The sequence below is a fragment of the Acanthochromis polyacanthus genome, chromosome 14 (genome assembly GCF_021347895.1).
Source record: "Acanthochromis polyacanthus isolate Apoly-LR-REF ecotype Palm Island chromosome 14, KAUST_Apoly_ChrSc, whole genome shotgun sequence".
Taxonomy (NCBI): domain Eukaryota; kingdom Metazoa; phylum Chordata; class Actinopteri; family Pomacentridae; genus Acanthochromis; species Acanthochromis polyacanthus.
In genome coordinates, this window is record NC_067126.1 from 11436989 (window position 1) to 11549039 (window position 112051).

Genomic DNA, 112051 nt, shown 5'->3' on the forward strand with positions numbered 1-112051 from the left:
ATATTAAAACAGCTGTTAAAGCAAATAAAAACTTACAAGATTTTTAGATTAAGGTTAGGACTAATCAGCCTCCACCACTCGGAAAAGTGCAGCTTTAAAAAAAAAAAGTTTAACAAAAATGATCAACATCCAAGAGTCAAATGTAGTGATATGTTGGGAAACTGCATGGACATAAAAGTGCCGTTAAATCATCATAGTGAAAAGTGTGCTTTGAGTAGATTCATTTACGTTTACAGGCATATAGTTAGATAGGCAAATAGTTAAGTGAATAAATTATTATTATTTGTTGTCTTTACTGGAAAGTGCTTGTTTTGAATGTGTTATATTAATAGCAACTTTACTTTGCATTTCCAGTGTAATATTGCCCCTTTGCATTTACCCAACAAAACATCAGTACAAATAAATATGTAGTTTGTTCTAAAAAGGCAGGCAGCACAACGCGAGGGCCTCTTCGCTGTGTTCTGACCTTCTTCGCTATCGTTTTTACAAGGTGCCAGGCGGACATGACACCGAGGCGGGGAGTGTTATCTGGAGGGTGACAGGCAGCAGGGCAGGAGGAGGTGTGGCCTGTCAACACTCAGGGTCACCAGATGTAACCTCAGCTTCAATCTGGAGGCGACAAACTCTCTCTGTGCAGTTTCTGACAGGTAGGCAGGTTGTTACAGGCATCTTGGAGAAGCTGCCGTCCTTCTGTCTCTTCACACTGACTCTGTTGTTGAGATCAGAGCTCTGTTAAGGTCATTTTATCTTCAGCAGGACTCCTTCTTGCTGAAGATAGAACTTTATCACAGTGTTTGCATGCTTGGACTCGTTTTCCTGCTCCTGGGTGATGGTATTACATGATAGATTAAAAAGATAAACATTGAAAGTTCACACGTTTGCACAGTACTGCTTTAATAATGTAAAGTTGCATCAAAGATAAATTCTGCCATTTTGAAGTACTCATAAAGACATCAACAGCAACAAATAATCTAATTAGGGGTGTATAATATCACGACATTTAGTTTTGATCCATTAGATTGATTAGTATATTTCGTCCAGTACCTCACATGTCTTATGAAACAATAACAAAAAGCATCCAATTATTGTGCAAATCACGCTGGTCGAAGAAAAAAGTTGTCATAAATTCTGGTATTTAAAATGAAGGTTTAAAACTCCTGGTATTTACAAAAAAATAAAAATAAAAGTCTAAATCCACCGTAAAAATCCTGGTGAGTCAGGATTCTTGGTTTTATTGCACAGTTGACTTGAGTAATGTCAAGAAATGTCAACAGTAATATCAAAACCAATATCTGAACTTTTTTTGCTAAAACATTTCACATAAATGAGAGAAATATGTCTCTATTTAAGAGATAAATGCATCATAGTATATTTTAATTAGCATCAAATAATTTGCCAAACTTAAAGCATTTCTTGTCATTCTATTCTATTCTATTCTATTCTATTCTATTATTAGAACTACTTTGTAATATACGTGTTTAAACACAATTTAGTTTTATTGGTTATTGACAAACGTCTTATATGTAAACTAATGAGGTGAAAAGCAAATATTGCAGCACTAAAAGGAACGTTCATGTGCTCAGGACGAGGATGTTTTCTAACATGTTATAGATGCTTTTTAGGAGGGTATTAAACCTATTATGCTAGCATTGATATATAAAACAAAACGTTTTGTCAATATCCACACTGGAAGGATCAATCTGCTCCTGAATTTAAATTTAAAAAAGACAGGAACCCTTGTTACTTAATTTTCTTGTAGCATTATCAGATGTTTTGATGGTGATTCGCTGAAATGATTTGAGAAAGACAAATAGTTATTTAATCACATTTGTTATTGTGCTGGTTGACTGTATTTCTCCATAGACAAAGTTTAGTCTGTTTGGTGTGTAATGAGCTAAACGCAGTAAATAATTTAGCTCACTCATGACTGGTTTTACTCAGGCCAGAACTCACTGTGAAACAGTAAAGTTGAAACACAACAGTTTTTTTTAACTGTTTCAATGGGTCACAAGAAAACGCTTAACAGTGTTTTCCTTATATATTTCATTTTTGAGCAAATCAATCAATTAGCACTACATAATCCGACACAAAGTGCTTTACAGAGAACAGAAATAAAAATGAAATACAATGACAAAAACAAATCTCACACCCAAAGTGAATCAGTAAAGGACTCTAAAACAGGGATTTAGAGTAGCTATTATAGATAAGGAAACACTATCATAAATAATATGTGCATTGAGGAAACAGCAAATGAGATGAAATAAAATAAAATTTAATAAAAATAAGATGGATAAATAAATTCAATAAAGCTAATTAAATTAAATATGATAGAAACAGATGTCAAAATTATAAAAACAGAATAAGAAATGATCATAGAAATGAATACAATGTAAATAGGTGAATAAATAAAGAAGTCAATGAATAAAATGAATCCTATAATAAATAAATAAAATCTATGGAATGTTACACAGACAACCGTGCATTTGTTGGAGACTATTTAGAGCAGCGGATTAATACACATTTGTCGGTGTGTATTTCTGGCAGCTGGGTGCTGTATGTGGGATTTAGTCGATATAGATTCCAGTTTGTGTGCAAGTTTTTGGTAGTTTTTGGACAACAGTGGAGCCTGAAAGCATCAAACAATACTGAGCTGCAGTATGAGAGAACAAACAGTATTGACCAGAGATGACGCTGCTTCTGTTTTTGTGTTTAAGTTTAAAAGAGCACTGTCCTTTGTCTTCCGATAGGGGGCGCTACCACCTCGCTGTGGACCCTCCCCAGGGGGGAACGGCCGAGTCCTCCTGAGCTCCAGGTTCACCAGCAGCCCCACCATCTTCATTAGCCGCAGGACGAGGCTTTGCTGAGCTTCCGACAAGAGGTTCGTCTGCGGCGACTGATGTAAGGCCGCCTCTCCTCGCCTCTCCTCCCATAAGCCTGAGCACACCCCACCTCCCTCATTCCCTTCCCCGGCCTCACCCTCTCACCCTCCACACACAAGGAGCATTGCATAAAACTCAAATCTTTTAGCAGCCTGAAGGAAAAAACGGGGAGGAAAAAAAAGAAAAGCAGCCCCTCGTTTCACCTCGCGTTTTTTGGGGGACGGGTGGAGGTACAAAACACGGTGACAAAACCCAATTTTTTGAAGAGGCAAGCTTTTTTCTTTCTGTGCTATCGGTCAGAGTTGGCCAGACTCCAGTAACTTGTCCCATTGATCTAAAGCTAAAACGGCCTTGTGCGCCCACACAGCCAGGCCTGCGAGGGAGCGGGGTGGGTGTAAAAACATTTTTTCACCCTCGTGGGGTTTTTTTTGTTTGGGCTCAATCCCCAGCTCTTTCAGAGGGCATAAAGAAAGCGCTGTGCTCAGCTGGGTCATGTGGGCGAGGCCCAGGGGGTAGACTATAGGTGGCGATTAGGGCCTCTAATGTGCAATGAATCCTCTTCGAATCACATGATATGAACTAATGTCGCCATTTAATACAACAGGGAGAGAAGAGCTGCTCTGTGTGTGTAGGTGTGTGGGTTTGTGTGTGTGTGTGATCAGACTGTGGCTATTGTTTGTGGGGACCTAATGTCCCCACAACCATAGGAAAACCAAAAGAAATGTCATTTGTGGGGATCTCATTTGGGTCCCCACAAGTTTAAACAGTGTTTTCTTGGCCATGTTGTTGTTACTGAAAAAAGTAAAAGTGCAAAAACGTTCCTTTAGGGTTAGGCATTGTTTTGGTTAGGGTTGGGTTAGGGTTAGGGTTTGGGGTTAGATATGAATGGGAGTCAATGGTATGTCCCCACAATGATAGAAAAACATAGTATGTGTGTCTGTGTGTGTGTGTGTGTTTGTTTGTGTGTGTGTGTAGATGCAGTGTACAGCTGCAGAGAGGACAAGAGGGCAGGAATGGATGACAACTGCATTTCTCAGGTCGTGTGCCTCAACACATGGCGCAGGACCGGGCGAGGGACGGGCGAGAGTTTAGCCAGGACTGCTGGGATGTGGCTTAAAGTGCAACACAAATGCTTTCGCCCTCTTGGATATTTCTGTTTGTGCTCATGCTGCTGCAGAAACACCAAAGTTGTCTTCTGATTCTCATTTCCTGAATGTTGGTGAAACAATTTTGGCTTCTTCCGCACTGAGGATGTCAATATCTGATATCATTTGATGGACACCAACTGCAGACTCCCTCAGAGCAGAGTAACCTTGGACGTGGCTGGTGCTGAGGGGAAGTGGGAGGCTTGGATTAGGTTAAATTTAGGATGGCCTGACCCTATTTGGTAAGCCATACTGGAGCAGTGAATGCAGCAATCCCTTCAGCGCTGTCACCAAATTCATCTTTTTCCAAAACACACACATGCTTGTACTTCCACTCATTGATATAAAACATCCCCCAGCTCCTCGGCCTAATTAACATTCATCTAAACCTTATTCCAACCTGAAACGGCCTTTTGAAGAAAGCGAGAACCAGCCAATACGTCCTCACTCCCGAAGTCTAAATCTTGAGTGCAGACAAACGCACTTCAAAGATTACGCCAACGTACAATAGAGGCTCATCCTGACTTAAACCCAACCTTGCCATGAACTGAAAACAAGTCCTCACCTTTAAGTTTTAATGATTTATATTATGAGGACGAGTTTTTTCTCCCCAAAAGGGAGGCGAGTCCCCATGATGTGACCGTGTAAACAGATTTATGTCCTCATAGCATGAGTATTACTGTTCTCCTCTGAAGCCAGGATCACATTCCCCATCTTCAATATACTCAACAGCAGCGACTCTTCAAAGTAAGAGCTGATATTAAACAGGTTTGTCGATTAAATGAGCTGCAGTCTGGACCTTTGGCCTTTAAAACACAAAAGGAACTTACAAAATGTGTCAAACATCCACTTACAGTCATTTTTAAATCTTTTAATGCTAACTGAAGAGGAGAAAATGCGCAATTGTTCATAATATGAATTTTTACATTAAAAGTCAGGGAGTGGTGCTTTTTTGTTTATTTTTATAAGAAAGCACCATAAATTCCATCATTTTGTATGTGTAAAATAACACTTGAGTCATGCAACACATTACCGTCACCTGTGAAGAATCCAGTAAATCAGAAGACGCCATAAACAACTTCCAGCCTCATAACAAATCAACAAGAATAAGCTCTTAAATGCTTCATGCTGCTACAAATCGTGTGCAAGAACCTAGAAATGTCTCAGAAAATGGGACACGCAGGTTATTAAACAAACACTGTTAAAATACACAAGCAGTTCATCGTTGGAGCGCAGATGACCTTCAGGGAAAAGCTCTGCAGAAACCAGAAGCATCAACAAAACATCGAAAACCGAAGCACACTTTAATCTGTTTCCAGCTCCTGGCAGGTCACTTAAGGTTGTTGTGATTTAGAGCGAAGCGAGGGGATGCTGCTCTCACCCTGACACCTTTTTTTTAGTTTATTTTTTTAATAGCATTTTAAATTTAGGTAGCAGAACTGTTGAGCCAGAAATATGAGGTCAGCAAGCATCAAAGCCAGATGCACAGGTACAGTTTATCACAGAGATTTGAGCTTTTATTGCCTGATGTTTAGGACAAACAAGTGAAAAATAAAACCTTCAATCAACATTTTAATATGGGCAGTTTGCACCTTTTGTGTTTCTGTACACAAGGCCATCTTTCCCATGATGTGTTGATAGTTTTTGTAGCTGAAAGGAGCTTTTTTCACTTGCAAAATTTAAAGAATTACTCAAAGATACAGCTGAAAGTGACACAAAAACTCAAGATCCTTAATATTAAATGCCCCACTTGCTCCCAAACCTGGCCTAAATATAGGAAAAATATGAAAATATGTCAGTATTTATATCTAGATTTATCTGTGATTACTCGAGGGAGATAAATAAATACAATATACAGTGTAATTCTGCCATCCAGGTGCATTGTGGGTGTTGTGGCCATACCCTGGGCTGACCTGTAGGTGTCCCCGCAGAGCTGGCCTCCATCACATAACTCTCATAGCACTCCCTCGTTATATGGATGCACAGTCAAAACAAAGCATCCCACATGACCAACACTGTACAAATGCTGCAACATTACATCATGTACAGCACTAACTGCACAGCGTAGTGAAGATTTATTCAAAATAAATCAGTTTAGGTTACATCTGTGGACATTTTTTGTCAAACAAAGCCTCATAAGTGGAAGTGGTCAGACATTTGATGATTTATTTGATGATTAGATGCTCAAAAAGATGTCATTTTTGGGTCAGTTTCCACTAAAGTTGATGTATTTTCTTAAAAAGCCACTAGATGCTGAATCCAAGAGAGATAAAACAGTAATTACATTGATGGACATGAACGGGAAATGTTCTCCATTCAGTACAGTTTTATGAGGTTTTTAAAAGACTTTAAACGCTGTGGGCATTTTTTAATAACACACAAAGGGCTGATTTGTATTCTTATTATTTTGCTGTAACTAAAACTGAATGTTTTTAGGAAGAAAACTGAAACTGAGGCAAAGTGCTGTCATCATCTGCTGAGAATTTACACTTTTCTCCTGCAGGAAAAAGATGCAAACAGACTCTCTTTCACACCACAAATCATCTTTTTTAGGTCACTCACTTCTTTTAAAAGAATAAGAAATGATGTTAGTCTCACATCTAGATGATACAATAATGGTATGAATATTGCGGGATGTATTGGGATTGTTTGTGTTCGTGGTTGCTATGGAAACATGTATTTAGTGTTAAGTTATTATTATCGACTGCTTGTTTGGTCTTTAGTTTTGCATGAAATAGTGTTAAGATTGCAAAATTGTTCTAGAAGAAATCTTTATTATTATTATTTTGCATTGGGGAAGTTGGATCTCATGACTTCTGAGTTGTTTTTCCCCTTTTTTAAACATCCCCCACCCCCCACCCCCTCCAAATAACATTGATGATATGATCTAGACTTTAAAAAAATGCAGTCAATCAATTAAAAGTCCTCCACCAAGCTATAAAAGTTTCAGTCAAACAAACCAGCGTCTTTCCATGAGCCAGCGGTCAGGCCTCCCGGTAACAAATTCATCACACTCCTGAAATACATAAAGAGGGCCTGAGGTATTTGTGCTGTGGGCTGAGTGTGAATTTGTTAGGTGATTAAAGGCTAAAAATAGCCTCCTGTCTGCTCTGAGCTGTAGACTGGTGACTCAGTGGCAGACTTTCTCTAGAAGTTGCTTTTCCATCACAGGGCCAAGTGGAGCTTCACTGGGGCCAAAATGGATCAAAACCACCACTGAAACCACCGTCATGACTTCTTTCTGCATTGGCCAACATGTTATATTGTCACATCGTCAATATTTTTTCACCCAATAGGCTATTTATGTAATGTTATTCAACTTTTTAGCAATGGAACCTGCAACTTTTACCTACAGAAATCTCAGAACAGCCATTAAAGGAAATTAAAATCAAAATTTTCCAAGATTTTAGATGAAAGTTAGAGCTAACCAGTCTCTGCTGCTTATAAAACTGCAGCTTTCTACAAAAATGATCAACAAGCAAGTATTATTATAAAAATACAAATACAAAATTATGTGAAGGGAACTGTATGCAATCATAATAAAGTGCTTTAAACAGATTATTTTACATTTACAGTCTGTTGTTTAGTGAATAACTATAAAAAACTAGAAAAGCACTGAGCGCAGAGTGCAGACCTCTGCCAAGGATAGAGAGGAAAACAGGAAACCCATGCAGTAAAGGATCATGAGCTGGAATTGAACCTGCATCTCTGACACAGTTCTGTTTACAAATCACCTTCTTAACCAGTTGAGCTATCTGGACACCTTGCTCCAATTTGTTGGACGACATACTAACCTATGATGTTTTTGTCATATTTTGGACCACATACTAAAACATACTAAAAAATTCAAAGTGATCCAGAATCCAGGATCCTTTCCGGATTGCCACCAAAATTAAATCAGCTCTTCCTCTTACCATAGTCTACATCCCCTCAAAATTTCATGTGAATCTGCCCAGGCGTTTTGAGTTATCTTTCTAACAGACAGACAGACAGACACACAAACGCCGGGTGTCACATAACCTCCTTGGCGGAGGTAAATATACAAACATGTATGTGACTACAGGTCTGCACTGCTTTGTGACCCCTGAACTTTTTCACCCCGGTGGCTGACCTTTGTGTCGCTCTCCCGAAGCATCAAGTTTAAAGAACCACTACTAAATATACAATACAATAAGACAAGAACATGGCAATATCTGCTGTTTTCACAGCTTCTTTTATTTTATGTGTTTGCGAGGCATTATTGTGTTAAGCTAAAACACAAAAAACCTAATAAATTAACTGTAGTATTTATACTATTTGATTAAAATTATAGTAAAATACTTTGTTACAAAAAGTTAAAGTCCTGCATAATAAAGTAGTTGATCCTATGAGTGCAGCACTAATATATAGAATTAGATTGTTGCTGCTAATGCATTTTACTGCTGTGATGTAGGTTTTTCACTTCATTTCACACTGAAACCTTAACACTTTCTGTTACAGTTACTAGAACTGAACTAATTGCTTATTTGGATGCTGATATGTACCTTTAAATTTAGTTGAAGATTCCTGGAAAGTACACTATCATTGGGTACAAATTCAAAGGAAAATAGACAAATAATTTAGTGGGTACATTTTTAGTTAATTAATTCCAGTGAATTGACTTTTATTGTATTAATCTGTATAATTTTATAATATCTATCTGTGCAGTGTGATTAGTGTAGTGGAAGTCACTCTAATTTGCACTAAATTACAAAAACCTTTCTAGAAAATTTGTATCGAAAGTGCCCCTAAAATATGGCATTAGAGATAATTCTAACTGCTGTTGGTTAACTTAATATGTTTTGTGTAAAAAGTCTTGGTAAAGTGACAGTTTTAGAGAACGTTCCTTTAAAGTGCAGTGATGTAGAATTACAGAGTGGCACATAATAAAAAATACTCAACATAACTAAGTTGACTGCTTTAATAATGTGCTACATCCGACCACTGGTGGGTTGCTTTTGTTTATTTTAAAATCAGAGTAAGCTGCAGAAACAGTAGAAATGTCCCTGTGTGGCCCTGCAGTGGAAACAAAGCCGCAGGCTGAGTGACGGGCCGAGGCCTCCAGTCAGTCCTGCCAACAGATCGATTATCTCCCATCACTCTTCAGCCACTGGACCCAAGAGCCCAGCACTCATGTACTGTTCTCTGCTGCTGGACTCACTGCCAAATATCTGCACACAGTAATCCTCATTTTCTAACCTGCTGGTTTTTGGGGTTTCAATCAGAGATAAAGAAGAAACATTTGTTTGTATATATATAAATTTGAAAATCTCAAATTAGCTTTAGAAGATATGAAACATAGCTTTGCAGACTTTTGTTGTGCATTAACACGTTAGTATACATTATATTGACTAATAATAGGCTCCATGCTAATGCTTAGCCTGTTGGGTATTGCTAAGCTAAATATCAGCTACATGTTAGCAGTTAACAATTTAGATCGCCAGCATTACTAGCTAATATTTAACATGGTTGTTTTAAAATTAGTTTTTGCTTGTTTTTCTGTAACACACATTTGCTTTGTTTACAGGTTATCTAAAGTTGTAAATAGTCTATTATAGCTGTTGCAGCTGGAAAAAAGCGCTCAAGCTGCTACTGTGAGAAGCAGTCTAATTTAACTAAAATACTGTAGAGGTTATTGCAATCGAAAGAAAAAATATGGGAAGCATTTGTATTGTTAGTCACATTTTTAATCTCAGTGTTTACGGCAAATTAAGTAATTTGATTTTAATTGTTACATCTTAAATGTATAAGATCACATTGTTGACTCCTTGTGTAGATATGAACCAACATATCCCCGTTTAATTTAGCTACTGTGCTGCAGCTAAAAAAAGAAACTTTATCTAATGCTGCAACTTAATTTAGCTTGCTCATGATGCTATTATTAGAAAAAGATTTTTCCAAAATTCTCAACATTTTTACAAGTTATCAGATGTTAGAAGCAGTCTCATTTAGCTCAAGTACTGTAGTGGTTATTGCAACTAAAAGAAGGAAATTGTGCTCATTTTTAATGTTTGTAATGTTAGCATTTCCTGCATATTAGGTGATTTACACTAATATCTCAAGTGTACAAGATTACATTATTGGCTAGTGAAAAAAGGTATTTGTTACTGTAGATACGAATCCAACTTATTACGATCTGAATTTAGCTAATGTGTTACAGCTAAAAGAAAAATATGCTAATCCTGCTGCTTAAATTAGCTCGTTATACCATCTAACATTCAAGATAGATGTTTCCAGAAGTAGTTTTTTATGTTTTGGTTTGGTTTAATAGCAAATATTTAGTGGTTTTTAGAGGACTAATGTGCTAACGTGGTGTATGTTATCATTTGTAATGTTAGTGGCAGGGCCGTGCAGAGCCCTTTGGAGGGGCAGGTGCTCAAAGTTTAAAGGGGGCACATGGAGCACGAATTTGAAACACCGTACAGAAGCATACCTGACAATTCCAGCTGAATTGTAGGAACCCATATTCACTTAGAGTATAATATGGAAGCAGTGGCACAATGGATAAGTGTCTGGACTGCTAATTGGCAGGTCAGTGGTTCAAGTTATTATTATTTTAAAGTTGAATTTAGATCACCATTAGACACTGGATTGTTTAACTGTGGCTATTCTTCCTTGAGTACTTGCTTTTAAATTTCATACCTTTTCTAGACATATACTGCATAGCCACGGATTTGCTCCATTGTGCTGATTCATAAACTGCCCTTTATTATTCGTAGTTTTCATAATAAAGTAAAAAAAAATAAAGACACAGAAATCATGTGTTTAAATGTATTTGTGCTTTTATTCAGTTTGATTATCCACTTTGCGCAAAACAGCAAAGTAATAAAAGTTCTATATTTTATATTTATGTATATTATATTTAATTTGTCTATATATACAAATGTTATAGACAAGTACTGATATCTTTAAATGACCCATTGAGAAAATCACAATTAAAATTCTTCTAATTATCATTCTTATTGTATTTATACTGCAATAGTCCAAAATTATGTGGAAATGCATGTACACAATTTTAGTGAAATAACAAAACCTATGCCTCATCGCCTCTAGAAACACAGGAAACACACTGCAACTCACTGACAGTAAAATAATACATCTCTCTGACGCACTTTGCCCATGACAATAGAAACATACAGAAACAAAAAGAAGCCTGGCATACTTTATCCTCTCAGCGCTGTGTGGTTAACTAGTGGCTATAACTGATGAGAGGTGTGTGTAGAGTCAGACACACACACAGGATGCTCACTTCACTTCATCAGTCATCTTGCAAAAACACATCGTGCACAAACGAATACCGCTGCAGAACCTCCTCATCATCAGGACCATCAGTTGTTGAAGTCCTCCCTCGGGTTTTGGTTTCTAGACTAACAGTGCTAGAGCTGAGGGACAAGGCACGTCTGGGCAGTGAGATATGTAGATCATGTGACTACGGAGGATAGATCTAAATTATTATTTTTATTTTTCTTCTATTTATTATTTTGGGCCTCAAATACTTTTACACACACACAAACTTACAAATAAAAAACTAAATTAAATAAAATTAAATCAAATTTAAAAAATACAACTTTGACAAAAGGTGCCCTTTTGGGCATCAAGGACAAAAGGGGCAGGTGCTTCAGCCCCCTCTGCCCCCCTCTGCACGTGCCTGGTTAGTGGCATTTTTAATCTCAGTGTTTTCCTGCAATATGTTGTGAAGCTAGTTATGCTTATACTATATGATTATATTTACAGTAGCCTTAGTGCAGTTATTTGTTTTTACAGGGATGCCAAGATTCACGACTAACCAGTACCATACCTTAAGGTACTGCACACCTGATGTGCATGACAAGGCTCCACACTCACTTATCTTTTACTATTCACACTATTGCGGTATGTGTAGAGTATCTAATTTCCATTTAGTTGCCACTATTTTTATACTATTAGGCTGAACACACCTGAGGAACTGTTTTTCCTCATTGTCAAACTTGACTCACAGACATGAGGTTTATATTAGTCTTCTAATCTTGCTCTTTGAAGGAAAAGACACAGAGCATTTCCTAAAATCTACATTCCTTTAAGATCTCGAAATACCCTATTAGTTAACATTTTGTTAAGCCACTTATTCCTCTTTTAATGAGTGTCTGTTTCAGCTAGTCTTTTGAAGCCTACCATGCTCAAAGATCAAAATGAACTTTCTCAGTAGCTGCAAACCGAAATTTTCAAACATCTCTATCATGTTTTGCACAGTGTTGTAAATTCTCAGTTCTTGTAATTGTGCAGTGTGTTTATGGTGGACATTTGACTCTCAGGTGCAAGACTGACACCAGGGTCTTATTTTAATTATTTTTGCAAGTGGTTACGAAGTGCGTCTGACTCAGTGTGACATTTTAATATTCACTGCTGGAATGCAGAGTGAGGGAGTGAGCAGCTGGGAGGTCAAAGAGGAATAAACAGGAAGCCGGCATGTATGGGAAACGTAAGAAAAAAGTTGAAACACAAGCTGTCTTGTGTAGACTCATATACAGTCATGTTAGAATGCATTTGAAAGAAGAATTTGTACGCAAAAGTAAAATCCACTAAAACAAATTTTAAAATGCATGGCATGCATTAGTAAAATATCAAAACATAATTAAGACAAATAAAGATAACTAATCTAGAGTGAGCAGAATGCAAAAACTGTAAAGCAAATTATATTTTCTGTCAAAAATTGAGAGTGCATGTGTATTTTGGAAATCATTTCCTGAAATAGCCTCTATGTACATATGGCTGTGATGAATTAGTCACTTTAGGAAAAAATACATACAAAAGCAAACAGACATACAGAGAAAATTTGTCATCTCTAAGACTACTAAGCTAAGTTCATCCGCTGATGAGATGTGGCTGAAATCTCTGAAAAGAGGAAGCAAGTATTTTTCCTTTTGTCAAACTGTTGATTAGATTGTCTCTCTATAGTAACAGAAAAGGATCACATAAAGTTTAAAGTTCTAATTGTTTAAAAGGCTGATAATTCATACTGTTTGTCTGTGTTTGTCTAGATGTTTTGAGTCATCTTTAGATATGCTTTCTATAGGATGATCAACTTATGAGTTTGTATTTCTTCTAGGACAATTTTTGTGCAATATCTAACCATGTTTCCCCCCTCTCAAAATAAGAAAATGAATAACCATCTAATGGAATCTTGACCACCAAGAAAGAACAAGAAGCTCCCAAATTCATGTCATTAAGAAGCTGAAGCCAAACACACAATGTTTCTTCATGAGAAGACTGTTCTCTCCAAGACGTTTCTCCAAGAATGCAAACTTTATCGAGGTTGACTGACCATCTGATTTAATGGAAGGAACCTCAACTGGAGCTGGAGTTCCAACAAACAGGTATTATAATCTTATGTAGCCAAAAGTACCATGAAAATGGGATTCTGTTCCATTCATTGTTTTCTATTTAGAAAAAGGATGCAAGCAGATGTGGACATATTCTTGTTCCATTATCATAAGCAGACAGGAGGTTATGCAGTTCAGCCTCCTGAAAACAACTAAACTTCATTCTAAGTTACGTTTTGGGGAAACATTTTCTGCTGGATTACATTTATTTGTAATGTGAAAGAAATACATTTCTAAGCAACATATTTTTTTGCCATTTATGTTATTCCTTTACTCATATATTAGATAAGGGTGTTATTTGTCTATAGGAATCCAGAAAATGGAGGAGAATCTTCAAGCATGTTGTCAAAGGTTGTATTTGAACCCAAACTGTGATATTTTCATGAACTTAAAGTAGTTTTTGTGCCTAAACCTAAAGACTTCAGCCACCATTCCTCCCCAAACTATACTGTAGATGTTCCTTTCGGGGAGAAAGTACACTTCTTTTTAAAATAAAAATGAGAATGCAGTTTTATTGTATAGGAATAATTTTTGTGAGAGCTAAAGTTATGGGTTTGGACCACATTCTGATCCTCAAATTTTCATGTTCAGACTGACTGGAATGGAAAAACATGGAAGTCTTTGCTTCCTTTGGCTCATGTTTGAGGAGAAGACTGTTGACAACAGCTCTTTATTTGGTCCAAGTTACATTTTAATTTTCTTTTCAAGTTGCATGCCTTTCACTAAGATTGAAATAATGTGTTTGAATGTTCACATTTGACTGAAACTGAGTTTTTTTTTATTACAAAGACATAAAAATGTAATTATTATCCATGAATTATCAAACTGTTCTTTTGATTCTACAGGAATAAGTGTGATTCAAGTCTGCAGCTCAATGCTTGTAGGGTTGATTAATGGCAACGACAACGAATATGGTACAAAAAATTTATTTAGTAACAGTTTTGTAAACATTTGAGGTAAATAAACATTTACATCAACTTGTTCTTACAAAAGAATCATTCATACACAAGGCACTTCTCTTGTTTAAGACAGCATTGAAAACAGGTTGCTGTTGTGAGCATTGTGAGATGGTTCCTACTCCCTGACGAGCCAGAGAAATCATGCTCTGCATGAAACGTAAGAGGAGAGAGTTTGGAGGGGATGACGGGCTTTGAACACAACATCCTGTCAGGGCTTTATGCAGGGTTAGGGAAGGGCCAGCTACCCAGCGGACATTCACTCGACAGCGTCTGATGTGACGTCTAACCAGAGTCCCAACGGGTCTGTGAGAACATACTGAGTGTACGAACATAAAAACACCCCAACTCTCCCAACATTGTTTCTTTCCATACTTTTCAAACTCATCTTTGTCTGAGCTTGAGATAAATAACAGTTGCTTCTATTTTTTTCTTTTAATACTGCCTTTTCGGTGAACAGCTTTTTGATTTTAAGACATGTTTTTTTTCCTTTAAGGATCATTGGCAGTTTGGCATCATGCTCTCTCTCTCTCTCTCACTCTCTCTCTCTTCTACTACTACTAATATTAGCGTTGTAGAACAGCAGTTTTCTTTCCTAAATGTGCAAATCTTTATCAACTACCAAAATGTAAACTTTAGGAATCAGGAAACAAATGTAGATAACAAAGATTGTTTTGTCATTTTGAACAAGAAACATGGATTGGAAAAGGCTGCTTTTGACCTTTGTGTTGTGTTGGTGTAATATTGTCCTCTTTGTGTCTCTGTTTGCACTGTTAAGCAACTGTAGTAAGATACAGTATTAAACATTGTATGGGTACAGTTACACCACAGAGTACCATCATATTGTAACCCCCCCCACCACCCTGAAAAATGGAAATTGAACATCACTTTACACTGCTCTCGCTCCAGTGTATTAACCTGCACATTGACTGCTGGAAAAGTATTGTTCCTATAAAATACTGTGCACAAACATATTAGTACTTCATTGCGTTGTTCTGCTCTACAAGTGCAATATGTCCAATGCAGATCGTTGAGTTTTCACAGAGTTACTGTGGACTTTCAACTCTGCGCCAGAGGTGGACTCACAGGATAATACAGTAGATTAAGGTTGATATGAAGTTTAAAAGCCTTTTGAAAGCGAGTGCCTGGGTTGTGAATGAACCAAACAGCACAGCGATACGACAGAGACAAAGGACTGTGGCTGCTCATGAATTCAGTTAAAAGTTTGGGTTTTTCTAAAAGATCTCTAAAGAATCAAGATGAACACAACAAAATGGAGGCAGTCAAGGTTGACCGCACCGTGGCGTTTTTGATACGCACAACGCCAGTCGTTTTCTTTTCTTAATCATAGCTGTTTCGCAATCACAAACTGACTATTACAAGTATGCAATTTATGAGTAAAATTCAATTCAGTTTTAAAAAAATAGCACTTTTCAGAATAAAACCAATGTAGAAGCACATGAAGTGTGTGACAGTGAAAATGTTTTAACTCCCAAAGATGCTCTCAATCTTTAGACGCGATGATTAAAAAGTTAGGTTGTGGGTTTTTAGGGCAAAGATATCTGCCAACAATCCAAATAAAAACAGTTTCAACTCTAACCAGAGCATTGGGAGGTTGTCTGAAGGACAGTATTCTTTATATCAGATGGTGGCTGCCATGTATTTGCATATTATTTTTTGAAGGCAAGATATTGGCATTTGTGCAGTTAGTGGAGAGCATTTTTCGTTTCAGACATGTTGACTGAAGGCATCACTGACAGAGAAAGGTGTTAGGGATTCTGTTTTCCTGGTTTTGAGCTCTATGTTACTGACAATGTAGTGTTGGGAGAAATCCGGGTGCATTCCGGCCATCGCAGGGATGACTTCTACCAGCAGTTTTTACTCATATCACGTCCACGCTGCTCCTAAGTCTGTTTATTTGGAGCATTGTGTCATTTCATTCCATCTCAAATGCAGTATTTTTTTTTCATCTTTGCAGGTTGTACTGCGGTGGATCATGAATGAAACCAGGCTGGCCAACCTTTGACTTGATCAGTGAATCGGTGAGTTGCAGGGCTACACATGCTGGCGTGCACAACCACAAGGAACACAATTCATGTAGTCTTTGCCGATAAAATTGCATCCTCAAGAAGTTATATTGAGTAAAACTGAGGAAATGCTGCAGCAAAAAGACCCTCCAGGATAAAGGTGAAAGTCTGGAACAAGCTTTTAACATGTTGTGCTGCTGATTTGACTTTAAAATCAGATAAAAATAAGATTCAGAGCACGTTATTTGGGTGCACACTGAATAGCTGATCTGTCCAACAATGCCAGCTACATGTTTTTTAGTCACTGTTTTGACTTATGATCATTTTCATGTGGAATAAATTGTACTTTTGATTGAACAAAAGAAGAAAAAAATAGAGACACATGAGACTTTTCTTTCGTTCTAAGCTGGTTGTTGGTATTTGTTCATTTTGATGTAAAATTCTGATTTCAGTGTCGTTTACTCCATCCAGTGCTGTTAATGGAGCCTTCTGACCTATGATGACACTTTCTGTTAATAAAAATAAAAATACAACTAACCTTGAGTCTGCAACTCACCGACTACACGAAAACGACTGCTGCTGATAGTCACTTCACATTTGCCTTCTGCTTTCCTGTCTCTTGTTGCTTTGCCTTCTTATGTTTTTTGTTTTCTTTTTTTGTTGTTTTTTGTTTTTCGCTTTCTGCATCTGAGTGATTTTTTTTTTCAGTTTTTCTGTTTTTTTTTTTAAACTCTGAGAATGTTTGGGGCCGGGGTTTGGTGGGGAAGCGGGGTTGTTGATGAGGGAGGGTTCAGGGACATGAAAGGGCCAGAGAGGTTTAGACAGCCAGGTCGCTCGGCCGGGCCCTGATGCTGCTGCTCTTGCTGGCCCGACTGAGCCGCCGAGGGTCTGTGCTGACCATGACCGGAGGCTCGTGCATCTCCACTGTGGTGGTGGTGATGTTTCCTTCCTCCTGCTTGCTCTTCCCTCCTCCTCCCCAGCTGTCTGCGTTGGAGGCGGCGCCCGGGCTGCTGTCGGCGGAGGCAGCGTTGGCGGTTGAGTTGGTGATGTTGCTGATGGTGTCGCTGGTGGGAAGCGGCAGCGCAGCGTCGACGGGCTGCTGCTGCTGGTCATTGTCGTTGGAGGAAGAGGAGGATGGGGAGGGGGAGGTGGCCTTCATCTCCCGAGTCTGCTGCTCGGTGGCCAGGTTGGCCCAGTTCTGCTGCGTGGCCAGCCGGTGGTTGTTGTTGGTGCTGATGTAGTAGTGGGCGGAGGGCGAGGCCTGGCGAAGGGACTCCTCCTGCTGCAGATCGTCCATCTTGAACTCCGCCGCTGAGGGCACGGCTGAAGGCCCCAGGGGCGGCAGGAACGCCCCGCTGCCCGCCGTCACATCCGTGTAGTTGGGGGGGTAGCTGAGGCTGGAGGGGGCAGTTCTGGAGGCCGAGGCCAAACACTCGGGCTCTGCATTGTCGACGTGGCGCAGTGACTCATGGTCAGGGGCAAACTCGTTCGTCATGCCCTGTTTAACTTTCTTCCATCCAAGGTGATAGATCTCTAACAAATTCAGCAAAAGAGACACGCAAGCCACCACAAGCATAAATATAATAAAAATAGTCTTTTCAGTGGGCCTGGATATGAAGCAGTCAACAGTGTTGGGGCAGGGCCAACGTGCACACTTGTACAGGGGCCTCAGCTGGAAGCCATAGAGGAAATATTGGCCCAAAATGAATCCCACTTCAAACAGGGTCTTGAAAATAATGTTGAACACATAGGTACGCAGCAATGCCCCTCTGATACGGATTTTACCATGTTCGTCCCTGATTGGCGGCTTCTCCTTCTTACCGCCTCCTCCTCCTGCGTCGCCACCGTTTCTATAAAGGAGTTCTTTCTCCTCCTGGAATCTATTTGCTTTGGCGCATCTCCTCCTCCTTCTCTTTCCGCTTCTCCTCCATGCGGACAATATGCAGCACGTGGCCCAGGTAGATGAGGGTCGGCGTGGACACGAAGATGATCTGCAGCACCCAGAAGCGGATGTGCGAGATGGGGAAGGCCTCATCGTAGCAGACGTTCTCGCAACCGGGCTGTTGGGTGTTACAGGTGAAGTCGGACTGCTCGTCGCCCCAGACCTCTTCGGCCGCCGCCCCCAGCACCAGGATCCTGAAGATGAAGAGGACAGTCAGCCAGACTTTGCCGATGACCGTCGAGTGCTCCTGAGCGTTCTCCAGCAGCCGCCCCAGAAAGCTCCAGTCACCCATGCTTCAAGATTTCTAGCCTATGGAGAAAGTACAGGCTAGAGGTGGACAAAGAAGGACAGAAAGGCGAAGAAAAAGGACAGAGCGTTGCAGAAAGTTAACGGGATGTTTCTGAACATTTTTGTCAAAGCACAGGGTGTCATGCAAGGCCTTACCCCAAGGTTAAACACTCTACACAAGCAAACACACAAGAAGACGCAGGGATGAGGGCGGTGGAGGTGTCGACTGGACTCCGACATATTTATCTTTTTCACAGCAGAACACGGCTTTTTACAGAAATCTGTAGCACAGATGTTGGGATATAAAGAACAAATCGAAACACAGCTCAGACACAGATGCTTTTTAGCAGCTCCTGTACTGTATAGGCCACCTGTGTGACTGAAGCGTGGTTCACTGCCTTTCTCTCTCTCTCTCTCCCTCTCTCTCTCTCTATGTCAGCCTGCCTCTCTCTCTCACCTGCTCGCTCCACTGCCCAGCAGGCATGTGCTGAGATCAACATTATAATTTTCGAAAACAGCATTTAGCAGAGATGGGGCTCTGGTGTGGCACACGCACACACACAAACACCGAAATGCACACATACAATCCACCCTCCCTTCTTCTGTCTCTCTGTCAGCTGTAATAATAAAAGCCACAGGGGTCAAATAGAAAGAAATTTACTGTAATTATTGTAGACGTTAATATAATAACTGTATACCAAATCTGGTAACATTTGAAAGATTTCTAAGTTTCAAAAACTTGCAAAATTAAGCAGAAACCGGTATTTTCATTATTAATTAATCTTTTTTTAATTACTTTATGAAATCGTTTGTGTTCAAAATGTCCAATTTGGTGTCAGCTAAAGCTGTAAAGATACTCAACAGCAATGATTAAAAAGAGAGAAAATGAGCACATCTTTGCATTTGAAAAGCTGTAACCAAATCATGTTGATCATTTTAACTCAATAAATGACACAATCATTTATACAAAGCATTGACATCAAACATCTGTGTTTGACGTCACAGACTTGGAACCACTTAAACCGACTTTTCAAAGTACAGTTTAGTGTTTTAAGTTGAACCAATTTAGATGATCATCAGGTGTGTTTCAGGACAGTGCTGTGGCACGCTGAACAAACACGAATAATACAAAAAGTTCAGCACTCATAAACACACATGTAAAAGAAGAAACTTACTGAAATATTCTTGTATTAAAGGTAATAAATCCATCGACTAGGGTTCACAATATGTATGACAGCTGCAAGAGAAAAACATGGTCAAACAATGATTCATTTATATTTTTTAAGACTTTAAAAAGGCAAAAAGTTAGATATATATTTTGTTAAAAAAATCTAAATCATATCAATACAATACTTCTTTTAGTTTTTGAAGAAAACTTCTAAAAATCTAAAGAGTATTTTTTCTTAGACACACTTTGCATTCACCAAATATAAATACTGAAACAGAAGTTTTGGGGAAACTGCAGCAGTTACACTCTAAGAGTCAGAAAGTTTCCCATTTGACCTTGTGGTGACTTATTGTTGGCAAACCTTAAAAACGAAATACATTTCCCTCTCTTTCACAGGTATTTGTGGCAGTTATGTATGAATGTAACAGACAGAGCCAGGTTCAAATACAAAGCCATACCTGCCAGGCTGACAATGCAGAGTGTGCCAGAGACCCCAGACTCCCTTTAAGCGTCAAGAGCTTTGTCAGGCTTTGTGTCACTCTTGTTGAGTAAAACTGCCAAAACTCTTAATTACCTGATAAAATGCGGTTCTTCATTTACTTAACTCCCATTTAAGAGCAGGAAAATACTGGCAGTAGTGTGTATCCGTCATACCTTTAAACCGGAGATGTCATACTTAAACAAGAAAAGCAAATCCATCTGCCATCATCGGTGCCATCACTGGAAGTGCGTGGAAAAGCGCGTAGACCTCCCGCGGCTGCAGCGACCCTCCCTCTGTCTCCCTGATCTCAAACCCGCAACCTCACTTCTGACAGCTCAACAAGCTTTTTTTTCTGTTCAAATGCTGCCTCACAAACTCATTCATGCAAAAACTTATCCAGGCACGTGTCTGTCTGTCTGTTCCGGGGCCCGTTACTTTGCGCAGAGGAAAAGTTTGTTGTTAGTTTTTGGAGGCGGCTTGGAGTCGGAGATGGGGCTCGGTTAAACGGAGCTTGCCTCCCGTTTCCAGCCATGTCTGGACTGTCACATTGTGTGACCATGCATGAGTGAATCCACAGAGTCATCAGCCTGTCCTGTGTCACACCACGCCCCTGCCAACCTCCCCAAAAAAAGACGCTCCAAAACGTGCGTCAAAGTTGCCGAAATGCGCAAAATGTGAACATGCACCAAATATCCCGTGAAAACCACTTGAAAGCATTCCTAAAATAGAAACCCTAAATAACAGTAGTGATCACTATATTTAAGGATAATCTTGATAAATTCTAAATACAGATACACTGCACTCAGTTTAAATAAAACATTTCCTCATAAAGTTCCTGATCCACGGAAACTTGGCTTCTAGTGACTAAAAAGAACAACTTGACTGGGAGGTGTAGCTTCCATGCATAATGAAATTTAGTGCATCAACCATAAAACAGAAAAAAGTACAATTTTCCCTCCACACAGGCCACAGGAAAAACACACAAGAGAAAACAATGAACCACACAGTTTTCGCTTTTACTGATTTATGAAAAAATTCTCAAAAAAAAAAAAAGTTAATGGATCAAAGTGCCAGTAGTAAAAAACATCTTAGGTACAAAACACAATCACACACATTCATTTATTCAGCTGTTTGTTAGTTAGTATGTCCTGTGCTGGCTATTTAAAAAACATAGATTATGGAAAAAATATGTAATAGAAAAATGTTAAAAAACTACAACATCTTCAAACTGGAATGACCAGGACCATCCCTTAAAAGACAACGTCCATCTTTTGCTATCACAAACATCAAAATGTCATTTGGTGTTAGGAAAAGCAAGAGGTCAAAGGTCAATACATAGCAGACATACAAAACAAGTTTTTATAAATCAAATAGGCTTTTTTTCCCCCTGTTATTTTACATGTTTTATTATCTTTGGTCACCTGCTGAAAAGTTCCACAAAATCTGCAGCATCAGTCGTCAATATACAACTCAGCCAGCTTTTCTTTTTAGAGTCTTGGAATTGACACATCTAATGATTGTTTGGCTTGCAGGTTTTTCTTCTAATCAGAAATCACTATTCCCTGTCAGCACAAGGTGAATTTTGCTTGGATCAGATGCAAACTAATCCAACTCGGCTATTCCTGGATGGAGGGAGGACAAAGACATTTTCGCTTCAGGATCAGGCAGGTGGTTCCTCACTTAGGAGGGCGAAGCAGTGATTAGCGTGGAGGCTAAAATAAGGCACATGCTGAAAGCTGATACAGCCAGCTGGGGTCAGTACACACCGCAAGAACAACAACAACAAGTCCAACATAACACAGCAGCAGGGTCTGGACTGAACGGGACAACTTCAAAAACTGGATAAAGAAAACCTCAGCCAGACTCATTTGAATTCTTGTGTGAAGACAATACATGAATATTTGGTTTAGCAATCTGGTCAGAAACAGCGGTTTTGGAAGTTGTCAAACTAAAATAAACTCTTGTAAAGGGCAAAAAACAAATGTTATAAATTGTAAAAAATACATGCAGTGTAAAATGACTCATATCTCTAAATCAATACAAGCCTGAAAGATTTTTTTAAAAATTGGAATTTCATTTAATACTCCTGTGTTTTGGCATTTGTTTCATCTTTCACAGCAAACTTCACTCATAGGCAGTAAGATCTGTTGAGGAGGTTTCAAGCTCTTGCTAGCAGAAGAATAGAAACATCTCGTACAGTACAAACATACAGATTTTTTATCAAAAGGCGCACATGTGAGAAAATATGCAACACATTCTCAGTGTGTTTAAATTTTTTTTTTTGAAGAAACACCTCAGTTCAGGTAAAAGACAAAAGACATTCTGATGTGACTGAACGGCATTAAATCTTATTAAACCACTGAGCTGTGGTGCGTAAGATTTGATCAATTATACACATAATGCATTCTTATTATACATTCTTCTTAAATTATTCTAAACATACAATTAAAAAGTCACTCGATTCAGCACATCAGGATCATAAAACTCATCTGCTTAATCAGTTACTAAATTTAAGATCAACCACATGTAAGATCAGTTCTTGTAAACTAAAAACACTAAGCAGAATCAGAGGCACTTCTCTCTCCACTCTGTGATTTCTTTTGCTCTTCCTCCTCTTCCTTAACACTAAATTGTGCTCGCAGGTGGTTCCAGTGTCACCACAAGATGTCAGTGTAGATTTATTCTTCTCATAAAACCTCACCTGTACCTTCAAGAAACTTGTCAACAATAATTAAAACCTCAGTTAAATACTATCAGCCATCCAGTGTGTGAAAAGTAAGGTGACACTGGTGATTTTTCTTGTCTGCTATCTGGTGTTTCAAAGTAAGACTCACTGGTGGGAACTCGACCAGATTGAAAAACATACATTTTTAGAGAACCTGCTTTTAATTGCAAATTTATGGATGTATCACCTTCTTTAAAGGAAATATGCACATACTCGGGCCAGTCCAACTATAGTGGGGGGGGGGCAGTGCTGCCTAGCTGAGCTAATTTCTGTTTTTCAAGTTCCCACAAACTCTGAGCTGTTTCACCATTAAAGCCTGACTGAAGACACAAACTGTCTGGTTGGGGTTACAGTTTGTGCTTACTCCTCCTCCTTTGGTTCCACTTCATTGTTCCTCAGCACATCGTCTTGTTACTGGATGTATCTGTGGAGGACGACAGCAGCATCTCGTTCTTCTTGTTATCCCTCGTCACGCTTTCTGTGTAGACGTGTTTCCTCTTGTTCGATCCTGGACGAGCACCTCAAGAGCGCCTTGGCGATGAGGTATCCCAGCTCGGCCACGTTCAGCACCATGCAGATGGCCGACGACGACACCATGAAGATGGTGAAGACCGTCTTCTCTGTCGGCCTGGAGATGAAGCAGTCCACCTTGTTGGGGCAGGGCCACTGCTCGCATTTGACCAGTCGGGGCATCTGGAAGCCATCATAGACAAAGTAGAGGGCGTACATGAAGCCGCCTTCAAAGATGAGCCTGAAGAACAAGCTGCAGGTGTAGGTCCACCACAGTGGACCTGTGATGGGCAGACGCCTTTTCTTCAGTGTCTCCAGGTCCGTGTCTGTCATCTTCTCAGTACCATTGGAGGCCAGCATGGTCCTCTTATCGCCGCGTTTTCTGTAGGCGACGTGCATGGCTACCAACAGGGCCGGCGTCGATACAAAGATGAGCTGCAAACACCAGAGACGGATGTGCGATACGGGGAAAAAGTGGTCATAGCAGACGTTTTTGCATCCGGGCTGCTGCGTGTTGCAAGTGAAGTCGGACTGCTCGTCACCCCAGACGCTCTCAGCAGCCAGAACCAGGATGGTGATCCGAAAGATGAACAGGACAGAAAGCCAGATCTTCCCCAGACTGGTGGAGTGTTTGTTGACGCCGCCCAGCTGGGCGTAGAGAGCCCCCCAACTCATCGTGGTCAAGAGACTCTGGGAGCTCAGACGACCTGCAGGAATCAGCAGATGATTAACCAAATGCAGCGTCAAAAGTAACATCTGATCATCCTTTGTCCTAGACCTTCTAAACATCTGAAGCTGCAGAGATTTACCTGCTGTTAGCCCACAGTCGTATCTAGAGACTTTTGGGACTGTATGTTTTGAACAAAAGGTGTTTTCCACTTCAGGAACTTACAAACTGACTGAGGTCTCCCTTTACCTTTGTGCGCTGATAAAAACAACCTACAGTAGAACTTCTTTAGTGGGTCTTTTCGTGGGTTTCAACGCTAAAAAGATAAACTCGGAGACAACAAATACAATTGGTTGAACTTGGAGAGGACGAGGAGTGCCTTTTTTGTGCTCTTTTGATACCTTTGTCATGTAGCAGTCTTTGTTTCTCTAACAACACCATCTACTATTTGTTATTTAGGTGCATTTGGACATAATTTCGTGGTCGAAGTTTTGGATGTTATGGATCCAGAAAGGCTGAAAAGTCCAATTTTCTCTTGTAAACACCTCATTCTTGCCCAAGGTTCCTGCAGTGGTAAACCACCTAAAGGGCAGTTAAAAGCAGTATTGGAGTCACTACTTCAAAAAGTAACTACTACTTTACTCTTTACTCCCTTTATAGAGTAATTTGTTACGCTTCTTGTCACATTACTTTTGTGTTACTCTGCCTGAGATGCTTTTTCACGTAAGTGCAAGTTAACAGCATAACGTTAAACTATGTTATTTACATAGGAGAACATACACAAGTCCTGTCTTTAACACCTTTAATAAAGCATTACCACAAAGCCAACAGCAACCATTGAGAAAATGAGACCAAACAGCACCTCACAGAGTTTAGTGGCACTGACAGGACGTTTTTACAGCCTCAAATAAATGCAGTAACTCTAAGCGATTAATAACACTGAACTTAGGAATTAAAAAGTGTATAAAACTGCATTAACAGACAAATCTAAAGCAATCACTATGTAAAGTGTGAAGAGAGTGAGATTATTTTTGGCCATACATGACTCAAATCATTTTCAGAGATACAGATGGAAAACAGAACCAACTCCTGACAGAGATCCACATCTAAAGACTTAGAAAGAACCAGGGACACAATGTTGTACCATCTGTTATGTTATTCTTTCTAATCCCATTTAGACAAGGTTGCAACACCAACAACTGGTGCACATCACTGCTGTCTTTACTGGATCTTAAAATACAGATGTCAACATTTTAATCTATTTTTACCACATCATATTCATTCATATTTAGCATATTTATTACACTGAATATGTGTTTAAACTGTGATCTACTTTCATAGTAGCATCATTTCATCCCCAACATTGTTATTAGTTTTTAAAAAATGACTTGAAGCTAAACTTTTTAAGCAGAGGAAAGTTAAGGTGATACTGAATCTTTGACAGGAGTAAAACGCAAAAGAAGTGGACCATCTCAGTCATTGTCTTGAAAAAGTTTATCCTCTATCTTTTTTTGCGATCTTTACGCAACAATCATTCAGGAATTCCATAAGTTTACGTATGAAGAAAATAGTAGTAATAATATAATTATAATGTAATGTTACTTTGTTTTGTTTGGGGTAAATCAAATATTTGCGCATCAAGTCGCCTGTAAATAAAGATTACACTTCTTAAACTAAGGGCATTTTAATATAATTACTGTAAAAAGTAGAGTCTGACTTCTTTTCGTTCCATCAGTACTATAACGTAAAGTGATGAATTTAACGTTCGCAATCTAAATCACAAAACTCACCTGTCTGTATATGAGTTTATCCTAAAAAACAAAATAACTCTCCATGCAGCGGTTAAGAACGCTGTTAATCTTTTTTCTGTCGGTGCGTCCCAGAACAATCAGAGTTTGACGCGTTGAGTCCGACGCGTCGTCCCTCGGAGCCTCCGGTGTCTGAGACGCACCTGGGTCCTCGGAGGGTTTTCCATCCTGCAGCCGGGAGGGAGGCCGCCAGGATCAGGGTGGAGCCCGTCGGAAGAGACGTCTGTAACCAGCTGACCAGGTCTGGTGTGGTGGCAGGACCATCTTATAATTAGCAGGCGAAAGTTTTATTTCAACATTGCAAAGGGAAAGGAGCCTGAGTGGTGCAGCATGAACAGCTGCTTTCACATGCATAAAAGACACTTGAGTTCAAATCTGAAAAGGCTATTTTAGAAAAATGAAAATTCTAAGCATGATAGACAGTCCCAAATTCTTCTTATCTGTGGTGCATTTTCTTTATCTGAACAGTAGGTTTCTTATGACTAGAAACTATGCAACATTGTGCTAAAGATGTTATTGATAAATTAAGACTATTTCTATGTTTTTTAATGACTTTTACTAAATTCATTGTCAAAAATTGTTCATACCTCTTAACATTTATTACAAACTTTTGGGAAAAAAAAATAAGAAATGGTGCAACATCAAAGAAGCAGTTGTTTTTCAATGAATAAAATGCTAACAGCAGCAGCAACAACAACAAAAAGCTATTTTAGGGGGGAAAAAGGTTTTATAATCATAATCCTGGTCAGCATGTAACTAAGTTCCAAATTCTGCTTATCTAGGTGCATTTTTTTTATCTGACCAGTAGGTTTCTTATGGCTGGAAACTAAGTAACAAGTGACAAAAAGTGGTAAGACATGTGCTAAACATTTTATTGATAAATTTCAACTATTGTTATGTTATTTTTTAAGATATTTTTGTACTTAATGCATTGAAACTTTTGCAAACTTTTGGAATGAGGAAGGAAAAGAGCCTCAGTGGTGCAGCATCAGATTTTAAATGAGTAAAGGCACTTAGATTTAAATCTCAAAAGGCAATTTTTAAAAAGAAAAATAAAGGTTTTTTAACCATGATTCTGGTCAGCTACTCTAGCAACTTCCTTTGGTTGTCATAGCATAACAAAATTAACAAATTCAACCTGCTTGTAACAGAAAACTTACAGTTAAACCCCAAATTCTTCATACTTATAGTGTAAATAAGCAGAAAAATATCTGAAGAAAATTATCTGAAACATAAGTAGGTAACAGAATAATGAAAATTTTGGAATTCAGACCTGAATTCCACTGAGAATCTATGGAGGGAACTGAAAAACCGAGTGATGATGAAGACGCTTTCTAACTTTAAAGATCTGGAGATAAAAGAGGAAGTTGATCCAAAATCCCAGTGGAGACATGAAAAAACATTGTTAGCAAATATTAGAATCATTTCATCGATGTGGTGGCAAATGAAAGACTTTGCCATTGATTACTGAGAAAGGGTAATGATTTTAGGCATTGTATTTTTAGTAAAAATGTTAAAACTATTTCTCAACAAGATCTTAGCGTCTCTTGTTACTTGTTTATAAAATTTCCATCTAAAAGAAGCCTACTGATGAAATAAAATTCCCTCTAAGTAAATATGAAAAATTTGATGCTTGAAATGTATCTATAAATTACAAACCGATAGTTTAGTGTTTCTATTAGCTGCACATGAATGCACCTATAAAACATCTTATAATTCACATATATATAGTTATTTTCTTGCTGTCTATATCACACAGAGATTGTTTGTATTCACATGTCCATATTAACTAACTGAATATTTTGACTAACACTTTAAATAAAACTTGAAAAATATGTGGGAAAAATAGAAATAGTGACCACAAACTCTATTAGTAAACGTGCAGTATCACATTGTGTTTTCTGGTACCCTATTCCATACGTAGTAAACTGTTGTATGTATAGTCTATGAACATACTGTACACATACATTACCGATCAAAGGTTTGGGGTTGCCCAGACAATTTCATGTTTTCCATGAAAACTCACACTTTTATTCATGTGTTAACATAACTGCACAAAGGTTTTCTAATCATCAATTAGCCTTTCAACACCATTAGCTAACACAATGTAGCATTAGAACACAGGAGTGATGGTTGCTGGAAATGTTCCTCTGTACCCCTATATGGAGATATTTCAATAAAAATCAGCCGTTTCCAGCTACAATAGTCATTTACCAAATTAATAATGTCTGGACTGTATTTCTGATTAATTTAATGTTATTGTCATTGAAAAAAATGCTTCTTCAAAAATAAGTACATTTCTAAGTGACCCCACATTTTTCATGGTAGTGTTTGTATTTAACCTCTACTTTATATATATACTGACAGTCAATAGAAACCTTGAGGTAGAAATGTACGCAGAATTCTACTTGTAGGGGGGTTGTAATTATTCATTGTGGATTTACTGATGATCTAGTGCCCTGGTAGTTGAGATAATGAGGAGTTGTCATTTTGTCATGATTCATTGCACATGGGTTGGTCACTTTGCAAAAGTGAACCAAATACACACCAAGCAATACTCAGTGAGTATCTGCACAATTTGAGAATGGGTTTTGAAGGCCTATATAAAGGCCCAAAAAGGCCACCAATGTTAGTTCAGTGAACAGCATCATGCCGCGTCTATCACATGAACAACGTCTCCGGGCACTGGGCATGGTGGAGGCCGGTTTGAGCTACAGTGATGTTGCCAGGCGTATGGGCTGTTCCCAACCCACAATCAGAAGCCTGGTCCAAAGCATGCGCCGACGGATTGCTGCCTGCATCGAAGCAAATGGAGGCCATACTCGGTGTTGACTGTTGTGACTTTGTGTTTGGCAGGTGCCGTTTTCTTTTGTGGAATTCTTTATTTTGAAATCATTCCTGAAACTTTAGATTTTTGTTTCTGTATGCCAATATGCTAAACAAATGATTCATATGAAGAAAATCCAGTTTTGGGCTTCAAAATAAAAATTCTTTATAGGATATCACCTATAAACATATATGATGCCCACTATGTGATCATGTGACGGTCACTAGATATCCAGATATAACCGTGAAATGAAATCAGAGCGGAAAATGTCATAGCAACCCAGAGCAGCACTTGTGACATGTTTTCATTCATTGTTCCCTGAGATCTGCGACCATCTAATGCAACGAAACATCGATTTGTTTTGGCGGAGAAACGAGAGACCTCTGCATTACGAAAGTGCTCAGTCTAGAAATATGTAGTCACATGTCATAATTCAATTTCTTCCTTCATGATTAGGATGTTCTGGTAGGCGGGTATAAAAACAATTACATACTTGAATTATTTCATTAGTTTTATTAATCAAAACATTGTTTCACATTTGTTGTGGAATCTGTTTACACAAGAGACCATTAATATGGTGTGTAACACTGAGAAACACCAAGATGTGGATGGACAGATAAACTATGCTGTGGATCCTTGGTTCTTATTAGGTAGTAACCCATAGCTCCTTCCTTATATTAGTGAAGTGTGTAAATGGTACTTCGAGAGCAAAAAACGTCAATATTGTTGAACAAATGACTGGTTTCAGCCTTATGACTCACATTTTGATCAAATGTCGACCAGAATTCACAGAATTGAAAAATGTGCTGGTATAACAATCAACAAAGTAAAATCCTACAGAGGTTGTCGAACATCTCCCAGAATGATGAGCTAGTGGTCATTTTACACCCTTCTGGTGAAGGATATGATCTCAACATCTGACGACTGTGGTGAGAAACAGGATGCACCCCTGAAATCAACATAACACAGAGGTTCTCTTCTAGGATAACAGAAGGCACTCACTGATATAGGTTCATGTATTGAAACCCAACATAACATAACATATGGCTTCCCTTCAATGACAGGCCCCACTTCACTTTACAATCTCCCAGGCACAGAAGTCACTTTAAAATAAACATTCCCAAACCAAAACAGAAACACCAAAACACTTACATAGGGAAAAAGGAAATGTATGTTTTCCCCCAAGTTGCTGGTCAGATACTACAACAGGCAAAACAGATTCCATTCTACTATCTTATTAAGTAATGCATGTCTGAGATCAGATACTACAAGGTCATGATCCTACTCATTACAATGAAAATGTTGACTATTTTGGACGCTTCAATTCAGATCTTCAGAAGGACGGTGGTCCTTCTTTAGCTTGGCCAGACCCATGAGGAGCTGGTCCCTCCTGTCCTTGCTGGCTGACAGATGCTGCTGATCGCTGGGAATCAGCTCACACATCTCCTGTAGACAGAAAAAGAAAGCGAATACTTTGGGGTTTTAATAAACCCCAATAAATGGCAATAAATTGGTTCCGTTCCTCAGGCACTAAGAAAAAGTATACGACAACATAGCTGACGGCATTTTAGTAATATACTCTAGTCCTCAAAAATAACTTCAAAAATGTGTCTACAGTGCTAGAAACAGACTTAAATACTGGACAATGTATTCAAATACAGGTGGTGCATAGACCTAAATTCTTTGGTCTGGTGTTCAAGACTTAGTGGAAGCACCCATAGGCAAGGGCGTCAGTTTGTTTTTAAAAGTGGGGGGGATGGAGACCACAGCACTTTGAGAAAATGTCGAAGAACGGTGGCAAAATGCTACAAGCTGGGCTCGAACTCACAACCACCGCACCAAAGGCGGAGGCTCAAGCTGTTGAGCTATCGGTACATGAGGGTAGAGGGGTCTGTGGGCCGCTATAGCACTAATTCTCCCGGGCCAAAATTTTGCCCTTGCATGCCTCTGGTCGGAGCTTCCACTTGGCACAGGCGCAAATTTAGCATCTGCGCGTTTTATTTTTTAACCTCACGAAGGTGTGCTGCGTGTCTGTGCAACTCTCGGCCGAGTGCGGATGGTGCGTTCAGGAGCGTCGGAATTGTCTATACTACTGAAAATAACTGGGTTTACAACGGCTTACATGTGAAGAATTTGATTGTGTTGGAGACAAAATGACCCCTGACAAAAAGTGGGGGGACACGTCCCCACCGTCCCCCCCTAAACTGACGCCTATGCCCATAGGCTTCCTGAATACCTTCCTGTTTTGAAGCTAAATCTGGTGGCTTTGGACATTGCTTGAGTTCTCCCAACTCCCAGTTAACCCAAGAAAGAGCAAAGGGGTGGGACAAGAGTAAGCATGTGAACATCTTGGGTCCATAAACTCACCCTTAATTATGCATTCATTATAACTTTAAGCCTGAATACAATTTAAATGGGTGAGTTATATAAAAAATTGACTCCCATGCAGTTGTCATGAATTCAGAAATTAGCAATGGAGACCACAAGTGTTTTTTGTACCAGGTAATAAACATTTTTATTTCTGCTGTAAAGTTGAGCATTTTAACATGGAGGTCTATGGAGATTGGCTCACTTTTGAAGCCAACCCCAAGTGGCCATTCAAGGAACTGCAGTAATTGAAACTTTGCTTCATTTTTCAGTGCTGGAGGTTGTTGTTTGGTTCTAGCAGACACAGTTCGTCTTGCTTTCTGTTGCTTTTAACAGCTCTCTTGGTTGTTTTGGATGCCTTCACAATGGGGGTAGTGTAAACTTTGGTAAGTTTTTTCCCTTTTGGTGAAGGTTTTTGTCAGCAGATTTAGAGAAGACTGCAAAGTTAGCAAGTTTGTCTGCAGTCCCCTACAGGCCAGGGAAGAATCAAAGTCTTAGCTGTTTGTATTGACTGTTTTCAATATACCTCCCAATCATTGTCTAATTGCACATAGGAGATCTTTGGATTCTTTCGGTTTTCCATGTATAGTTGTGTATTTTAAATTAGACTGGTAACACCCCATGATTACTGTCACTGAACAGTCTTTACCTTAGAATTTAATTTAGATTGTAATGAAATAAATTTGTATTTCATATAACTTTAACCATAGTATTTAATATACTCAGATAAACTGTAGGTTCTTACCATTGAATATTGAAACTTGTTAGGGGAATTCGCATCCATTTTCTCTACCTGAAAGCAGTTTGACTGACAGCTGTTGTTTTAAATGCTGCATAAGTACCGCTGACTTGACTTGACTTAATTCACAGCTGTTATTATATTCTATTTTCACTCTGCTGATATGACCAATCCCTGCTCCTATTTAACTTAGATTTGTTGTAATTTAATGCAAAACCCACTACTACTAGTGCACCGGTGTGGAAGTGCCACCACATAAACTAGATTTAAAACTCTTGAATACTGTGAAATACAGAGAGTTACCTGATATTGACAGGCTGAATCAGCTCTGTATGAACTCGTTTGGCAACAGCTCTAATGTCCTGCATGTTAGATTTAAATATGATTTGCTGCATAAATACAACCAGTTTAGTTACATTTCAGTGGAAATGAATATCCTCAGTGAAGGTTTGTAAGTGAGGCGAAATGCACCAGCGAATAGATCAAACAAGATCGACTGTTTTTGTCCTCCAATGTAGCTCACTTTAAAGTATTTATTGCTCTAGCTTAAGGTGTCCTTGCATGATGACCTTCTGTGGCTAACATTTAAACAGCCTGTGATAGCATGTGACTGAGTTAAGCTTACTCAGGAGAGAGCATTAGGGCACAGAGGTGAGGAGGAACTCTTGACTCTCAGTCATGCAGAACTAAAGGCACCATCAGCAGACATTCACCTCAGTGGGCAGAAAATCGTAAATCAGGATAATTTACTGTTAAATTAATAAATGACTTTGACCCGGACTAATAAATACCGTTATATTTTACATTTATAAATCACAAGGTGCCACAAAAAAGCGTGAATGACTCTGGACAGGTCACACATTACGCTTCTGTGAAGTTTCACTCCAACTGTGATCTTTTTTGCAGCCATTAAACTTACATTAATGATGCCTTTGGATCCCTCACCGCAGAAATCAGGTACAGGTCCGAAAGAAGTCAGGACCCTCTGGATGCCTGGTCCATATCGCTTCATATAGTCCTCCAACCCTGTCCAAAGATGATCGAACAGCACAAATTTTCATCATAAATTCTGCTTTACAGCCCCAAACATTGGCGGAGCAAGTCACTAGCTCTAAATCTGTAGGCAAACAGTGTCAAACCTGTGGTCAACCTATTAGTGTTTCCCTACAGGTCGACAAAGATATAACTGAAGGTGTGAGAATGCAGAATGGTGAACTTTTTGATCTAAAATACCCACAAGCGTCTTCAAGTTCTTGTGTGCGAGGTTGTAAAATTGCAATTTAAGACTGGAATGCACTTCTCTGGGTTGCATGTAAGTGAATGGATGCTGGGATTGTGTTGATATATTCACACACTGGCTTACAGACATGCACATGGATGCAGAGTTTTGGTTATCATACTACTTCCTAGTCCACTTGGAGGACATGTTCTACCACTGGTTTAAGGCCAATGTCATGCTGGAGTCCTATGTCTATGCCTGCAAGTACACAAGAATATGAAAGAGTCTGCAAGGTGATGTAAATTTCATCATCAAATTTTTGACCAAATTTAGTAGTTCAGCTGTGACTTCGTGGTGTGTATGTGCAGAATACATAGATACCAATCTACTTCTATCTACTACTATATGATTGAACTGTAGATACTTTAATACTATAACAACAAATATGCTTCCATGGTGTTCACATAGTGTCTGTAAGCATACCTGTCAAGTAGCATAATAAAGACCCCTCATGCTTTTAGACGGAATGTGAAGGTTTTGTTTCTGTTGGTTTGAAATTTGACACACACGACTATACAACATGCTCTGGGAAATGTTAGCTCCTCTCCTGTTTACCCATAGCATCTTTACTGCAGCCTTAAACTAAATAGAAACCATGAAAATACTGCTAAAGAAAAAATAGTCTTAAGGACTGCTGCATTTCAAAGAATTAATACCATCGGTATTAATTAAGGCACATTCCAAAGGTTTTCTTGTACACAGAACAAAAAACCAACAGTAAAGTAAGTTTAGGTGACCTCAATTTGAGCTTATGATGTAAGTACAGTTTCCTGCATCAAACTGTTTCACACTAGTCTCGGTCTTTTGAATATGTCAACTCCACAGAGAACCACTGAGGAAAAACTACAAAATATTTGAAGTGATTAAATTACACAGTTTGGATGTGATGTAAGTCTCCTTGCTGAGAGCTCATGTTAAATACCTCATAAATAGCTGTCAGGTTCCACTTTCAAAGCATTTTTTTTTTGTCTTAGTTGAACTTTGAGTGCAGCTCATTGGAGCTATTTTCATTTATTAATCTGTGGTTATTCATTTGTGGTTTAGGCAGCACAATATTTTGTAAATGTGCTGCAAACACACTGTTAAAGATTAATCATTAGGGATTCTGGTGTTTGTGTAAAACTTCTATTAGGAGTCTTGTTATATTCGCTCTGAGCTGCAAATAAATTCCAATTAATGCAAAAACATTTAAGAGTCTAGAAATGTCCACCATCCCTGAGTATGCAACTAAATGTTTGCTGATCACATAATTGTGTCGGTTGGGTTAGATGTAGAAAAATATCAATGCATCTAGCGATCTATGAGGTGACAGAGCCTCCATAATCAATGATTGGGCAAAGCGCATCATAAAGAGGCTCAGTGTTATGGTTTGTTGACATTCCTGTGATAAGAAACCCAGCAGGAGAGGACTAGACGTTTAAAACATTACACAGCCCGAGTGGAGAGATCTGGGAAAAAACAGGACGTGCCCAAACTACTTCACAGCAGCTCCTTAATTAAGGCAGGTCAGAGGGGCTCCAGTTAAAACAGTTCTGAAGTTTCACGCCAGATTTAAAAGCATGATACTTTTTACACTTACTCGCTAATCAGGGAAACTTAATATGTGACAACAGTTAAACTAAATAAACTACTTTATATTTATGTATTATATCATGTATTGTCCTTAAGCTAGTTTTCTTACCTGTCTCATCTTGTAAAGCCATTAAATGGATGTGATGGAAAATCAAAATGTAAAAGACACTCAAAAAAACTAGTTTGCTTAATCTATGGAAAGCTGTTTTACCATTTAATAGTTAGAGTGGACATGTGTTGCAGATATCCAACATTAATCTTCTTTCAAATATTCACATCGTCATACTTCCAGGACAAATCATGTGGTTTACCAAAACAGAAACCTACAATTTAACTGCAGATATTTGCAACGTCAATTGTGAATTTCTACCGCTGGATTAAGACTAGGAGTAATTCCAGTTTCACATATCTATAGTTTAATTCAGACAAGTCATAATTCTAGTTGAAGATATCACTGAGTCCTCTCAATTCAAGGTATCCACATTGTTCTTTATAGATTTCTTTTTGAATTAAGTTTTAATTTGTGAGAATGACATTGTAGACATCTAAAACTGAAATTTTGTCAGGTTAAAATGTGATTACAGAGAATTTTGATTTGGCAAGAAGATGTTGCAGGTATCTGTAGTTAAGTCAGAAACTATGGCAACTCGGAAAGGGCTCGCTTTTCAAACACACCACAACTGTAATCGCATTTAAAAAGATATTTTACGTGTTACAACAGCCTAAGGCCGAAGTTCGAGCACATTCATTTAAACCACATAACTAAAATGAACAAAGCTCTACTTTTTCGCTGATAAGGTCATCCTATTTCACAGCACTTTCTATAAATCTTCTCCTCAACAGCAACTACCATCGCTTCTTAGGAATTCAAATGCTGATTGGGAAACTTCATCTGCAACTATTCTTACTAGTTAAAATGACATTTTGAGCATTACAATTTTACATGTCAAAACTGCTTTCTGGTATCTAATCTGAATGACATGGTTTTGTAATGTCATTTTATTCTGTACAGTCAAACTCAGCTATTAAATGTTAAAACAGCTTCCTCTCGATGTTACAACTTTGGTTGTTCACTCTTAAAGGTATGTTTTGAGATACAGAGACTCCACAGTTTGTAGCTTTAAAAGGTAGCTATGGAGAGATTGTAGTAATTAAGAATGTTTACAATGGTTTTCTAAAGGTCGTCCACTTTGCAAAAATGTCCACAGAAACTCTGCTGTATCTTCTTGACTTGGCTCAGTTTCTTTAACACTTGTTGCTCACAATGTTTTCTGAAGTGTTTTAGCAGTTGAGCTGCCTTTGAATGACTACAGACGGCAGGTTTTTTTTTGTGAATTATTCCTTTAAAGGATAAAGTTCTCGTGTACAGCTACTATGCTATACAAAAGCTAAGTCATTCAAGCAGAATAGAAAGTGAAGACAGTGAGGCTGAGTGCTCCACTATCTGATCGGAATGATTTAAGGACTCCAAGTCACAACAGCTCTTAGCAGTCTTCTGAGAACATGATCATGCTACTGCTTCCTGAGCAGGAAGAGAAAAAAACATCAGCAGAGAGGTTGAGTACTGTAACTACAGGTAGAGTTGGCAACTGGTTAGAAGGCTGCGATGTGGGCTCTGTGAGTTTTGGATTACTGGTGTGAGGGAGAGCATTCATGGCGACCCATCAAAAGGCTGCTTTGTTCAGCCACAGTGTACTTTCTGTGTGCGTGTACGAATGTGTACACAGTCAGGGTTGCTGTCTGGGTTTCACACTCCCCTTTGATATTCTCCATCTAGCTGAGGTTTCACTCTCCCTGACACACACAGCAACGCCACACTGTGCTACAATACATGTATGTTGTGTTGAGACATGTGAACTATGCCACTGCTGCTTCTCTCACAGTTATGATGCAACTGCTGAACTATTTGGATTTTTCTGAAGCTTTCTTTGCTCATTTGTAGTGGATTTTCAGTTAATAGTTTGACTTTGTCATTTTGTATAATGTAGATTGTTTATGTCAAAATATGCAGGTACAAAGTAACTGCCAGCATGCTATTTATGCCACTCATTTAACATGCTTTCTGTTCTTTGCATGCTTTTTGTATTACATGGTTGTGAGGAACTTTTACAGAGAAGAAAATTACTAAAAAAGGTGCTTAAATTCTCATTTTTAAGTAAACTTATGCTATAAGTTGTAATGTAATGGGATCTACTCTGAACTGTCATTTACCACTTACAGCTACAAAAAATCCATTTAAGTGTCAAGAAACTCCAGTAGGTGGAATTGTTACTGTACCTAATTGTGAAATTAGACAACCAAAACACTCAGTTCTTGGTCCCAAGATGAACCTGTAGTGTTTTTCCTTCAGTATCTACGTTTGGATACTCAAATTGATCAAAACTAGGGTAACAAGAAGGCATGCTGGACAGCAAACTTCTGTATGTGTGCAAAAAGAGTCCAAACGGGGAACTTTACCTTCAGGTGCATTGAGGTGCATTGTTTCCATGGGACCTATGAAGGCGTAACGCATTCCTAGTCCCTCTGACATCACCAGGTCGATGTCCTTCACTGAGATAATGCCGTCCTAGGAACAAAAAAAGGAGTTGGATAGCTCATTACACAGAATTCGGTTTAAATTAGTTAATAGATGTAGATGTTCCTACAGCAGCTTTGTCAAAACAGTTCAAAGATCTGACAGATTGACGCCGTTTAATTTTTCAGTGTTCAGTGATGATGATGCCACCACTAACAGACAGACTGCAGGTCAGATTAAAGTCTGAGCATGTAAGAACATTTTTTCCCTGGCACTGCATCAAAGTTATGGCTTTTCACCCCCTAGTGTTTTGGATAAACCAGATTCCCTTTGATCCCATCAGACTACTCCCACCAGATAAAGTTTCCCTAATCAGCCCGTTCTGTGTCCGCAGGATTATGTGGATGGAGGACGGAGGGACGGATGGAAGGGGGAGACTGAGGGAGTGGTTCAGGTATCTGTGGTTCAGATAGATACCTGCTGGCCGACCACAGAGGAAATCAAAGCTCAGATACAGATACAGAGAGCAGGGTGAGCAAGAGGAGAGGGACAGGGTCGTCTTTGTTTGGGTCCTGTGTCCAACAACGAGCCTGTTATCTGAGTAAAGTGGGCTGGTGGGTGGGGTCTCTTCTCCACTGTAATCACTGGGGGCAACAGGCTGCTTTCTCAGCCGCTCTGCTTTCCAACGCTGGCCTCGACTCAAGGACCATTTTCTGTGTGTTTGGAGGGTGAGGGAAGGCCGTGGTTATGTAACAAGGATCAGGCTGAAGGCCCGATGGTCATGTTGGACGTCATGATCTTTTACTGTGCGTACTGGTTCTAGGGTCAGAGTAGGGAGTGTACAGTAACTAAGAAACATTTACACACCCTTACGAAAGTTCTGCGCTGAAAGAAGTAATTTTAAATTAGTGTCTGGCCATAACAGACAACAGCACAGTGAAGCAGGAGCATGTTTATTGACTGGAGATTACTGGTGATGGAATGAAAACTTGCTGGTAAACCAGTGGCTAGTGGAGAAAAGTTCTTCTGTATGGTCATATAAACTTTAATACGACTGAAAAATGCAAATGTGTGTCTAATAGAGACTCTGAGTGAAACTATAACTTGTTCTACAGGTAAAAAACCCTTTTCACTAGATTTTCTAAGATATCAAGGTGATGAGTCCCACCCCATCTAACTGGGTTGATGTAGGTCATCTTGATGCCACCAAAATATCACAAAAGAATGACTCATTAACTTCACTCATCAGTAGTGTTAATGTGGTGACTGATCTGACCCATTTTCAGATGAACGTAGATTAGTTGTAAGGTGGTTTTAGTTTTTAGGGACGGTTTAAGATATAAACTGCTAACTGTAGTATCCAACTGATGAAAAACAAACAAAAAGAAAAAACTTCTAACAGTAAAAATGACACCTAATGGGAAATGGGATTAGTTTAAACAAAGACGCTCATGGTTGTCTTGTCCAAACTTAACTACAGAACTTGTGTATCTGTGCCATAATGTAGAGGGATCTGTTGCTGTTGTAAGATAGATTGTACCTACTGTCCACTACTGAGTCATTCATAGGCACCCTTTCTTTATTTTTTAGATTCAGCTCAACTGTTGAGGCCTGTTTGCTGATTAGTTCATTCATTTTCTTACCACAGTTCCAAAAGAGGGCTTTAAAATATGTAAAGTGGAGACAGATTGCATTGAGTTTCTGACAGCAGTTGAAAAGAAGTTTGGATGTCTCAATGATTCTGTTTTATTCAAGTGTCCCACATAAGTTGTAACTACTAACACACTAAAACGCATTTATCTAAGTGAAATGTATCTGTCTGATCTTGATATTTACCTGTGTCTCTCTTACTGTGGCAATTCAAACTTCCCTCTCTGAAAAAGACCTACAGTTTCTTCTCTTGTGGACTCAAAACTTCAGCAACGCTTGTGGTTAGTAAACAGTTCAAATTTGTGTGTCAGGGTTCAGGACTTCACTGTCAGAAGTCTATGTGACTGAGCTCACAGGTACCAGAAAATGTCTCACATAATTTTCTACCTGTTCAGCTTGTTCCTAGTACATTTTATTAACAATGCTGAGGAGGAGGAGCTTGGTTCAACTCAAGTGTCTCCTCAAATACCATTCATGTTCAGTGATTAGTTCTTTCCACTGTTACATGTCATCGTTAAGGGTTCCAATTATCACAGCGCCTCAGGTGAGTGATACCAAGTGTACAAGCAGTTTTACATCGCCCAAAAAAAAATGAGGTGTGTGTCGAATTAAACCGCATTGTGAACTCTGGTGTGTCCTCCTATTACATGACTTCACGAAAGAGCATTACCAAAGCTCGTTACAGGTCAGTAGAGAACAGTGTTCACTATTTTCAGGTACTCTCAGGTCTGCGATGTAGCAGCATTGTAAGCAGACAACAATACAACATAAAGCCACAACATTGAAACACTGACAGGTGAAGTGAACAAAACTGATCATCTCGTTGCAGTTGCACCACTCAAGGGGTGGAATATATCAGGCAGCAAATGAACTATTAGGTCTTGGGCAGAGTGAGCCTCTGATTGACTTTGAAAAGGGCTAAATTGGGGAGACATGATGACTGGGTCTGAGCATCTCTATAATGGCAGGTTTGGTGGGGTGTTTCTGGTGTTCAGTGGCTGGACAAATGGTGAACGGGTGACAGGTTCATGGATGCCTAAGGTTCAAGTTAGAGAATGTGGTTAGACCCAACAGAAGAGGTACTGGAGCACAAATTGATGAAACAAAGGTGTCTGAACACAATAACCGCTCCGTGTAGACTCCTGTCCATTGTTGAAAGCTCCTATAATGGCCAAGAGAGTGTCAGAATTGGATCATGGAGCAGTGGAAGAAGGAGGTCTGGTCTGATGAATCACAGTTTAGTTTAAACCATGTGGATGGTCAGGTGCATGTTCACCAATTATCTGGGAAAGAGATAGTAGCAGGATGTAGTTTGGTGGGAAGGCAAAGCAATTGAAAGCAACCTGCTATCATGGATGTTCCTTTGACATGTACTCCCGACCTAAACATCGCTGCCGAACACCGACATCTCTTCAGCAGGAAGTGCTTCCTTTCACATTGCAGATATTGTTCAGAATTTAAGAAATGTGACAAGGAGTTCAAAGTGTTGACTTGGCGTCCAAATTCTTTAAATCTCCATCACACTAAACATCCGTGGGATGTGTTGGAATAACCAATCTGATCCATGGAGCCTCCGCCTTACAATTAACAGGATTTAAAGGATCTGCTACTTTAGTCTTGGTACCTGAAGAACACCTTTAGACATGCCGAGTCCAGCTTTGACGGGTCACAGCTGTCTTGCTGTCATGAGTGGGACCTGACACAATATTTGGCAGCTAGTTTTATAGTTTAAATGCCTTTTTAGTTGCCTTTTGCAGCCCCTCTGATAAAATGAAATGGCAAAGCTGAAGGTAATTCATTAAGCAGTGAAAAGTGATACTACAGTAATGAATCCATCCTACTAGTGAATACCTGCTTTTCTAAACACTAAATGGGCTCTTTTGTCCTTTAAATGTTTAGAAAACAGGCCAATTTTGTGTTTAGAAATCAAGCCTGGGGATTTAATCTGTAATGTATTCGCTCTTATTCAACAAGTATGTAAAGCCACAACAGTTGGAGAGTGCTTCTGTACAGAGGGCCTCAGTGTAAGATCACGTCTACTGGGAAATGAACACTAAACTTTGCATTTTCCCAGTGTCTGGCAGCAAAGACATTGTGGATGCATTCTTATGCATACATAGCCTGAAGAACTTGTGCATTTCCTCATCTGATCAGATGCTCCTTACTGGTTCCAAAGCCAGGTTAAAAACCAATCTAGATTTGCAGAGGCTGCCATTAAAGGCACTTTTACTTCACTTTTGCACATACAAGTCCTTGCTAAAGACTTACAACTTTTTATTTTGTCTGTTTTTTAAATCTTAGATAGTCTAATTCCCTGTGTCTGTCCATTGTGTAGTTTTGTTTTTAAGGTGTTGCACACATTTCCGTCAAGGTTCGGTTATTTTGAATGTGCTTTACAAGTAGACTACATTTGACTTGACCTGATGCTGGATGAACATAGTTGTACAAATGACAGGTGATGTGTTGTTCATTGCAGATCTCAGCAGATTGCCGTACCGCATACTCTGGATGCCATTTAGAATGCAGGTCATTATGGTTTTCATGCGTCATCTGCCTAATTGCACATTGATTCTATTTTTCCTTATTGGCAACCAAAAACAAATTAATTACCAAACAGACTGACAATCCTGTTTTTAATCAATAGTAGAACATGGATTTGCGTAACAATTCAGATCATGAATTCTTGCATAATGACAGACATCAGAACCAATTAATTCCCCACAGTCCACTTTCTTTTTATGCACAAACAAATCTAAATAATACTCACCATGATTCACTAAAACATCCTTAAACTGCTTGTTTTGTAATAACATCCCAAGACCTAAAGTTAAACAATTTACAATAATATAAAATGAAGAAAAACAGCCAGTCCTCATCTTTTGAAAGCTTTTTAAATTCATAGACAGAGAGGAAACATCAATTGACAGCTTTGTGTATGAACGTGAACTGTATGTACGCCCTGAATAGTTTGGATTGTATGTTCATTCCTTTCTTGGGGTTAGATTTTGGCCAAAAGGATTCCTTTATCATAGTTTCATTTACATACAAAGATGTAGTGTCAGATTGGTATAGGAGTCCTATTTCTCTTAACTGAGAAGATTTTTAGAAAGTGAAACCTTACAAATTCTCAGATTCCCACCACCGAGTATCTAAAATGTGATTTTGTGAGTGTCGTGTGCAGAGTAGTGAGTTGAAGCTCAGGTCAGCTGGTTCATCTGGTTCACTTGATCACGGCTCAAACAGCAACAGAGATTCACATCTTATCTCGATCTCACTTTCACTAAAAATAAAGCCCTGTGTTTGTTATGAAAAATCGGTATTAGGAAACACCTTCTGGCTGAGTAACATCTTAGACAGGCAGTATAACCTAATTAGAGCTGGTTTGGATGACTAATTCTCTGGCTTTACCTGTTGAGCAGCTTTGACAAGAGGAGCTCAGCAGAAAGGCTGAAGGATCATTCTAGTCACACAGGTTTTTCCTTGTATTTATGCAGATGATACAATCTGCTCAAAGATGCATCAATCAGATTTGTAAAATTTAAATAAACAAAAACACAAAGTACTCTGCAGGTCAATGATTGAATAAAAGGTTTAAGCCTTTCCATTTCATTTGTTGTTTTTTTAAACACACCAGGTGATTTATTGCTGTGCAGGATAATAATAATAGTAATAATGTTTATAGGTCAGCTTACAGCAGACACTTAGACTTGTCAGGGTACTTCTGTTATGATTTAGAGCCACACTAAATCATGCAGAGGGATATGGAGCAGACCAAGCCATCACTGGTTGTTAAAAATTACATTTGTGCTTTTTGTTCAATGACAAAACACTGTCTGTGAAGTAGGTCTTGATGTTCCACCATAAAAAAAGCAGAAAAACTGGTTAAATTGCTGATGCAGATTAGGAATACTGAGCCACAAACTAGCTAAATTCAAATGCTTGCATTTGTCATTTTTAAATATTTATTTCCCTTGTAAGTTCTGAGGAAAGACATCTTAACGTTCAGTCATCTGACAAACATATATGAAACAACCATGGAGGTGTCTTTAATTTACCATGACAAGAAAACTACATTTATCCACTACATTTCAAGTCATTTTACTTAATTTCTTTGTGAAAATGCATCTTCCTCTTTGAATAATTAAAGCTTGAAGAGATGTAGGCCATGTTTGGGAGTGCATTTATTTGGTGTTGTAGTTTACTATTGCTGCCGGCATCTGACTACACGATGGGCGGTGAGTGGTAAAATCTGTCAGCTGCAAATACTTTATGTCTTTGCTTTTTCTATAGCTGACATATCTGTGGTCATGCTGAAATGATTCCTTTCTGTGTCATTTGTTTGATATATACAAGATGTATGTCAGGAGACAAACGAGCGCCCAGTTTCTATTGCATTATTCGATTGGTCATCCTGTTTTCACTATATTTTGTTGTCTTTAAGATCTAATAGAGTCACTTTGCTTGGGCGTCTCACATCATTCCTGCTTTACTGTAAACAAGATGCAGTGCAACGCGGTCGCAGCTCCTTTGAGAGCAAAGCTTGACACTTTGACAGTGATGTGGCATTTTTGTCAGCTAGGACCTAAGGGTGCCCTTCGGGTTAATTCTCCTCCACAGGAGCCTCACAAGGTAGTGGATCCAGGCACAATAAGGAATGTCATGTAGATATGAGTCTGAGCTTCCACAGGCCAGTGTGAAATCACAAATATCACATGGGGGATGCATGAATGCTGCGTTACAGCCAGAACACAGTCAGGAGGGGGAGGAACCTCTGCTGTAGATACACTCATGTGTTGTTATTCACAGAAGTGAAAAGTTATTCCCAGTGACTGTTGTTGCTGTTTTCTTGGGCTCAGTAGTGACTGAAATAACAGGAGGTTTCACCTGACTGCAGGGACACTTGGTTCTGCAAGAAGCTACCCTTGAAACAAAGAATTCTGAGTCAGTCAAGGACACCTGAAAGGACCTCTGGTACAAGTCAAATCTTCATAGCCTGTTGGTCCCTACTTGTCTTTTTAATGCTACCGTTTCACAAAAGATTCACATTTTTAGCAGGCGCACAGACTTACATGTGACAAGACTTTTATGTGTGATTTTGTGTTGCAACAAAGCTCATGAATGCAAAAATGGTGGCAGGAGAATGGTCTATAGACACTTTTCACAGCAGACATTTTGACTTGTCAAACCAGAATAAGTGAAGATGAAGCTAAAATTACTGGTGGTGGCATTTCAGTGAGTGTCCCAGTTAATAATCTGAGTGAGCACGTTCTATTCCAGAGCCCTGAGAGGTGAACTGTGAAGCAAATTTAACATAGCAACCTAAATGCCAATCAAAACTAATGGATGTCACAACAGTGGTCATTAGTTAACCACGCCTGACGTACGTCCGGGGGGCTACTGCATTCGCTTTGGTATGTGGCTGGCTGGGTAAGTATGTATGTATGTGGGTGTGTGTGTGTCCGGTAAGATATCTCTGCAAGTGCTGAAGTCAAGATAATCAAACTTGGCACTGAAGATCAGTCTAAGGTCCCCTGCTCAGTTGTGGAGTTAGAGGTCAGCAGATCAAGTAGGAAGGGATATACGTAGGATGATCAAAATTGATACAGAGTATCATGCATGGGCGTGGTTCTGCCCTCTACTGCCGGCTATCTAGTTTTCTCTGTTAACCTTTTTTTTTTTCCATCAGGCTCTGTGTTTGTTGATTCTTCTTCTGCAAAAAATGTACTGATTAGGTGCCGCCTACTTGAGTCAAGAGGAACAGGCTGTTTCAATGGAGAGCTCTGGAAGATCTGACAAAAATTATTAGGGTAAAAAGCACCGTTGTTGATTCCAAAACAGACGTTAGTTAATGGCATTTGGCAGTTTTGATGTTAAAATACACAATCTCATTAAATAAGAAAACTGCATAAATAATTGATATAATTATGGCAAAATCAATACAACACCATAAAACTCTGAGCTCAGACTGTGAAAGTCTGCCTGAGGCTCTTTGAGTTTTGGCATATCAGTGCTTAAAGCAAAATGCTAATATAGTCTCAATAATAATATCCAAAAGTTGAGGAATTAAAGATATTTCAACTTCACAGGAAAAGTCAAAGGATCTTTACTCATCCTTTAAAGACTAAGCGTTATTTTTGGAAACTTCATGGCGATCCTTCCAATAAATGAAGGATATTTCCATCTGCCACATCAATATTGTGGCCTAAAATGGCCAAACAGTCATTTTTCTGAAGCATTTACTCTTCCGGTAATTATTTATGTACTACAAATGTCTTCAACAAGGAAAATCAACCCAAATGGCATCTGATTGACTCATCAATTGTGATTAGTTACAGAAATTGTTAATTGGGTTTCCATCTCTGTTGTTGCGACCTTCTGCAAACACACAGTATGAATGTCATGGACACGTCACTTTTACCGACTACTGTGTAAAACCAGAATTGCCTGTGTGTCATTTGTGCCTCAATGCTAATGACACTTTGTTCAAAAGACTCTAATTTTGTAAATAACCTCAGAGAATGCACATGGCATAGAGATTTCAAAGCTACCTAAAGCATGCAGTGAGCCAGCTCGTGCACATTCCTTCCTGTATTTACAAAATCGCTCAATGAGCCATCTGTAGGTACTGCCTGTAGATACTAGAACTAACAAGATCCAAAAGGAGCTGTGGCTAAGAGAGGTTAATAAGAGCTAACAGGAGCCAAGAGGAACTAACAAGAGCTAAAGGAACTATGTGCAGCCAACCAAAGTTATCTGGGCTTAACAGTCGCTAACAAGAGCTGTCTGGAGCTTACAAGGGTTAATAGGACATATCAGCAGTTATCTAGAGCTAACACAAGCTAACTCAACCAAGTAAAAATGAATAAGAGCTAACAGCATACTCAAAATCTGCATACTCAATTTGTTTCCAGAAATATTACCAGTCTGCTTGGTCAATGTCCAATAAAACCTGATCAAACAACATATATACTATAGACAAAACAGATTAGTTAAATTTTTGAGTCTGAAACTCTCAATAAATGATATCAAAAGATGTTTGATTGTTGCTTATTCACAAAGGAACTATATAAATTATTCCACCTCATTCATAGATATATTTACAAATTAGCAGCATAGTGAGACAGACCTAAATCTTGTTGAAACATGGGCATGAATCTAGCACTGATGAGCCATGTTAGTGATATAACAACACATTTTGTGAATTTTGTTCCAATTTTATTGTTATTTTCAAATTCAATAGTACACTTTATTTCTTTAGTACATTCCTTGCATAAACAAGGCAGAGAATCATAGTATGTACAACCAAACAGGGGTAAATACGGGTGAATAATATAATTATAGGGATTGTTTTCCTACTTTTGAAAACTGAATCTCAACCTGTTCTGTTTAAGATACAGTACAGTATTCTCATTGTCACTTCTTTAAAGCTACAAACACTACAGAAACATCAACTGGTTTTAAAAAGTTTTAGTGACCTATAATGACCTGGGTGATATTTCATATCTTATAGAGGACAAGGTTGAAACTGAAGAAAAAAAAAGAATTAAAAGCACATATTTTTTTACACAAATTTAAATATACGTAGCAGCAACGTGGAGTAAGTGTCACCTGGCATTTAAAAATCCAAAAGAAGGATTTAAAGCTGTTTGTTCACACCTCCGCAGTAGTGAGTCAATCTTGCACAAACTACTGTGGGCTTTGTTTAAATAATCGAGAAAATGAATGATGAGAAAGAAACAATGAAAAGTAGAATCCTAGGAAACAGGCGCAGGCATGCTCATCTACCGTGCATCAGCATGACATTGTGCAAATCAACGATTCGTCTTTCCCATGAAAGCATAAATACACATGAAGGACCAAACCTGCTAGTGTACAGAAGAAGAAATTTCCCTTCATGCATTCATCCTTCTTTATAACTGCAGGACTTCTTTCATCAGTGTAAAAAAATCAAACCACGAGTCAGATGAGATTTAAAATCGATTTCTGGTGTTTGCAAGCCGAGTTTTTGAACAATCCTTGTAGTGTTTCACAGTTTTCAAGTAAAATATGATTATACAAAGTTTCTTCTCACGTTTTTCATTGAGTACACTGGTAGGTCAACCTGTGAATGTTTTTCATTTGCAAACAGTTATGTAAAAATACTAGATTCTGCTAGTTTATTAACTTCTATTAAAGGTTCACTAGAGTGTAACATGGATAGATGAAAATGCTCCTTCCATATATAGTGTGTGTATAGTTCTATGTAGGTAAAAAATAGAGACTGCGTTTTTGTTTTGTTAGCGCTATGGTGGTACTGTAATCTTGATTATTTGCTTCATATTTGATTTTACTGAGATATAAGACCAAAGGCGCAATCATGCAACAACTTAGATCATACAAACAACCCACTTCAAACAAAACAAAACAAAAATTAATTGACATTAAGTGTTATATCTCATGAAGATCCTCTGCTAGTTAAATAAAATTCTATATTTAAAGGATATGTAGAGATCAGTTTGCCACACTACCAGATCTTGTTCATATATGCATTTTCATTTCTTATAGTCAACAAAAAGCAGCAAACAGTTGAAAGTTACCTTTATTTGTTTATACATACTATTTTTTTTCATTCGCATTGGAGTATTTTTGTGTGCGTTTAGACAAAATTTCGTCTGTCACAGATGTGCGTCGGTTGGTTTAACACAACAGCCTTGTCTTTTGAAATACCTGACAACATCATGTGACAGATGTCACACCCATATTATTGCTGCTAATGAGCCACCCTTCCATGTTGTTCCACGGTCAGTCTTGTGTCACAAGTCTTTGTTTTGTGTGAAGGGGTCTAGTTGTACCTAATACACAAGTTAAATGTTGTAACGTATGAGTACAGTATAGTCAGAGACACAATGTGCTGATTACAAAGGACAATTCTTTGTTACACTTTGTAACTTATGAGTACAGTATAGTCAGAGACACAATGTGCTGATTCAGAAGGAAAATTCTTCATTACAGATTGTCCATTAGAGTTATGATTGCCTGTTTGAATGTTAGCCCTGGAATGAGAGGTAGGAACATAGAGTTATAACTAATCTGTACAGAGGGAAGTTATAGCTTTCACTATCTGGTAATTAAACTTAAAAGAGATTTGACCGCAAAAATGGACAAGACTGGGAATTGTTCAGGTCATTAGCTCAGCTTTTGAGTTCTGTCTTATTTGTATGATAGATTTGTCTGAAAAGTGTTTATTTGTAATATTCTAAATTAAAAGTTGGACTAAATATCAGAACATTAAACTGAATCAATTTTAATCATACTTTTTTAATAAGTCCTCCGCAGATTCAAAAAATGATCAATGCAGTTTCCTTATAATGTAGTAACTGATAAATTACAAGTTGTGTTTCATACATAATGTGAAAATGTGCTAATAAAAGTTTAAAAACTGTGAGGTAAAGGTTTCATGAATGCTGTATTGCATTTTAAACCTGCCTGACTATGCTGCTCATTTGCGCAGCAAACAAGTTTTTGTATTGAAAATGTATGTAGTTTCTTTATGAATAAGCAACACTCAACCATTTTTGGGTATCACTTATTAAAAGTTTCACATTCAAAAATTTTGCTGATCTCTTGTTGGGACTGGATGACTGAACAGTGGAGAAATTCTGAGTATGCAGTTAGCTGTTTCGCTGTTAGCTCCTACTCCCTTCTGTTAGGTTTAGTTAGCTCATATTAGCTTGAGATAACACCTGATACTTCTTATTTGTTATTGACAGCTCCAGACAGCTCCTGGTAGCGCTTTCTGGCTCCTGTTATCTCACATTACCTACAGAGAGCTCCTGTTATTCTCTATAAGCTCTTGTCAGCTACAGATAGCATCTTTTAGTTTCTGTTGTTTCCTGTTGACTCTTATTAGCTTCTGTTAGCTCCAGATACCATCTATTGGACCATGTTAGCTGATGTTCGCTACTGATAGCTTCCGTTGGCTATGGATAGTTCCTTTTAGCCTCTTTTAACACCAGACAGCTCTTGTTAGCTTCTGTTCCTTCCTTTTAACTCTCGGTGATTCTTGCTTAACCTTGCTGGCTCCTATTGCCTCCTGTTAGCTCCAGTTACAATTAAGGAAATAAAGACACACTGGAGCCTTTTATTTAATGTGAAATAAAAAAAAAATTCCAACTTTGGCTGAAAATATTGTATTCATGTAAGACCCCATCATATAGAGTATCAGCATAAAGAGTAACTGCAAATGTAAATGTGCCTTCAATCTAAATATTTTGGCCAGTTAATAGTTTGATTTTGTTGCATGAGCCCTGATTAGAACAAAATTTGACAGAGATTTTGTCCCTTTATGAGGAGATGCAGGCATAACAGCAAAAGTTACTGCAGGAAACAGCAAAACAGCACAGATAAAGTATGAGACAGAGTCAAAGAAAGCAAATGTATCATGAAAGATTTACTGTAAACATTTCAAATTATTCCCCAGTAATTTCCGGTGTCACACGATTGAATAGAATAAAGTCATTTGAAGTATTGTAATTCTGATGTCTGAGCGCCTGTGTTTGAAGCCAAACTGAAAATGAAAAGTTACAAAGCTTTTATGTGGGTTCAGTTCAGGTAAGTGAACACATCTCAGGTTTACATTCCACCTGTTGTAATTGTCTTCAAACTCATCGTCCTTATTATCATTCTGACCATTTCTTCTCTGAGTGATCGTGTAATGGCTCCTGTCATCAGAGGCTAAAGCTCATTTACTGTCATTGTGTTCCTGTTTGGAAGGAGACCATGGAGATTATAGCAGAGGTGAGCAGACAAGGGCTTCCTCTTTTCTGCCTCCATTACAAAACCATCAGGAGCACCACTTGGCCACATAAAACCTCACTGAGACTGAGGCGCTCTTGTCCAGGAGTAAAAACAGATACTTACACATGCAGTCTTGTGTTTCTAGCAGTATGGTGAGTGGCAGTAGGATGTAACTTTAGCAATGCTGTAACACCAAATTGTGTTGTTTTTGTTGAAAATTGAGAGTTGGTTTATATCCATGATGCTGTTAGAAGACAAATATTCTTTTCACAAATTTATCAATAACTTGCTTGTAGTTGGTGTTCAAATGGAGGTACAACTATGCCCAATTACATCTGTTTAGTCAGTATTCGTGGTGATCTAACAACCAGTGTTTGGTATTTTTCTGATGTTTAAAGTTTGCTTTGTATACACACGTGGACAAAATTGTTGGTACCCCTCAGTTAAAGAAGGAAAAACCCACAATTCTCACTGAAATCACTTGAAACTCACAAAAGTAACAATAAATAAAAATTTATTGAAAATTAAATAATCAAAAACAGCCATTACTTTTGAATTGTTGATTAACATAATTATTTTAAAAAACAAACTAATGAAACAGGCCTGGACAAAAATGATGGTACCTCTATAAAAGATTGAAAACTATTTGACCAGAGTGACATGATTAACTCAGGTGTGTCATTTAATTGACATCACAGGTGTTTCCAAACTCATAATCAGTCAGTCTGCCTATTTAAAGGGAGACAAGTAGTCACCCTGCTGTTTGGTGAAAAGGTGTGTACCACACTGAACATGGACAACAGAAAGCGAAGTAGAGAATTGTCCCAGGACATCCGAAAAAAAATTATAGACAAACATCTTAAAGGTAAAGGCTATAAGACCATCTCTAAACAGCTTGAAGTTCCTGTGACAACAGTGGCTCATATTATTCAGAAGTTCAAGACCCACGGGACAGTAGCCAACCTCCCTGGACGTGGCCGCAAGAGGAAAATTGATGACAAATTGAAGAGACGGATCGTTCGAATTGTATCCAAAGAGCCGCAAAGAAATTAAAGGTGAACTCCAAGGCCAAGGTACATCAGTGTCAGATCGCACCATTCGTCGTTGTTTGAGCCAAAGTGGACTTCATGGGAGACGACCAAGGAGGACACCACTGCTGAAAAAAACTCATAAAAAAGCGAGACTGGAATTTGCAAAAATGCATGTTGACAAGCCACAAAGCTTCTGGGAGAATGTCCTTTGGACAGATGAGACCAAACTGGAGCTTTTTGGTAAGGCACATCAACTCTATGTTCATAGACTCAAAAACCAAGCATACGAAGAAAAGAACACTGTCCCTACGGTGAAACATGGAGGAGGCTCAGTAATGTTTTGGGGCTGCTTTGCTGCATCTGGCACAGGGTGTCTTGAAAGTGTGCAAGGTACGATGAAATCTGAAGACTATCAAGGCATTCTGGAGAGAAATGAGCTGCCTAGTGTCAGAAAGCTTGGTCTCAGTCGCAGGTCATGGGTCTTCCAACAGGACAACGATCCAAAACACACAGCCAAAAACACCCAAGAATGGCTGAGAGAAAAGCGTTGGACTATTCTAAAGTGGCCTTCTATGAGCCCAGATCTGAATCCCATTGAACATATGTGGAAGGAGCTGAAACATGCCATTTGGAGAAGACACCCATCAAACCTGAGACAACTGGAGCTGTTTGCTCATGAGGAGTGGGCCAAAATACCTGTTGACAGCTGCAGAACGCTCATTGACAAATACAGAAATCGTTTAATTGCAGTGATTGCCTCAAAAGGTTGTGCAACAAAATATTAAGTTATGGGTACCATCATTTTTGTCCAGCCCTATTTCATTAGTTTGTTTTTTAAAATAATTATGTTAATCAACAATTCAAAAATGATGGCTGATTTTGATTATTTAATTTTCAATAAATTTTTATTTATTGTTACTTTTGTGAGTTTCAAGTGATTTCAGTGAGAATTGTGGGTTTTTCCTTCTTTAACTGAGGGGTACCAACAATTTTGTCCACGTGTGTAGCTCTGGTAATTTGTTGCGCAGGTGGAAAGACGGGTGCAAACAGGTTGGAGATTCATTTGACTGTGACAGAGCAAAGCCACTTATATAAGTAATATAAAAGATGGATGTAGAAACTGTAAGGTCACCCATAGGTTGTGAAACTTCCAAGTTTCACATTTCACTGACACAATCTTGGTTGTTGGAAACCAAAAGTAAAGACAAACGATGGCTCTGACTAAAGAATTCAAGGATGCTATGCACTGTAAGATGTTAGCGACTTTCCAATCCCAAGGTTGCCTCATCGCAAAACATACCCTGCTTTATCGCTGTTTTCCCTCTAAATGGGATCATAATCTACTAAATGGAAGACAAGCTGTATTCAAAAAGTCTGAAAACAAGCTATTGAGACCATAAACTCGTTAGGAAAACATTCACTGAAGCAATAATTAAGTGAGAGGAGGAGAAATTTTCGCATTGATTTCTATACAGGTTTAAGTCACTTTTATTTTGGCTTCATTTTTTAAACCCAAAAGTTATCTTTTTTACACAGTTTGTTGATGAGAGTAGACATCTCAAATCCAAGTTTCCAAGTCTCAACTTTAAAGCAACATTTTCCTGTTTTCATGCAGTTGATGGAAATAAGCTAAACTTGCTCTTTAATATAAGAACTCCAACCTTGATGTCACATTAATGTTATATAAAATAATGGTAAATTCAACATCTGCAAGGAAAAACAAACATGCAAACAATAACTAGTGGTCCTGATATAGATGCAAAGAGGACATGGGTCACAAGATAATACTTGCTGGCTAGTATAAGAACAAGAAAACAAATGCAATATTAAGCCTCATTTTGAAAAAAGAAAAGGCTTGTCAACAATCAGACCCAACATACCTGGACCTGCCTCCATGACTCTGCAATAATGGCTGCCTGGACTCTGTTAAGGGAAAAGCCATCAATCTCTTTTCTCAGACGGACAGGCGCCTGGCCAACCTGAATCAAGAGAAACTGGATTAGATATAAGTTTTTTTTTAAATCCTGAAGGATATTCTTGAACCAGTCAAATATGACAATGATCCTTAAAGGACAATAATGAAAAAACTTTGACATTACTGCCAGCCTACTCCAACTATGAAAGTGTTCTTCCAGGGAGCCACTGGTTTCCTAATTCAGCCTGCTGAGACTTGCTTGGAAAGATGTAATCATCGCAGTAAACTATCTTTTGACACTTGTAGTGTAACAGTTGTACCAGGTACTACAGCACACTGTCATCCAGATTTGGGAGTCTGATGCTGAAAATGACTGGGAACCATCAAACCAACAACCAAGCAGCAACTCATTTAACAGCATAGTGAAAATTAATTAGCAACTAGGTTTCTTAGCAGCACTAAATGCACCATATCACTCCAGTTCTGGCCTCCTCCTATTGTTTTTCCAGTCATTTTTGATCACATTCCCCACCTCTAGGGTTTGGCTTTTTAATAATGTCATGATGACGCAGTTTTTCATCGTTTCTACAAGTCCTCACATAACTGAGCTGAGGCCTGCGTAATCTGGGATTTGTACCTTGGTCATCAGGGTGTGGGTGGTGTCCATAACGGTCGCCGCTGTCTCTGGGTGAGGTACCAGCTCCACCAGTTTGACGTAGTAGGGTGGGTTTACCTGTAAGACAAATACGCATTATACAGAGTTTAATTCAAATGATGCAAAAGATCTGTGATTATATGACATTTCCACAGTCAAATACTGCATTTTTTTTTAGGAATAATTAAGTTGCTGATAAAAAAACAGAAATTGGTGAAATTACTAAGGTGAGGGAAAGACAATCGATCACATCAATATAAAAGTATAAGTGAGGAGTTTATTGGAGTAGATTTGTCCTACTTTAGACAGTATTTTTCCCTTTTCTCCTCCAAAAGACATGTATGGCACATTAATTAATCTTTCCAAATTGGCCATAGATGAGAATATAAGTATAAGCCTATAATGGACTTGCAATCCTCTTCATATAGTGAATGATGGATCTTATGTTTTTGATATTAGATGTTTCTTTCAAAAAAACAGATATTTATACTGTATATGTTAACTATCTGATTCTCTACTAATTTAACTAGATCTTGAGAACCAATTTACACGCATCTTTCAATCCTCCTGAATATTTTTAGCTCTAATAAAAATAAAATACTTAAAATTGAAAATCAATATTACTGTCACTATGCAATAATATTTCTATGATAACCATCTCTTCCTATCTAAGATCAAACTATGAAAAAGGGTTTATCCCAAACACAAATCAGTTCAGATTGCCAGTTACTTCATGTTTCATTGGGACCCATTTTTGCACTTCTTCACATTTTATGAATGACTAAAATGGAAATGGCATTTGTTGCGCTTCATTTATGTTGCATCATTTTTGATAAAATTGCAGCTGACATTTGAGTTCAGTTTGCTTAGTCATTGCTATATAGATGTCAAATCTTTAATTTGCAATTTTCATTTCGCAAATGTATAAGTGTCAGTGGTTGCTGATTTTTGGACTCTCATTCTGTCCTGGAGGTAAGAAAAAGGAGACTTAATGCATTTTAAATTTCTCCCAAGTGTCTCTTATCCACAGACCCAAAGTTCATCTTGGCTTCAGTCATCAAGCTGATACTGACTGAATTTGGGGATATTTTTTTAAGTTAAAATTTCAGAAAGGGTTAAACAAAAGTGTTTCATATCTTAAATTTACGGTGAAATACAATCCAAACAGAAGCAGCATTTTAGATTTAAAATTTTAGAAAGAAAAAAACAATGCTATCCATACTATCATTTATTGAAAACCCTATAATTACAGCACTATTTTATATGCTAAAAGCATTCGTCCCTTATCAAATATACACCAGCAAAGGGCAGTTCTTACAGCAGCATTGTTCCATCTTTAATAATTCTAGCAACACAGAGATGCAGGCTCCCTTTGATAGCATCTATCCTCAAAACATTATTGACTCTGCAAAGAGCAAGCAGAAGAACTGCCAAAAAATGAGGATACACTGACATAAGCAATGATGCTTGAATAAATTAGGTTTTTTTTTTCTTCCTGTGTTGTTCCAAAGATAACAGATGCTCATCAGCATTCTTTTATCCATCCATCCATTCTCTATACACCACTTTATCCTCACTCGGGTCGCGGGGGGTGCTGGAGCCTATCCCAGGAGAAAACCCACACAAGAACATGCAAACTCCATGCAGAAAGATCCCAGGCCCCCCCTGGGATTTGAACCAGGGATCTTCTTTCTGCAAGGCGAAGGTACTAACCACTACTCCACTGTGCAGCCACAGCATTCTTTTAGGAATTGTAAAAGGTATAATTTGCTAATACAGAAAGGTAACTTGAGGTGTGGCAGGTGTCTCCAGTAAACAACACAACAGAGTATGAATGCTTCAGGCTGGAAGTATTCAAGCCTCCTCTCTAAAGATTATGTAATTTGCCAGGTGCTGGGACTATGTGGTCTAAATTATTTTTTTGTGATATTTGTCTATATAGAGGTGTTTAGCTGCCTTGAACTAGACCCTACTGTTCCGTAGTTACCATAGCGTAGTTATTGGATACTGTCAAATTGTACTGTCTGCAGAATTTGTGTTTGTAAATACATAATTGAAGAATTAATCAACTGGCTTTACAAGATTATTATCAGCTTGAAATTCTATGACAACAGCCACTGATTGCAACACTAACCGGATGGGAGACGAGACAGCGGCTCCTGTTCTGCACTTTGGAGAAGACGTTGCTCGGCACCAGGCAGGAGGTGGAGCTGCTCAGGATCACATCTTTACCCACAAGACGCTCGATGTCCTGAAAGATGTTCTGCTTCACCTCGAGCTGCTCGAATACACACTCCTGAAAAACCGGTACAGGAAAATGCACTCAGGTACAAATGCACAGAGTGGGATTGTGAAGTCACTTCTTGAGATTGTATTATTGTCTGTCACAAACAATATGTCCAGGGAAAATCTCTGTAGCAAATGGTAGAAGTAGCATGCCTTTTTCTGCCTTTTAAACTTAATTCCCCCCCCCCCCCCCCCCCCCCCCCCCGCTATAATGCACTTTCTAGGCATAAAAATCTGTTGATCAATGTTTAAGTTTTGGCAGAGTACCAGAAAAATCTAGGTATCCTCAATATTTATATACACATACCTGTACATAAGTATAGTAATGAAGTCATATGTGTACATATCCATATGTTTACTCATCATGTCATATCTGTACTTCTATATATGTAAATTTACCATGTCATAACTGTATTTATCCATATGTAAATCCATTATATCAAATATATGCATATCCATATGTAAATTCATCTTATCTCATTGTATCCTATCTAATCTTATCTTAAATATAACAGTGAAAATTACAACTTTTGCCATCACAATATTCTTGAATCACCTAAGGGGATGATAAAGTCTATCTATCTGTAATCTGATCTGTTGACAACTTTCCGTTTCTTTCCCAACAAAAAGCAGAAACTTAATATTTTGTTTCATAGGGAGTCTCGGTGTCTCTCTACTAACTACTATTGCCAACGGCTGTGGAGACTGAACTCAGACAAATGTGTTAAAAGCTCACATTTTTTTGAAACTGGATTCAACCAGTTTGTGTATTTAACTACTTACCTAAGGCTTAGGTCATGACTGCTGCACGTCAGAGCAGACAGAGAGCTAAGGAGTGGCTTTCAAAACTGGTAGTGGAGTGTTAATATGCTCTTAAAGTGGCTCTCATGATTGGTGTAGAACTGCAATAACTGGCTGAGCGAGCGGCATACCGACATGCATGCATTATGGCAATTAACAATGAGGTTAGAGGGTGTCTGTCAAAACAACAAGTCCTAATCAGACTTTTAATAAACACATGTTTACCATCTTTTCATTCTCTGTTCTTTGTCATAGATTTTCTATTTTTTATTCTATTTTGAGTTGCAGGAGAATACATCTTCTTTAACTGGGATGAAAAAAGTAGATTTATGTGTGATTTAGACACTGGGTTGGATAAACCGCTATCTAGAAACATGTTGACAGAAGGGAGGAATGTGAGGTGAGAAAATGAGAAATCCAGTGCAGCAAATACAGTATGGATGAATATTAGTCACTAAACAACTTATTGATCTGTAACCAGTCTCACTACCTGCTAGACTTCCTCTTATCCTTTAGAAAACCCCTGATCAATAGCAGGGTGGAAATGGCATTGGACAGTGTCAGGAAATACTTATCATTCTGTACATATCTATGTAACACTCCCCTATTTCTAAATCCACTAGTGTTCGTTGTTAGAGTGAACTCTGTGCAGAGTATTGATTTATTTTTTCGCCACTGACTGCCTCTACTGTGCTGAAGAGCACCACTGTCTGTTGCGTTCTCTCGGCTGAAAAAGTGAATTTTATATCGTATTTTAAGCAGTTGTGACAGCATTAAGATAAGCTCAGGCCTCATTGTTGAGCATGTTTCTGTGTTTTTAGCATGACAAAGACAAGTTGAGGGATCAGGTGTTAAAATGTCAAGGAATTCTTTCACCAGCAGGGCAGCACTTGTCATAACAACTTTCTCATATAAGCCCTTAGTCCAACTTGAACTAGCTTTGTTGGTCAGTTCAGAAAACAGGCAACTCCTAAACTTGCCCATAAAACACAATCAGAAAGCTCTGATACATTCAACCCCGCTAAGAAGCCTTTAGGTGTGGCGCAATGGTAAATCTCAGAGTAATGTAGTTTTAGAAAGAAAGGCTACATGACATGAATCAGCCTGAGAAAAGTGAAATTTAATGAAGGGATTAAGCTATTTTTTTAAATTGGTGTGAGAATTTTTAAAAAACTGTAATCATGTGATTAACAGCAGCATTGTATTACAAATTGGGTGCATTAAGTTGTAGTAAATACCTGTTAACGTTAGTATTTCTTTGACATTTTGACTTCATTAGACAATGCAGTAGAGACAGGACATGTAGGGAAATGACATGCTAGAGCTGCTAAGGACATTTTAGTCCATGTGTATTTGCTAAAATTCACTCAACCATTAGGTCACCTTTGCTGCTAAATTTTTAGCTTTTAAACTTTGCTAAATCATTGCCACTGACCCCAGCTGGTATCTGTAAATAGAAACGCAGCAATATGAAATTTCAGGGCTAATAATGGCAAACAGCTTTTTGTCTAATATGTGCAATATGTCTAATGTAATATCCACTATCAGTGATTTGAAATTTAGCAGCGACAACTTTAGGCAAGTAGTACCTGAGTCCAAGATACATTCCCCCACAAGGATGATAAAGTTTATTGTATCATGTTTTCATTATCTGATAATCATCTGTTTGCTGTGACTGAAGCCAATACAATAACCAATATTAATCTTACAAATGTAAAAATGTGTACAAGAGATGAGAGAGGATTGAAAAATTTATTTTTAGGCAAATATTTAAAGATCCCTGGTAGAAAGGCATACATTAATTTGTTGTAAACTTAATTTTTCCCCCTTATGTAGACTAAATAATGATCAGACTTTAGCTTTTTACTGACAGACATATATAGGGAATCAAAACTATGAGAATAATTTTATATACTGTTAGAATAGTTATGGGTTACCCAAAGAATATACTTCAATTACTTTTTTTTTTAAAGGGCTGTTACTATATTAATCACTGACACATTGTGCATCCAATGACAACAAGAAAAAGAGAGAATCTAGTCTCAAATTTTAAGCTTTTATTTAAATATTACAGGACATTGTTTCTGGTAAGGGTTATTATGGAAAGCTGAATAAAATCCCAATGACTGCATAACTGCAAAATGTCTAAAGTCAAAATGTCATAGGGTATGTAACACAAATGAACCAATGATGTTGCACCTCCCTGAGGATAATCCGGGTAGTGAATAAACCAGAACATACTGCACTGAGATGCTTTGGTTCAAGTATGTAAGGTGTAGATGGACTAATGAATGAACCAACAGTCACCACATCCATGATACGTATGTCATGTCAAATGAGTGATGAAAAAGCAAATGACTAATAAACTAAAGCAATTAAGCAGAGATCAATCAAATACAAACAAAACTTGCTCAGATTATTTGGGGAATTCTTGAGGCTTGTTGGGTTTTCATGCATTTTTGAAATTGACTTTTTATTGAACATACCACACGAAGGGAAACACAACATGGACGAAATACAAGAACATTTGCTACAGTTGTTCCCTTTGTGGATGTTTTTAACACTATTATAAAAGGAACTATTTTCTCTAGTGCTTGAAAAATTGATAACATTAATTTTGTATGAATATTCTCTGTGGCTTCTACCAAAACAAGGTTAATAATAATAATAATGACAAGTGCTTCATGTATATCATTGTAGGGTCAGAACTTAAACTTTTACTCTTCATTATTTATAATGCTGCATGTTTTTAATATTTAGATCAGTTACGTTAAGTTGCGTTATTTATAATACTATAGTGTCTTAACAACATCATAACACCAGTTAGATTATTCTCCATAAATAAGAACTGTAGCGTAGTCTTGAATCTTAATTCTTTTAAGTTTCGTATTGCCAAAACCACTTCATAAAGAAAGGACGGGAGATTGGTTTACGTGTTTATTGACTAACATCATTACACAACAGTAAAACTACCATATTGTTCCACCGCCTACTAGTTTGTTGCAACACTTCTTCCTCACCGCACTTCTGGCAACATTCTTCTTCGTGGCTGCATTTACAAGCCTACGAAAGCCTCATAGCCAGATAGGAAGACAGTGAAGTCAAACAATTTAATCCTTTCACTTTACAATTACATATCAAATGTCTGCATTTCTGCAACAAAAATTATTACTTCCTAAATTATAATAACAATGCAAAAGGGCACTTACAAGTACAATGTAGGGCCTCAATATGCATTATAGTCAGGTAAAGTAGTGCTTTATTGCATGGTTTTAATCCCTAATATGCAAATTTCTTAGGTAATATCACACCATATCTGAACTTGTTTAGTTGATTTGCAACACAAATTATAATCTTTGGTGGGTTGTTTCAAATGTGCTGTATAAAAAAAGTCCACTTGACCAGTGTCGTTCAGTATAGCCTTCTTTAACCCTTGCCTCAGGTTAAATCGGGACCAGCTCTCCGTTTAAAGGGTTAGATTCTATCTGCCTATTAGTATTCCACCTAACAGGTTTCAGCAGAATAATTAAGCTGGTGTCGAGGAATACTCGCCTAGGTCCTAACTGTCTTCTTCCAAACGTCTTACCCCTCTTACTCCAATAAATACTCTCTTACTAAGCAGCCCTCCTAAGTAGTAGAATTGATTTATTGACCACGTTTGTTAACGACAGCTTTCCTCTTAAAACTGTGGCACTTGTTGATATTCCTAGGTTTGTTTTAGAGGTTTGGAAAACTAACCTCAGGGGTAATGTTTAAATAACTAGTTGGATTAAAGTAACCTTTAAGAACCATTAGATTTAATGCACACAATCAACTTAACTTTTTACCACTTTGCAGAATAGGTGAATCATAATCATTTCATTAGACTTCTCTTTAAATGCAATATAGCGTTTTATTAAGCAAGTTTTAGCAAGGGCACAGCATCAATTCATGATTAAACAATTTAATTATTTCTGATTATTTCAAACTAAACTAAACTAAGCTGAGCGTACCTAAGAATCTTCTCTAATTAGTAAATTTAGGAGAGAGAGCGGACAGCCAGGCCTTAGCTGCCACGCCCGGTCTTGACCTGCGTCTAGTTGAACTCCTCCGTGGACCAGCAGACTCGGTACGAAGTCTTCTTTGTGGGCAGAGGGTGTTCTTCATAGGCAGGGGGAGTGGAGAGGTCCCGATAGCCAATCGTTGGTCTGGCAGTTATCTTTAGTAGCAGCTGGAACACAAGTGCGGGCGTCTCAGCTGTCTTCTCAGTCGGATGGTGGTGGTGGAAAGCCCCCGTCTCATCAGGCTGTGGTGGGTCACTGGGTCTTCCAGCCCCTGGAGTGGAGCAGCCCTCTGCTGCTGCCTCCTGTGCCTCTCTGGATGCCATGGGTGCTTGCCTCTCTTCATCTCTTTGGACAACTGCAGACCTCTCAGGACTCTCTGTCTGGCAAAGTGTGGTCTTCGCTTGTTGAACAAAGTCAGACAAAGACTTTGCCTCCAACGATGTTCTCAGCGAACTCTGGAGCCTAAGTCCTGCGTTGTCTTCACGTCTCTTGGGCAAAAGGGTCCGGTGAAGATTCTTCAGAACTCTGGCGATGCTCCCCGGCAGCTCCGGCGAGCAGCATCTCCCCCCTCCAGGGGAGAACTCCCAATTCAGTGTCTGTGTCTCTGGGTTTTATACCCTAGCTCGACTTCAGCTTAGCACATACACATTTTCACACACAATTCTAACTAATAGGTACGCCCAGGTAATTAATTCATAGGTTTAAGACACAACCTTCTTCCTATCACGCATACATCATTCTTTCCATCTTTTCTGTTAACACATCCACTTGTTACACACACTTCAGTTGTCATGACAATGTAGGCCTGAGCCCATCCTGTCATCCTGTGGAAACTCCAAGTTCCTCATTTCTGAGGAGACTTCTGCTTTTCCCATCCTGTCTGCATACAGCTCAGAACAGCACAGATTACTTCCATTCAAAACTCACTTAGTTACACTGAATCACTTCTTTAAATCATTTTTCTTAGCATGATCAAATAACTTATTTTAAATCATTCTCTTCTATAGCAATCATCATTTCCAGAATATATATCAGCCTATTAAAATCATTCTTGCATCAAACATAAGCATAATCATGTGGTTAACTTATATAGTTTCTCATTTTAACTTTTCATTGGTCTGCTTAAAGCTTGTATTTAGGTGGTGGTTGCTCCTGGGATCTCAAATAACTAGGCCCCACTTGACACCCTCTCCTTGAGATCACAGGTAGCTAACACCAGGTCATTTTAAAAGATACTCATCATCCTCTGGAGCAGACAGGTTAACCACACCACCCAGCTGCGTCCGTCCATCGTCTTCAGTGGTGACGGTCACTTCCCCAGCGATCTGCAACAGTTCGGATGTGTCCTCACAGCCGCCGATGACTTGCATCTCTTCATCATCTGACAGGATTCTGCTTTCAGCATCATCCAGTTTCTTCAGGGCTCTGCCTGCCCAGAGCCTCGTTGTATTTCTCTGCATAGTAACCACCCCTTTGACGTTGGCTACTCCGACGAAGGGTGGTAAGCCTTGTGTGCTCGTAGCCATGGTTTCTGGTTCCTGGTTTTCTTTAATCTGGAACTGGCTCTAGCTGCTCCACTTCTTGGATTACTCTTCTTTCAAGCAAAACTGTATTGCTATCTAAAACTTGCTTTATTATGTCAGGCTTCTCGTATTTAGCTCTTCTTAGCATGCCAACCACACTGTAGCTGTTAGCTTTCTTCACTGGTTTAGTAACCATATGGAATGACATAGAGTCCACCAGCACTAAAAGGTATTTCTCACCTCTTCTCCCTGCAACCCCCATTGGGCCTGCTACGTCCATGCAGATAGAACCCCAGGGAATAGTGCTTCCGGATGGTGAGCCCGTCTACTCTTCGCCCTCGGCATCCTGCGTTGTATCGACCACATACTTCACAGGCCCTCAGCACTTGTCGTATACGGCACTCTGGAATCCAGAGTTGCAGCTTCTCCAGCTCCCTACGGGTAGGTAGTGTGCTCACATGGCCAAGCGCTTCATGTACGACCCGCACCACTTCTTCCACGTACTTCTCTGGGACAATTTTTCTTTTAGGGGTTTGGTCCCATTCCTCGATCCCGACAGCAATTCTTCTCTTCTGGACGAAACGATCCACCTCATCGTTTCCCAATCAGACAGCCTCCCCATCTCGTCTGGGCTCTCTGGTGCTTCAATTACTCATTTCCTTAGTGACAGCTGCCATCCTCTACAGCCGCTTCTCTGCGTCTGCAGCCGGGGTGCCTGCAGCTGATGTGGCCAACTCTATTTTTGGCCTTACTTCCTCATCTGCGTCTGAGCTCTCACCCTGCGATGCAGCATGTCCTGTAACTCTCATTTCCTCATCTGTGTCTCTTGCAGACAGTTGCTCCATCCCTCTCCTACCAGTACAATCTGGTTCTGGTACATTGGAGTGGAACCTGGGTGAAGCTTCTTCGAAGCGGACTCTCTTACCACTTCACTGATCGTTATTTCCCCGGGCACTGGGGTTTTGGAGGATGAATCTTCTTCCTCTGATTCATCGGAGCCTCCGACTTTCGCGTCTTCTTGAACTGGCTCTTTTTCTTTGGCAGGGACGAGTACATCTTTCTCTGGCTGGCTCTCAGCCATCGTCTTTGTCGTCTCGAGTTGTCTGCTTCCTCAAAACCTCTCGTAGGACCGTTGAGCAGGGATGAGTGCAGACTCTGTCTGGCTGCTCCGCGGTGCCTCTTTTCTGGGGTGCGCTGGCCCAAGGTCACTGCGGCTTCTTCTAGCCTGCGGTTCTCACTGTACCTCCCGTCAGGCGTGATGATCCCGTGTCGTACGTCGGCTGATCACCCGTGCTGTGGATCCTCGGTCAGAAGGTCTCGTCCTTCTCCTTCCCCAATCTCCGCAGCTGTGGACCCTCGGTCAGAAGAGATTCGCCCTCTCTTCCCCAGTTTCCACTGGAAGGCTCTGGCGGTTGATTCTAGGTGTCGGTCTGGACCCTCAGAATATTCTTTTGGACACTTTTCTTTTAGTCGTAGTCGAGCCAGGGACGCCATGTCGGTCAGTATCATCTGACAGGAGTCCCTTTTTAGCGTCTGTCTTAGTCGAGCCGTGCCCACCCAGGGACGCCATGTCGTTCAGTATAGCCTTCTTTAACCCTTGCCTCAGGTTAAATCAGGACCAGCTCTCCGTTTAAAGGGTTAGATTCTATCTGCCTATTAGTATTCCACCTAACAGGTTTCAGCAGAATAATTAAGCTGGTGTCGAGGAATACTCGCCTAGGTCCTAACTGTCTTCTTCCAAACGTCTTACCCCTCTTACTCCAATAAATACTCTCTTACTAAGCAGCCCTCCTAAGTAGTAGAATTGATTTATTGACCACGTTTGTTAACGACAGCTTTCCTCTTAAAACTGTGGCACTTGTTGATATTCCTAGGTTCGTTTTAGAGGTTTGGAAAACTAACCTCAGGGGTAATGTTTAAATAACTAGTTGGATTAAAGTAACCTTTAAGAACCATTAGATTTAATGCACACAATCAACTTAACTTTTTACCACTTTGCAGAATAGGTGAATCATAATCATTTCATTAGACTTCTCTTTAAATGCAATATAGCGTTTTATTAAGCAAGTTTTAGCAAGGGCACAGCATCAATTCATGATTAAACAATTTAATTATTTCTGATTATTTCAAACTAAACTAAACTAAGCTGAGCTTACCTAAGAATCTTCTCTAATTAGTAAATTTAGGAGAGAGAGCGGACAGCCAGGCCTTAGCTGCCACGCCCGGTCTTGACCTGCGTCTAGTTGAACTCCTCCGTGGACCAGCAGACTCGGTACGAAGTCTTCTTTGTGGGCAGAGGGTGTTCTTCATAGGCAGGGGGAGTGGAGAGGTCCCGATAGCCAATCGTTGGTCTGGCAGTTATCTTTAGTAGCAGCTGGAACACAAGTGCGGGCGTCTCAGCTGTCTTCTCAGTCGGATGGTGGTGGTGGAAAGCCCCCGTCTCATCAGGCTGTGGTGGGTCACTGGGTCTTCCAGCCCCTGGAGTGGAGCAGCCCTCTGCTGCTGCCTCCTGTGCCTCTCTGGATGCCATGGGTGCTTGCCTCTCTTCATCTCTTTGGACAACTGCAGACCTCTCAGGACTCTCTGTCTGGCAAAGTGTGGTCTTCGCTTGTTGAACAAAGTCAGACAAAGACTTTGCCTCCAACGATGTTCTCAGCGAACTCTGGAGCCTAAGTCCTGCGTTGTCTTCACGTCTCTTGGGCAAAAGGGTCCGGTGAAGATTCTTCAGAACTCTGGCGATGCTCCCCGGCAGCTCCGGCGAGCAGCATCTCCCCCCTCCAGGGGAGAACTCCCAATTCAGTGTCTGTGTCTCTGGGTTTTATACCCTAGCTCGACTTCAGCTTAGCACATACACATTTTCACACACAATTCTAACTAATAGGTACGCCCAGGTAATTAATTCATAGGTTTAAGACACAACCTTCTTCCTATCACGCATACATCATTCTTTCCATCTTTTCTGTTAACACATCCACTTGTTACACACACTTCAGTTGTCATGACAATGTAGGCCTGAGCCCATCCTGTCATCCTGTGGAAACTCCAAGTTCCTCATTTCTGAGGAGACTTCTGCTTTTCCCATCCTGTCTGCATACAGCTCAGAACAGCACAGATTACTTCCATTCAAAACTCACTTAGTTACACTGAATCACTTCTTTAAATCATTTTTCTTAGCATGATCAAATAACTTATTTTAAATCATTCTCTTCTATAGCAATCATCATTTCCAGAATATATATCAGCCTATTAAAATCATTCTTGCATCAAGCATAAGCATAATCATGTGGTTAACTTATATAGTTTCTCATTTTAACTTTTCATTGGTCTGCTTAAAGCTTTTATTTAGGTGGTGGTTGCTCCTGGGATCTCAAATAACTAGGCCCCACTTGACACCCTCTCCTTGAGATCACAGGTAGCTAACACCAGGTCATTTGAAAAGATACTCATCATCCTCTGGAGCAGACAGGTTAACCACACCACCCAGCTGCGTCTGTCCATCGTCTTCAGTGGTGACGGTCACTTCCCCAGCGATCTGCAACAGTTCGGATGTGTCCTCACAGCCGCCGATGACTTGCATCTCTTCATCATCTGACAGGATTCTGCTTTCAGCATCATCCAGTTTCTTCAGGGCTCTGCCTGCCCAGAGCCTCGTTGTATTTCTCTGCATAGTAACCACCCCTTTGACGTTGGCTACTCCGACGAAGGGTGGTAAGCCTTGTGTGCTCGTAGCCATGGTTTCTGGTTCCTGGTTTTCTTTAATCTGGAACTGGCTCTAGCTGCTCCACTTCTTGGATTACTCTTCTTTCAAGCAAAACTGTATTGCTATCTAAAACTTGCTTTATTATGTCAGGCTTCTTGTATTTAGCTCTTCTTAGCATGCCAACCACACTGTAGCTGTTAGCTTTCTTCACTGGTTTAGTAACCATATGGAATGACATAGAGTCCACCAGCACTAAAAGGTATTTCTCCCTGCAACCCCCATTGGGCCTGCTACGTCCATGCAGATAGAACCCCAGGGAATAGTGCTTCCGGATGGTGAGCCCGTCTACTCTTCGCCCTCGGCATCCTGCGTTGTATCGACCACATACTTCACAGGCCCTCAGCACTTGTCGTATACGGCACTCTGGAATCCAGAGTTGCAGCTTCTCCAGCTCCCTACGGGTAGGTAGTGTGCTCACATGGCCAAGCGCTTCATGTACGACCCGCACCACTTCTTCCACGTACTTCTCTGGGACAATTTTTCTTTTAGGGGTTTGGTCCCATTCCTCGATCCCGACAGCAATTCTTCTCTTCTGGACGAAACGATCCACCTCATCGTTTCCCAATCAGACAGCCTCCCCATCTCGTCTGGGCTCTCTGGTGCTTCAATTACTCATTTCCTTAGTGACAGCTGCCATCCTCTACAGCCGCTTCTCTGCCTCTGCAGCCGGGGTGCCTGCAGCTGATGTGGCCAACTCTATTTTTGGCCTTACTTCCTCATCTGCGTCTGAGCTCTCACCCTGCGATGCAGCATGTCCTGTAACTCTCATTTCCTCATCTGTGTCTCTTGCAGACAGTTGCTCCATCCCTCTCCTACCAGTACAATCTGGTTCTGGTACATTGGAGTGGAACCTGGGTGAAGCTTCTTCGAAGCGGACTCTCTTACCACTTCACTGATCGTTATTTCCCCGGGCACTGGGGTTTTGGAGGATGAATCTTCTTCCTCTGATTCATCGGAGCCTCCGACTTTCGCGTCTTCTTGAACTGGCTCTTTTTCTTTGGCAGGGACGAGTACATCTTTCTCTGGCTGGCTCTCAGCCATCGTCTTTGTCGTCTCGAGTTGTCTGCTTCCTCAAAACCTCTCGTAGGACCGTTGAGCAGGGATGAGTGCAGACTCTGTCTGGCTGCTCCGCGGTGCCTCTTTTCTGGGGTGCGCTGGCCCAAGGTCACTGCGGCTTCTTCTAGCCTGCGGTTCTCACTGTACCTCCCGTCAGGCGTGATGATCCCGTGTCGTACGTCGGCTGATCACCCGTGCTGTGGATCCTCGGTCAGAAGGTCTCGTCCTTCTCCTTCCCCAATCTCCGCAGCTGTGGACCCTCGGTCAGAAGAGATTCACCCTCTCTTCCCCAGTTTCCACTGGAAGGCTCTGGCGGTTGATTCTAGGTGTCGGTCTGGACCCTCAGAATATTCTTTTGGACACTTTTCTTTAGTCGTAGTCGAGCCAGGGACGCCATGTCGGTCAGTATCATCTGACAGGAGTCCCTTTTTAGCGTCTGTCTTAGTCGAGCCGTGCCCACCCAGGGACGCCATGTCGTTCAGTATAGCCTTCTTTAACCCTTGCCTCAGGTTAAATCAGGACCAGCTCTCCGTTTAAAGGGTTAGATTCTATCTGCCTATTAGTATTCCACCTAACAGGTTTCAGCAGAATAATTAAGCTGGTGTCGAGGAATACTCGCCTAGGTCCTAACTGTCTTCTTCCAAACGTCTTACCCCTCTTACTCCAATAAATACTCTCTTACTAAGCAGCCCTCCTAAGTAGTAGAATTGATTTATTGACCACGTTTGTTAACGACAGCTTTCCTCTTAAAACTGTGGCACTTGTTGATATTCCTAGGTTCGTTTTAGAGGTTTGGAAAACTAACCTCAGGGGTAATGTTTAAATAACTAGTTGGATTAAAGTAACCTTTAAGAACCATTAGATTTAATGCACACAATCAACTTAACTTTTTACCACTTTGCAGAATAGGTGAATCATAATCATTTCATTAGACTTCTCTTTAAATGCAATATAGCGTTTTATTAAGCAAGTTTTAGCAAGGGCACAGCATCAATTCATGATTAAACAATTTAATTATTTCTGATTATTTCAAACTAAACTAAACTAAGCTGAGCGTACCTAAGAATCTTCTCTAATTAGTAAATTTAGGAGAGAGAGCGGACAGCCAGGCCTTAGCTGCCACGCCCGGTCTTGACCTGCGTCTAGTTGAACTCCTCCGTGGACCAGCAGACTCGGTACGAAGTCTTCTTTGTGGGCAGAGGGTGTTCTTCATAGGCAGGGGGAGTGGAGAGGTCCCGATAGCCAATCGTTGGTCTGGCAGTTATCTTTAGTAGCAGCTGGAACACAAGTGCGGGCGTCTCAGCTGTCTTCTCAGTCGGATGGTGGTGGTGGAAAGCCCCCGTCTCATCAGGCTGTGGTGGGTCACTGGGTCTTCCAGCCCCTGGAGTGGAGCAGCCCTCTGCTGCTGCCTCCTGTGCCTCTCTGGATGCCATGGGTGCTTGCCTCTCTTCATCTCTTTGGACAACTGCAGACCTCTCAGGACTCTCTGTCTGGCAAAGTGTGGTCTTCGCTTGTTGAACAAAGTCAGACAAAGACTTTGCCTCCAACGATGTTCTCAGCGAACTCTGGAGCCTAAGTCCTGCGTTGTCTTCACGTCTCTTGGGCAAAAGGGTCCGGTGAAGATTCTTCAGAACTCTAGCGATGCTCCCCGGCAGCTCCGGCGAGCAGCATCTCCCCCCTCCAGGGGAGAACTCCCAATTCAGTGTCTGTGTCTCTGGGTTTTATACCCTAGCTCGACTTCAGCTTAGCACATACACATTTTCACACACAATTCTAACTAATAGGTACGCCCAGGTAATTAATTCATAGGTTTAAGACACAACCTTCTTCCTATCACGCATACATCATTCTTTCCATCTTTTCTGTTAACACATCCACTTGTTACACACACTTCAGTTGTCATGACAATGTAGGCCTGAGCCCATCCTGTCATCCTGTGGAAACTCCAAGTTCCTCATTTCTGAGGAGACTTCTGCTTTTCCCATCCTGTCTGCATACAGCTCAGAACAGCACAGATTACTTCCATTCAAAACTCACTTAGTTACACTGAATCACTTCTTTAAATCATTTTTCTTAGCATGATCAAATAACTTATTTTAAATCATTCTCTTCTATAGCAATCATCATTTCCAGAATATATATCAGCCTATTAAAATCATTCTTGCATCAAACATAAGCATAATCATGTGGTTAACTTATATAGTTTCTCATTTTAACTTTTCATTGGTCTGCTTAAAGCTTTTATTTAGGTGGTGGTTGCTCCTGGGATCTCAAATAACTAGGCCCCACTTGACACCAGCTGTCTGTAGTTTCCCTCTATCTTAACATGGAGGAGAAACATCAACATGTGTTACTGGTGTCCACTGTCTTACCTGGACAAAGAAGGCTCCCTCTAGAGCCTGAGTCAGATCATCGTAGCTGCTGATCAGAGCGACCTGTTGGGCGGCCGTCAGCTCCCCTCTTAGCATTTGGGCCTCCTCCAGCTCCTGCAGCTCTTTCCTGAGCAAGAAACACACAAAACAAACCATTCAATCGTGTATTCATAAAAGAATCAAAACATAAATGCAGGAAATGTTATCTGCTCAGTAGAAGGATTGTATGAATTATGTAACTGAACCTGCAAGTGTCAGGGCAGATTTTTGTGTCTGAGCACGTGCAAACGCTGTCAGGTTGTTTTTTTCAGCCAAAAACCAGAATCAGCTGGCTGCTTGTCGTGATGTAATAGTGGTGCCAAAAGGTTACTCTTCTCCATTTTCACCAGGCCATGTTACATTTGTATTTTTATAACCTGCAAAATTAACTGCTGCTCATTGAAAGAAGAATATATGTACTCACATTACACTAATTTTGAAGCTTCTGTCTGTTTTAGATTTGATTTTAAGCTCCTTTAATTAGCTTCTATATCTCTAAATGACCCTATGAACCCTCCAGAACACTCAGGTCTTCTATTGATGGCATTTAAATTAAACAGAAAGTCAGAACAAAAAACGATGAAGCCCAAATTATTATCACTATGATTACCCAAATTTCTGTAGATAATTTTAACAGCAAACTCAGTAGTTATTAGTGTGTTTTTCCTTCTTGCTTCACTCTGTTCATTTAATTTTTTTTTTGATAAACGCCACTTTTTAAATTTACTCCTGCCTACTAAGTAATGTGAATGGATTGAATTATGGTTCATACAAACAGAGTGTCAGATTATGAGCAGTCCTGCTTGTTCATGCTTATTCAGCAAGAAATCCCACTCAAAGGGACTCTCAAATACCAATACAATGACACCCTCTACTGTTCATACAGTCAATTGAGTCTCCAAAAGTCTGTTTGGTGCAAACAAGTTAAGAGATCCTAGTATGAAGTTGTGCTTTGTTTAATAGATTTGATGTAAGACTCTTTTTTTCCCCATGGCAGCATTTTACGCAGCAGTTTTCACCAAAAGCTCTCTGTCACCCTGCAGTAATGTTTAACTAGCAACGACTGGGCTGTGAAGCTGTTTTTAAGCCTGAACTTTTTTGTTGGAAGCTGCTGATCATGCACTATTCATGTGTGTCTTCAGCACTGGAGGGAAGGACAGGTTATATTTTGGACAGAGTCTTAGTCATAGTGACTCATAAGTGCATAGAACCTGTTTATTTGTGTTGTTAATGTTTGGGCTTTAATTTAGTTTCACAATATCACACAGAGAAACCACAAGTTAATTAATAAAATGTAATTTTAGCCATTTCGAGTTGCTCAAAAGTCAACTTTATCAGTGCAGCACAAATGGAAGAACATGCAGGCTGCATGGCATGGAATACTACATTAACATCTGCAGCACGTGATGATTTGCACAGTAAGACTCACTTGAGCTCCACGATGGCCTTTGCAGACTGTCCAGGTTGGTTGTCATAGATCTTCACGCTGTAGCCTCCACTAGCAAACACCATAGCCCAGGAGCGGCCAATCAGCCCACTAATACACACACAAATGCACAAAGAAGTGGCATTAATCCTGCAAAAGAATCCAAAAATCTTTACAATTTTCTACTGTCCAAGAAGGTGAGGGTTCAGTTACAAACTACAATCCTCTCATCTTGTAGGACTTCACTCTCCTGTAAAATGATACTTAAACTGGGATATAACCTTGGTGGCAAAGAGTCCCGAATCTTAGTCTACTTGTTGTCTTTTCTGCCTGCTCACAGCTCAAACATGCTGATCCCAAGTTCCTTTTCCTGCTTCCCTCTCATGTTTCTACTCATACCCGCTGCATTTATTTTTTTGCTGTTTTTGCAGTGGAAATCTAGAAATAGCATCTTGTGATCCTGTGGCTCTATCTATCCTACATTTTAGTGAAAGTTAACATGCAGAAGTAATCTCTGACAACTTCTAAAAAGACACAGCAACTTTACCTGCACATCACAATTCATACACAATGCAATTCAAGGTGCTTTACAATGGCAAAGAAATACATTCAGCACAGAACTTTGAAACTAATTAAAAAATATTATTTAAAAGTAGACATTAAGATCATACATTAAAACCATAGTAATAAAACTTAATTAAGGATTTAAAGTGCATTAAAAGTCAAGAAAATAGACCAGACATAAAAGAGCCGACAGTGCAAGCAGACCTCAGGTATTCATGAAGTTTGTTCCACAAGTGAGGAGCATAATAGCTGAATGCTGCTTCCTGTTATCAGATGAGTGACTAACTGAAGTTTATTATTTACTTTTCAGGTTTCAGAAGAGGTCACTTCAGAGGATTGCCAGGTTTAGCTGAGTGCACAGAAATTAAGAACCAAATCAGTGCAAAGTCTAGCTGCAAGATTCCGTTACAAGGAGACCAGAAAGTTACCTTAGTGTCCTGCAAGAAATCTCAGTATACAATCTGAACAATCCTTGTGTTGTGAGCTACAGTATGAAACTATCATCCATGTTAAAGTAAAACGAAAGCAACTTTCATGTCAGCTAGCATAACAACCAAGGAGCTAAGTTTAAAACAGTGAAAAACGTTTATTCTTCCTAACCTGCCGATGACAGTGATGATCTTCATATCAGAAGAGCTCATTTTAAAGGGTCAGAATCCAACTCTGAGTGAATACAGGTAGTATTTCTATTACAACTGGGACCGCCTTTCCATAGTCACGCTGATAGGGCGGTACGGCAACCAAGTAGGACCAAAGAGCGAAAACTAGTGGAAGACATACATTTTATTTTCCCAAGAACAACAACTACCTACTTATGGTGAATTGCTACTGATTAGTAATTAGATAATGTATTATTTTTGATAATAAATTGAGAAGAAACTCTGCGTTAAACGTGAAAACAAAATTGTAGCTCACATTGTATCCTAGCAACGAATGAAACCAGCTTCAGCCAATTACATTAAAGCTACACCATGATTGACGCATAGGTAACCAATCAAAAGTTTGAAAAGGGATTTATCCCACCTACGCCGCTTTGAATTGTGGGATTAAATCCTAAAACGACAACAAACTCCTTTTTTAATGTTAGCTGACACCGTTTGTTTCCCATATCAGCGAGCATTTCTTTACTCCAGAACATCACCAGAGAAGGAGAAATGGAAAATGTGCATTTGGCTGTAGAGGAGGATGATCTTTACTCGGGTTATAACGACTATAATCCGACATTTGACTCCGAGGTAAATTAAATAGCCACTAACTAATGCTAATGTTATCAGCTAGCTCAGAGCTGGAGTGTTACCATTAGCTGTTAGCTGTTTGCATGTAAATGTGCAATACATACAATTATTGTCACTTGTGGTGGGAGGTAGTGATATGGCAGGAAACAACACAAATGAATTTAAACCATTTTTGCAATGTTGTTTGCTTGTTCGAGTACAACGTCCGATTATTCATTGAGTTTTTAGTGTGTGAAGAATTTAAAAAATGATTATTGATCGATTTTAAGGAGTTGGAGAATGATGTGGGCTTCCAGCAAGCAGTAAGAACAAGTCATGGACGAAGACCTCCGGTAAGTATCCACTATTGTGTGTGTGCGCTTTTTTTTTTTTTTTTTTTTTTTTTTTTACAGCTTTGCCTTTGTTATTACAGGAAACACACAGGTGAGTCAAATTGTGTTCATGATGCCCGAGTTCCATTTCATGTCATGTTAAGACATGAGTGGGATCAAGATTGCACAATAGAAGAATCCTTCAACTAATTCACCTAAATAGAATGCAATTATTTTTTTTAATGTTATTAAATACACCTTTTCCTGCTCACAAGCTACAAAAATTGCTGTCATAAAAGTCTACCTGTTTGCGCTTGTCAGTACTTGTGAAAATTGTCTTGTGTGTATTTATCCAGATGACTGCCAAATTTCCTGGCACTGCTATGGGAGCTCGGCCCTTAGCTTCTTCCTTTGGAGTAAGTACAATGAAACGGAATCATTTTAAATGAGACCTGACTCTTAAGTAATCTTGTAAAGGGGAGACATTTTTGAATCAGCACATCATTCCTGTAGTGTGAAAAAATTATTCCAATTTCATATCAAAATTTGACAGTGCAATTAAAAAATTACAATGCTCAAACTTAGGATAAATGTTATGTAGCACAAATGAGAAATGTCTAATTCAGCATTTTAATAGTTCACTCTTGTTTATGTGCTTTATTTTCTTCAATCAAACTGAATCTGAGTCTGTGGGTGTGTACTGTTACTTTTCTGATGCAGGGTTTAAACTGTTTCACCAATTCATGCCGTCCTCCATGTGTTGACAGTCGTGCTTTTTTGACATATCTCGCGCAATAATGCTTCATCACATGTTTTAGGTCTGTTATATTTTCAACTGAAGTGTCACTTGAAAAAATTTGATTAAAAAAATCCAGTCATAATATCTGTCAGAAAAATCATAATTGGAGTTTTCCCCCAAATTGTTCAGCTCTACTTCCCACAGACCTCCATCAAGGTACAAGTTATATATTAATAATTGCATGAATCTGACAGTTCTGTGTATATACATGTACATATTCTGTATATACACCTCTATTGCAGCGATTATTTGCTGCTGGGTGTATTGCAGTTTGCAGCTGAAGACAATATTTGATCTACATTAAAAAAAAGGGAATTAAAAAATGCATCTTAAGAAACAACCTAAACAATAACTAGTACAGAAATGAGGGCTCTACAAATACAGTAATGAACATGTTTTTGTCTTTACACATTAAATGAGATTACCAGGTAAATACAGCTAACTTATTCTCACCTGTCTTATACTTGTTGTTTCATGAAGTCTCGGATGCCTTTAGCCTCTTCAATGGGCAGACCCATGACAGGAGCGGTGCAGGTGAGATTATCAGTTATTTATTTTTGCCTTCAATACTGCTCCCCATATACTGCTCCACACTGAGAATACAGTGAGCTAAATGGCGAAAATTAAACTTTTGAGGCAAAAAATGTATACACCTTTTAGCAGCTGATAACTAACTAACTTCACACCACTAGACTTCTTTTTATGGGGATACTTAAAAGACAAAGTCTACGCAATGAGACCTGCAACAGTCACTGAACTGAGAGCAACCATTGAACGTGAATGCATGCAAATACCAAGGGAATTGTTTCATGATGTGTGCTATTCCATCGCTTCACATTGTCGGGTGTGTATGTGTCGTTGTTTTTTTAAATTTTTCATTTATTGGTGTTTTCAAATGTGACAGGATGGGGCAGCCCGACCAATGACTGCTGTCAGAGCAGCAGGTTACACTTCTTCTCTGACCCGTGGTAGGTTTAAACTAGTCCCAACAAAGAAATTGCATAATGTAGCATTTTAGTGATTCACTCTTGCTGTTTGTGTGCACTTGGATTAAGACTGAATAAGGTCTTAATCTGTGAGTCAGGCACTGTTTAATATTACTGTATAAAGTTTTACTACTGAAATAGACTCATTTGTAGAGATAACACTTGGTGCAGCAACAGCATGTGTTTTTGTCAGAAACAGACTAAGGGTTTGCTCTTTTCATTGTTATTTTTAATGGTGTTAATGATAAAATACTCCTTTTTCAGTGATATTTTGAATAATTTGTATTTTCAGGCTCAACCTTTGACCCTCTGGGCCAGTCCAAAGGCCCAGCACCTCCACTTGAGGCAAAGAATGAGGACACGTAAGCTGTCGCTCTTTAAACTGATTTGTCTGTTTTAGTGAGGAAAGGGTCTGTATGGAGGTATTTACAGGTGTTGTATTGAATGTATTCAATTTCAAAGTTTTTTTTCATCCAAAGAAAACATGCAAGCGAATATAAGGCAATGACGCAAATTAACATTTTGCAGTAAAACAAATAACGTGTTACTGGCACTCTTCTAACATCTAGTTTTTACTAGAATATCTCTAAGCAGGGGGAGGAAGCTCTGCACTTTCAGGAAGCATCATCACACATTGTATTACTCTGTTTTGTTTTCTTGCAGGCCTGAGGAGAAGATCAAGATCCTGGAGAAGAAAGTGAATGACCTGATAGAAGAGAGCTGCATGGCACAGAGCATAGGGGCCTTACAACTGGTCAGACTCTGTCATTCTTCAACAAACTGTTTGGTAACACTGGCTGTTTGGCTTTAGAGAGAAGGCTCTTCAAGAGAGGAAGTAAATTTGTTTTTGCCTCTGCTCTGTGCCCTATCATATTGGACTAAATATAATGTTTTTTTTAGAGACCCTTGCTTTTCTAGAAATTCAACGCTGTAATAAAACATCTAGCCTTTCCACCAGCCATCATTTGAACATAAAACGGTTGTAGGTTAAGTTTGTGGATATGAGTTTGTAATTCATGATGAAGCCCAACTGAAACCCATTGTAACTGAAGCATTTAGCACCATTGATCGCTTTGGACAGGGGGGTTGTGTCACTACTGATTATCTATGCATATGTGATGTGTTTCTGCAGGCTCTTGAAAAAGCCAAAGAGGCAGGAAGGAAGGAGCGAGCGCTGGTCAGACAGAGGGAGCAGTCGGGCAATACAGACCACATCAACTTAGACCTCACCTACTCTGTAAGTCAGACTGTGTGTCAGTATATGTTTGACACTGAAATTACAATGATTCAACATTTACTCTCGCAATTTGCACAACTAAAGTGTTTTCGTACAGTCTTTTCATAACATAGGTTTTCAGCCTGAAATTTTTGGTTTTTGTTCTTACTTTTTGGATTTTATTCATGATTTATTGTAAATCATAAATAAATAAATAAACTTCACTTACTTGAATAATTCACTGACCCTCATGCAGACTTATTTTCTGTTTCTTCTCAAATATGGGGCTTAGTAAGAGCAAGAGTTTTTCTATTGAAAAAACAAACAAACTGTAAATCGTCACTGTCGTGTAGCAGTATTACATTGTGATCTGTTTATTGACTCAAGAGAGAGAAGCCATAACTGCTTGAATCTGTGAGGCTGATATTGAAACATAATGTTTACTGTGGTTGATATGTGTAGCGACTTTTCTTATTTCTATTTCTGTCATTCAGATTTAATTAATTTCTTTTTACAATACAAAGAGACACAGTGGAAAAAAGCACCTGGCAACAAGCAGGGCACATGTTTAGCCTCGGAGGACGTGAACTTAACCACTCAGCTATGCAGACACAGCTCACAGAACACAAATTAAATTTGAAGTATGTTTCCATGAATAACTTTATGACTTCAGTGCCTGTTTTTTTTAAATTGATTTCATTTAGAAAATATCGAATATTTCTGCTATTACCAGGTCTTGCTCAACCTTGCCAACCAGTATGCAAACAATGAAATGTACCCAGAGGCCCTGAACAGCTACCAGGTCATTGTGAAGAACAAGATGTTCAGTAATGCAGGTAAAGAAATCACTTGGGGCCGCACTCAATGCAGATGTTTTTTTTAAAAGTGGGGCAGCTCTCATAAGTACACCACTGTGTTTAATAAAGCCATAAAACCAAAGATTTTATTCTCGCTGTGACTCTGGTGCATCACTGAAGATCACATTACCATAATCAACATCTTCCAAAAAACGTAAAAAAGAGTGGTAATTGTCAAAACAACACGGCAAAGGTTCAATGTACTGTAGCGTTATGTGAAGTATGAACACATGGAAAAGAGTCTTTAACCCTTCAGCTTTCTGGACTCAGACTTTTGTTCTTAGACAGGATTTGTGTTTTGCCTGATTTGTTGGATAATGTTTAGAAAGTACCTCAACATCTTTCTGATGTACATAGGGTGTGTCTGACCATTTGTTTTACTTTCTGAAACAGTTGCTCAGACACTAGCACTTGCTTCATGCTGTAATTGGTCAGCTGTTTGGATTTAAGAGAGGAGGCAGACGGTGTGCTTTTCTTCCTAGTTTTCTTTCTTCATTTATTATACAACTATTTGTGGCATGTTTGAAAATAACGAAGTGCAACGCTATGAGTGTGTGAAAAAGTATATTTAATATATAGTTCCAAATATTGGTTATCGATTTTTCTTCAATTTCAACAATCAGCGCAGTCCCTGAATAACCCATATTGGTCTATCCCTGGTCTTTAGGGTTGGTTTACAGTCTTAGAAGTAGTTCTAAAGACATGCTGTCAGACTACACTACAAATCAAATGCATTAATTGCAATAAAACACTGATAATAGCTAATGTCAAGTAGACTAGACTTCTTCCTTGATAAAGGTGACTATAACTGGATATGTAAAATAGAAATGCGAGTGATTAATTTAAGACACTCTCCTCTGTTTATGTGGGGTAAAGTGAGAGTGATTAGTTTGTCTCCTGCAGTTACGTCTACTGTTGTTCTCTGTTCTCGTAGTATTTTACTGTTCTCTCACTTTTATTGATCACTAAGATCCATATCTTAAAGCTTTATTAATTATTGCTCCAGGTTAGTTTGTGGCGGCCTTCTAACTTAGCTGCTAGCCATTAGCATAGCCTTAGCCACTGTGAGAGAGCCACGATAATCGGTCTATCCCTACTAAAGACCATCAATAATTTGCAAAGTTGCATCACGATACTCGTTTTCTCTCCACCAACACTTGAAATAGCTCCAGATCACTGACGGAAAGACAAACTCATGTTTCATTCATTTATACACAGCAACTTCTTTGACTTGTATACAGCACATTATTTGTTGTGTCACTTGTACTGTGCTGCGCTGCTCCTCCAGGTCGTCTGAAAGTCAACATGGCCAACATCTACTTCAAACAGAAGAACTACCCCAAAGCCATCAAGTTCTACCGAATGGCCCTGGATCAGATCTCCAACACTCACAAGGAAATGAGGATCAAGATCATGCAGAATATTGGCGTGGTCTTTGTGCGCACGGGCCAGTACTCTGACGCTATAACATCTTTTGAGCACATCATGAGCGAGAGTCCCAACATCAGGACGGGCTTTAACCTCATCCTGTGCTACTACGCTATCGGCGACAGAGAGAGGATGAAGAAGGCCTTTCAGAAGCTCATCTCTGTTCCTCTGGGGATTGATGATGAAGACAAGTACATCCCAACAAATGTAAGTTACAGTAATGGACACACACAGACTTATAACATTAAGCAACTAGGCTATCTGCCCTTCTTCATGCTAATCCATATAGTCATATAACCCATGGATGACCTTAAGTAAATAATTGCTGCTCTGATTACTCAGAACTGGGTGAGTTAAACTAAAAAGAAGCCAAGGTGCTTTAATCACTTGTCTGCCAGCTAATAGTTTGAATAGACCTGTGATGTATTTCTCTGTGAATAGCTGTCAGTTTTTGGTGTTTCTTTCTGTTCTTTCTATCATTTTTTTCCTAACTTTTTTCTGAAGTCCTTGGAAAAAATATACTTAGAATAAAATATGGAGCAGTTTTCTTGACCTGGTTCTAAACAAAATGTTGTAACATTTAGTAATAGGTAATCATTTTTAAAGGAAAATACTGCTACTCTTAAATTTTGTTTTTTCAAAAGTAATATTCATAATTTTTTTAAGTTAAGGCAAGGTTATCAATTATCAGTACGAATATGCCATCCTCTGTCTTTTAGATTGTTGATTCAAATGAGGAAAAATTCTCAGGAAGAGGGCCTGAGTATTGATCTCCTCTAGGATAATCGACTTGCACTTGATGTTGTGTTTGTACAGTAGTGCGACAATAACAGAAGAACAAATTCGTCTATCTATACATTCTCATTTCAGTTTATCCCATGTCTGCGAAAATAGATCTTCAAAATTGTGTCCTTTTCTGAAACACACTTTGTCTGGCTACAATAATATGTTTCTTAGTTGTTGTTTTTTTTTGTCCTTTTCTTGTAACTGAATATTCCCAAAAATTGCACAAAACAGTTCTTGGCACAACTCAAGTTCTTAAAGTCCCAAAAAGGTTCAAAATTGTTGTCAAGTGACTGAGAATACTTCAAATTATCCTGTTAATTACTGAAGAGAAGTTATTTTTGTGTTTCCTTCAGCCTTGTATTGACCAAATATCAGTTCATCTACAATCAGAAGAATACTAATATTTACAACAAACTGCTGGGGTGCCTTTAACACCACTGAATTAACCCTTTTTTTTGTCGACTCTTTCAGGATGACACCACCTCAAATATGGTCATTGAGGCCATTAAGAACGACAAGCTGCACCAGATGGAGAGAGATCTGTGAGAATATTTTCACACAACACAATCTTAAATGTCACCTTTACACTCTTACAGTAAATGTAACTTTTTATCGAACACATGATGCAATCATAAATATTAATTAATTCATTAATTCATTCATTCTTTGATTATCCAAATACTTCTGTTGTCATCTTCACTCAATCATTTTGTCATAGTACTTCTCCTTAGTAAAGTTAAATTTAGTTATGTTAGTCACACATAAAAAGATGAGTCATACATTTTTGTAGCAAACATTTTGTAGTAAACCATGTTTTGTAACCTTTTCAACTTATCAAATCACTTTTCGATTTCACTTCTGTCTACTCTTACTGTTTCTTTGTTGAAGGTTCTGGATTTCTCCTTGTAGTTGGTAGATCAGTTCTGGGTGACATGCATTTAGCATAATCAGTCATCAACTGCAGATTTAGTGAAGACAGATTCATTCAGTCAGTTTTGATTGTGTTTGTAGTTCTGGCAGTTCTTTTGGATATTCTTTGTCAGAAAAGACTTGTTGGGGTTCTTGTTCTTCTGAGGCCTCCTCATCTTCTTGTCTTGCATTTTTGTCATCTTTTCCCTTTTCTTTTGGGCTTCTGAAGGTTTATCAGCCTGTCTGGCTTTGTGAGGGTCGCAAAGCCAGACAATAGATTCCTATTCCTACCTCTGAACCGTTTTAGTATCTTAAGTACATCACTTGTTGTCAATACCATATCTTACTTAATTATTACATCAACATATTTAATTTTTAAATGTGAATTTATTTGTCTGATTTTTAACTACAACATGGCGGCTACTACTACAGTTGTCGTTACTGTTCTGTGTCTAACTGCTCTATGTGCCCTGAATCACACCAGGGGAACAAATGAAGTATTTTGGAATTAAATTGAATTCATGAGTGCCATGATAAGGCCTCTTGACTCTGACATTAATGTACCCTGTCCTTCAGCTTATTCAGCATGTGCTTACAATGCTTTTTATTTCCAGATTTTATGTCTTCTTCTGTTTTCCTGTTTGCTGTTTATAGAAAAGTCCTGGCTGAGAAGTACATCATGACTGCAGCCAAGCTCATCGCTCCGGCCATTGAGACTTCTTTCGCTGCTGGATTTGACTGGTTTGTTACTGAGACAGGACATGGGGAACTGTAAAACATCATTTAAAACAAGGAGAAAGTTGACATTTTATTAGATTTTTGGTAATTAGGGGCAATCATCATGTGACTCTGTGCTCTTATGAATGTTTATAAAATTCTTTTCACACTAGGTTGATTGTGTTATCCTAAAGAAGCCAAGTATGCAGACTGGCAGCAAAACTACGTGATTTATTAATATTTAAGAGTGGGTTTTTGGGTCTATGCTCACTTATTCTACAGCTTTAGGGGAAAAAAATGAGCACAGCAGCTAATACTCGTTGATTACCAGTGAAAGTATCCAACAGATTGCAAATCGCAGCTACAACTAACATTAGAAATCTGCAGAATTAACTAATTTTTCTCTATTTATGCACTTGCCATTTTTATTGACCCTCAAGTGATTCAATATGTTGGATAAAGGCTCCACATGTATGCTTTGTGTTTGTTTTTTGTTTTTTTAAGGTGCGTGGACATGGTGAAGAGCTCCCAGTACGTTGAGCTTGCCAACGATCTAGAGATCAACAAAGCCATCACCTACCTCCGACAGAAGGACTTCAACCAGGTCAGTGTGTTTGCTTCGACAACATAAAGGGCAATACCACGCAATCTGACATCTCACTCCTCTGATCTGTGCAGTTTAGGGCTATAATAGAGGCAGAACTACAACTTCCCTCTCAATTCTTGGTATTTTACTGTAAATTTCAATTGCAGAACTGAACAGGCCACTTTAATATTTTCTCTGTTTCCTGCACAAGTGTCTGTGGACCAGTGAGCAGGAGCTTTCTATATTTGCTGTGTAATAGAATTATTTGTTGTGTTAGAGTAGCAGTTACACATATAAGCTGTGAAAAGTGGTATTTCCCTGTGAACATATGCGACCTGTCTTTTGTTTTCCGTTTACATAGTTTTTAGTTTCCATCTTTTTTATGACATTATGTTTCCATTTGGCCAGTGTTGTTATTGTATGTCAGATTTCTCTTGCAAAGACTGTCTGAATAGAGCAGTATCACATTCAACATTTCCCCTTCTCATTGCCCTCCATTCTCTCTCCTGCTTTTTTGTTTCCTTCCCATCTGCATGCCTAAGGTTGAGGTATGTGTGTCTTCTGTTTCCATCTTCAGATTGTGTTGTTTTGTTTTGTTTCTTTCCCTCCTTGACATGTTCCTACTTAAGTGGGCCTTTTTCCCAATAATGGTGCTGCCAAGAGAAGTTGGAAAAGCAGTTGTTGGTTTAAAACCCACAGACCAGTGAGGAAAATCTGTGTGCAGAAAGGAAATTATAACCTTGGTTCCTTTCTTTACCAATAATAAACCAATGAGTTGTCAAGGAGATGCAGCTGCGTCAGTCGAGCCGCTCCGTTACAGGATTGATGACACTGAGCAGCTCCAGTGTCTCCAGTATTACCGTTATAGCTGCAGAAGCAAAGTGTTTTGTACTTAGACTTTACTTTTAATGCATGTGTGTGGTGCTTTTTCACTGTTTACTGATGGTGGTGTAACCTGCATCATCTGTGCAGCCGTAGTCTCGCTGGTGTTTAGTCAAAATGCTAAGTTTTACACTCTAATATTGTTGGAGAGATTTCCCAGTATATAATGAGTGCACTTACACTGACATAAAAACCAGTAAGATGGGTACAGTTTCATTTCAAAGACCCATCCATTATCTATGCACCGCTTAATCCTCATTAGGGTCATGAAGGGGCTAGAGTCTATCCCAGCTGACTTAGGGCGAAGGCAGGGGACACCCTGAACAGATCACCAATCCATCACAGGGCTACACATGGAGACAAACAAGCACACTCACCTTCATATCTATGGACAGTTTAGAATCATCAATTAACCTCAGCATGTTTTGGACTGTGGGAGGAAGGCAGAGTACCCGGAGAAAACGGATGCATGCACAGACAGGGAGAACATGCAAACTCCATGCAGAAAGATACCAGGCCAGGACACGAACCGAGGATCTTCTAGCTGTGAGGCGACAGTGCTAACCACCAATCCACTTTGCAGACCCATTTCAAAGATGTCTGATTTAAAAAAAAAAAAAAAAAATCATCATATTAACAGTTCAGATTTTTGCAACTGCAAAATGTTAAAAAAATATTGTAGTCCATTTTTTTCGTGGTTCAGAATCTATTTTGAAAAAGGCTGTAAATGTCTGTCAGAGTAGGATTAATTTTTAACTGAAAGGGCTTTACAGTCAGTATCACTAATTGTGAGTATTTCCAGTCAACACTTAGCTCTATTTATTTTGTACTTATGATGATTTCTTCCTTCTCTGTTTGTTAATTTCACTTTATATTTGATATATAGAAGATTTACTGATGGAGTCATCACTTACTGTAAATTATACTGAATGGAAGAAGCTTCATCATTACTTATATGGAACATTTAAAAAAGGAGTTTAAGGTAATAATATAGTAGTTTTTTTTATTTCTGTAGGTGTGTTATGTACTGGGAAAATCACCTTGTATTTTGTTATATTGTATAGCTGAGCTAATACACTACAGGAAGACCAGTGCCAAGTGTTACTCTGTAAGCATTTTATTTTGTGTTATCAGGCAGTGGAAACACTCAAGACATTTGAGAAGAAGGACAGCAGAGTGAAGAGCGCTGCAGCCACTAATCTCTCTTTCCTCTACTTTCTGGTAAGAGTCTCTTAATTACTAATTAATGTTAGACTATCAGATATCAAACCCAGATTTCTGGGTGTTATTTGCTCCTGTCACATTTTTTCCTTACTGTAAGCTCATTTTTCACTGCAGTTTAAAGTCTTGCACTTCTGTGGATGAATACAACCAAAACTAGCAGCCGAGAGAACTCAGATATGTCTTTTGTGCAGTGCAATACAGTAATAAATCTTTTTTTTTTAAAAAGGCTAAACAAAAGTTGAATTTCTTGGATTGTGTGTTTTACAAGCATTTAAACGATACCAATATTAGAAAAAAAAATCGAGTCTCCACAAGTATTTTTCACACTATTTTAACATCAACACAAACATTTTCTTCCAGCAGTGTGTATCTTAAATCAACTTGCTGCACTGTGCAGCATTTTTGAGCAATGCAGCATTTATTTTATTGATTAAATATGTTTTCTTTGCCTTTTTAAAATTCTCTTATATCCTCTCTGCTCTGTAAAAACTACCTGCAGTTCACCCAAAAAGTCACAGAAATGGCATTACGTGGCTGTTAGTCAAATCAGAATGTTTTAGGCTTTGTTTTACAGCATGTGATGCTAGTGGTTTGTTTTTAGCAAATTCTTGAATGACACAGGATTTTGATCAAATATCTTAAATTTGTTTATGATGGAACCATACGTCTCATATAATATGTTCGTGGACTGTCAGGAAATTGAAACTCTACAGCTTCTGGCTCTGATAAATGGTAATTTTGGCATTTCTTTGTCCAAACATCCCTTTCAGAGGCTTAAAGCTTGTGCTTCATTTTCTGTATCCTCTCTAACTTTTAATCTCTTACAGGAGAAGGACTATGACCAGGCTGACAGATACGCCGATCTCGCCATGAACGCCGATCGCTACAACCCCGCAGCGCTTATCAACAAGGGCAACACAGTGTTTGTCAAACAGGACTATGAAAAGGCTGCAGAGTTCTACAAAGAGGCACTGAGGAATGATTCCTCGTGCACTGAAGCCCTCTACAACCTGGGTAATGCCTGCTTCTATGACACAGCTTGACTTATAGCACAATAAAATTAACACCAATGTTCATTCATTCATTTATGATCATCATGGACACTCTAGGGATTGCAAGTTCATGTGCAAGAATGTTTAGGAAGTGTTTTAAAGAATGTAAACTTCACCTAAATGATGTGTTGACAGAAGCATCACAATTTTGTCCAACATGTTTCATCCGTCTGCTTTTATGATCTACGCAACACACTAGCGTCTGTTATGTGAGTTCAAACACAGAGTTGCTTCAGGTCATGTTGAGTCATTGCTGTGATGAGTGGCAGCTGTTATGAAGGCCAGAACTGGCTCAGAGTTGTACAGAACAGTGGTTTATATTTTTTCCTTTTTTTATTAGCAGGTTTAAATCACGTTGAAAGTTTTTTTCTGTACCAGCTTTGACTAGCAGAACTCACTGCACTCTGAACTGTGGTCTGCTAATATCAGCTGCTAGTGCTGTTTTATGCCAAACTCTAATGGCTGAAAAACAGTGAGCCCATGGATCCATCTAAATCTCCCCATGCAGCTCCATGAATGGGTGCGGCTGCAAAAGGATAATGTTGTGGAAATTCTACAAGGAGTAAATCCACAAAGAGCAAGTGTCCTTCTGAGTTATTTATTGCAGTTAAACAGACATAAGCTTTCGGGACTCATGCTTTCCTCAGACAAGAGCCAAAGGTAGAAAGTCACACTTGATACTTTAGGGGAATTTGTCTTCCATCAGAGGGAAAAAGGTGAATGTCAGTCTCTCATGGTCCTATCTATTAAACTAAGAAAGCACTTTAGTTATTTGTGGTCCTTTTGAGAGACAAGATAAGGCCTATGCACTTCTCAGGGTCAAGCTGGTCAAATGATACAAACAAGAAACCTTCACAAGACAGTGCACAGATAATATATATGAAAAATGAGAACAAATACCATGCCTAGTGTCGGCAGTAAAATATAGTAAAGCAGTAAAAACTAGGTTTTTCATCACAGATAATACAGTGCCAGGAAAGCAGGAAAAGCAGAATCTACTTGAATTTATAAAATGGTAACCTTGAAGGGCAGTCAGAGAGTGCAGAATCCAGCCATCCAAATGTACTATCTGTCAGTTTTAAAGAAAATAATACAGATTGGCCCCAAACTTTCGTGAGTGTTCTTTTGTCCTGGTTCCACCTTTCCATCAAGGTTCATTAAATTGTGCGTAAAAGTTTTTGCATAAACTTGCTGAAAGTTAAATAGACAAACAGGACTGGAAAGATGCAGTGTGATTAGTATACCTGTGTGAAAGTAAAGAATGTTCTGCAAGAATCTGCTCCATTAAGAATAAAAAAGGTTTGAGAGTACTTCAACATGTACATTTCACTAAAAAGAGTACTTAAGTAAATGTAAGTCTTTATTATTACTACTACTACTACTACTTGTGTGGGTCATTAATGTAGGTAGCCTGGCCATAGCTCTGAAATTGCCATTTTTTCATCATCTTGCTCCAGGTCTGACCTATAAGAGGCTGAATCGCCTGGGGGAGGCTCTGGACTGTTTCCTGAAGCTTCATGCCATTCTGAGGAACAGCGCCCAGGTCATGTACCAGCTGGCCCACCTGTATCCTACTGATAACAAGGGTGATGTGTTTATGAATGTGACTGCCTGTGTGTTTTTAATGGTATCAAAGAACTCTACATCTGTAGACTTTGCTGATAGATGTTTGAAACCTGCATGTCTGTTTATTGTCATATGAGCATCTATTGGTCTTTGACACTTTGGTTTCAGTTATGAGCTCCTGGAGGATCCCCAACAGGCGATCGAGTGGCTGATGCAGGTCATCAGTGTGACTCCCACCGACCCCCAGGCTCTGGCCAAACTGGGAGAGCTGCACGATGGTGAAGGAGACAAATCCCAGGCTTTCCAATACTACTATGAGGTGCTGAGATTGAATGTTTTTCTCATGTCGGGGAAATTTGTTCTATCATCTAACTCAGAAACCGCAAAACACTTTGCTGGGTTGTTGACAGATTTATTATCATATATGATATGGAGAATACAGAGTTCATCAAGATTCTCAACGGAGTGCAACTGAAGAGCTTTTATAATGAACAGTCAGTCAGAAATTCCTTTTCATTGGTTAGTGTACGTAGATGTAAATGTAACTCTGTTATTTGTTCCTTACCATAGAAGAACCAGAGTCCTTCACAAACACTTTTTAGGAGCTTAACAATATCATCTTTTGTGAACCTCAGACCTTTTGACCCTCGGGGACTTCTTCAACAACTGTGCTGACCTTCCAGAAAGTTACTCACAAAAATAATTCTTCAGCAAAGACACGTGCATAAATGGACACTTAGATAATAAATTATAGTCTAAGAGATCGTGATAGTTTTTTCTTTCACACTGTCTGCAGACTAATTGGTAAACTTTTCAGCTCTGAGGAAAATACTATTAAGCAGTATTAAATGTTGTTGAGCTTAAAGCATTTTTTGTGTCACAAAACTTGCTAGATCACCATAATAACTTATACTGCAAAACTAGCCTGCTCTAGGGGAGGTTCTGTTCAGAGTTTCAGGTTTAAGTGGACTGTATGAAGCATCTCCCTTTGACAAAGTAGATTCCTGAAAATTGTCTATGGGGAATACAGATTCTCAGCTGAGAGAATATGTTGTATCTGCAAACCTGTAGGTTGGTAATTTCACTGAATGAAGCTAAGCAGATACAGTAATGCACACTAAAACCTGCATGCACAAAAATGTGTTTCCATGTTTGGTTCTTATTTACTACCAAGTCTGTTTTACACTGCTAGTACTGCAGCTATACAGATTAGAAAATCAAGTACTTTTAAAAAAAAAATCACAGAAAATATTTAGTCAATAACATTAATTTCACTTTGATTTGGCTAAAAAACACTTATTCTCTTCATTATGGGACAAAGTCAGACCTAAATGCCACTTCTACATATATACACTGCTGAAAAAAATTAAAGGAACACTTCTTAATCTAAGTATTGCATCAAATCAGTGACACATGTGGGATACTGATCTGGTCAAGTAAGTAACTGAGGAGGTTTTTAGTCAGTTTCAGCTGCTTTGGTGTTCATAAAATTAACAACAGATGCACTAGAGGGGTAACAATGAGACAACCCCCAAAACAGGAATGAGTTTATCAGTGAAGGTTAATGACATTTTTTTTCTTCCTAATATTTTCTGACTGTTTTTCACTAGTTTTGCATTTGGCTAGGGTCAGAGTCACTTCTGGTAGAATGAGGCGATACCTGGACCCTACAGAGGTTCCACAGACAGTCCAACTCCTCCAGGATGGCACATCAGTACGTGCCATTACCAGAAGGTTTGCTGTGTTGCCCAGCACATTCTCAAGCGCATGGAGGAGGTTCCAGGAGACAGGCAGTTAGTCTGGGAGAGCTGGACAGGACTGTAGAAGGTCCTCAACCCATCAGCAGGACAGGTATCTGCTCCTTTGTGCAAGGAGGAACAGGATGAGCACTGCAATAGCTCTACAAAATGAGCTCCAGCAGACCACTGGTGTGACTGTCTCTGATCAAACAATCAGAAAGAGATTTAATGAGAGTGATCTGAGAACCTGACATCCTCTAGTGGGTCCTGTGCTCACTGCCTGACACCGTGGAGCTTGATTAGCATTTGCCATAGAACACAGGAATTGGCAGGTCCGCCAATGGTGCCCTGTGCTTTTCACAGATGAGAGCAGGTTCATCGTGAGCACATGTGACAGACATGGAAAGGTCTGGAGAAGCCGTGGAGAATGTTATGCTGCCTGTAACATTGTTCAGTGTGACCGGTTTGGTGGTGAATCAGTGATGGTCTGAGGAGGCATATCCATGGAGGGACGCACAGACCTCTACAGGCTGGACAACGGTATTCTGACTGTCATTAGGTATCAGGATGAAATCCTTGGATCCATTGTCAGACCCTACACTGGTGCAGTGGTCCTGGATTCCATGTGGTGCACGACAATGCCTGGCCTCATATGGCAAGAGGATGCAGGCACATCCTGGAGGATGAAGGAATTGACAGCTTTGACTGGCCCCAATACTCACCTGACCTAAATCCAATAGAACACCTTTGGAACATTATGTTTTGTTCCGTCCAACACCACCAGGTTGCTCCTCAGACTGTCCAGGAGCTCAGCGATGCCCTGATTCAGATCTGGAAGGAGATACCCCAGGACACCATCCCTGTCTCATTCGGAGCTTGTCCCGATATTGTCAGGCTGCATACAAGCATATGGAGGTCATACAAACTACTGAAGACCATTTTGAGTTGCTGCCAACGAATTTCATCAAGATGGACTAGCCTGTCACATCAGTTTTTCACTTTGATTTTGGAATGTCTTGAATTTAGCCCTCCTGGGGGGTTGATAATTTTAATGTCCATCAAACAATGTGGCATCTTTTCATTCCTAACACATTAACCAGTCCATATCAATGTAAATATCCAGTTTGTTTTTTCCCCGCATTGAAATATGTGTTTTCAAAGTGTTCCTTTAATTTTTTGAGCAGTGTGTATATCATAGATTTAGTTAAAATTTTAACAGCTTTAACATGCAGCTGTCACGTTGGGCAGTAAATAAATTTATATTTATTATATATTAACTTGCACATAATTTTCTACCAGTATTCCTCTCTTGCCTAATTTGTAGCAGCCCTTCATATTGTAAAATGTGTTTATATTCTTTGTGCCTCTCCATTCTAACAAAATGTTACTTTTGACTGAAGTCTTTAGTTTATTCTTGAGTAGAAGAAGAGTCACAGCGCGTTAAACATCCCCTTTTATGTGAATCTGAAGAAGAGAAGCTGGCTAACAAAAAAGTTGATAACTACTGTCGGAATACTCATCAGCTCTGACTGAGGTTTTTGGCTTTTGATGAGCTGGCTTACACATATGAAGCCCGGCTATGTTGAATTTGCTTATTAGTACACCTGTAAGGTTACCTGTAAATGCCCTGATGTTGTTGTGCTGCTGTTCAGTCCTTCAGGTACTTCCCCTCCAACATCGATGTGATTGAGTGGCTCGGGGCTTATTACATCGAGACACAGTTCTGTGAAAAGGCCATCCAGTACTTTGAAAGGGCAACACTCATACAGTAAGTAGCAGAGTAGGAGAATGTAAATGGACTGGTGCAAAATTGGCAATTCATATCCAAAACTTATTTGAGAGTTCTTTTCTTTTTTACTCTTATTTTAGACAATATATTTAAGTTCAAGGCAATTATCTTGAATATATATTAAATTTGTTTTCAGAATTCAGTACACATTGAAGAGGTGATAGAATACAATCAGAACTTCTGTATTTTTATGGTATTAGTGCTAAAAAAAAAGAAACGGCATTAGTTGCATTTCATTTTATTAGTTGAACCTGTCTTCCCTGCTTTTTAAAGATGTTATTGCACTACACAACAATTTGTACAATACAGTCTATAGTGGTTAAACACAAGGCTGTGAATTGTTTGATTTGGTTTTTATATTTTTATACTCTCTGTGTTCCTCAGACCCACCCAGGTGAAATGGCAGCTAATGGTAGCAAGCTGTTACAGAAGAAGTGGTAAGAATGACTTTTGTTTTTCACTTGACCTTTCATGACATTTAAAAAAAATCAGTGAACCGGCAGAGTGTGGTAAATGTTTTTCCTATTTTTGTCATTACAGGAAACTACCAAAAAGCTCTGGAAACTTACAAAGACATCCACCGCAAGTTTCCGGAAAACGTGGAATGTAATTCACCTCGTTGGTTGTGTCATTTTTAGCAGATGATCTAATGGTAAATGAAATAATAGAGTATGTGTGTCTGTGTCCAGGCCTGCGTTTCCTGGTGAGGCTGTGCACAGACATGGGATTGAAGGAAGTCCAAGATTACGCCACCAAGCTGAAGAAGGTGGAGAAGATGAAGGAGATCAGAGAACAGGTATGTTGTGTCTCTAATGCCTCTCAGACAACTATGTTAAAAGTAAATGGCTGAACTGAGAATGCACTCAAAGGTAAAATACGTATATTAACATACACAATTATCCAAGCTGAACTTTGTGGAGAAGATGAAGGAGGTCACAGAACTGTTGCTGTGTCTCTAGTGTCTATCAGAAATTTATAGCTACCTTTCAAATCAGCAGTTTGCAGCAATTCTGTGTAAATGAACAAAGATTTTACAGCTCTTTGTCTATTTCTACAATCTTGTTGTGATTCTGTTTGATGGTTTTTAAGAGTACTGATATCAACACTGGTTCGGGTATTTGGGAGCTTTTCCTGGACATAATCTTATACAAATGGGGCAAACAGGTAGAGAAAAGAGCCTTTTTATTAAAAGAAAATACAGTAAAGAAATGCAGAAACACTACAAAAATGAGAGTTGTTTAAAGTTTAAGAAGTTTTAAATGTGCAGCTGTCATGTTAAAAGTAAATGGCTGAATTGAGAATGCACTTAAAGGTAGAATACAATTAACCATCCAGAAGAAGGTGGAGAAGATGACTGAGATCAGAAAACAGGCATGTTGGGTCTCTAGTAGCTTTCAAAACAGCAGTTATCAGTGTTTCCACATAAATAAACACAGATTTTACAGCTGTCCATAGTCTATTTCTACAATCTCGTGCTGATTCTTCTTGATAGTTTTTGCAGTACCGACATCAGCACTGGTTCAGGTGTCTGGCCGCTTTTCCTGATATTATCTTAAGCACATAGGAGAAACATACAAAGAAATAGTATTTTCATTCAGGGAAATTCCAATAGAAAAAAGATACAAAGACACTGCAAAAATAGGAGCTAGCTACTAAAGATGGATATAGAAGCTATTAAAACTATTAATAAGGGCGAGCTGGCACAAATCTAATGCTCTGGCTTTAGATTACATTTGAATAGACCCTATTTCAGAAGCCTTGTTTATTGATATAAAGTTATGTTAAGGCACATCTAAGCAATTTCAACACAATGCTGCCTGCTTACTCTGCAGTCGTACATTACAGAACTTTCATAAATCATCTTTTTGTCACCTCAGTGGTGGCGTGGCGTTCTGTTTCTACAGCACGATGATTGAAAACATGCATGTATCCATTTTGCTGCAAAAGGTCTCAGTGGTCACTGTGTATCCAGAAATGCATGAAAACCAGCTGTTTTTCTCTTCTGCTGAGTTTCCATTATTCAGACCATCAGTGCTGACAGGAGAGCAGCTGCTATACAGCTGTTTAACACCTGGCTGACACTAATCCTGGGTTCTTTTAACAGCTTTAGTGTTTGCTGAATTGTTTGCAAGCCTGATGGTGATGCGGTTGTTTGGTGTCACCTGACAAATCTGGATGGATTAGATAAGTGGTTAGTGGTTTGAATATAACCACCCAGGGTGATTATTTCTTATTTTCTGCTGGTAGAAATGAAGCCTAAGGTTTCTTCATCAGTCTAGAAAAACTCAAGACATCTGTGTGTTTCTACGTTGGCAAGCAATATTTGCTGGTATCAGATTGGTCCACATTGCACTTTTCTAACACTGCTGAATGCACAATGAAGATATTAAATAAAATGGATCACCAATGATGCAACAGAATATAGTTTTAGGAATTTTGTGGTCCACAAAACGCTTTGTGCAACTCTCTCTCCCCAAGACCTCTGGTGAGTAAATTCAATGGAATTCCCTTTTAAGTGGGAAAATCCCTTTCAAGTGGGGATTTGCAGTCATTGGAATATTCATATAATAATCATATTTGTGATTTATGACCTTCACTCCTTCCATCTCTGACTAAACACTGGAAGGAAAAATCACCTAAAATCCCAAAATATTGCATAACTTAAAATAAATCCCAAAATGAAATTTTGTTATTGAAAGATGTAATACATAGTATCTAATGGTGTTGCTCAAACTTAAGTCCACACCCAAATTGTTTGACACACTTGTAAGGTGCAACTCTAGGTGTTTCGAGGTCAGGCAGTTTTTGAAGAGTAATGGAGATGTTTGGTTTTGTCCTGTGGAGATATTTATTAGAGCCAGGAACAGATTAAGAGGATGACTTTATCAAATCACAACCAGCTGCTCTTAAATCACAGACGTTGTTGGACCAGAGAAACAATCCTACAGAGAATGACAGAGTGACAGACACAGCCAGAGAGTTGACTCAATAATTAAATCCAAACTGGATGACGGTGGAAAAACAACAGACCCTGCTGATATAACTGCATAGTGTTGGAGATGACGAATGAGAGAAAGATTTAAAGTAAAAACAATTATATTAAATGCCATTAAATTTATGACCTTGCTCTGTCTGATGGTATGTTTATACCAAGTTTAGTTATTTTTCCATTGTAATTCATGTGTCCTTGTTGTTTTTTCCTAATTATGCCTTCATCTCTTCTTACTAGCTGTTCATGACTGGATTGTTTCTTACTTCTTTCAGGTTTAGTCCACACAAGCTGGAAACTTTACATGGCATTTTTATATGTATTAATGCCAAATTCTACATTGTATGTTTATTTAAATATTTCTGCTTAGCTTTTTATTACATGATAATAGTTTTTATGCCAAAAAATACGTAATTTATAAGGCAGGCTTTTGTTTGAAGAGCACATCAGAAATTTCATCTGATTGAAAACTTTGTGGCTTTTTAATTTGAACATCATTTACAGTTTTGTTTGCAATTTTACCTTTTTCGCCAATTTCACCACCATTTTTCCTAATCATCCTCTCCACCCTCCTCCGTCTTTCTCTTCTCCTGCAGAGGGTGAAGTCTGGACGGGAAGGCAGCGCTAGAGGTCGGAGAGAAGGCAGAGAGGGGAGCGCAGGGAGCGCTGGTGAGTCGATCACCAAAGACATAGAATATTTCTACTCCGGCTAGTCTGAAACCATATTTATTCTACAGCTATTGTCCACACTTTATTTTTGTTGTTGTTGTTGTTTTTGGATTTGAGATCTTTTAGAGTACCGACCCAACCCTTCAACATGTGGGGGTAACATCAGGTTTAGTGCATATAAAACGTATTCACCCCCCTTGTAAGTTTTCTAATTTTGTTACTTTTTGACACTGAAACATGGTCAATTTAGTTGACTTTACAAAAAACCCAATTTCATGTCAAAGGTACAACAGATTAGTACAAAGTAATGTAAACTAATTACAAACATAAAATGTAAAATAAGTGAAGTATTTACACTCTTCAAAGTGAGCCACTTAATTCAACACAGGAGCTGCTAGCCAATGCTAGAAGTCACAAAAATACTAAAATGAAAATCATTTGAGTGCACTGAATGTGTCTCAGTTGACTAAAGTATAAAGAGACCTGTAACTGGAAGGTCCAGTCACTGCTGAATCAGTACTCCTGGATATAAATGACACCATGAAGACAGAAGAAACCCTCAAGCAGCTCCAGGAAAATGGTATTGAAAAGCAAAAGTCAAAGGATCAGTCAAGACATTTCCAAGTCATTGATTATCTCTTTGAGTCCAGTTAAAGCCATAATTAAGAAATGGAGGAAATATGGTACATTTGTAAATCTGCCTAGAGCGGGTCATTCTCAAAAACGTAATGAATGTGCAAGAATAAGACTAGTGAGGGAGGCCACCAAGACACCTATGATCCCTCTGAAGGAGTTGCAAGTTTCAGCAGCTGAGATGAGAGCCTGTGCAAACAACAGCTCATGCTCGTTCTTCACCAGCTATAGCTTTATGTGCTAATGGTAAATGTCAACTAGAGTTCACCAGAAGATACGTAGGAGGCTCTGAAGTCAAGTGGAAGACAGTTCTTTGATCTGATGAGACCAAAATTGAGCCTTTTGGGCCATCAGAACAGATGTTATGTTAAGTAAACACCAAACACTGTAAATCATCACAAACACACCATCCTCACTGTGAAGCATGGTGGTGGTGGCATCATGATGTGAAGCACGGTGGTGGTGGCATCATGATGTGTAGCATGGTGGTGGCAGCATTGCGATTTGGGGATGTTTCTTGGCAGGAGGTCTTGGAAGGCTTGTAAAGATAGAAATGCTTCACAGTATAAGGAAATTGTGGAGGACAACCTGATGCAGTTTGCAAAAGAACTGTGGCTTGGGAGAAAATTTATTTTCCAGCAAAACAGTGACCTGAAGCAAACAGCCAAAGCTACACAGAAACGGTTTGAAGACAGCAAGGTGACTGTTGTGGAGGCCAAGTCAGAGCCCAGACCTAAATCCAAGTGGGAATCTGTGGCTGGATTTAAAAAGGGTTGTTTACTTTCAATCCTGGTGCAACCTGACAGCTTGAGCAGTTTTGCAGTGTCCAGATGTACAAGGCTGATTTGTTAATTCTTCTCAAAAAATCCAAAACATTTTAGCTATAATTCATCGTTGAAAAGCAGTAAAGTTTGACAACTTCCAAGGGGGCACTCTATCATGGGTAGGTTTGTGTTTCAAACACAACTTTTTGGCACCACCTTAAATGTGTCTGTTGCAATGTTTGAAAAAGAAACCAAACATTATATTAGACTCCACACAGGTTTGCAGTGTTGTTTAGACTGTGTTTAATTATATTTAGGCAAAGTTCTATTATTATTTGTGTTGAAATGACATCTAGAGTTTGAGAAGTTTGCTTTTTTTCCCCCTTGTATAATTAAAAAAGGATAAAACATCTGTTAAAATTCTTCAAAGTATAGTATCAGAATACATTGTTTGATGCTGCTACGAAAGTTTAAACAGTACCGAGCCTATAATAGTTGATCTTAGCACCAAAACCATATGTTTATCACATCATCACCATCTTTCCCATCACATTCATTATGTTCTTCATATGTCACCACCTCTTTTTTTCCCCCCTTCTTTGTGCTGTTCACACATGCTGCAGCAGACATCTCCACACCTGTCCTCACCTCTCCTAAGAAGTCCAGCATTATGGGTATTTTTCTTTACACCATGCTGAGTGCAGACTATACTTTTGTTCGTAGTTGTGTTCTTTCATAAATACTGTGATTAGAGGTAATTAAAGGAACTTTGTTGGTATTGGGAGATGTACGTCACCAACAGGTCAGAATAACAGCCCTCATTGGTTTACTAAATTACTAATAACTGTCCATAATGGTTTGGAATACAAAGTGGTCCATGTTGAATGTAAATGCAGCTTCGGGATCAGGCTGTAGAATAAGCAGCCCTGAACACATCAGTCCTGAACCACAGAAAACACCAAAGAGACCAAACTTCCACAGTGTTAGCACTCCTTCACTACAGACCCACAACAAATACAGGCTGGCTCTAATACTGGAAAACTGGCCCATCAGCAAATTTCAAATGCAATCCAGACAAACTAGAGAGTTGCCAAAAACTGTAACAAGTACCAAACTTTCTCTGCTGTGCAGCTGAACGTCTGTGGTTGAGTCCTGTAGTGTAGTTAAGTATATATATCAGACACCTGTTAATGTACTTGCTGCTCCACCCTGCCAAGACTTATATATTCCGTTAAAATACCTCATTTTTTTATTTGCTTAGTAGTGCCAGAGCTTGTAACTGGATCACTTGACGTCATCCAACATTGTCTTACATGTTCAGTCTTTCATATTCCTACATGAGCTGTTTAACTAAACCATCGATCCTTTTCTTATGTTCTTGTGGCACAACAGATGATGTCAAAGCAGGTGAGATAATGGAGGTTTTAAAACACACACTGATTCATTCTCATCAGCACTCATTTCACGTAGTGGACTTAAATGCTTCTCTCTGTCTGATTTGTGTTTTTCACTCGACAATTTTCAGTCCAACTCTTGTTCTTTTTGTCTTTCTGCTTCTCTGGCTCTTCTGCCTTCATCTGTATTCTCACTCTGCTTCTGCTTTGCTGCCCAGAATCTAAACAGTTGAGTCCAGTGTTGGACTCAGGGAGAGGTACGTAAGACTCAGAAATAAAAAGGTGAAAGATGCAGGTTGTAGGATTGGACTTGTGGCCATTTTTACTTGGACAAGATAGAAAAACTGATGTGTTCTTGTTTTATCTGGTGTCGTCATCCAGAGGGGATTTCAGACATCTGTACATCTGCAGTTTAACAAAATGCTCAAGAATTGAACTGAGCATTTGCTTTTAACTGTACAGCCTCAAGACCTGCCAAAGAGCTGTGCACCAAAACAACTCTTAATTTCATTGTAGCAACACTCTTAGTTTGCATTTTGAGGAGCTCACAGCATTCATTAATCCGCTAAACGATGATCAGTCACACAAAGTCTCTGGTGAACATCTTACTAATTTCTTTTCTAGTTTAAAGTGTTGATACTTTTAGAAGTTAAGAATTACACTTAAAACCCTCTGAGTGAAGCGCTGCAAACGGACACTGCAGAAGTGGGTGTTTTTCAACAGTTTTCCTAAGTCAAGAAATCTAACTATGGTCAAAACACCTGAACCTGATCCAGAAATCCTCTGACAGGCAGCTGTGATGTTGGACTGTGGTTGATGTTTGCACTGAGTGCTCTCACACAGGAGAAAGAGACTGATTACCTAAACTTTTTCAGGTATTTGAAAAAAACCTTGAGTGCACCTGAGAGTTTTCCATCTCTCCTGTAAAATCTGTGTATTTACAGAAATGTATAGTGTGTGGTTTGAAGAGGGTGTGCAGGTTTGCAGCGCTCTCATGATTGACATTCAAGCTGAAGGTTTTTCTCACATAGCCAAACCTGCTTCAGTCTTTGATTTAAACCAGGAAAAAAAAACTTCACAGAGTAAAAAAAGTGTCAAATCCTCAATCTATTCCTTTAACATTATATTATTTTAATATGTTGTATTATTTCTTTGTTCAAATGGAGAACCTGCATTAAGGTACATTCATTTATGATTTTTTAAAGGCTTTGTTTGACCCTTTTATGCTTGTATATTGTTGCTTTTCAGTTTGGTTTAAAAGTGAGCTGTACAAGCCAGAAAGTTGTCGTCTATATTGATCAACATCTCCATCAACTCCTGGGAGAGAAATGTTACCATTAGTTGTGCTGAGGAGCTGCATAAAAGTTATTTATTGCGTCTGTAATCGTGGAAACTGTTGCACACGATTAATTCTGAGTTCTTCCAACCTGTTGTCATTCCACACATTCATGTATCCCAGTTGTGTATTATAAAAGAGAAATGCCACTGAGACTCTCTGAGCAAACGGAGAAGAGAAAAAAAAACAGTTTTCCAGCAGAGGTTTCGGTTTGCCAGCAGCTTGCGAGGCCTCGTGTGAAATATTTGGGACTGTGAGTGAAGGTGGAATATCGGGCCTCCTTCCTGTTTTTCAGCTTTCTGCCACTGATCTCCTCAGTTTCCAAGGCTACCTGGCAGCCAGATGTTGGCTGCTGCCGACTGTAATCATGTCTGACCTTCAGTTCACTACAGTGTTCTGTCAGGGCATCATTTAAGCCTGGAACACACACACACTCCAACATATTCAGTACATCCAATGAGGAGCACCAGCTGAATATAAGATGCCAAGGAGCCCAGCTGGTTCTGTTATTTAGCAGCTAGGAGGATGTAATACCTGTTGTATTTTAACTAAGAGATGGTGTCTTGCAACTGTGATGGCTCAGTTAAGAGGGTTAGGTAATTAAATAAAATGTAATCAATATCTGTTAAAAAAAAAACAAAACAAAACATGGTCATAAGTATTTAAATAAGTTGGGATGAGGTTGATCTGTAGTACACTATGTTCAAAAGTTTGGGGTACTTAGAAATATTTTTTTCAAGAAAATCTTTTTTTTTCAATGAAGATAACATTAAATTAATCAGAAGTACAATCTAGACACTGTTAATGTGGTAAATGACTATTCTAGCTGGAACCAGGTGATTTTTCATGGAATATCTCCATAGGGCTACAGAGGTCCATTTCCAGCAACCATCACTCCTGTGTTCTAATGCTGCACTGTGTCAGCTAATTGTGCTGAGAGCTTAATTGATGATTAGAAAACCCATGTGCAGTTATGTTAGCATGTGAATAAAAGTGTGAGTTTTCATGGAAAACGAAATTACCTGAGTGAGCCCAAACTTTTGAACAGTAGTATGTATTTGCAGTATTGCTCCGATGCTTTGGTAAGAGTCAAGTAAAAAAAAAAAAGCTACCAAAATGACTAAGAGCAGAAGAATATTAGCCAAGCTGAAGCTCTGGCAACTGCAGTATGATAATATTTTGCTGAAAAACCTGCTGCATCACTTTAATAATGTATATTTAGCTGTGTTCAAAACAGCCAATTTAAAGTCAGTTCAGCACAATACATCTGGAATATTAATTATTGTGCTTTAGGAATATGTCAGAACTTCATTAATTATTTGATTAGCTGTCAACTTTTACATTATCAGTAGTTATGATAATCATTTATTTGAGTCGAGTATTTTGTTAAGGGTTTAAAAAAAAGTCTTTGGCTCTAGCTTCCTAAATCTGAATATTTTCTGGTTTGTTTACTTCTTTACTTCAACAAACTGAATATTTTTGGACAAAATAAGATTTCTGAAGACATCATCTTTGACTTTGGGTGACATTTTTCATCATTTTTTGACATTTTATAGACCAATCAACTAACCGATTTAAAAAAAAATCTAATTTCGCAATTCAGAATGTGCAAAAGCTTCACCGGCTACAATTACTTGCACTGTTGGGGTTAAATTGTCCTTTGGCAACACAAACTGGTTCTGCTTTACCTCTGTCACAACAGTTGATTCTGATTATGATTGATGCTGTAAAAAGTTTATAATTTATTTTGTGTGTGTACCTTCATGTGTGTTCTGTGCAGACAGCGGCCACAGCAGCAGCAGCAGCAGCATTAAAGGAGAACGTCTGAGCGCCAAGATGAGATCTCTTCCTGGTTCTAATGAGCCCTACGAGACCAGCAGCCCCAAAGAACTCGGTGAGGAAACAGTTGAATTTCTCTGCAGTTAATTCCTAGACATAAACCACCCGAATGATTATCTTATTTATCTTTGAACCTTTTGTGTTGTTGAACTACCTTGAGGCTTTGCTAGTTTATTATATATAAAATAATAACACACAATCAGGAGGTTTTCTTGGACAGTTTAGCTCCTTTGGTGGCATTTCAAGCCACTAAAATGCAACTTAAGAACATTTCAAAAGATTGAGAGACCGTGTTGAAGATGAACAGTTCTTACATATCATTTCTAATCAGCATATGAAGATATGATAAATGGTTTGAAACAGGCTGTAATGTAGTTGTAAATAAATTCATATTCATGTATAATCAGTTTTATGTGTATGGCTGGTGTATGAGCAGATAATGAATAACAATACAGTTAAACAAAAAACAGTTTAATATGTGGTTTTGTTGACAAATATTTTACATTTGCACACCAAATGTCATTTTACCTGCAAATGGGCCTAAATAATTACTGAATTTCGAATCTGAATCATCTTTCAAAACAGTGAAATATAAGAAAATATGATACAGTCTGACACAGGGTTCAAACTGTGGTGTCTATAGTTCAGAAGTTTGGGGTCACCTAGGCAATTTCATGTGCTAACATAATTGCACAAAGGTTTTCTAATCATCAATGAGCCTTTCAACACCATTAGCTACACAATGTAGCATTAGAACACAGAAGTGATGGTTGCTGGAAATGTTCCTCTGTATCCCTATGGAGATATTCCATTAAAAATCAGCCGTTACTGGAAATCATTGAGCTCTAGTGTCAAATGCAAATTATAGAATGCTTGTATAAACGTTTGTTTGCTGCTTACTGACAATTGTACAAAACAGAATCAGCTTACACATCTGTTTCATCCTGAATAAAACAATACGGCAAATCCATTTTCCTTCAGCATAGTATTATTGCAGGAAATCCTTCGACCTGAATGACTGAAATTCTTCACAGACAAATCAGGGCTTCATTTTCCAAAAGCCTCTTGAGGAAAAAATGATCATAAAATCCATTTTTACAACCTTTGTGTTTTATACAGCTATTAGGTTTTTGTTCCCCCTAAAAACACTCTGACTGAATTTCTTCACCTACAAGTTATTGTAGGTAAACAACCTATTCATAGGAGTGTTTTAAGAAGGAAAGTTTTTATTGTTTTTGTTCACCCTGGTGTTCTTTGTTAGGTTTCATTTCAAGTAAAATTAGGTTAGATTCAGCTTTGTCATTGTACAAAAAATTTTTTTTTAGCATCTAACCAGAACTACAAAGCATCAGTAAAGTGCTTTATTTCAGTTTGGTATGTAGAGTAGGTTACAGTATAAACAGTAGGGACAGAACGCTGTGAACAAAAATGACTGGTGTTTGAAATAGAAAACAAAACCAATGTACGTAAGACACATAAATTCAACAATTGATTTGCGCAGCTCATATACGTGTTTCTGTGTCTCTGATACTCATCTCCTAATCTCCAACAATAAGGTGACTATAACATGACAGAAGCCTGTTTAACAGACGTTATTGTTTGTTTTCGAGCCACTAATTCCAAGAATAAAGCATTTCTATGTATCCTTTACAGAATTTTATCTTTGTGATTGTTGATTTGTGTATTCTTAGAGTCATGAAACACTGGATAAGATGTTAAATTATCCTTTGTGCCAGTAGATGGTGTGCACTCACATGAGGTATACCTTGATATGGGATGGAAGGAGTGTATGACTTGGGAAAGATGTTACTTTCGGGACACATCATCAGTAGTGTGCCTTTAAATCATAGGGTGTTTCGGCCTTTTAAACACTAGACACCCTCCTCAAAGGTGGCCAGCAACAGGCTGATCAAGCCTCAGCTTGTGTTCGTGCCAAATCATACTGCATTAACCTGGTAATGCAGGAACAGGGAACTAAAGCCCTAACTATAGTCCTTTGCCAGTGGCTCGAGGACACAATCGGCACTATCTCAGTAACCTAAACTGACGGAAAATGCTGTGGAATGAATGGCATAGGATAGCCCATGGGGCTATCCCATGCCCCATGGGCATGCCCCACTGAGGCAGTGGCGTCCAACTCCCTGAGCCAGCTCCTAAGCTGGCCGCATACCTCAAGTGAATTATATTGCTGTTCTATGAGCCCAGTAAGGGTCCTTCCGTTTGATCCATATCCACTGACTGCTTCTTTCGGCCGCTTCAGAGACTGATCTTATCGTCTGCTGCAGAGCCTGTCCGCGGATGCCTATGTCTTTCAGCAGCCTGATGAACGAAGCAGCCACAAATCCTCTACATCCCACTTCAACCGGATAGACTTTTGGATTCCATCCTCGTTGTGTCTTGACATAACACACAACTAATATACAGTTAAAAGTTATTTTAAAATCATCTGACATCAGCTGACGTCAAAAATCTCTCAATTCTGTACACATGTATTCAGTCTTAGGCTACGTTTATACGAGGACCATCTTAACAGAAAACGCAAAAGTGGCGTCTTGTCATTTCACGTTTAGACGAGCAGTTTTGAAGGAAATCTGCGTATATACGGTGACTCTATAGTGTGTGGAATTCGATTGGATATGCATGCCAGGCAGCTGGGTGGCGCTGTGATAAAACTCCGCCATATCTCCTTTTTCGGATCTCCGCCGCGGTAAATGTTCATGAATGGAATCTGTACAGATTCTGCACGTTTGTTGGTACGACTCCTGTAGTGTACATACAGGACTGCCAGAGTTGCATGAAGGTATGAAGGATGGAAATATCACACATCTTTGTTTACGTCCTTGTACCGGCTGGCAAACCAAAGCACTGGTGCACGTATGTGACGTAATCGCGTGTGCGACGTGGTCAGATCTCGGCAAAGTTTTGCGTTTTGCTGTTTAGACGGAAACGTAACTGCGGAGAGTTTTCAACTTTTCCACTCTGGAGGCCGGTTTCAAATTTTTGCGTTTTTAAGCCCCCAAAACGCCGTCCTCGTATAAACGATAGGGTGTTTTGTTGAAATATTTTGACATTTTTACCTGCAAGCGTCCTCATGTAAACGGCCCCTTAGTGTCATGGTTCCACTCCAGCTCCTGCCCCTTTTTCTCCTCTGTTCCCTCCTCTCCCTCTCTCTCTCTCCCAATCACTCGCCCTCTGGCTGCCGGCTGATTACTGCATAGGCTTCAGCTGCAGTTAATCAGCCAACCCCACTCACCTGCTCCCCTCCTTTGCCATAAAAGCCCGCTGCTTCCCTCAGTTGTTGCTGGATCATTGTTTGACCTGCCGTCCCCGACAAACCCAACTCCTTCTGGACTACGTCAAGTTTTTTTTTTTTTGGACCTTTCTGCTTTCCCCTTGGACTCAGTAGTTGTTTATGGACCTCTGCCTGGTTTCTCCTTAGTTTCCCTGAGTGTGTGTACTCCCCCATAGTTCTGTTGTGTTTGACTGCTTGGTTTTCACGCTGCCTCCTTGGTCTAGTTCTTGGTCTGTAGCAGTTTTGATTTTTGGTTAATAAATCCCATTTTCCTTTAACACCTGTTGCCTGTCTGTTGAGTCTGCACTTGGGTTCTACCACCCCCTTCTCGTAACACTTAGGTGTTTGCTTTCTAGTTCTTAATTTATTTTTTTGTACCTTTTTAAATCTTATTCTGTATGTCACATTTCTACATTTATATTATATTCTTTATCTCAGAACCTTCTAAGTGTTTATTAAATGTCTACTGTTGCACAGAGAAGGAGTAAGGTCATCTCAATCCTTGGTATGTCATGTACATATTGAAGAATTGACAATAAAGCTGAGTTTGACTTTCTTTATGAAATGTGTGTTGAAGTGCTGTGTACCTCCAGGACATTCATTACAAGCAAAATGTTGTGTTCCTCTTGTGTGCAGATGCTTCCTACGTGGATCCACTCGGGCCTCAGATGGAGAGACCAAAGACAGGAGCCAAGAGGCGAGTTGAGGATGACGACTTTGCCGATGCAGACCTGGGAGATGACCTGCTGCCAGAGTAGCTGCTTCAGCCTTCAACTCCTTATCAGGACATTTTCTGTTTGGCACCTTCATCAGGAAAGAACACAAAAGCCTCACCACAAAACCAGAACATTTTAAACTCGCACCTTCTGCAGACCTTTAGAGGGTTCAGAGACTCCTCCGAATTGAGGAGTGAGATGTTTTTACTCCTCTCAGTCTGATCATCTGAGTTACTTTCTCAGATAATTTTGTTAAAGGTACATGTTTACACAGTGCAGTCTGGAAGTATTTGGACAGTTTTCTTGTGGTTCTGTGTTCCAGCTGTGGGTTTAGCATGAAACTATGAGGTTAAAGTGTTTTAACTTCAATTTGAATGTATTTAAATTCATATCTGAGTGCAGAGATTACTTGTGGACATGCTGTTCCTAAGATGTTTTACTGTCACCCTGTGTGTTGGAGTTTGGTGCCAAACAAATGGATAAACATTTCTCCATTCTAATACTTTTAAATGCACTGTATGTTTCCATGTGCGAGTCTGGGAAATCCATCAACATGATGTATGAAACATATGTAGTCCATCCATTTCAGTCCCTATTTCATTTGTATTTATTCCTAAAATGAACATCGATTTTTTAAATTAAAATGTCTTTATTTCTTTGTTGCTTATTATGTAATAAAAATAAATTATTCTCTCAAGAAGAAAATTGATCAGTTTCATCACGAGCAGAACAAACTTTAGCTGTAAACCAGGTGGTCTGAGGTTTTTATTTATTTTTATTTTTTTAAAGCACACAGACTCTGGTCGCTGTATTCAGTGAAGCTTTAAGTGGCTTTTTTATATGTGTAATATAATTTAAACCTTTTGCCTCAAATAAATCTTAATGTCACTGATTCACACTAAGTGACAGCGAGAATGGAGTCTTTGAAGGAAAAAAGAATCACAAATACGTGGCCTTTGCGTTTAGAAATGATTTGTGGCTGTTTGACCTGGACTCCATAGTTGCTCTGTGAATCCGGAGCTGAGGTTTTAAATATCGCTGGTTCCACTTCAGCTGGGGAGTGACGCTGGATCTGGTGCGCAGCCAGAATCCAGCAGCAGAGCGACACAGCCAACAGTCTGCACTTCCCACTCACGTCAGGAGCTGCTCTCATGAACGTTGGCTTCTTCTTCTTCTTTTTTATTGCCAAGGCCACAAGTTTAATGACGAGACTAAATCTCTCAGTTCCTCAGTCTGATTCAGACTCGCTCTGACTGGCGGATCACTCTGTTCCTGTGCGCTTCACTCAGATTTTGCGCACGCGTCGCCGGCGGGAAGCGAGCAGAAAACGTCCTTTGTGCCATTTTCCCTCGTCTTTAAAAGAAAGTACTAGGTGTTAAACGTCCAGCTCGTTCATAATTTCGATTTTTAAGGTAGTTATTCTTCCTGGCGACGCTGTGGATGCGTTGTGCCAAAATGTTTCCTTGGCGGCGCGCCTGTGCCTCGGTTTTAACGCCAGGACTGGGGAGTGTTTGCTGGTTTTCCCTGGATTATAACAGAAGAAAATAACTTGCTTGGGACAAAACTGCCCCAAAAGGTCACTTCTGTTCTGATAATCTACCTGTCATCTTTTAAAAAGGCTAAGGTGTGTTTTCAGTGAATACGCATTTTTGGCACGAGAGGAACGCAGTGATGCCGCGTCGGATCCGCGTCCTGCTGCTGCTGCACCTGGCTGTGCTGCTGTCCGGTTGGCCCACCGGGGCGGTTCGGATCCGAAAGAAGGCCACCAGGACTCGGTCTTGTCTGGACCTGCCGGAGGAGGTTCTGGAGCAGATGTTCGGGCGGCTCTCAGTCGGAGTGATGAGCGCTTTTCATCACGCTCTGCAGCTGGAGCCGCAGGAGAAGCTCAACCTGACCTGCCCGAGCACCTCGCGGACCCTGACCGACAGCAAGACCCGCCTCCCGGTCAACCTGCGCAGCGTCTCCCCCTGGGCCTACAGGTGAGAGCAGCTGGGACATTGGAACTAGTGTTTTCTACAGTATTCTGTGGATAAATAAAATATTTATTTGGCACAATTGTTTTTACATTAGGCTGCTGTTTTATTATATAGTTTTCATATTCACTGTGTTACCTCTGATTCAAATTACTTCGTATCAGTTTCTTTGCTTTAAAAATTACATTCAGAGATGGGAAAAAGTAAAATATTGGATACTTAAACCAAAACCAAACATCCAAACAGTATTTTAATACCATGAATATATCTCTATGTCTTATTTAATTGTTGACACATGGTAATAAATTCCATTAATAATAATTTTCTAGAATAATTTCTGAGTTTTACCTTCATACTGCAACACTGCGGGACTGATTTTAAAATTTCCTCATCAGTTCTCTCTTTCTAAATGACACCTTTATAATTAAAATATCTTCTAACAACAAAGATGTTTCTTAAAAACATGTCGGAAGTGTTGCTTTGTAAATGATTTATAAAACAGAGTAAACTTTGCTAAATAAAGTTGTAAAGCATGTAATAATGGGTTGCTCTTTCAAAGTAAGTGTATCTACCACAAATATTTTGATTTACTTTGATTTTAAAGTTTGACAGAAAAAAAATAACTGATTTGGCTCTAACTAACTGTGTTAATTTGAGAAAAATAACAGAAACACCACAGATTGTTTAAAAAAATGCTAAATCTCTCCATTGTTTGACCAGACTTTTTTGCTATTTGCACCAAAGTCTTGTGTTTGTGCAGTGCAAGTTTGTCATATTTATGCAGTTGTTATATTAAATATATCAGTATTGTCAATGGAATCATGACCTCATATAAAATACTTTATATTACCTTTTCAGGTGTTTGCTTCCACTGTATGAGCTGCAGTATGTTTTCTGGCTTTAAGAACTTCTCGTATTCTCCTTAATCATGTTTCTGGCTTAAAATAACAAATTTTGTGCTGCAGCAGCTGAAAAATGTTCAAAAATTCTCATTAATCACCCACTTTATTACAGAAAAACAATAGCTTGATAAGTGACTGTGGGTGAGTCACACAAAAACTAACCTTAAATGCTCCCTGACCATCACAGCTCTGCAAATGTCAAACTACAGATATATGTTTTGTTGTGTGTTCAACCTGTAATCTCTCACATTTAAGAGCACTGAAGCAGTTTTTCTTGTGTTTCTTTATAATCCGTGTTTCCAGGCTCTCCTACGACCCCAACAGATATCCCCGCTACATCCCTGAGGCCTACTGCCTCTGTAAAGGCTGCCTGATCGGGCCTTACGGTGAGGAGAGCAACCAGCACCGCAGCACTCCGGTCTACACTCCGTCTGTCGTCCTGAGGAGGACGGGATCATGCATTGGCGGCCGACACTCCTACGCTGAGATCTACGTCTCGGTGGCCGTTGGATGCACTTGTGTGTCGCTGCAGGAGAAGGAACGGGACGGACAGAACAGCAACCAGAGTCTGGAGGGACGAGAGAAGAAAGCCAGGCAGCTGTTCTCTGCAGGAAAGAAAGCATGAAGGAAGCAGGACTGTGGTTCTCCAGATAGGTCTTTACGTCAAAGCTTCATCTGCATTTGTTGGTATTTTTCCCCACCGATACATGTTACACGTTTGGATAGAATGTTTCATTACGAAAACAAAGCTAATGACGACATTTTATTGTCTATTTTGAGCTTAAATAAGATGTTTTGTTTGGTCTGCCTTTACTACTGGCTTGTTTTTATCTACACTTAAAGATGTCTGGACTACAGCTGTACAAGGATCTTCTCTGCAGAAAAGGAAACATGAAGGAAGCTGGACTGTGGTTCTTAAGATGACAACAAAACCACATTTGTTTCCCCTCATCGACATTTCCAACATTTAAAGGGATTAAACATCTAAAGTTGGAGCTCCTGGAACAAGTACAAGTTGAACATTTGGATGAAGAGTTGAACGAAGAACATAAAGCTAATAAGGACATTTTATTGTCTATTCTGAGTTTAAATAAGACGTTTTATTGGGTCAACTTTCACTGTTGCCTTGTTTTATATTTACACTTGACAAAGACGTCTGGACTACAGCTGAGCATGGAGACAAAAAGGACAACAGAATGAATCTGCACCTGGAGAGACTTTGTCTGAAATCAGTCCCCATACACTATACAGTGCACTTTGTAGGGGTGATGGCATTTCCAGTGACTTCTGACGGCTATTTTTAGAGTGTTAAGACATATTTTCTACAGAATGTACCTTTTTTATATGTGGAACTTGTCAAAATGACAACAGGAATGAAACAAATCCATGAGTTATAGTGTGGAAACATTAAAGTTAAAAACAATAATTTGTTTTAATCTGTTTATGATTTGATTTGACAAAAAAATGTTCATTTCATTTATTTATTTTGGAAAACATGCTTAGTATGATATGAATTTATCACTACAATCCCAGCCGGTTCACATCAGTCTGTGTGTTTTAACTGAGCAACAGCAGTGAAGTAATTAACAGCACAGAGAGTGAAAATGTCGCTTTTTTTCTGAGGAGCTTCCTGCAAAGTTCACTATATAGTAATATCTATAGGTGGAGGTAATGAGTGGATGATTTTGGACACAGCCAGGTCTGAAAAAATTCTCAGTTGCATCTAATGAAACTCTGACAGCCGAAGGTTTTCTTCAGCCAAAAGTCCAGAGCACATTTTATTTTACTTTTGTATTCAACCAGGCAGATAGTTTAGCTTCGAGAAACTAATCTGACATTTCCTCCACTCGTCCCTCGACAGAAATCTCAGATAATCAACCAGAACACATGAAATCTGACCTATCAGTCTGAACATTTCCCACTAAAAATAAACGAGAACATGTGTATTTGGAATCTGGGTGGATCAGACCTTTGAGAATTAAACCAAGCAAATACTGACCAAAGAAATAAAACTCCTCATTTATCAATAACCTGATCAATGCTGCCACCTACTGATGATCATGGGGCTTTTCCTGACACGGACTTAAACATCTTTGTGTCCTCTTTCCTCCTGTTAAAGTGTTTGTGAGGATGTGACAGGTAGGATACGCCATTAAAGGGATTAAAAGATTCATTTCTGAGTAGAATATAAATTATAAACTTTGACAACAGTGACAATGTGCCATCTCTGATTTACCTGAAACTTTTAAATCATAAACTATGATTATGATGAAATAGATATATAAATACTTTCTGAGATACATTTATGAAAAAATTATTGCCCATTAAACCACTTTCAACAGCTTTATTACAGTTTTTCACAATTGCTAAAACACTAAACCCCATTCTCTGAACCAAATTCTCAGTGGCCTAAACTCATTTTTCGAATCAAACACTCCTTTGGCGAAAACTTAAACACTGTTCAGGTCCTATGCTCAATTTGCAAAACTCATCTGCTCTTTTTTGCAAAACCTTAGACACATTCTCAGTCACTAAACACATTTCACAACATTTTTGCAAAATTGTAATCACTGGCAGCAAAATGTGAACACAACTCCAACACGGCTGTCATCTTTTACACACAACAACTCAAAATGTAACACACATGTCTCTAATGATGTGATCAGACCAAGTGGGAAGGATAAAAGCCAGTTCAGAGTGCACAGGTGGCACATGTGCTTCCATGGACAATGGATGGAAACATACAAAGAGGCAGAAGAGTTCGCGTGAGAGGTGGTGGACGAGGAAGAGGAAGAGGAAGAGGAAGAGGAAGGGGAAGACCTAGAACAGTCATCACAAATGAAATTCGGGCAACTATTGTCCACCATGTCCTAGTTCATGGGATGACAATGAGAGAGGCAGGACAAAGAGTCCAACCCAATTTGAGCAGGTTCTCTGTCAGGACATTCAGAGAAGACAACAGGTAGTTGTGTCTTCGACATACATGTATTTACTGTATATGTTTTTGACATCAAGAATACTACTGTACTTTACTGTAAGTACTGTAATGCTCATTACAATACTGTTTTTACTGGCTGGATATGTTTGTAAGTGCATTTTCCTCTTTGTAGAATTGAAAGACGACCACATGAGGGAGGAAGGCCTTCTATGTTCTCCCAACAGCAAGAATGACTCATTGTTGACATGGTCCTTCAACATAATGCCATCCAACTCCGGGATATCCAGCAGAGAGTGATTGAAGACCATGTCAACTTTGATGGAATCAACAGTGTGTGTCTGTCAACTATTGATCGTGTCCTCCAACGAAACAGACTCAGCATGAAACAAGTGTACAGGGTACCCTTTGAGCGCAACTCTGCAAGAGTCAAAGATCTAAGATATCAGTATGTGCAGGTAAGTGTAACCTACACACACTTTCTGCACTGATGCTTTCAGTACAACTCTCTGCTCAGAGGCCGACTGTTACTGTAGGCTAGTAGTTGCAGTTGCTCCTTTTACAGTACTGTAAACTATGTTGTATGTAAATCTGGAGTGCATACTGTAAATACACTATTGAAGTAGTCTGTCTTTCTGTATTACTTACTGTACTAAACTACTTATCTGTTTTTATAGAGTGTTTGAACTGGATTATATGGAAAGGCCCCATGAATACATTTTCATAGATGAAGCAGGGTTCAATCTGGCAAAAAGGGGACAGAGAGGCAGGAACATAATTGGTCAACGTGCCATTGTGGAAGTCCCTGGCCAGCGTGGTGGCAATGTCACCCTTTGTGCAGCCATAAGTAACAGGGGGGTTCTCCACTGTCATGCAAACCTGGGGCCATACAACACTGAACATCTCCTGGCATTTCTAGGTGGTCTACAGAATGTTATGACTGAACGTGAGCAGCAGAATCAGCAAGAAGTGTATCCTATATATGTCATAGTTTGGGACAATGTGAGGTTTCCCCATGTTGTCCTGATTCGTGAGTGGTTCACTAACAACCAGCGCTTCATCAAGGTTTTCCTTCCACCCTACAGCCCCTTCCTGAATCCAATAGAGGAGTTTTTCTCTGCATGGTGGTGGAAGGTCTATGACCAACAGCCCTACACCAGGGAAAATTTTTTCGAGGCAATGGAACAGGCCTGTGATGAGATAACTGCAGAGTCTTGTCAAGGCTGGGTTCGGCCCACCAGAGGGTTCTTCCCTCGTTGTCTGGCAAGGGAAAACATTGCCTGCGCTGTCAATGAAGTCCTCTGGCCAGACCCCGCACAAAGAAAAGATGTTGGAGACTGAATCTCAATGACCGTGACTATGCAGTAGTGTGCTTTTGTTTAGTTTGTTTTGTATTTATTTTTTGTTATGAAAGTGAATTTATATATCACTTTGACTTCAATGATTTTTTTTTTCTGCTAAATGCATTTACAGTAAAATAAACATTTTCTGTTCACTACATGGACTGCGTGCTGTGTCCTAAGTTATTTCATGTAGTGTCTGATGAATGATCTGAGGTGAACATGTTTTTATTTGCTGTGTGTAAGATCTGAACGCATAGTTTGGTTTTGAACACAGGAGAACTGGTTTTGAGGTGATAGTTTGATTTTTGACAGAAAAGTCTGAGGTTTTGTGAATGCAGTTTGAATTTTTGGATTTGTGTTTAAGGTTTTGAGAAAATGGGTAGAGGTTTCAAGAAATGTGTTTGAGCAACTGTGAAAAACTGTAATACCAATGTTGAGGTAAATCAGAGGTGGTCGAGCAACAACTGCAATTATAATTTGATGATTTGAGATGGAAGGACTGCACTGCACTTCAGTTATGTTCTAAATAAACACCAAAGAAAGGTTTTTAGCTGTAAAGGTGGAAGGTTAATAAAACTACTTAATGAATTTAAAATTGTAAAATATAGGATTTGGGATTATATGTGCCAATGCTGAGGAAGATCAAAGGATAAGAAAACCATAAAGATATCAGGGTATTTGGTGACACAACATAGTACATTATTGACAAATATTTTATATGGTTTAATATTTTTTATTATATACACATATATATATATATATATATGAGCACAATAAAGAACAAAATAACTGAAAGAAAAGAAAGCAAATAAATAATGGTGTCCTGGTGTAGACTGGCTCTTCATGATCTGCAGAAGATAAAGACATTTTTGTATTTTAGTAATATGCATATTTCAACTTTTACATGAGATAAAATAGCTTTTTTGTTGTTTTATTTTATTATGTCCTTGATTTATGCTGTTAAACCTGAAGGAAAATCAAAGCTGGTGGAGCAGAAATTCTTCTAAAAACAATAATAATATCATATATGACTTTATCTACAACTTACCTGTTGTTTGGGGCAGCTGGCTGCAGAATCTCCCTGATGTCATTACGGATCTTGGTCAAGAAGATTCTGTTCCCCCGCTGGTTAAAGTGCACCCCATCCGGAAGAAATACCTTTTCAAAGTGTCTGAGGGAGTGGTGCTCAATAACCCGGCCAGCGAAGCTTCCAGCAGTCTTGCTGATGTATCTGTTGACAATCTTACGGTCAGCGTTGATCTTGACAGGCTTCCCGTATCTCCAAGCCTTACGCTCGTTTATGGCTGAGAAGACGATGGCCATGGAGGGGAAGGCCTTGTGGAGGTGCACCAGGTCAGCCTGGATGTTGGCGGCATGTTCCATCGGAGACACGAGTCCGAGATCGTTGCCTCCAGCGTGAACCACCAAAACGTCGGGGGGAGACCGCTGGGCCAGCTCGGCGTAGAAACGGGGAATGACGCCGCTCCATCTCAGGCCTCCTTTGCCAAACCAGTGGACTCTGGCGTTCAGACCCAGATTGGCCCCGAACTCTTTGGGGGCCGCGTCCTCTGCTCGTCGGATGTAGCTGGACCCGATGATCCAGACTTTGGGCGGGGTCTCAACGACTTCAACCAGTCTTTTTGAGGAGGAGAAGTCTGAGGTTATTCTGAGGGGCGTCATGTCAGAGATCCTCATCTTCATGCAGTCAGAGGAGATCTCAGTGTCATCGGTCAGTTTTCTCTTCATCGGTTGCTCCATGATGGATTTCTGTAGGGCGGTATATAAGTAACGAAACATGAAAGCTAAATGTTAGGGCTGAAAAACAAAGTATTGCACTCTATATACACCTGAAAGTAAAATATTACACAGAATACTCAAACTGATTTAGCAGAAAAAGTCATATTACAAATGACATCTATAGTATAGCTCAGGTTTCAGCTGTCATTACTGCAGAAGAGGAGTGTTACAGTTTAAATGTGTGTACTTTCAGATTCTCTGGGAAAGATCAGGTCAGT

The 112051-nt window shown here is 39.2% G+C and overlaps 5 protein-coding genes across 8 annotated transcripts; 2 read left to right on the top strand and 3 right to left on the bottom strand.

The window, feature by feature from the left end:
- Nucleotides 1-14311: 14311 nt before the first annotated feature.
- Nucleotides 14312-19699, bottom strand: gja3 (gap junction protein, alpha 3). The gene is given in 3 exon segments (XM_022216955.2): nucleotides 14312-18267; nucleotides 18269-18653; nucleotides 18771-19699. Coding segments are annotated over 2 exon segments (1416 nt in total). The 5' UTR covers nucleotides 18619-18653; nucleotides 18771-19699; the 3' UTR covers nucleotides 14312-17201.
- Nucleotides 19700-23236: 3537 nt separating this feature from the next.
- Nucleotides 23237-26031, bottom strand: gjb8 (gap junction protein beta 8). Its single transcript, XM_022216956.2, is given in 3 exon segments — nucleotides 23237-23495; nucleotides 23497-24205; nucleotides 25956-26031. Coding segments are annotated over 2 exon segments (789 nt in total). The 5' UTR covers nucleotides 24174-24205; nucleotides 25956-26031; the 3' UTR covers nucleotides 23237-23383.
- A 3267-nt stretch (nucleotides 26032-29298) lies between these two features.
- On the bottom strand, nucleotides 29299-71913 carry cryl1 (crystallin, lambda 1). Its single transcript, XM_022216953.2, has 9 exons — nucleotides 71770-71913; nucleotides 70609-70716; nucleotides 69141-69267; nucleotides 55434-55595; nucleotides 53282-53377; nucleotides 52610-52708; nucleotides 37215-37323; nucleotides 32826-32932; nucleotides 29299-30246 (listed from the first exon to the last, which is right to left on the bottom strand). The coding sequence occupies exons 1-9, from the start codon at nucleotides 71808-71810 to the stop codon at nucleotides 30121-30123; spliced, it is 975 nt and encodes a 324-aa protein (XP_022072645.2). The 5' UTR covers nucleotides 71811-71913; the 3' UTR covers nucleotides 29299-30120.
- Nucleotides 71914-72220: 307 nt separating this feature from the next.
- ift88 (intraflagellar transport 88 homolog) lies at nucleotides 72221-103539 on the top strand. Of its 4 annotated transcripts, XM_022216947.2 has the most exons (26): nucleotides 72221-72404; nucleotides 72674-72736; nucleotides 73072-73131; nucleotides 73995-74048; nucleotides 74419-74482; nucleotides 74793-74862; nucleotides 75164-75254; nucleotides 75633-75737; nucleotides 76450-76552; nucleotides 77862-78208; nucleotides 79259-79329; nucleotides 80351-80437; nucleotides 80918-81017; nucleotides 83016-83102; nucleotides 83933-84119; nucleotides 85615-85723; nucleotides 85892-86042; nucleotides 89115-89230; nucleotides 89636-89688; nucleotides 89792-89857; nucleotides 89941-90047; nucleotides 92837-92909; nucleotides 95699-95713; nucleotides 95919-95957; nucleotides 98817-98930; nucleotides 102804-103539. In XM_022216947.2, exons 1-26 carry the CDS (start codon nucleotides 72324-72326, stop codon nucleotides 102923-102925), a joined length of 2535 nt encoding a protein of 844 aa, XP_022072639.1. In that variant the 5' UTR covers nucleotides 72221-72323; the 3' UTR covers nucleotides 102926-103539. The 4 variants fall into 4 exon arrangements, with proteins under 4 accessions (XP_022072639.1, XP_022072640.1, XP_022072641.1 ...); XM_022216948.2 differs by lacking the exon at nucleotides 95699-95713; XM_022216949.2 differs by lacking the exons at nucleotides 95699-95713; nucleotides 95919-95957.
- Nucleotides 103540-103890: 351 nt separating this feature from the next.
- On the top strand, nucleotides 103891-107184 carry il17d (interleukin 17d). The gene is made up of 2 exons (XM_022216950.2): nucleotides 103891-104862; nucleotides 106062-107184. Exons 1-2 carry the CDS (start codon nucleotides 104555-104557, stop codon nucleotides 106381-106383), a joined length of 630 nt encoding a protein of 209 aa, XP_022072642.2. The 5' UTR covers nucleotides 103891-104554; the 3' UTR covers nucleotides 106384-107184.
- Nucleotides 107185-112051: the final 4867 nt, after the last annotated feature.

Excerpts from the sequence above, each read along its gene's own strand:
- cryl1 (XM_022216953.2), bottom strand. The coding sequence starts at position 71,810 with ATGAGCTCTTCTGATATGAAGATCATCACTGTCATCGGCAG. Across the intron at positions 70,717-71,769 it reads ATCATCACTGTCATCGGCAG|TGGGCTGATTGGCCGCTCCT; the intron begins GTTAGGAAGAAT and ends TGTGTGTATTAG. Across the intron at positions 30,247-32,825 it reads GATCCAAAGGCATCATTAAT|GAGATGTGTGAGCTGATTCC; the intron begins GTAAGTTTAATG and ends TTCTGTCTACAG.
- il17d (XM_022216950.2), top strand. The coding sequence starts at position 104,555 with ATGCCGCGTCGGATCCGCGTCCTGCTGCTGCTGCACCTGGCTGTGCTG. Across the intron at positions 104,863-106,061 it reads GTCTCCCCCTGGGCCTACAG|GCTCTCCTACGACCCCAACA; the intron begins GTGAGAGCAGCT and ends CCGTGTTTCCAG.
- ift88 (XM_022216947.2), top strand. The coding sequence starts at position 72,324 with ATGGAAAATGTGCATTTGGCTGTAGAGGAGGATGATCTTTACTCGGGT. Across the intron at positions 79,330-80,350 it reads CACCAGATGGAGAGAGATCT|AAAAGTCCTGGCTGAGAAGT; the intron begins GTGAGAATATTT and ends TGCTGTTTATAG. Across the intron at positions 95,958-98,816 it reads AGTGTTGGACTCAGGGAGAG|ACAGCGGCCACAGCAGCAGC; the intron begins GTACGTAAGACT and ends TGTTCTGTGCAG.